This window comes from Antechinus flavipes, chromosome 4 (assembly GCF_016432865.1).
Source record: "Antechinus flavipes isolate AdamAnt ecotype Samford, QLD, Australia chromosome 4, AdamAnt_v2, whole genome shotgun sequence".
NCBI classification, from domain to species: domain Eukaryota; kingdom Metazoa; phylum Chordata; class Mammalia; order Dasyuromorphia; family Dasyuridae; genus Antechinus; species Antechinus flavipes.
In genome coordinates this window covers 45,868,866-46,013,044 of record NC_067401.1, presented here as the reverse complement: position 1 = coordinate 46,013,044, position 144,179 = coordinate 45,868,866, and the positions used below count along the sequence as shown (strand labels likewise).

The following is a 144,179-nucleotide window of genomic DNA, read 5'->3' as shown; positions in this document are numbered from 1 at the left end:
TACTCAGTAGTTTTTTTTCCCATTTACATGGAAAAATAGTTTTCAAATTGATCTTTATGAGCTTTTGAGCTCTAAATTTTTCTCCCTTCCTCTCTTCCCTTTTACCTCTCCCCAAGACAGCAAGCAATCTTGTTGATCATCATACAATTTAAACATTCCTTTTAAATTGATACATTTGCAAGGAAGTAATTCCCAGGTCCATAGAAAAATTGTCTTCTATTAGTACTGCTTTGTTGTTTTTTAATGATAACAAGAATATTCTGTGTGTGTGTGTGTGTATGTCTGTGTGTCTGTGTCTCTGTTTCACTCTTTCTCTGTGATTCTCTGTTTCTGTCTCTGTGTATCTCCTTCTTCCTCATTTTCCTTCTCCATCCATCAACATAAAGGCCTAGTATGAATTAGCCACTAAAATGGGAAAGTGAGGTTGGGGTGTGTGTTGGGGGAAGGAATCAGGGAATACTCCTAGAATGATCAATAATAGACAATGTGTATCTTCATAACAGATATGGTCATCTGTATAGACTGCACTGGCAATGATTATCTCCTTATGTCAAACCTTTGTTCCTGTCCATAGTCCCTCATAAGCATTTATTACATGATTAAATAGTTCCTGTTACTCTACAGAGGATTGTATTCAGTTTCCACCTTATTCTCTAGAGGAGCTGTTTACTGTTACTCCCTTACTTTCTCAACAGGTACAGCATTCCTAAATTTTAAATGGGAACTTGAGATAGTGAAAGTCTTTTGTGTGGATAGATTAGGTTAAAATTGTTGTAGGATGAAGTAAAGGACTATGTCCCCTCATTTCCAATAGAATGTAAGCTACTGAAGGAGAGGGACTTTTATTTTTATTTGGTTTTTGTGTCCTTGGCATCTGGTACAGTGCTGAACTGGAAGGGATTTTAGATGTTATCTAATTCAATCTGGTCATTTTATAAGTCACTTCAGGGAGGTTGAGTAATAGGTTTCTGAGTGATTTTCCTAAAACATAGGTCTGACATGTTACTTACACACACACACACACACACACACACACACACACACACTCAATAATTTTTAGTGGCCCATTACCTTTAGGATTAAAAATGTACTAAGTTTGGCATTTAAATTACCTCAAAACCTGAACTTTTCCTGTATTTCAGTTTTCTTACATATTACTTCCCACCACAGACACTTAAAATATCATCATATTGGTCTACATGTTCTTCCTCACACACACATTTCCTGGCTGTTCTTCAAGTTTGAAATGTTTTTCCTCCTCACATTAACCTTAGAGAATCTCTGATTCATGCAAAATTCACCCCCAACATGTCATTCTGCAGGAGGTCTTTCTTGGAGTCAGTCAATAAACATTTATTAAATACTTAATATGTATTACGTTCTGGGAGTCTAAAGAAAGGCTAAAACAAACCTTGTCCTCAAGGACCTTATATTCTATTTGTTCCAGTATCTCTTAGTGACTTCCCCTCCAAAATTATTGTTATATCTGTTTCGCCTATATGGCTATCTGTGTATGGAGGTGACAACCTCTGTTAGAATGTAAGCTTCTTGAGGGAAGGAACTTTTACTTTTCATTTCTATCTCCAATAAATGTTCATGAGTGAGATTTCAAATCCAGGTCCTCTCGCCTAAAATCTACATGCTCTCCATAATAGCATGGTGTTATAGGTAGCTATAAGTAATTAGTCAATTAACATTTATTGTTCACCTATTATGTACCTGAGAGTATATACTAAGCACAAGGGACACAAAGAAAATAAAGACTCTTGGGGAACTGACAGTCTAAGCAGGGGCTCTTAATCTAGGTCAGCGGGCCAGATGTAGCAGCTGAGGACATTTATCCCCCTCACCCAGGGCTATGAAGTTTCTTTATTTAAAGGCCCACAAAACAAAGTTTTTGTTTTTACTATAGTCCGGCCCTCCAACAGTCTGAGGGACAGTGAACTGGCCCCCTATTTAAAAAGTTTGAGGACCCCTGGTCTAATGGATAAACACTACTCCTTTAAATATATTATTTAGTGCTTGGAGAGACCTTAGGGTTAATCTAATCTAATCTAGTTAATTATTTTTACAGAGGAGGAAGAGGCCCAGAGAAGCTAAGGTTATTTGTGGCAGAGTTAAAATTTGAAACTAGATCTTCTGTCTTCAAATCCAACACCTTTTCCACTGTGCATTGCTATATTTTTTAAAATAGAATTTTATTTTTCCAAATATATGTAAAGATAGTTTTTAACATTCGTTTTTGTCTAAATCTTTCTCCTTTCTTCCCTTATCTCTCCTTTTCCCAAGACAGCAAGCAATCTGATGTAGGTTAAATATGTGCGATCTTTTAAAACATATTTCCCTAAAGAAAAATCAGACTGAAAGTTTAAAAAACGCAAAGACAAACAAAAAAATGATAATGCTAGGTTTTGATTCACATTCATTCTTCATATTTCTCTCTCAAGATGTAATTGGCATTTTCCATCTCAAGTCTAGTAGAATTGCCTTGAATCACCTGTGTGTTGATATCTTAGAATAAAGAATGTTACCCTCTTCCCTTCCCTAAACAAAGGTCTCAGAATGGACCCGGGATACCAAGGATAGAGAATCTGAGCATCACAAATGACTCTGAGAAAAAGACAACTCATGATCTTAAAGGTGAAGACCAGCTTAGAAAAAAGAAAACCTTCCTCATCCCAAGAACTGTGTTCCCCAGGACCACCTTGGATCACAGACATTAAATTTAACATGTTTATTAAACACATCTACACAACATACTATGCTAGAGATACAAAATAAAAATGAGATAATCTCAGCCCTGGAAGAGATCAGAAACATCAGCTATGCTACTTAAGTACAGAATGACAGATCACCACGGCCCTCATGTTATTAGCCACTGACTCCAGACCTGGGAATGTTTCTAGCAGCAAATTTTGTTTCCCAGGGGAACTGTGCTGCTGTTGTGGTCATGGCTATGAGTGGAGAACTCTTTCTGTGGAGACCACCTCCTTGCACATGCCAGGTTGGCCTTCCTGATTGTGGTCTGAGGGAGCCCAACCTCACTTCTCCTTCCTTAACTCATTTCTCACCTCTCTTCCCCTTCCTTTTTTGCATTTAAATTAGTCTTAGCAAATACTAACACAACCCACAGCTTAAGTCATGTCACTTATGACGTATATGATCTTGGTAAATCTCCCAACTTCCTTGAGTTTGGATTATATGATCTCTAAAGTCCTATCCAGCTCTAAATCTATGATCCATGATCCAGTGCTACCCAATAAATATTTACTGATGACTTATAACATATGTAGATCATTGCACTACAACTGGAGGATCCCAAAAGATATCAAAGAGCTTTCTAATAGAATTAAAGAAACAAAATATATGGTTAGTTTTTCAGAGATACAAAAATCTCTGGGTATGTTGGTGTATGGGTGTTAAATTTGTGGCAGATAAGTGCTATTGGAGTTCCTAGCAGGGAGGGTCTGAGAAGGTATCATAGAGAAAGGCAGCTATCAGGTGGGTAGGAAAAAGGATATTATTTGCAAGATGATCAGCAGGTCCAAGTCCACAGGCACTTATTAAGTACGTGGTAAGTACTTATTACTGTACCAGATATTGTGCCAAGCTCTGAGAATGCAAATACAAGCAGAAAGAAAGATAATCCCTGTCATCAAGAGGCTTTTATTCTAAATGGGGAAGACAACATATAAATGAGAGAGAAAAATCAATTGGAGTAGAGTACTAACTGGGTCATGGTGGGAAGAGTAGGTAGACTCAGAGAGGAGTGAAAATAGAGCTGTCCTGGGCACTTTCCTTAAAATGGAGGTTCTAGAGGGGCAGGTAAGTGGTACAGTGGATAGAGCATCAGCTCCAGGGCTGAATTCAAATCCAGCCTCAGACACTAGCTGTGTGACTCTGGAAATTCACCTAATCCTGATTGCCTTCAAATACACACACACACACACACACACACACACACACACACACACACAAATGGAGGTCCTAGGATAAATTGACCAATCAGAAAAAGTGACTAAAGGGACAGAATTTATTTCTAGTGTTAGGACAGAATCAGAGTAGACTTCCAGAGTAAGGTATGCACAGGGAAACAGTGAAGGATCAAGAGTGGAGCCTGGAGAGGGATGGACAGATCCTAACTTGGATGTACAAAATCAAAGAAGAATGAGGGATGTTTGCATGGTGAGATATAAAGTATAAAGAACTAGGATGTGGAGTCAGAGGTCTAGGGGTTAAACGATGCTTCTTTTACCACTTCTACCACCTTGGGAAGTCACTTCACTTCTCAAGGACTCATCTTTCTCATCTGAAAAAAAAAACAAACAAGAGAATTGGAGCAATTGACTTCCAAGGTCCCTTTCGCCTCAAAAGCTGTGCCCTTGTGTCTTTTTTTTGTTTCTCTAATGAGAAAGTGAGGGGGGAAAGTGAGTTTGGTCTCTATCTTCTCAATTCTATTCTCTGATGATCTTATGTTGTCCTCCTGGAATGTAAGCTCCTCGAAGGCAGAATCTGTTTTACTTTTTTCTTTGGCTCCCCTGTGCCTAGCACTGTGTAGGCATTTGACAAATGTTTGTGATTGATCATATGTATTTTTCATTTATTCAAGGAAATCACAGAGAATTGCAGAAGAAGGCTTTTTGCTTCCACTCATCTCACAGGAAAGGGCCTGTCTCTTAGGAATTTTTTGTTGTTATTGTTGGTTGGTTGATTGCTTTAAAAAATACTCATAATATTTGAACTGATTTTTTCTCATGCACAAGTAGAAATGACTAGATCAGGGTAGCATTGAGCAACATGCTTTATGTTTGCACGCACCTCTGTGTCTCTGTGGACTAAAAACCACAGTCTCGTTTCCTCTTTATGGCTGTGAAGAAAGCTGTTTGCCACCATCTGCTTTTCAAATAACTTCACTCCACCAGGAAAAGGCTTCGTCTCTCCCTCTCCCCATGGGGCCTGTCCCAGTTGTGACAACTTATGTTCTCTTCTTCCTGAGTAAGTTTCATGATCCACATGTTTCTCTGTGTATGGCCAGGTCTAGTAAGTAGAATGAAGCAAAGGATGGGAGGGAAGAGAACAAGCATTTATGAAGCACTGGACAAACTGGGAGGGTGGCTAGGAAGATGCAGTGTTTTACAATGGTAGGGTCTGTTGTGGGAGGTAGAAGAATAGTCCTCTTCTTCGGCATTATCATTGACTTTATACACAGACTGCCTTCCGAGACCAGAATGTAAATGGACTCCCTTCCCTTCTCTACCTTTTGGCATCTCTGGGTACTTTCAAACCTCAATTCCAATAGAACCTCCTCTGTTCCTGTACCCACCAGTGCTCTCCTGACCATTAACTTTTTTTTTTTTTGCTTATGTGTGTACCTTGCATATGTTATCTTTCCATATAGGACGTGAGTGCTTTGAGGGCAGGGGTATTTCATATTTGTCTATGTCTCCAATGGCTAGGTCAGCAGCTGTTTAGTTAATGCTTGTTGAATGATTATATTAGCATTTTGAAGTAAACAAAAAACCTATAAATATATTAGCTCTTGTGTGTTGGGATAGGACTGGCCCTGGAGGATGGAAAGATGTCTTGGTTATACCTCTCCTGTGTATCACTCCGTTGCACTTCCTAGAACTTCTATTTTTGACCCCTCCTTCCTGGGATTAAGTCTTCTGGGCTACATGAGGACTTCTGGGGAGATGATTGTTGTATTTATGCTGAAGTAGAAAGACAGACCTTAAAGGGGCTAACTAAGGTGGATGAAGGAGGGAGGAGAAAATGGGATTGGGAGAGAGAGAATAAACATTTATATAGCACTTGTACCAAGTACTGTGCTACATGGTTTAAAAATATCATCTGATCCTCACAATAACCCTGCAAGGTAGGTGCTTATTATATCCCCATTTTATAGTTGAGAAACTGAGGCAAACAAGTCAAGTGACTTGCCCAGAGTCATATAGCTAGTAAATATCTGAGACCATTTTTCAGTTCAGATCTCTGAAGACCCAGTGCTCTATGTGCCATACCTAGTTGCCTCAAGGTAAGACTTCTCATTACCTGTTTGGGTTAGGCTGGTGGGTCTAGGAAGATGTAACTAGACGAGAAGACAGGATCATGAGGGAGCTTAGTGGGATGTTGCGGTTTTGGATTTGAATTTAGAGTTGTCTGGACCATACTGGAGAGAGAAAAAAGTTTTACTAGGAGTGAATTGAGGCTAAGTGGAAACTGCTTTGAATAAAGTGAGAGCCGACTGAGGTGTTCCTGGTTGGGCTGATGGGATATTTAGGTTTGGAGAATGGAAGACATTTCATCTAACTGGGGATGCTAAGTGCTGAGAGAGCTATAGTAGGCTGAGGCAGGGCTAGGAGAGATGGGCAGAAGGAAGTTAGCTGTCCTGATACCAATATGAGCTGAACTGACTACAGAGAATTAAAAAGTGTAATTAGCCTACAGTATATGTTTAATAAATGTTGACTGACTTAATTGAGTTGGACTTGTGAAAGTCCTAAGGGCCATGGTCAAGGTCAAGGTTGGATTCCGGGACCAAGAAGTTCATGGAGGTTCCTGGAATGTCATTGGGCTTGGAAATTAGGGGCTGAATGATCATCTCTGTGCTGAGACAGGATGGAGATCCTGGGAAAGCTAAAAGTCCCATGCATTTATTTCTGTCCATTCTATTTAGTGTGTTTGAGGTTGACAGTTTCCAAATGCTTTTGCTTATTATAAAATAACAATAACTCCTATTTCTGCAGCCTTGTAGAATTACCAAGCACTTTCTTTACAAGATCTGCATGATCTTGGAGTCAAGAAAGACCTAGTTCATAAATCTACCTACCTCCAACACTTGTTAGATGTGCAATTCCGGGCAGGTCACTTCATTTAAAAAAAAATTATCTTTTTATTTTCAAAATATATGCATAGTTTTCAACATCCATCCTTGAAAAACTTTGTGTTCCAAATTTTTTCTCCCTTTCTTTCCCCTCACTCCTCCCCTAGATGGCAAGTAATCCAATAGAGATTAAGCATGTGTAATTCTTCTATACATATTTCTACATTTAGCATGCTGCACAAGAAAAATCCGATCAGAAAGGAAAGGAAATGAGAAAGAAAATAAAAAAGAAGCAAACAACCAAAAAAGGTGAAAATACTATGTTGTGATCCATATTCAGTCCAAGAGTCCTCTCTCTGGGTGCAGATGGCTCTCTTTATCACAAATCCATTGGAAGTGACCTGAATCACCTCATTGTTGCAAAGAACCACATCCATCAGAATTGATCATCCCATAATCTTGTTGCTGAAGTCACTTTATTTTAGAACCTGTTTTGTTGTGGTGGTTAAGCTATTTCAGGCATGCTGGACTCTATGATTCCATTTGGGGTTTTCTTGGCAGAGATTATAAAATGGTTTGCCTGAGGCAAATAGGGTTGAGTGACTTGTCCAGTATAACACAGCTAATAAGTGTCTGAGTCCAGATTTGAACTCATTCAGACCCAGCACTCTATCCATTCTACCATCTAGCTACTACAGAACGTTAGTGCTCCTCATTTATCACAAGGGATAATTGGGAAGATCAAATGAAATAATTATGTAAATGACACTGTAAACTTCAAAATAATTTATAAATGTCAATGATTATTATTGTTCTTTCAAGTATTATTATCCTCACTTTAAGTGAGTGGCTAGAGTTACAACATTAGGAAGTATTGGGGCCAGACTTCAAACTCAGTCCCTTGACTCCAACTGCAGTGTACTTTTTGCTACACTGCACTGCCAAGTTTCATTATATGAGGAAACTAAATTGGAATTTAAATTGAGCTGCATTTTAGAGAAACTTAAGTTCCTTTTTTTTTTCTTATTTTCTTTTTTATTGTCAAAAGAAAGGACCTGGGGGCAGCGGGGAAGAACCTATAGTTAACAGAACAGAAAGGAGAATATGGAAGTGATTTTTTTTCTTAACCCATTTAAATTTATCTAAACAGGTTGATGTATTTCTTCTAAATTTTGGTGGTTATGGCTCACTCTGAAATGCATTGTGGGTATCTGATTTCAATATCGACCCATGTTTTCACAGGGGAACAAGAGGAAGAGGAAAAAGATAGCCCATTGTTGTAGAAAGGTCCATGGATTTTGATTCTAAAGACCTAAACACCATTCCTAACCTTGTTAAGTCACCATCTGCTAATGAATCTCTCAGGTTCTTCCCTTCCTAAAATACTAGAGGATCTCCAAGCACCTCCGTATTCTAACTAAACTGTGCTCCTCTAGACTTTCTCCTCCTCATTTTTATTCTTCTTAAAATAAGCCACTCAAAATTATACACAATGCTGCAGTTATGGGTAGAGGACAGCAGGACTTTCCGTTTCTTGTCAAAACATTATCACTTTGAAAACGTTATTCACCCACAAAAGCACCAGATGATTCTGTTTTGTTTGTCTTTCTTCTCTTAAGTTCACAGATCAGACCTCAAAAAGTTAGGTGATTCACTAACCAAAAATGTAATGATAAAATTCTGGGAACTCCTATAATGTCTAATATTCCCCCAAGACTTTTCTCAGTATATTTGTCAGACTAACAGTTGTTAGGGACAAATGAGGGTGCCAGTCATGACGGGTGGCAAGGGAGGGCAGATAAGAATGCCCTCATTCAACAAAGCTCTAAAGAAATAAAATGATTTGCCTTAGATCACATAGGCTGTAAATTACAGAGCTGGGTTTTTGGAGGTAATGGGGTTTAAGTGACTTGGCTAAGTAAGTATCTGAGGCCAAATTTGAACACAGGTCCACCTGAGTCCAAAACCAGTACTTTATCCACTGTACCTTTTAGCTGCCCCTCATAATTGGGTTTTAAATGTGGGCCTCCTTGATTCCAAATCCTGTGATTTTCCCTCCATACCATGCTGAAAAAAGCAATATGAAAAAATTGGAAAAACAGCATTATAATCTGCCCAAATGCCACTTTGCAGAAATTCATTTTAAAATGATCTACTTCTTTGGTGAATACGTGTGTTTATTAACATGAACTTTGAAATAATTACTTTTGTCGATGAAAAAGCCTATGAAACTCATCTGGTTAGAGAAGATGGACCCAACTGGTTTGGCTGTTTGTATTTTCTAACAATGGCCTCATCTGAGGCAGCATGAGGTGAGCATGATGGGAAGAAGGACAGATGTGGAGTCAGCAAGAACAAAGTTCAGATTTAACTTTAGATTCTTACTAGCTGAGTGATCCTGATTAAGTCATTTAACCTCTGTCTCATTTTCTTCAGATAATCACTCCTGTCTCCTAAGGTTTTTAATAAAATGAGATAATATTTATAAAGTGCTTCCTTAAAGTGTTAGCAGTTATTATAAACACTTGATTTAGCTTCATGCATGAATCCCATTGTTACAAGGGGGTCTTAGAAACGACATATTGGATGGATTAAAAAGAAAAGCCCATTCTCACTGCCAGTTTGGAAGGGTGTGCCTAATTAATAGCCTTGAATTTATGTATCAAGATAAAATTTATTGGGGCTTGCCACATCCTTTAGATTTGTAGGGTCTGCTTCTGAGTTTAGAAAAAGAAGATAAGGTTCTTCTTAGTATTTCCAGAAAACGTTTTAGAATTGTTGCTCGAGTTCATCCTAATATGACTGAGAGTACACAAACACAAATGCATACGTGCATACATGTACACACACACACAACATTCCAGTGATCAAGCTATTTTAAAACTATATTTTTGATATATGCCCATCTCCAAAATATTAGTTATTTAAAAGTTTTTTTTCAAAAATGGCACTATTCTTGGAAAATCCATATCAAAAGATTATATAGATACATACATATGCATGATATTCTGTGTGTGTGTATGTGTGTGTGTGTGTGAATAGATAGATAAATCTAGACTTGTGATATAATTGGTAGGGGAAACTATTTTGCCATAGAAATTCTCTCCATTGATATGTCTCAGCAACCCATCATTAATTTATCATTTTAAGGGAATCACTGGAATTCTGGGAAGTGGTGACTTGGCCATCATTGCACAGGTAGTATGTGTCAGTGACAGGATTTGAACTAAAGACATAACTCCAAGTACTGCCTCTATGACACTATACTCTTCATGATTCATAGCTATCAAAAATAAGCATTTTCAAACACCTAATTAGGCATGATATGTTCAGAAATATACATCTGTATAAATATAAATAATCTTTTCCAATTACAAAGCTTTCCTCATAGTCTTCATGTATGAAATATATGTGTATATACATATGTACAAACATACATATGTATATATGATATATATTTATACACACACATACTCCACAGAGAGTGCAAAGACTATGTCCATTTTATAAGTGAGAAAGTTTTGACTGTAAGGGGTAAAGTGATTTGCAGTGTCATCTAGGCCATAAGTAACAGAGCTGACAATCAAATTCATATCTTAAGTGGCCAGTTTAAGTCCAGGGGTCTTTCTATTAGAAGTATATGCCCAAGTGTTAGCCCAGTAAAAAGGAGGCTAGATTTAGAATCGAAGGAGGAGAAAGAAGGGGAAGAGGAAGAGAACAGGAGGAAGAGTAAAGGAGGAAGAAGAAGAGGAGAAGGAAGACAAGGAAGACAGGAAGAGGAGAAGAGGAAGAAGAGAAAGAAGACAAGAAAGAGGAGAAGAGGAGGAGGGGAGGAAGAAGAGTGGGAGAAGGGGAATAGAAAAGGAATAGGAGGGGGAAGAGAAGGGAAAAAAGAGGAGAGGAGGAGGAGGAAGGTAAAGAGGAGGAGAGAAGGAGGAAAAGGAAGACAAAGAGGAGGAGGATGAGAAGGAGGGAAGGAGAAAAAGAGAAAGAGGAGAACAAGAGGAAAAAGAGAGGAGAAGGAAAGGAGGTGGAAACAGATGAGGAAGAAAAAGAGAGGGAGAAAAAAGAACTAGCTTTTTTAAAATAGTGCTTTAAGTTTTACAAAGCACTTTACATGTATTTTCTCATTTGGTCCTCAAAATAATACTGGGAGATTGGTGCTATTATTATCCTCAATTGACAGATAAGAAAATTGAGGCTGACAGCTATAGCTAATAAGTATCTGAGGCTGAGTTTGAATTCAGGTCTTTCTATTCCAATGACTGAGCCATTGAGTTGCCTAAAGATTTTTAGCTATGTACTAGCTCTGTTCAGTCATTTTCAGTTGTGTCCGACTCATGACCCCATTTGGGGGGCTTTCTTGGCAAAGATTTAGGGACAACTAGGTATGTTGTGAATAGAGCTCTGGATATCAAGAAGACTTGAGTTTAAATCCGGCCTCAGACACTTATTAGCTATTGTGATCTTGGGCGATTTTCTTTCTTTCTTTCTTTCTTTTTTAAGTATAATAACTTTTTATTGACAGAACCCATGCCAGGGTAATTTTTTATAACATTATCCCTTGCACTTGCTTCTGTTCCGATTTTTCCCCTCTCTCTCTCCACCCCCTCCCCTAGATGGCAAGCAGTCCTGTATATGTTAAATAGATTACAGTATATCCTAGATACAATATATATGTGCAGAACCAAACAGTTCTCTTGTTGCACAGGGAGAATTGGATTCAGAAGGTATAAATGACCCAGGAAGAAAAACAAAAATGCAAGCAGTTTACATTCATTTCCCAGTGTTCTTTCTTTGGGTGTAACTGCTTCTCTCCATTATTGATCAATTGAAACTGAGTTCGGTTTCTTTGTCAAAGAAATCCACTTCCATCAGAATACATCCTCATATAGTATCGTTATTGAAGTATATAATGATCTCCTGGTTCTGCTCATTTCACTTAGCATCAGTTCATGTAAGTCTCTCCAGTCCTCTCTGTATTCATCCCTCTGGTCATTTCTTACAGAACAATAATATTCCATAACATTCATATACCACAATTTACCCAGCAATTCTCCAATGGGCTATTTTCTTAACTTGTTTGGCTAAGTTTCCTCATCTGTAAAATGAGCTGGAGAAGGGGATAAGCCACTCTAAGAAAACCTTAAATGTGATTGAAACAAAACACCAAGATCCAAAGATATTAGTGTGGTTTGCCATTCCTTTCTCCAATTCATTTTATAGATGAGTAAACTGAGGCAAACAGGATAAGAGACTTGCTCAGAGTTACAAAGCTAGTCAGCTGAGGCTAGATTTGAACTGAGGTCTGAATGTATCACTTAGCTACCCATTGGCAGGTCTCAAGCCATCTTGACCTCCATTCCTGAACTGTGACATAAAAGGTTGCTTCTAAGGCACCTTCCAGCCTTAACTCTCTGCTCCTGTGGCACAGTCCCTGCCTACAAAGGACGTACTATCTGTTTGGGGAGTGGAGCCTTGAACACATGATACACATGAATGAATAAGCAGTATATAATAAAGTGCTAATTGGGCAGTAGGAATGGTGAATGAGGCAGGATAAAAGAAAATGCTGACGGTACTCGGCTGAATCTATTCAGACAAAATCTCACCAAATGGATGCACTGTCTCCATGAAAAGGAGTGATTTTAAACAAAAAACCAAGAAAGGCTTGGCAGATGCTGCCAATCTGTTTTTTTTTTTAATTTCTAGAACATATCCCTCCTACGGGTTAATGATACCCTTGCATGAATCATGTTTACACATCACCCTCCAACTGGTAGAGAATCAATTTGGTCAAAGCAATTCAGCGATTTCTAAGGGATTCATTCTGGCCCCAGATCTAAACAGGCAATGCCAAGGGGAGCTGGGGATGTAACCTACAGATCTGAATCCATGAATCACCCACCAGGGCTTAATAGAACACCTAACACACAGTAAGGACTTAATAAATGCTTTTAAAACATCAGGACTGGTAATTGATCCTTTTTTTTTTTAATCATCTGTTGCGGTCTGGCCTTTTTCTTACTCTAGGATTTGAAAATACTTTCATGCAATGTTTTATCTCAGTGTTTATTGAGGGGCAGTTATGGAGAGCATACTGTATACAATGTCCAGAATCCCTCAGTTTTAACTAATGTCAGATGCTTACCAGCTGTGTGATCCAGAACAAGTCACTTCTGAGTCTCAGTTTCCTCATCTATTTAAAAAAAGAGAGGAGTAACCTCGATGACTCCAATCCTTCGCTCTTTATTTCTGATTTTTAGCTGTATTTTGTACCTCTTGGAGTTAACTTTAAAATACTTTACTGCCTTCAGTAGTAGTTACAACTAAAAAAACTTAAGATTTCTCTTGAAGAAAACCAAAACCTCTGTGACGATGACTTTCAGGAAACTGCCTTAGATGTAGATATGAATTCTTTTTTTAATGAAAAAAATTTACCAAAGGACCATGCACTAGCAAAATAATTGGGTATACAGTCATTTTTTGAAATATTGGTTGTATTTAGATATTTAATTAAATGGTTGTTTCTTTGTGCCTAAAAAATACACACACACACACACACACACACACACACACATAATGGGGCAGTCTGGTGGATAGAGCACCAGTCCTGGAGTCAAGAGAACCTGAATTCAAATCCAACCTCAGATACTCACATCTTATGTGACCATTGGCAAAAGAAGAAGGAGGAAGAAGAGGAGGTGGAGGAGGAGGAAGAGGAAGAGAAGGAAGAGGAAGAGGAGGAGCAAAAGAGGAAAAAAAGAAGAAAAGAAGGAGAAAAAGAAAAGGAGAGAGAAAAAGAAGAAGAAAAGGAAAAAGAAGAAAAAAGGAGAAAGAATAAAAGGAAGAAAAAGAAAGAAGAAAGAGAAATACAACTTTTGATAAGATGAGATTCCCCAGTCTTCACAGAGCTTACAGCTTCCTAGGAAAAGAATAAAAGTTTCTTAAGCTAAATGCCTTACAAATATTATCTCATCCTGGGAGGTAAGTGCCCTTGTGAGCCTCACTTTAAAACTGAGGCAGCTGAAATCAAGTGACTCACCCAGGTCAACACAGATAATAAGTGTCTGAGACTTGATTTGAACTCAGATCTTCCTGACTCCAGACCCAGGAGTCTATTCACTGTGCCACCTAGATAGCTACATCAGAGAAAGTCATTGCTAGTCATTGAAAAGAGAGTAAAATCCACAGTCCAAACCAGAGCCTGAACCCATAACTAGTTACACCCAGTAGGGGAATGTGACATATACACGAATAACTAGAACACAAAAATAACATAGATGTTATAGAAGTCATAGGGTGGAAGGGGAACCATTAGGGTAGGTTTCTTGGAAGAGGTTTTTAAATTGAAATTTAAAGACTAGGTAGAAGTTCAACAGTTAAGAGAGTTGACTGGGGAAAGCATTTCCAGTGTCAGGACTATAAGCTCTTTGAAGGCAGGAACAGTATTCATTTTTATATTTACATCCTCAATCCTAGCGTACTGCCTTGCATATGCTTAATAAATGTTTGTTGTTGTTGCTCATTTTGAGAAGGGGGCAGCCTGACATAGCTGATAGAAAGCTGGGTTCGTTTAGAAAGTCCTTGACTGGAATTCCTCTGATTTTCAATATGAATCATATGTCCTGACTATATAATCCTGGGACCTTAACACCCCAGCCACTCCAATAGTTAATCTTCACTGATAGATGGAGTCCATGAAGAACTTCACATCAATGAAATCATAAGTTGGGTCCTCCAAAAAAAATTTGTATGAATAAATGAATGAATGATCTAAACAAAGCCATCGAGGAGGAAAAGCACAAGATAAGAATTCTAGCTGGATTGTAGATCAGGGGAGAATGGGAAAGCACCAGACCATGGAGGGTCTTGAATGTCTGACCAAGGAATTTGAATTTTACTTCACAACCACTGAAGAGTTTTGAGCAGAGACATGAAATGACCAAATTTATACTTGAGGAATATCAGTCTAGTAACAGGAAAAGGAGATAGGAGGAAGAAGACTTACCTGGAAGGTACCTTTTACAATAGGCAGAATGGATGATAATCAGGGTGATAGCTCTGGGAATAAAAAGAGGGAGAATGATTTGGGAATCCTACAGAGTTAGAGTCAATGAAATTGTAAAACTTATCATATATAAAGGGAAAAATCCAAGAGAGATCCAAGTTTTCAGGTCTAGAAGACAGGCAAAATGGTGGTACCCATGATAGAAGAATTGAAGACAGGTGGAGGAGTAGGTTTAGGAAAAAGAATATAAGTTCAATTTTGAACAGAGTTTGCAGTACTATTGGGGCACATCTAGATGGATCTGCCTTTGGCCATTAATATTCTATTATGTAATATTGGGACAGGGGCCAAACTATGATCACTCTGGTTTAGGGAAGTTCCTGGTGAGGAAATTTCCTCTCTCACTGTAAGAGTGCACTTTCCTTACAACTTATGATCTAGGAGAGTTGCCTAGAACATTGACAAGTTAAATGACTTTTCTTGAGTTGCATAGCAAATAATGTATAGTTTTATAGCTTATCTTTCTTGGTAGACGGCAAACTCTATCATCAAAGATTAGGTCTTTTTTTTTATTCTTGTGCTCCTCTGATCCTAGCACAGTACCTTGCTTAGGATTGGTACTTGTTAAATGTTTAGCAAATCAAATTCTTTTGAATTGGGTTTGCCTCTCTTGGTGAATCATTGTCTTGCCTACCCTGCCCCTCCTCCACTTTAGCATCCTTTTTCTCTGCCCCTTGGAATTATTTTTCTTTTTTTGAAAAAGCATTAATGTGGTCTTTATGATATTTTTCTTCTCTATTCCTTTCATCCTCCCTTTTCTCTAAAATACTTTCTCTTTTTCACTCTCTATCCTTATGGATTCATAAAGTTCCCCAAATTCCATACTTCATCAGGCTTGCTTTTATGACCTTTTTTAAAATTGTCTTAACTTCATCTCCTCATCCCATGCCTTCTGCCAGACTCTCTTGATATCGCTCCACCATATCCTTGCCTCCCACTGTACCCCTAAAGTCCAATTAGCTCATCAAACCATTCCACTAATGTTCAGCTTGAGAAGACACTGAGTGTTTGGGCTGCTACTGTAGTCAATAACCTGTGATCTCATTTACCCGAATTGTAACATAGGGAGCTACGTTGTGTCGTGCACAGGGAACTGCAGAATTAATCTATTTTTATTTCTCTTCCTTCTTCTAATGGGAAAGCTGAGCTCAGCACTGGCCAGAGAAGAGTAACAGTTCAGAAAGGACCACTGTACCGGGCTGAAGGTTATCCAGTCAGCATCACATGTAATGTAACTGGCCACCAGGGACAGTCCGAACAGACTTTCCAATGGTCTGTTTACAAACCGGATAAGCCAGAAAGAGAGGTACAAATAATAAGTACTAAAGACCCTGCCTTCACTTATGCCTTCTATAGTCTTCGAGTTCAGCATGGAGACATCTACATAGAGAGGATCCAAGGAAACTCAGTCTTGCTACATATTTCAAAGCTTCAAACCCAGGATGCTGGCGAGTACGAGTGTCATACCCCCAACACTGATGGTAAATACTTCGGGAGCTATAGTGACAAGGTGAAACTAACAGGTAAAATATCCCCTATTTCTATGTTGCTCTTGCCAATCTGGTCCCCGCCTTTTTATAAATGGCTCCCCTTCTCAAATTCCCCAGCCTAGCTAAGCTGCCCTTTTCCCTACTCTCTGCTCCTTATTTATGCACGATCTCTATTTCTCATCTTTATTTCATTGTACTGACTATGCCCCTCATACCTGGAATTCATTTTCTCCTCACCCCTGCCTTTTAAAATCTGGTTTCCTTCAGTGCTACCTTCTACATGAAACCTTTCCTGATCCCTCCAAGCTCCTTATATCCTCTCTCCCAAAGTTCCCTTGGCTTACTTTTTATACATTCTGTGTATACTAATTGACACAATGCTATCTCCCTGTTAAAATATAAGCTATTTGAGGGTAGGGAGGTTTCACTTTTATTTTTGTATCCCTGGTATCAACACAGAGCTTGGTACAAAGAAGGAAATTAATAAATACTTATTGGTTAACGACACTATGGTTACATCAGTTACAAAATCCTATGATATGTGATTTAATAGTATATCATAATTTTCATAATTTTCATTCTTTTTATAACAAATCTCTGATGCAATGTATCAAATCAGTATATGAGATCAGTGAAGAAATGGGTGACCAAAAAGTGGAGATCACGAGTGATGAAAGAAGGGCACATGTGAAAAAATTAAGTGACAGTTGCATAAGATCGATATGCATGAATGAAGTGCATCATTGTAGGGAATATCCATATTGTCATTTTAGAGTATATATAGAGTATATATTTCATGTCCATGGTTTAGAGCCCAGAAATAAAGATGTACCTTCTCTCTAAAGATGGTACATTCTCTGTATCTATCATACCTACCATGTAATTGTACTTTTTTAAGTATAAAAAGTATTTAAAAATGTTAAAAATTATCATCCCTCTTTTTTCCCCCTTTAGGGACTTGACTTGAGATCAGGAATGCTATTAAATATTCAGGCTTTAAATGAACTTCATCATTAACTTGGAGGTTGTTATTGCTGATTATAGATTCCCTAATTGTCTTAGTTATTCTACAGAAATCTTGGTCTTTGGGTTTGCCCTTTTGTCTCAATGCAAGTGAAGAATTAATATAAGCTTGTGTGATTTTTTTTATCTTTTTTTGTGCCAAGATTCTATTCATGCATTTTATCTTGGCTAAGAAACATAGGTCACAGATTGTAAGGCTAGAAAGAGATTTTAGAGAGTTTCTCATCCAACTCCTTCATTTGACAAAAGAAGAAATTGAACCCCTTTAAGGGTTATGCTTTGCCAAGTTGCACAATAAGCTAATGAGAGGTTTGGGCCTTGAATCCAGGCCTCTTGGCTCCCAATTCAGTATTTTTTCCCCTGCACCATTTAAGTGTTACCTGAGGCTGATTTAGCTAACTTGCTTTGAGCAATTTGTGAAGGAAACCAGAGTTCTCTAATATACCAGTTGGCTTTGATCTGTATCATGGCCTAGATCACTAGCTCAGCCCATTTTTTTTTGCAAATATATGCTATTGGCAACAGTAGAAATAGGGAGAGAGAACACATGAACAGCTGTGAGGATGGTGGGCAAGTATCATTACCTTTATATAATAATAATAATATTAATAATATTACCTTTCTGACAACAACACTTTGAGATAGTCCTTGTTATTCTTAAGTGAGATGTTTACCAATACATGCTGGTAAACTCAGAGTAAGACTAGTCCCACAGAAAGTGCATTTGATTTGGAGTAAGGGTATTTAGGGTCAAATCATGATTCTGCTACCTACAACATGTGCAGAAGCATGCTGGTAAATGTTTAACAATTGCTTCTCCAGAAAAGCACAGTGTACTTTTAAGCTTAATTGGTATTATTTACATTTTCTCCTTCACTGAGACGATCAACAAAACAATAAATTAAGTCTTAATGTGGAGCATTTGCTGATTTCTAAGCTATAAATGTTCACACTGAAAATTTAGCAATTGACTCTCATGAGCACATCCCTGAACCTGTATGACTTTGAGGAAATCTTTTCTCATCCACAAAATAAGCTAGTTTGAATTGATGATCTTTAAATACTAAGTTATATGAATCTCTGTTACTAGGATTATAACTTCAAATGTGCAGAGAAAAAATTGAGGTGTTTAGAGGTTAATTGACATTTCCAGCCCTTAATAGTCAGAGCTGGAATTTGAACCCAGGGCTTTTGAATCCAAATCTTGTGTCTTTTCATTCAGTCATGTTATATAATACGGCACTATGGACATAATTCTTTTTCTTGTGTTCAGTGATTCCAGATACCCTCTCTGTGACCATGAGTCCTCAAACCATCAACAGAGAGGAAGGAGAGTCATTAGCACTTACCTGTGAAGTATCCAAGGCCACAGCTCAACACACTCACCTCTCTGTCTCCTGGTACCGGCTCCAGGAAAGAGGAAACCAATCCACCAAGATCATTTCCCTGTCCAAAGATTTTATCTTGATCCCCGGATCCTCCTACACAGAGAGGTTTTCAGCAGGGGATGTGAGGCTAGACAAAATCGGGAATACAGCCTTCAGGCTGTCCATAGGGAGACTGCAGCCTGTGGATCAAGGCCAGCTATTCTGTGAAGCTATTGAATGGATTCAGGACCCGGATGAGACATGGACATCTATCACTCGGAAACAAACAGACAAAACTACATTGATAGTCCAACCTGAAGGTAAGACTCTTATTAGATTATTAATTATTCCCATGCTTGTCTGGAGGTGTCTTTATTTTAATGGGAAGGAAAGGAAATCCATTTAAGGACTTTGTTTTGCTTTAGTTCCAAAACATATTTTCTAGAAGGTGTGAATAATAGGATTTAGCCACGTGGGAATCATAGGTATTAAGAATGCAGTGTTCCATTTTAATTTTAGCCACATGAGATCGTTTATGGGATGTTGCCTGATACCGCATCTGGCACATGCCAGAGGCTTAATAAATACTTATCAGTTGATTGATTATTGATCAAATAATGAATGACAATCCACATGCCATTTGTAAAAATGAGTCCCTTTTCTTGAGAGTTATATCTCAATTATATATTTCCAAACAACTGAAATTTATCATATGAAGCTTCATTTTTGTTTGTGCTGTTTTCCCCTCCTTCAACACAGCTTTGTATTGCTCTTGGATGGATCCTCACTATTATGAGGTCAGCAATGTGATCAGGGCAGTAAGTTACCTGCCTTTGATACCAATCAGAAAAAAAAAACTATCTAGACATTCTGTCTAGAAAAAAAAATCTTGGGCTTGATAAAAAAATATTTTCTAAGACTACAAAGCAGATTTCTATGTTCTCTCTTAGTTGTTTCCTGTTCTGTTGCAGAATACAGAGCAGTAGCTAGCAATTTAAAGGGCCCAGAATGAGCAACAAGAAAGATCTCAAATCAACTTTTTAAGACAAATTCAGTTTTAGGGGAAGATCTCAAAAAAGGAATTCACATGCTAGGACTTGAGACCTTACATAGAGAGAGAACATTTGGCTGCTGTTGCAAAGGCTATATCCAGGGGAGAAAACAGGAAGAGTTCAAGTAAAGACTAAATCCTCTGGGGGAAATGGGGAGGGACAAAGCATATCTGTAGTAGTTTCTTATTTTAGTTAATTATTTTTCCTAACAAGGTATTAAACAAGCTTAATTGTTTTTAACTATTGGAGTACAGATGCTTTAGGTACCCTTTAAATTTCATCATCCTTGGGAAAAGCCCTGGTCAGCCTACCTTAGTTATAGCTCTGGCAGGAAACAAGCTATTACATGGTCTCAAGAGGTTAAAGATCTCTTGAGATAATAATAATGATGATGATATATAATGTTCTGATCTTCCTCTTGCTGAAAGGAGGCAAAGAGAAATGAAGTGAATCTTGCAAATAAATGTTTCACTTTTGTTTTCCCAGTTAGAGATTTTCAAGTTAACATTTCTGTGGAAAGTTCCTTTGCCATAGGGCAACCTCTGCGACTGATCTGCTCCGTGATTTCAAAGAGTAGACAGAACCGAAAATTGCAGGTGATCTGGTACCTGAATGCCACTGACATTGGCAATATTGATGCTAGTGGTGTTCTGAGCTTGAAGAAAGACTATGAAGAAAGAGCCAACCTTGGACAGCTCCAGGTGTCAAAGATGAGCCCCAATGTCTTCACCTTTACCGTGTCTTCCATGGGTCCTCAGGATGAAGGTGTCTACAGGTGTGAGGTGGTGGAAGTGATGAGCACTCACAAGGATTTTCCAGGGCTACCTCCAAGGAAGCAATCTACAGACATCAATGTATACCTCAGAAAGCCAAGAGGTAAGTCAGGATAGGGAATTCTTGGAAAATGCCCTTGGAAAATTCTTGGAAAATCCTGAATGAGGATCTAACTCTTTTAATATTTCCTAGTGAGTCCAGGTATGCCTCCATTTGCACAAAGGATACATCCTGAGAAATTGGGCATAAATCAGGTCTTATTTGAAATACACCAAGGAAAGTTCTTATTGGAAGGACTATGTGGTAAATCCTCTTATAAAGTGACTATGTCAATATGTGATTTCATTGGTGTGCAAATTCCTTCCACTAATGCAGTTCAATCCATATATGGCTGAGTAGATGAGTCTTAGGAGAGTTGCCTGGAATTTGGAAAAAGTAAATGACTTGCCAGTCGGTAAACAGCTAAATGTCAGAGGCCAAATTTGAACTAAGGTTTTCCTGAACTCCAAAATACTCACCCTCACTTTGCCTTTCATTTGTTATTATTAAGGCAAGTGATTCTCTCCTAAACAGCTTCATAGAAAGAGAAAGTGTAGACAGCTAGGTAATGCAGTGAATAGAGCACTAAACTTGGAATCAGAAAGACTCATTTTCCTGAGTTCCAATCCAGCAACAGATACTGTGTAATCATAGTCAAGTTACTTGATCCTGTTTGCCTCAGTTTCCTCATCTGTAAAATGAGCTGGAGAAAGAAATGGAAAACCACTCCAGTATCTTTGCCAAGAAAGCCCCCACAAAGAGTGGTGAAACAATTCCACAAAGAGAAAGTGTGGTAGATTGGGAATCAGGGTAACTCGAGGTCCAGTTTCGTTTCTGCAGCTAACTAGCTTTATGTGTTTGAATATGCTAACTATCCCATCTGAACCTCGGTTTCCTCAGCTATAAAATGAGGAATATTGATTGATGAGATGATCTCTAAGATTCCTTTCGATTCTAGATTTCTATGATCCTCTTCTGTTTTTTATAAGTTTTGATTTTTCATACTTAAAGAAACATACACAAAGCATGTCAATCCTCCTGCCTAGAGAATGGGCTTGAGCGGACAGAAAATAGGGGACATAGAATTGCCATGTGGGTGGCTAAATGGGAAGATCTCAGGATCACAGTGACTTTCTCAAAGGTCATAGATTCACTAAGTAGCAGAGTCAGAATTTGACCTGAGACCCTAGGACTCCAGATCCAGTTCGGGGGTACAGAACTCTGTACCACACTGCTTCCAGCATTTTCTTCTTCCTTTTGGGAAAACAAAGTGCCAGGAATTATAATCTCTGATGGAGTTAGCCTTTTCCAAATGCTTCTGGTTCACTTCTTCCCTTCCATCTTTCATGGGATGGCAGAGCAATAGTCGTGTTCCTACATTCTGTCCTCGTAATGATAGCTGACAATTATATAGCATTTTCAAGTTTACAAGACATTTTATATTAAATACCTACTCAAGAGGCAGAAGGCGGTATTAGATAAAGAACTGGCCTGAGAGTTAAGAATACCCGGGCTCGAGTCCAGTGTCTACAACATGTAGGTGGCTAGGTGTTGCAGTGTTTAGAGACCTGGAGTTAGGAAGTTGTTGTTTTTGTTGTTGTTCAGTTGTCCCTGATTTTTTGTGATGTCATCATAGTCCATGGGATTTTCTTGACGACATACTAGAATGATTTGCTATTTCCTTCTCTGTTGCAAACAGGGGAAAGTGATTTGCCCAGGATCATACAGTTAATAAATGTCTGGGGCCACATTTGAACTCAAGTCTTCCTATCCACTCTGCCACCTAGCTGTCCCTTTGGCACATAGTAGGTGCTTAATAAATGCTTGCTGCCTTTTCTTCCCTCTGTGCAGCTGTGGACGAGTTATTTATCTTGCTGACTCTCTAATAATATAAATTGAAGAATACTGTGGCTGTAGATCTGCATTAGAAAAGAGTATTTTTCTATTCTGATGATATTCCAACTCCACCCAAATGTGTTTATATATAAGCATATAATAAAATCTCAAACTCTACATGAATTCATGTTTTGTTTTACCTGTTTACAAACATTAGCCCAAGTTTAATCTTTAGAAAATAGAACTATATACACATGTGGATCCTGTAGCTTGTTTGGGAAGATAGTGATTAAGATCTTTGTGTAAGGGGATGGCTGAAAAGACTCTGAAGGTCAACTTATCCTAACAAAAAAGAAGGAAGTTGATGTTACAGGGAGCTCTGTCTTCAGCTGTTCATTAATCAGACTGCTCTGAGGTCCTCTGAGAGGCACTGGGCTTGGAGTCAGCAGATTAAAAAGTGAATGCCCACTCTCTTTCCCCTTTATTCTGGGGAATTTCAGGCCAATCACTTCTTTCAGAGCCTCAGTTATTGGATTTGTAAAATGGGTATTGAAAACTGCACCTCACTGAGAGGTTGAGAGGATCAGATGCGAGAATGATTGTAAAGGGATCTGGCAGCATTCAGGCACTATGGAAATGTCAACACTCTCCAGGCTCAGAGAAGCACAAAGCATGTTTGAACCATTGCCTTCTAAGTGCTTGCTACAGTAAACAGAATTAAATGGGTTATTTGCTTCTTTATTTCATGCATTGAGTCATGTGTGGGATGAAGGAACTTGACTACTTTTCCCTTTGCCATAGAAAGATAGAAGAGAAGGGGCTGACTGACTAAAAGGAATTTGGAAGAGACAATTTCAATCTGAGATTATAAATGTTGCCACATCGTTCTGTAAAAAGGGAACCAAATAATAGAGGCAGCAGAGTATAGGTGAAAGAGCCTTGGTTCTAGAGTCCTAGGAATCTGTGATCAAATCTTACCCCTTAAATTTCTGCCATGCCTTGTGTGAAGTCACTTGATTTTCTTGAACCTCATTTTCCTCATCTGTAAAATGATTATCCCTTCCAGTTCTTGACTCATGATTCCATGACTCATTATTTCATTTGAGTCTCATAACAACACTATGATGTAGTTACTATAGGTAATATTATACCCGTTTTACAGTTGAAACCTAGAAGGATTAAGGGGCTTTCCCATGATTCCATGATTTCCCATGATGAAATGGGTCCGATTTTTTGTGACACCATTTAGGGCTTTCTTGGCAAAAGTAACGGATTAGTTTGCTACTTCCTTCTCCAGCTTAAATGAGGAAACTGAGGCAGATTTAAGTGGCGTGCTCAGAATCACACAGCTAGTAAGTGCCTGAGGAGAGATTTGAACTCATGAAGTTGAGTCTTTCTGGCACTCTGTGCACTTTGGTACCATCTACATGCCCCATGATTATACAGATAATAAATGACAGAAGAGAGATTTAAAGTTGACTGTGGATGACCCCACAAAAAGACAAACCATAGCAACAGAATGGATTATAACAGTGACATTTAAAGTTGAGCTTTCCAACAACCCCATGAGATGAGTTCTACCTATTTTATTATCCCCACATTAATGACTGAGGAACAGACACTAGATGGTACCATATAGAGGGCCAAGTCTATGTGACCCTGTTTGCCTCAGTTTCCCCATTTGACAAATGATCTGGATAAGGAAATGGCAAACCACTTCAATATCTTTTCCAAGAAAACTGGGGGTCATGAAGAATCACACACGACTGAAACAGCTGAACAAAAACAAAATAATGAGGAACCTTTTGCTGCTGAGAGTAGTTTAGGTGACTACCAAATGTGAGAGACTAAATTCAAATCCATTCTCAAAGGCCTATATTTTATCTCATGGGCCATGCTCTTTTGCAAATAAAGGGGATAAAATATTTATCTCAACTGGAGGTTATCTCAATTTGTGTCTATTGAACAAACAATAGAAATGATGAGGAACATGATACATAGATTAGATTACTTAAAAATAAACCTTTGAAACAAATAATAACCTACATTTACAGAGCACTTCCAGAATGCTTCCTTTACAATAATCTTGTGAGGTCCTAGCCCAAGTGTTACCATACTCATAATACATAAAACTGAGGCTCAGAGGGATGAAATCATTTTCCCAGGACCACAAAGCCACTAAAAGTTGGAGTCTATAATTGAGTTAAAAAGCACTAATTAAATGTTTACTATTTGCCAGGAACAAGCTAATCTCTGGTAATACAACCATAAAAGTGAAGCAATACTTGCCCTCAAGGATCTTATATTCTTTTTTTTTTTACATTGAAAAAGTTTATAATTTTTTTATTTTTTTATTATAATAACTTTTTATTGACAAAACCCATGCCAGGGTAATTTTTTACAGCATTATCCCTTGCACTCACTTCTGTTCCGATTTTTCCCCTCCTTCCTTCCCTCTACCCCCTCCCCCAGATGGCAAGCAGTTCTTTACATGTTGAATAGGTTACAGTATATCCTAGATACAATATATGTGTGCAGAACCGAACAGTTCTCTTGTTGCACAGGGAGAATTGAATTCAGAAGGTAGAAATAACGGGGAAGAAAAACAAAAATGCAAGCAGTTTATATTCATTTCCCAGTGTTCTTTCTTTGGGTGTAGCTGCTTCTGTCCAAAGGATCTTATATTCTAAGGAAGAATACAGAGAGGGTTAGAGTGACCACTGAAGAGTTTTAATCTGCCCCAGGGATTGTTAGAATTGCTCCAGAGCAGTAGTTGTGGACTTTTCATAGCAATGATAGTAAGGAATTTATCACATAATACTATAATTTCATTATAGAGATCACAGAATAAAAGGTAAATTATATATGTATGTGAAGGTGAATGGGGATGGAAGCTCCTGGACAGAGACAAATCAAATGGCAAGATCTCTCTGCTGAGTAGACCCTACTGTCCTCCTGGTAAATGGATGGTTAGGATGAATGAAATCTAGATATGCTGACTCCAGATTCTGTGCTCGTGACACCATCCCATATGCTGGCTCTGCACATACCATACTATTTATAAAAACACCACTGTCTATAAACAATCATAAATAAAAATCAACTGTCAATACGAGTGCATATTATGTGCAAACATATGGATAGAGACTCAATCTCTGATTTCATTGTTACAGGTGAAAAAGAAAATTCTTCCTTCCCAGATGAAAAAAAGATGTTTCTTCTTTCAGTGCAGGTGCCCCTCTTTCCTGTGTGACTTAGTGAGTTGACTAGAGTGCTAAGAGATTAAGTGATTTGCCCAGAGTCATACAACTAAAATGTGTAAAAAGCAAGACTAGAAATGAGATCCCCTTAACTTCATAGCCAATTCTTTTTATTATGACGTGTTGCTGCTTTCTCTCAGTATAAAGAAAGCAGGTACCTGAATGAAGAACTTGTCCTGAAGTAAAAAAGAGGTGAATTCAGGTCCTGCCTTGAATGTCTACTTTCTGTATGGCAAGTCACTTAACTTCTCTTAGCCTCAGTTCTCCTATTTGTAAAATGGGAATAAAAATTCTCTCTTCATGTTGTTGTGAGGATTAAATGGGATGCTATATGCAAAATGCTTTGTAAACCTTAGGTCACTATAAAAATGCTCATTACTATTATTATAATTATATAACATGATAGAATAGATTGGGATAAATTGATAGCAAATATAATAGATTAAAATGACACCAAAACCATAAAAGGGACATATACAAATGTTCGAAGGAAAAGCCCATTCCCTAAGAAATATATGGTCAGTAGATATGAATAAATAATTATAAAAGATGACATGCAAATTAGAAATAATCAGTCGAAAAAGTGTTCAACCTCTCTAATAATCAATTACATGTAAATGAATATCAACTTGGATTATGAAAGCCTAAATAGGTGTAACGTGATCTGGATGACAACTCTGAAAAACCCACAACCCTATGTCTACAAAACTGCAAAAGGAGAGAGGGAGGGAGGGAAGAAGGAAGGACATTAAGAAGAATGGGAAAGGCCATCTGCAGAAAAGGGGATTGGAGCTGAATGCTGAAGGTAGCCAAGAAAGTGAGGAGGCAGAATCATCAAGGAAGAGCATTCCATATATGGGGAATAGGACATGCAAATGCATGGAATTTAATATGTGAGATGCAGCCAGAAGGTAAATATAGCTTGATTATAGAGTATGTGAAGGGAAATGAGAACTGGAAAGGCAGAGAGGACCAGCGTATGAAGGGCTTTGAATGCCAAACAAAAGAGTAATACTCTCTTCAGAGATTGTAGTAGAAGAATCTTATCTTACTAAAAAATCATGGATTCTTGAAATTTAAAGTTTATTTACTAAACATATTTTCCCATTTTATTGCTTTACTTTTCATTTTGGTTATATTAATTTTTTGTGTGCAAATATGCTTGATTATTGCATAACCAAATCCATCTATTGCAGGGGTAGGGAGGGGAGGGTAGTTTCTCTCACTTGTTTAATAGAATTTCCCTTCATTTTCACAGGAATTTTTTCTTTTGTTGAGCTGAAATTTGTGTCCCTATTACTTCCAATGCCATCATTCCTATTTTTGTATTCTGGGATCAAAGAATAAATGCAATCTCTCTTCTATGTGATAACATTTTATATACTGAAAGCAACTGTTATAAACCATATTAAATCTTCTATTCTTTAGATTGAACATTCATGATTCTTTTAACTCATGTGCCCCCCTCTGCCCGTCAAGAGGTTGCCTTTCTCCAACTGTGTTCCAGCTTGCCGTTGTCAATATTTCTTCTAAAAGCTGATTTCCAGAAATGGAAATCAAAATGTGGCTTGATTAGATCAAAATACAAATTCTTCCTTCCATTACTTCCTTCATTCTAGATGCCATATTTTCTTTCATGCAGTCTAGGATTATTACATTATCTCTTTTGGTTGCCATATTACCTGGTTGATTTATATTGAGTTTGTGGTCCATTAAAACCTCCTATCTCTTTTTCACCTAAATTTCTTTGCAGCTCCATTCATTTCCTCCATCTTGTACTTGGACAGTTGTTCTCCTTAAACCCCAATCCTAGAGTTTACATTTATTCCGTTTAAGTTTAATGTTTTTAACCCCTGTCCAGCCTGTTGATACCTTTGTGACCCCAGTTCTCTCATTAAGTATATTTACTATTGCTCCCAGTTTTGAACCATCTGCAAATTTGGTAAGCTCATCATCTATGCCATTATCCAGGTCATTAATCTAAATGACTCTGAGGAGCCATTATATCAGGATGAATACATTCACTCTATTGCTATTGTTCAGTTATTTCAGTCATGGCTGACTCTGTGTGATCCCATTTGGGCTTGTCTTGAAAAAAGATATTGGAGTTGTTTGTCATTTCCTTGTCCAGCTCATTTGACAGACGAGCAAACTAAGACAAACAGGGTTAAGTGACTTTTCTAGGGTCTCATTGTGTCTGAAGTCAGATTTGAACTCAGGGAGATTACTCTTCCTGACTGCACTCTAGAGCCACCTAGCTGCTCTTATTTACTCTATACAAGAACAACATTTACACAAATACAGGCATGAAAGGGCAAATAAAAGCAATGGAAAGGGACACAAGTAGGAAAGAAGGGAGAGAAAGCTATAATTAATTCAGATTGATTGCCCAAGTTGCTAATTAGATACTCTCTGGTAATCCAAACTCACACATTTACTCCCAGGGTATTAATTCCCTTCAGTTTAGATCTATTTACTATCGTGTTTATAGTATTGTTCCTATGGGAATAACTGCCCCCAATAATATTGTTTACCTTAACATCATGTTCTTGTGAAATCAATATCAGGCAAGACAACAACTTCAAAATATTAGAAAAGAATGAGGCAATCACCAGGTATAGAACGACTGAAATTTGTGTTTGTTTAATAAAACAGCAAATTGATTCTCACAAATTAAATCCACAGCAAAAAGTATGGAACTATCCATGGAGAATGGAAAGAGATCTGTGTGGGAGGGAGAAGCCCTCATTTTTCGCTGTAAATTGAATGGAGCAGAACATCCTCTGTCCGTTGTTTGGTGGCATATTCCAGTCAACCTGCAGCAGCCAGAGCTCATAGGTAGCCTGGGAAAAGATGGCACTGTGCATTTGGGCCCTTCCTATAAAAACCGTGGCAAGTCTGGCTGTATCAGATTGGAGAAAGAAAACATGGCCACATACCAACTAGAGATCTTCGACAGCTTAACAACAGATGGAGGGACTTATGAATGCAAAGTGACAGAGTTTCAGAACAAGGATGGAGGTTTGAGCTGGTCTCAGAAGACTTCCATCACAGTGAACTCTTTAAGTAAGTCAGATCCTTTTCTTGTCTTTCATTTCACAGATTTTCAGAATATTAAAGCTATAAGAGACCTGAGTGGCCATCTAGTTCAATCCATACTGGAAAAATCCTCTCCTTTTATTACATTCTACATTATTATATTATCATATGTTATATTTTGTTATATTATAGATTATCATATTATAATAATATATTACATATTATATAATATATAATAACCACAATATAATATATACTATAATGTTTATATTCATGTAAACATTTACATTATAATGTAACAATTATATTATATGCAATATTATAATATATGATTACCATATAGTCTGGATAAGTGATTATATGGTCAGTGCCTGAAAAACTCTTATGAAGGAGAGCCCTCTTCCCCAGTCCTTTCACAGACCATTTTACTTTTGTTTATCCCTAGTTATTAGGAAGTTTTTTCCTTACAACAAACTTAAATTTGCCTATTTCCATGTTTCACCCACTATTTCCTGTTATGCCTCTGGGACCAAGCAACAAGACTAATTCCTTTCCTAGAGGATAGTTTCTCAATAAGAAAACAGTGCTTGAGTGATGCTCTTTCCCCAAGGGAACATGGTTCAATGGGATGGTCAAATCATTTACGGCCAAAAGGGTCGAAGCGTGGGTGGAAATGTGTTCCATGTCTTAAGCCACCACATCTGTAAAATTGAGTGATCCTCGAAACAGCTATCAAATCATGGCTCTTAAATTGAGCTTTTAAGGATCAAAAATTATCCCTTCCTCCTGAAATCACCACATGAGGAGCATATTGGGAATACATGACAGCTGAGACCCTGACAGCTAGAGCTAAGGGTTAGTAGTTAGTAGAGTCAATCTCATCTCCCCTCATCTCTTAAAAAAACAGTTATTAGCCTACTAAGCAGCATGGGATTGTGCGTTTAGAGGGACAGATTGGGGAGTGCGGCATTTTACCCTTGAATAAATGCCTAAGAAGCAGTCTGGATGAAACTCTCCACTGGCTATATCAACTGTTGGCAGCTTGGGGAGAGAGTCAGCCTATATGGAAAGTATAAATTTAGATGGATTTCAGCCCGACAATAAATACACAGTAACTCCCTGTATGGTGCGAGCACATGGGGTTGAATATGCAGCAGGGACAGCTAGGAAGCTCTGGACTTGCTGTGTTTCCATCTTGTAACTGTCCTGGGAATGCGTTTCTCGTTTGGAACTGCAGGTTCGGGTTTACGCGTGACTCTGCACAGCCGTCAGCCCAAGGTCATAATAAGCGACACCTTGGCTTTGTCCTGCATCATTTTTTCTGACTACTCAGCCCTGAAGGTGCCAATAACAGTCACCTGGCAATTCCAGCCCCAGGGAGCGTTAGATTATCAGCAACTAGTCACAGTTGCTCAGAATGGAACCGTTGAATGGGGCAACTCCCAAGAGCAATTGCAAAAGAAAATCAAAGTTTCACAGTCTTCCTCGGGTTCTCAACTCTTAATCTATGAAGCCACAGAAGAAGATAACGGATTGTACCGGTGCAAAGTGGAAGCCTATCAGAGAGAGGGACGAGCTTCCTATGGCCCAGGTAGAAAAGCAGCAGCAGTCATTTCCCATCCACTGGGGATAAATATTACTCTGCCAGGTAAACAAATTCTTTCTCTTATTAGCACTTGGATTATGTTAAGTTGGGAAAATGAAATGCATCATGCGCTATTTCCCCCCGAATGTACCGTGTAGTTTGCATGCATGTTCACTATTCTGGAAGCAGAGGAATTGTGTGGATAAGCCAAAAAGCATGTGTATTTGGCTTTAAGATACATTTTTGTGCTTATATTTAAAATTGATTGCATGCGATGTTCTGGGAATTCATACAACTTTAACCAAATAATAAAGCAGTGATGTCAAGAACTGAGTTAGGAAGAAATGGAAAATTTTCTTCTTTAACCCGCTTCTCCACCTGCATTCTTAATTGGTCCCCACCCAATTCTGGAGAAAGATGGATTACCTCTCTCCTTCCAAGGTACAGCGCAGTCTGAGCAGAGGTATTCTCTCTCTCTCTCTCTCTCTCTCTCTTCCTCCCTCCTTCTCTTCCTCTTTCTTCCCCCCTTCTCCCTCTCCCTTCTCTCCCATGACACAAGCCTTGCTGGTTTTCTGAATCTCACTTGGCCTGAGGACAGGTAGTGGTTTACATGGGAGGCCTGATGAAGAAGGAGTTAAGAAAGCAGAATGTCAGCAAGAAGTTAGAAACAAGATTTACCATGGTTTATTTATGGCAAAGCAGAAAGACTGCCTGGAGATAATTGAGAGCTGACTCTAATATGTATATAGAGTTCCTTCTAAGTGGCCCATATGCAAATGCACACTGACAAAATTCCTCTCTACATAGCTTCCATCTGTCTAATGCACAGTTAAAGGTAGCAGAGCTGATACTAAACAAATTTGTAAGGAACTCAGAAATAACCCGGACAGAATGAGATGTCCTTGCTATGTATGGTCAGCTGCCTATCTTCCAAACAACAAGAGGCGACATGAGTAAGTGGGAAGGAGACTGGGCTTGAGGTCAGAAAAGACCTGAATTCAGACTTTCTAAAACTTACTAGTCATATGACCATGGATAAGTCACTCAGTGATTCTTAACCTATGATTTATCATATCTCATATCTATTAGATTAGAAGTTCCTTGAGGACAGATATTTTTCGCCCTCTCTTTTTATATTCCCAGTGCCAAGCATAGTGCCTGTTGTTGTTGTATCCCACTCTTTGTGACCCCATTTGGGGTTTTATTGGCAAAAATACTGGAGTGGGTTGCCATTTCCCTCTCTAACTCATTTTACAGATGAGGAACCTGAGGCAAACTGAGTGAGATGACTTATGCAGAATAACACAGTGAGTAAATACTAGTTAGATTTGAACTCAGATCTTCCAGGCCTGATGCTCTATTCCTTATGCCATCTTACTGCTCAGCGTGGCATATAGGTACTTAATAAATATTTATTAATGAATTGGTTGATATATAAAATGAGAATTATAGTTAAATCTATCACACTTTATGATTAAAGGATAGTTAAGCATATGGTGAATACATGAATGTATTAGGATTGTACCATAAAAATGACAAATATAAAGAATTCTGAGAAGCATGAGAAGATTTATGTTACCTGAAAATATCAAGTTAAATCCATTTTTATGCAAAGTATAAAGTAAAATAATCAAAAACAGGAAAATAATATAAATAATAACTACAAAAAGATAACTGGAAAGAACAAAATAAAGTTGAATGCTATTTAATTATAATGATTGACATTGGCCCCAGAGAGAAGATAAAACAAAATATACTTCCCTCCTTTTTTTTTTCCCCAGGGCTTGAGTACTCTGGATAGGGTACAGTGTTACACTCAGTTTGTTGTAACATTTGTTTAGAGCTATGAGAGACCTATTCTAATTAATTAATTTTACGAGTGAAGAAACTGAGGCCAGAAAGATTAAGTCACTTACCAAAGGTCTCAGAGGTAGTAACTGCATTAGTGTTGTATGAAAGTTAGTTTTTATTGAACTGCCTTTTTTTCTTTGTTTATTTTTGTTACAAAGGATAACATGAGAGACAGAGGAAAGGAAAAATCTTATTTAGAAATAGAGATGACATAAAACTAAAAGATACCAATAAAAGCTACAGAAATGAAGTGACAATTTTCTCTCTTATAGGGTTGTTGGGAAAACATAACTACCCTTGATATTACACTCAAAAGTTTGAAAACACTTTGTACATGTGGTCTCAATTGATCCAAAAGATAATGTGAATAATGGTCTTTTTGACTCTTAAAACCATCAGGTGAATGCAAATGATGAGTCCATTGTATGTGATGAAGAGCCATTGTGATAGAGCAATAATAGAAGTCACTCTTTTCATTTAGAGAGTCAACTGCTGGTGAAATCAGACAGTCAAGTCCAAGAGATCTCCATCAACATGGAAGCTGAAATAGAATGTAGCATCTTATCGCAAACTAAGGGAAGGACTCAAATTGATGTCACTTGGTATTACCTTCCCTTTTCTCGAGAAGCATCATGGCTAAAGATCCTAACTACTGATCGAGATGGCATTGTCAAATATGGAGAAGATCTTCATGTTGTAAAGAGGAAACAGAAATTTCACAATGAAAAGGTTTCAAAGGACCTATTTCAACTTCACATTCAGAATGTAGATAATAGTGACCAGGGGACATATCGATGTACTGTGGAGGAATGGTTATGGTCTACAAGTGGCTCTTGGTATAAGCTTGGGGAAAAGGAATCAGGAAAGACAGAATTAAAACTCAAGCCTATAGGTAAATTTTCTCAAGTTTCCTCAAGTCTTGTGGCTAAAATTATACTAATTTGCATATATAATATATACATATAATACATGTATATTTACATATAATACATATAAAGTTCAGTAACTACCAATAATATGTAACAATAATTGGCAAATAATTATATCCCAATTGTATGATATTTCTTTTCTCACAAGTGGGTTTGTTTATTTAATTGAGGAATACTGTCATGTGATAGCAGCACTGGTTGAAACCAATCAAGTGATCAATTCTTTTATTCTCTATGTGAGTCATTTATTAGGTGTTCAAAACCACACCTAAAAGTGGACGTGGGTTACCAAGGACTGTGCCAGTGGGATACAAATCCTAGGAGGTCCTTCCAAACTAAACTACCATTACATAATAATATAATTACCATTACATATAGTAAAAGACCATGTAGAGACATATACGTAGAAGTTTGGCTCCTGAGTGATCCAATTTTTCTTTAGCCACTGCAACTGCTGATGATGAATAAGTATTAATCATGTAGTGTCCATGGTGCAGAATTGTTCAGGGAGCCCTATTGAAATCTGGGGTCCTGAAAGTATTGAAGTTTAAGCAAAAAACAAAATGATCTGCTAAATAAGTAACTCCAAATACATGTAGAAATCAAGGTAATAGATCAGATGATTAATTCTACTTAGGATTAATTTTATTATGAATTTTTCATACATGTGCTTGTTTATAAACTCAGAAAAAGAAAAGTATTCCTAGATATGAGTTAAATTCATTAAGAGATAAAAAGGCTTAGACTATGTTATTAATATTGTATATTTGAATCACAAAATCAGAGGCAAAAGGAAAATGTGGAATGGAGAAGGACAGAAGGAAAGGGGATAATTTTAGAGGAATTCATCTTTTTAGTCCCCATTCTTTTTTTGAATCCTATTTACCTTACCACCTTTACCAAAAAAAGATATATTCCTGTTTTTTTACCCTATTTCTACATAATAAGTTATATAGGGCCTTAAGTACACCCAGATGCTATTGGCTATTTGCTCCTCTGTTTTAGAGTAGATTACAGATTTTGAGCTAGAGGAGACCCTAAAGATTATCTAGTCTGAGATCCCTCCTTTTCCAAATGAAGGAAATTGAGCTGGAAAGATTATGTACCTCACCCTAAATCATACAATTTAATCTAAGGTAAAGCTAGGTTTCTTAAGGCCTCTGGTTCCAAAGCCAAGTTCCTTTGTTCCATGCCAGTATCCTTATATATGTGGAACAAACAGTGAGAACTACAGTGCTGGAGCTCTGAAAAGAGACTGGGGATGAGGGTGATTAACAGATTTAGGAATTATCTGCTCAGAGTTGATCATTGAAGCTATAGGAATAGATGAGATTAAAAGGGTAAAGATAGTAAAAAAAAAAATGAGATAACATAATTTCTAAGCTAGAAAAAGACATTGCAGATCCATTGGCCCTTATCTTTATTGATAAGATAACTGAGGCTAAAAAATGTTGGGATGATATAAATAATTTCTAAAGAGGAATTTCAGTCCTCATGGAATGATTTTAAAATCACAAGCCTTTGAAGATGTAAGACTTCAGATCTTTAAAAATCTGTGCCTCCTTCATTTTGCTCTCATCCTTTTTGTCTCCCAGGAAGTAAGCTAAAAGTCATGAAAATAAATCACACTGAGGATGCTCTTGAGCACAGAGATGTAACCATCAACTGCAGTTTGGACAGCCTCCAAACAACGGAGTCCCTTTTCTCTGTAGTTTGGTTCTTTAAGCAAGAGCAAGCTGCAGTTACAAGTCTAGTGGAAATGCAACATGATGGCATCCTGAAGTATGGGAAGGAAGAACATGAGAAAAAGCTGCATTGCTACCGCTCCTCCGCTGGAGATTTCGTCCTGAAACTTCGAAGTGTGGACATGGTGGATAATGGGATGTACTGGTGCAAGGTGGAGGAATGGCATCTCCACGGAAGTCCCGGCCAGTGGGTCAGCCAGGCGTCTGATGAGTCGGGACATACGCTGCTCAGAGTGCTTCATTCAGGTAACAAAGGGTTAACCACCTTGCTGGGAGAGTGGGGGTAGTTTGTGAACTTGGGTGCAGGTATTTTATTTTTCTAGTGATAAGGATAAGGGGGGAAACTCATAAGATTATAGTTACTTAATGTTTCTATGGAAGGAAGGAAGGAAGCCAGCATTTATTTAGCACTTCTATGTGCCAGGCACTGTGTTGAGTGCTTTATAGATATTATTTCATTTGACCATCACAACTCTGGGAGGTAGACACTATTATTTTCCCATTTTATAGTAGAGGAAACTTATAGAGAGAGATTAAATGACCTGGCCAGGTACACACGGCTGGTATGTGATACCTGAGGCCAGATACGGACCCAGGATTTCCTGACTCCACACCTAGCCCTGCATCCCTGTGACATCCAGCTTGGGATTATGCAGCCATAGACCAAAGCTCAACAATGCATCAGATGTATTACTGGTGGCTTAAGGTTTATCATTTGTGTGTATGTGTGTGTGGACCCAAATTCCAGCTGAAGAAAAGGGCAAATGCAGGCACAATGAGCAAGGGAACTTTTGGGAGGATTCTTGGAGAGGAGTTCATGGTTGGGGCTTCCCACCCTACTCCATAAAGATGGTCAAGATGCTCGTGGTCTGAGTCAGCACAAAATCTCAAAAGCTCAAGCTTAGTAGATATTCTTTGAAGGTTGCTTGTTCTATTCTGTTAGCATTCAAAATACTTTGGTATCTTGTTATTTATTTAATTTTGTAGGGGGGAGGAAATTGGGGTTTAATGACTTGGTCAGGATTACATAGGTAGTAAGTACATGAGGCTGGATTTAAATTCAGGCCTTCCTGACTCCAGAAATGCATTATTCACTATGTCATCTAGATGCCCCAACCCCTTTGTTTTATTATAGGTAACTATGTAGATATTTGAATCCTGCCTCTGTTACTTCTTGTGGGATCTTAGGAATAAATAAATTAATTAATCAATCGACAGATTGATTAAAAAAATTTTAAGTGTTTTTTGTCTGCCAGGTTATGTGCTAAGCATTTGGGGATACAAAAACAAGCAAGCAATAAAGTACCTACCCTCAGAGAGCTGATAGGAAAGGATATATAAATGCTAAGTATAAAAGTATCAAAGCATACATTAACAGAATGACTAAAACAGCTTTTAACAATCTAACCTATAACTATGGTTATAATTAGGTGAGAGGCTAACATTTTAAGCCTCATGTAATACTGCTAATTAGCCATTTCACTTTGGCAATAGGCCCAGGCCAGCCAAACAGCCAAACTTGTTCTTTCTGGTGGCCTCTCTCTCTCTGGTGGGAAATCTCTGTGCCTTTCAGACACAGCCGTGTCCTTCCCCATCAATCCCTGAAGCCACAGTTTCTTGATCTAGTACCTAAGAGCCAGTACCAAGAGACCCCAGTCAGAAGCTATTTTCTCTTTGAAAAGGTCTGCTAACTCTGGCTTGGTAGCTCATCATGGTTTAAGACCCTGAATTACATATCACCATAAGTATCCCTTCTATCTAAGTTCCCACATGGTAGACTACAATCAGGCAGATAGTGTCTGTGTGTACTCGAAGGAATGAGCCATCTCACTTTGGTTACATATAAAAATGAAAGGCTTGGTCTAGAAACTCTCTCTAAATTAATGACCTATATTCTAAATTAATGATCTATGATCTTTTGGCTTCATGTTACTAAGTGAGGTAGAAAAGTCCCCTTCTCCAGGAAATCTTTAAAAATAAGTTGTAATTTCCTAAATACAGTAACTAAAGATATGAACATATCCTTTGATACACACACACACACACACACACACACACACACAAATTAGACTGATGAGAACAAAATTTTTTTTTTAAATTTGTTCTTTGGTTCTTTTGCTTTTATATAATCTGTTCTCTGTTTTCTCTCTTCAATCTCCTTCCAGAAAGTTATTTCTCCTAACAAAGAATTTTAAAAGAAGTTCACTGATAACTAGCCAAGTTAGCTATCAATGGGAATACATTGTGTAATATCTCAGAAGAGGTAGAGCTTTTAAACACAGAAAGTTCTATTTATAGTTATTATCCTTTTACTCCATTGTAAAAATCTCTGTAGAGACCAACTCCAATGTTATATATAATGCTTCACACTCAGAGTCCCCTACCTCTGCCAAGTAAGGAAAAAGGTATTTTTTCTTCCTTCTTGGGTGCCAAGGTTGATCTTTATAATTTTACAGCATTCCATTTCAATTATCTTGTAGGTGATGTTCTTTCACATTTATATTCACTGCAGTATTTATTATTTTCTTGGTTCTGCTTATTTTACTGTATATCAGTTCATATAAATCTTTTCTTTGTTTATCCTTTGTTAGAATGTGCAAAACTCCATGATATTCATGAACCACAACTTGTTTTTACCATTCTCAGTAATGGGCATCTACTTTATCTCTAGTTCTTTGCTACTATAGAAAATGCTACTATAAATATATGATTTTTATCTTTATTGTGATTATCTTGGGGTCTGTACTTAGCAGTCGGATCTGCTGGGTCAAAGCGCATGTTCGTTTGAGTTACTTTGTTAGGAGACTATTACTTATTTTTAAAGATTTCCAAGAGAAGGTAAGTTTTCCACCTTAAAAAGTCATTATGGTGAATAACGACAACTTACCAATAGTAGCATATAAGCACTACTCAGCATAGGAAATTATTTTTGCAGCTTATTTTGTAGAGGCAAAGAATTTAAAAGTGAATGGATGCCCATCAGTTGGGGAATGGATAATAAGTTATTCCTTATGAATATAATGAAATAGTACTGTTCTATAAGAACTGATAAGCAGGCTGATTTCAGAAAAGCCTGGAAAGACTTACATGAATTGATGCATGTGAAGTAAGCAGAGTCAGGGGAACATTGTACACAGTAACAGCAAGATTATGTGATGATCAACGATGCTAGATTTAGCTCTTCTCAGCAAAACAGTGATTCAAGTGATTCAATTCTAATAGAGTTGGGATAGAAAATGCCATCTGCATCTAGAGAGAAAACTATGGAGACTGAATGCAGATTGAAGCATACTATTTTCACCTTTTTTTGTTTGCTTTTTTTTCCTCATGGTTTTTCCATTTTGTTCAGATTTTTCTTTCACAACATGATTAATATGGAAATGTGTTTAAAATGATTGCACATGTAGACTGCCTGCTGTCTTGGGAAGGTAGGAAGTAAGGAAGAGAGGGAGAAAAAAATTTGGAACTCAAAATCTTACAAAAATGAATGTCAAAAACATTCTTTATATGTACTTGGAAAAATAGAATACTATTGAAAATTTAAAAAGGAAAAAAAAGAAATCATTTTTATTTGATTCCAGACTCTAGGGTGAGATGGATTCAGGGCAGGAAGAGAGATTTGCTTTGTGCTGAGTGGAGGTTGAAAATAAAATGTAATGAATGGATGTCCTAACTGGACTGGAAAACTGCTTATGTGCTGAAAAATAGCCCCAAAAAGGTAGCGGATATGTACTGTGAGGGATGAATGAAAATGGTGAGTGTGGAGAAAAGAGATGGAGACATACAGGGAGCTTGGGAGGACACCAACCAGCTTTGGTGAATGTCCCAAAGTGGGAAAGATTATTGTTGGAACCTGTTTTTTTCATTTGATTGAGACAGGTAAGCTTCAAACACCCAGATAGAAAAACCTGGTTTTGATTTTATTCTGCTCCTGTTTTTTCTCTAGCTCCACCCAGGTTGCTAGACAGCTTCCCACTCCCCACCCCCCAACTAACCTCTATTCCATCCAGCAGTCATTCCATGTTCCACACATTCCTTCCGTATTTCCACATATAATGTTCTGGGGCCAAGAGCCTACAGAAATTTTTACAATGGAGGAAAAGGATAATAACTGCAAATGTAATTCTTTGTCTTAAAAGGTCTACCTCTCCTAAGGCACTGCACAATATACCCCTGCTGTTAGTCTCGCTAGTATAACTGTAAAGGCTACATGTATTCCATTTCAAAAGACAAATATTAGAGAGAAAAGTGTTTAAAATTATGTGGTTCTTGCCTTCTTCAAAGTAGGTGAGGCAGAGAGGTCTTAGGTCTTACATCATGATCTTGATAAACTGTTTTTTGTTATATCTAAAGAAGAAAATTATTCTGAATACCTCTGGAGGCTCTTGTGACACAAGATTTTTTTCTTTTTTTTTTGCTTCTTCCAGCTCCAACTTTGGCTCACCTGTGCCTCTCTGCCTACCCTCTTCCCAGTCCTTTTTTTCTCCTTTTCCCTTTGCCTCTTCTTCCCTTTTCATTCTCTTTTCCCCTTCTTTTCCCCACCTTCTCAAACCAGCTCATGCTTTGAGCGAGTACCAGCTTATTCCAGCCCAAGCCAGGACAAATATAGCATTTGGTGTTCCTGCCAATTCCTCAAACAATTCTCTGCTTCTACTTAAGCAGGAGAGACTTCTTAAGTTGGGCCAGTTTGGGGAGTTATTTCTTAGAGCCTTGGGTTGATTCAAAAGGCCTAGACGAAGGGAAGGAAGATCTGGGACTGTTTTGTGAGAGTTTGAGTAGGGAGATCTTGCACCTCCAACCTCCCCCTTCATCAATGTTACAGTAAAAACAAGGAAATGGCATTGGGGAATCTCAGACTGCAGCTGCCTGAGTGACTCCCTCCCCTCCTCTCTCTAGTTCGTGATAATTATCCAATCATCTCTGCTTTGGGAATTAACCTGCAGGATTTTTTTCAGAAAGTCAGAAGAATAAAAAGAGAGCTATGGATTTCTTTCAATAGCTGATCACAGTAGTATCAGTTTGCTATTACAATTTCCCAGCTGTCACCAGGGATGCTCTTTGTATATAACATTCCATTTCCTATCCATCATTCATTGTACAGAAACCATTCCTCCTTTTTGAAATGCACCTTCCTCACCGACACTTCTGGGTACTCCTTTGAGCTTTTATTTGTACAATATAAAAATAACCCCAAGAAATGATCCCAATTCTCAAGGAATTTATATTCTATTAGAGTCCTTGCCTAGAGAAAATACCTGTAAATGATGGTACATTAACAAAATGTATGTGTGTGTTTGGAATAGGGAGGCAGCTCCACTATTTTAATTATCATTATCACCTTTATCCTTGATTTTTTTGTCAAGAAATTGGGGTTTGGAGGAGATAATCCATTGACGTGCCCCACCCTGCTCCCTGAACTTAACAAATTGGCCCCAATTTCAGTAGCCCATTTTGCGCCATCCTTTCACAGCTGGCTTCTGACCATTACCAGAACTGCTGAGGTAATATCAAGAGTGGGCCTCATGATGTTTTTGGCCAGGACTGGGAATGCTCCAAAATAAATCTCTTGATGAAGTGTTCTCATTACATATTTGGCTCCGTTTTCACAGGCCCTGTACTCTGAGTATTGGGCACTTACCCCGATTGAATCAAAATGCCAAACCTTTTAAGACTTTTGAATGTCACTAATTCTAATCCTGAGAGGCAGATGGTGAATGGGGGAGCCGGAGCAAACCCTCCTCTCTCAAGAGAGGTAATTTAGGAGCATCAGAGCTGATGTTTTCTCAGATACCCGCCAAATTACTGCAGTGATCAGAGCACTTTGCCATCCTTTTAGGACAGTCTTTCACATTAAGGTAATCAACTCTGGCAGAAACCTGGGATCCTAGTGGTCCCCTCATACTTCACCTCAGGGCCTCATTGGCAAAGGGGGTGCTGGTACACCATGGTGCTGTAGAGCAGATAAAAAGTACCAGAACACACACACACTCACTCTCTCTCTCTCTCTCTTTCTCTCTCTATTCCCCCTCTCTCTCCTTGCTCTTATTTACTCTGTCTCTTTCCCTCCCCCCTCTCATTCTCTCTGGTTCTTTCTCACTTATTTTCTCTATCTCTGTCTCTGTCTCTTTCTATCTCTCTGTCTCTCTCTGTGTGTCTCTCTGTTTCTCTGTCTTTTTGTCTCTCTCTCTCTCGCTGTGTCTGTCTCTGTCTCTCTGTCCTTCTCTCTTCCTCCTCTCTCTTTCTCTTTCTTCCCCTCTCCCTCTCCCTCTCCTTGCTCTTATTTTTTCTCTCTCTCCCTCTCCCTCCCACCTCTCATTTTCTCTGTCTCTGTTTCTTTCTCTCTTATTTTCTGTCTCTATCTCTGTCTCTTTCTATCTCTGTGCCTCTCTCTGTGTCTCTCTGTCTTTTTGTCTCTGTGTGTGTGTATGTGTGTGTGTGTGTCTGTCTCTCTGTCTTTCTCTCTTCCTCATCTCTCTCTCCCTTTCTTCCCCTCTCCCTCTCCTTGTTCTTATTTTTTCTCTCTCTCCCTCTCCCTCCCCCCTCTCATTCCCTCTGTCTCTGTTTCTTTCTCTCTTATTTTCTGTCTCTATCTCCGTCTCTGTCTCTGTCTCTCTGTCTCTGATTGTCTCTGTCTATCTCTCTTATTTAAATCAGCGCCACACTACCATATGCAAAATGGTACTACATGTAAGATCTTGCAGTTTTAATTCATCAGTACTTTAAAACCATTTTCACCATGTATGATTGCTCCTGCTGCTGCTGAAGTCATCCAAGAAAAGTGAAGAAAGGACCCTGTTTGCCAATCTTTTGCCCCTCCCTAAGAAAACTACAGAAATGGAATGTAGATGTTACCTTAGTCTCTCTTAGGTCACCTGGTAAAAGTGCATTGGCTGGGGAGTGAGGGGCCCTCTAGCTCTGCTAGTCTGGCTCTTCAATTTGCCTTGTGTAAATTTGCTTTAAAATGGGAAAATTTTACTCTTGCTTTTCCAGAGTCCCTGATAGCCCTCTCTTCTCAGCACTTCTTCCTGCTTCCTTTCGAATGTGTTCACAATCAATAGTCAAAGCTAAATAGTGACTTTAAGAGAAAAAAAAAAAGAGGGGAAGGATTTAGAAATCAGTCTTTTGGATGGCTTTATCATTACTCACCCTGTCAAAACTAGAAATAAAAGATTTTAGGCCAGGATAGAGAATGAAGACCAAAGAAAACATGAGTATGTTAGTAAATGTTTAACAACTAGCTGGAATGTGGGGGAAGAGGAAAGAGGTATGCACTATATTATTAACATTTTCTCCATCATTTTCTTAAATCTACACAATCAAGAAAACAACAGCTTAAACCCTTATTTGTAGTGTTTGCTGATTTCTTAAGTATATTTGTTCACACTGAAGATTGAACCTCTGGTTCTCCAGTGACCTGACTTTAATATCCTCCTAAGGGTATTTTCTCCTAAGGAAAAAAAAAATCTCAATCTTAAATTTAAAATGCCCAGTAACCTTCAGAAATTATAAACCACACATGCACATGCTATGTATATGCTGTTATATGTTGTTGTTTCTCCTTCGTTCTTGAAGAAAATCATGACATCAGGGAGGTGATACCATGACATGAAAGTGAATTGGACAGAAGTGAGAGAGGGCTATGCAAAGTCACCAGCCTCACTTTCTCCTCCAGAGCCATCTGGGTCCAGTGACTAGAGAGAGATCAGGAAGACTGGAGATGGCCAATGAGATGAGAGACCTTGGCTCTTTGAAGTTAAAGTCTTTAACAAGTCTCAGTTTGACTGATACCAAACCAGGAGGAGCCAAAACATAGAATGAAAATTACAGCCCAATCTCCCTAATGAATATTGATGCAAAGATTTTAAGTAAAATACTAGCAAAGTGATTTCAGCAACTTATCAGCAGGATAATACACTAAGACCAAGTGGGATTTATACCAGGAATGTAGGGCTGGTTCAGTATCAGGAAAATTATTGCCATAATTGACCATATCAATAACAAAACTAACTAGCTGCCCTTTCTGCTCCCTAATTCTAGGATTCTGTGACTTTAAACTTTAATCTTCAAATAAGAAACTGCATTTGGCATTAGAATATGTGTCTCTTCCTGATAAATTCACATAAACACTGTCCATTAATAAATTATATGAACACTTTCTGGGGACCCCTTTCTGTTTACAGTTTTACCTCCTCTCCTGTCTCCACTGCCTGCTGGGTTGTACTCTGGGTTTGCCTACCATTTCATCTCAGTAATTCTCATCTGTGCCAGAAGCTTAACTCATTGGGCTTCTGAATATTTTTATGTCATTTCCTTAGCCTAACTTTTTTAAAAAAATAATAATATCATTTATTTAATTTATGTGTTCATATAATTCAGTCAACAAAAGTATTCTCATACAAAATGTCTTGTTGCAGCAAATAGGCCTTTGAAACATAAAAAACCCCCAAAACATTAACTGCCATTGTTCTGTGCCATTTTATCATAAAGGGGAATGCCATTTTTACTTCAAACACAATTTTCAGATATTAGTCATTCAAATAGTATCAATATCACAGTTATTCCTTTATTTTCCCACTCCCATGTTTTTAATCAGACCTCTTCTTTCTATTCACACAGCTCCTACCTTAATTTCATCCTTCATCATGCTTAGTAGTCATTGAAACAACTTTAAATTGAATTAATTGCTTTCAGATTCTTTCTACTCTTTTCCATCCTAGACCTTGCTATACCAAAGTGATTTTCCTGCATTTTAGGATTGACCTTGACACTCTTCTATCTAATCAACTCCATTGATTCCCTATTGTTTATAAAATCAAATATAAATTTATCTGTATAACATTTAAAATGTTTCTCAGCCTCAGCTGTATTCTACCTTTTCAGCCTCAATGAACATTATCTACTCTTCCACATAATCCTCTCAGCCCAACTTCTTTGCCACTTCTCTACTTTGGTTAATTGAGCCAACAAGACAAACATATTTTCCTGAACTATTTCTTTTTTTCTTCTTTTCTTTGTGTTGTGATAGTTCTCTGGGAAGAAGGAAAGGGAGGAATATAATGGTGGTGTAGAGAAAAGGAAGAAATCTGTCAGAAAAGGAAGTGATAGAAGAACAAAATTTTTATTTTAAAAAACAAAATAAATCACAACTAGAATCTTTGGAACTCTTCAGGATTTAGGGCCAAGTGATAGATTTTTTTTTTCCTCCAAGAGTTAACAATAATGGTTGCTGTTTGAGTCATTCTCCCAATTCCAGATCCCATAGCCATCCGTGATATGTTCTGTACTTCTCTAGACTTTTGGAGTAACAATAAATAGCTTGACAGGAGGAGAAAGATGTTTTTGTTGGAAGAGCATTATTAGTTGGATGAATGAGTTCAATTTCTACATGTTATTCCCTCTATATTCATCTCCTATGATTTAAGAGATTTATGACTGTTATTTAACCCCCATTTATAGATAACTATTTGTAACAAATCAGGAATTGCTTCTAAGTGATCGATACAAATGAACTAGGAAAGAACTAGCTGCCACCTCCAATGATTGTTTTTCTCTTTTTTGTTGCAGAGCCCACATTTTCATCTACGATCTGCTCGTCATCACTTTTATTATACTTCCTGGTTATCTATCCCTTTATTATTCTCCTCCCCCTCCTCATTTCCACATTCTACTTATACAGGAAGGCCAAGAAGGTGTCTCTACAGAGGTCTAAAGCAGTGAAAGAAAAGGCCCTCTGGGTAGACTTGACAGAAACGTCCTGAACTACAATGGCTATAAGAGTGATGAGAAGCCAGAGGAGGAGGAAGAAAATAAAATCAATTGAATGCTGAAAGAAATCCCTATCTGGAAATAGGGAATCACTCTAATTGCACTCATTTTTTTCCCTTATATAATAGCCTCTATTGCCAGTTTCACAGACCTGTGTGGCAGCAAGAAGGTACCCAACTAGCACAACAGAAGGAAATAAAAGTGCATTCTTCACTCATCTCCTATAAATGAGTTCTGATTCTCCTTCTAAATCATAAGCTTCCTAAGGGCATGAATTCTATTTTATATTTCCTTTTTTCTTGTTTAGTAGTTACAATCATGTCTGATTCTTCATGACCCCATTTTCTTGGCAAAGATACTGGTTTGTCATTTCCTTCTTTAATGTACTTTACACATGAGGAAACTGAGGCAAAAAAGGTTGAGTGTCTTGTCCAGGACCACATGAGTTGGTAAGTGTCTGAAGATTAGTCTTCCTGACTCCCAGACTCAGCACTCTATCTATGGCACTACCTTACCGCTTTCAAATTAGACTGAACTCTATACACAGAAGGTATTTAATACTGATTAATATTCTGGATATTCTGGTTTAGAGACAGAGTAAGGAAGAGGAGTCATGTTTAAAATTTGTCATATGATCAACTGTGGTGGACTTGACTTTTTTCAACAATGAGGTGATACAAGGCAATTCCGATAGATTTGTGATGAAAAGAGCCATCTGCACCCAGAGAGAGAACTATGGAGACTAAATTTGGATCAAAACATAATATTTTCACCTTTGTTGTTGTTTGCTTATTTGTTTTTTTTCTCTTATTCTTGCTTTTTCCCTTCTGATCTGTTTTTTTTCCCATAGCAAGATGAATATGAAATTATGTTTAGAAGAATTATACATGTTTAATCTATATTGGATTGCTTGCTGTCTAGGGGAGGGAAGAAGTGGAGAGGGAAGGAGAAAAATATGGAACACAAGGTTTTGCAAAGGTGAATGTTGATAACTATCTTTGCATGAATTTAGAAAAATAAAATACTATTAAAATAAAAAAAATTAGTTTCAGGACTTAGATCTAGAAGGAACATTTAGATAATAACTGAACCAAACCTCTTTGTATTATAAGGAAAATGGAAGTTAAAAGACTTCTCCAAAGTTACACAGATAATACATAGTAGGAACATTATTTGAACACAGCTTTTCCAACTACAAATCCATTACTTTTAATGAACCAAATTTTCTTGAAGCTCAAAGCCAGTCAAAATGATCTCTAATTTGGTGGAAGGGGAGGGTTTGTTCTGTTTTGCTTTGCTTTTTTGGGGGAAATTGTATACAATCCTTTTGCATAATTAATGAGCTCAGAATAATTAAACTAATGTTATCATTCTTATTGACTTAATAAGATCTGGGATCAGGGCAAGAAGGGAGGTCAACAGTACCACCCACCATCTTTTCCTCCTCCAAATAAGCCATGAACTTAAGGGAATAAATAAGTTGGATAGATCAAATATTATTCCTTTAAACTCTTTGTTCTCAATCAATCAGAACTTACTACATGAGCCAGTATTATGCCAGATGCTAGAAACAGTCATGTAAAGTAAAAAGAATTCCCAAAGCAACTTAGACTGAAGTTTATTCAAAATTATACTCCCCTCATTCTTTGCAGATGATATGATCGTATACTTAGAAAATCCTAGAAAATCAACTAAAAAACTACTAGAGTAGACTCCCAAGGCAAAATAAGGAACTAAATGAACACAATTATAAAACACTCTCCACACAAATAAAGTAACATCTAATCCATTGGAAAAATATCAAATGCTCATGGGTAGGCTGAGTTAATATAATAAAAATGACAATACTACCTAAATTAATCTACTTATTCAGTGCCATATCAATTAAACTCCCAAGAAATTATTTTACAGATCTAGAAAAAATAATAACAAAGTTCATCTAAAAGAACAAAAAGGTCAAGAATTTCAAGGGAATTGATGACAAAAAATGCAAATGAAGGTGGTCTAGGCGAATCAAACCTAAAACTATTATAAAGCAGAAGTAATCAAAACCATTTGGTACTGGCTAAGAAACAGAATAGTGGATCAGTGGAATAGATTGGATTCACTGGACAAAATAGTCAATGATTATAGCAATTAAGTGTTTGACAAACTAAAGACCCCAGCTTTTAGGATAAGAACTCACTACTTGACAAAAATTGCTGGGGAAATTGGAAATTAGTATAGCAGAAACTAGGCATTGACCTATACCTAACACTGTATACCAAAATAAGGTCAATATGGGTTCATGATTTAGATATAAAGAATGATATTATAAGCAATTTAGAAGAATAAAGGATAGTTTACTTCTTAAATCTATAGAGAAGGAAAGAATTTGTGGCCAAAGAAAAACTGAAATATATTATTGAATACAAAATAGATCATTTTGATTACATTAAGTTAAAAAGTTTTTGAAAATCAATACAGAAAAGATTAGAAGGGAAGCAATAAACTGGGGGAAAAAACTTTTACATTCAAGGGTTCTGATAAAAGTCTCACTTTTAAAATGTATAGAGAATTGACTCAAATTTATTAAGAATACAGGCCATTTTCCAATTGATAAATGATCAAAGAATATGAACAGATAATTTTCAGATGAAGAAACTGAAACTATTTTTAGTCATATGAAAAGATGCTCTAAATCACTATTGATCAAAGAAATGCAAATCAAGACAACTCTGGAAGCTACACACTTCTCAGATTGGCTAAGATGACAGGAAAAGACAATGACGAGTATTGGAGGGGAAGTGGGAACACTACTACATTGTTGGTGAATTGTGAATTGATTCAACCATTCTGGAGAACAATTTGCAACTATACCCAAATAGCCAAAAGGTTATTAAACTGTGCATACCCTTTGATCCAGCAGTGTTTCTGCTGGGTTTGGATCCCAAAGAGATACTGAAGGAGGGAAACGGAGCCACATGTGCAAAAATATTTGTGGCAGCCCTTTTTGTAGTGGCGAGAAACTGGAAACTGAGTGGGTGCTCATCAGTTGGAGAATGGCTAAGTAGATTATGGTTTATAAATGTTATAGAGTATTGTTGTTCTATAAGAAGCAATCAGCAGGATGATTTCAGAGAGGCCTGGAGAGACTTACATGAACTAATGTTAAGTGAAGTGAGCAGAATCAGGAGATCATTGTACACAGCAAAGCAAAATTATATGATCAATTATGATGGACATGGCTCTTTTCAACAATGAGGTAATACAGGTCAGTTCCAATGGTCTTGTTATGAAGAGAGCCATCTGCACCCAGAGAAAGGACTGGGGGAACTCAGTATGGATCACAACATAATATTTTCACTCTTCTTGTTGTTGTTTTCTTTCTCATTTTTTTTCTTTTTGATCTGATTTTTTTTGTGCATCATGATAATTGTGGAAATATGTATAGAAGAATTGCACATGTTTAACATATATAGGATTATTTGTCATCTAAGGGAGGGGATTCAGGGAAAAGAGGGAAAAAAATTGGAACATAAGTTTTTGCAAGGGTGAATACTTTAAATTATCCATGCATGTGTTTTGAAAATAAAAAGCTTTATTAAAAAATTATATTCCCTGATTATTCCTAAACAAAACTAACTACAGTTAAAAGTTTACCAAAATATTTACCAATTTTTTTCTGTGAGGCAATTGGGGTTAAGTGACTCGCCCAGGATCACACAGCTAGGAAGTGTTAAGTGTCTGAGATCAGTTTTGAACGCAGGTCCTCCTGACTTCAGGGCTGGAGATCTATCCATTGTGCTACTTAGCTGCCCCAGAAATTTTTTTTTTTTTGCAGTGACAAAGAATTAGAAACAGAAGGGGTGCCCATCAGTCAAGAAATAGTTGAGCAAATATCTGAATGTAGTGCTGTAAGAAATGGTGAAAGAGATTGATTTGAGAAAACCCTGGGAAGAATTATATGAACTGATGTAAAGTGAAGTGTGTAGAACCCAGGAGAACTATTTAAATAATAACAAGAACATCTTAAAGAATAACAACTTTAAAAGACTTAAGCATTCTGGTCAATGCAGGGAACAACTTTGATTTTGGAGGATTCATGATGAAACACGTTACTCCCACCTCTTGATGGAAAGGTAACAAACAATGCAAATTGAGAATTTTTTTTTTTTGACATGATCATGCATGATTTGTTTTGCTTGACTATACATGTTTGTAATGGGTTTTGTTTTTCTTTCTCACTATTGGAACTGAAGGAGATAGTAGAGAGAGAAGGCAGATTTTCATTGATCTAAAAAAAATCAAATTTAATTTTAAAAAAACTATCTATTCCTCAGATGAACTTTAGAAACTGTCAAGAGACTGTTGCAGTTGACTGAATAGGTAGCAGTAAGTCCCAAGTAACAAACAGACTTGAGAGAATCAATCTGTTTACAGCCTCTGTAGGCAGCATGGTTGCTTTAATGCAAGGCAATTTGCATTTCCAAAGAGAGCTATTTATTTTTAATTATTTTATCAGGCAAAAGTCCTTTCTAAATGTAATTAGCTCCTTTACAAGGGAATCATTGGCAGCAGTAAGAATTCCCCAACAGAATCACTGGTTCCTTAAATTCATCCCTTTATAGCCTCATTTAAAATCATATCAGTGGCAACCAATATATTATTCCTCTTTCACAGATAGGGGGAGAATATTCCACAAATCAACAATAGAGAAATTACATAGAAGGCAATACAGACCTATTTCCAGAAAATCATGGCTTTGTTTTGTTTTGATGTAGTGAGGCAGATTGTTGGGGTAAATGGATAAAGGATAGCCAGGCAAACCAAGTTACTTAATCCTTTTTGCCTCTATTTCCTCATCTGTAAAATGAGCTGGAGAAGGAAAGGGTAGACCACTCCAATATCTTTGCTAAGAAAACTCCAAATGAGGTCCTGAAGAATTGGACACAACTTAAAAATGACTAAACAACAACAAAAGTTTCACCCAAAGGATTTATGTGGAAGAGACCTTAGAGGTCAATCTGACACAACATCCTTATTTTTATAAAAGAGGAAATAAGAGTCCAGACAGGTAAAAGATTTGTCCAATGACACGAAAGTAAAGTAGCAAAGTGGGATAAGAACTCAGTAAAACCTGACTTCACATCCCCAGTTGGTTTCTACTTTCTACAATTTCATTCATGATATAATTTGATGGGTGTCCCTTTTTCTATATTGTAGAGAACTCTTTTTAATGTTACTGTTGGAGAACAGAATGAGCTCCTTCCAATTTAAATTATATCCTATCAGTGTTTGTTTTATGAGGTTTGGGGGTATGTTAGGCTCATCATTGTTATAGGCTTCTACTATATAAATCATAATAGCTTATACTTAACTTCCTTCTGTTTGCATTAGAAGACACAGAATTTAAGAATACCTTAAAGAAACATGGTTTGTCAGTGCATTTTTTAATCTATAAGGTAAAAAAAATTTTTTTATTGCAAAGTAAAATTATAATCAAATTGTTGAGACAATTAACATTCTGGTGCAGGGAAGTGAGAGGGGGCTGGGCAGGAGGAGAATTAGACCAAGTTATCATTATAACTGGCCTTCCATTAAAAATTTGATTTATCTTTTTGAAGTTTGTCTTTTCTTTTTATGTTTGATTTCCTTATTAGATATTTGGCTCAGGGCTTTGAAACTGCTGCTTTTTTCATTTCAAAATTATGCTATGCCTTTGGGACTGTCATGTTCCCTTATTTTACAGTCTTGCTCTCCCTGTGTTTTAAGTTACCGCACCCTGGATGTTGGCTTAGGAACCATGTTCAGCTCATTCATGCCTTTTCAATAAAGGCTTGGTAATGAACTCTGGGAAGTCATTTCCATGCTTTTCCATTCTTCTTTATCATTTCCATTCTTCCTGAGACACTTGGTTCTCTCAGTTGGCTGTAGTGTCATGTAGTCTTTCAGGAGTGGTGAATAACATTTATAATGATAGCTTTGTGGATCATGGATCTGTATTAGCTATGACTAAAACCTGCCTTTTTCCTTCAATTAGTTCTCCTTGACAAAATCAAGCTTACTGATTATGATTTTTGATGAATATTTATTAAATGCCTCTTAGAGAACTGTTGTGGGAGAGGAAGTTAGTCTCCGGGGCAGGACCTGAGTTCAAGCCCCACTTCTGACACCTACTGGCTGTTTGACTATAGGTAAGTCACTGAACCACTCAGTATTCCAGTTCATTCTCTAAGATATGAAGTCTGAGACCTCTTGCTAATCTCTTGCAGTAGAGTTAATAGGGTTTCCTCATCTGGGAGTCCCTACAATCACAGGTCGCAACCAGTGCTACCAGGGTAAGTCCTTGCCCTCAGAGAGCTTAAGGAGAATATGTCATGTGCACAAATAACTGTAATTCCAAATCGATGGAGACAGATAAAAGGGGAAGATCTAGAGAGAATATGTTGAGAAATCTTGAGAAAAAAATACCAAAAGGCTGGGGCAGGGAGAAAATAATCTATATGCAAGACAATCATAAATAAGAGAAGGGAATTAATAAATTTTTCAGTTTTAAATTTGCATCTTTAATTTATAAGAGGACAGAAAAGAATCACACATAATGGGGGAGGGAGGGAAAGAAAGGGAAACGAATATTTATTGAGCATCTACTATGTACCAAGCACTGGTTGAGTGCTTTACAATATTATCTCATTTGGTTATTACGATAACCCGGGGAGATAGCTGCCATTAATTATCCCCATCTTATAGTTGAGAAAACTGAGGCAGAATTAAGTGACTTGCCTAGGTTCACACAGTAGCATCCAAGGCTAGATTTGAATTCAGGAAGTTCATTTCACTTAGGCACTAGCTGCTGAGGTGATAGAAATGGATGGCTTTCACCTGCTTCACCAGAGGCAATGTCTACGCTGACAAAATATCAAATCCATTTGAGCATCCTTTGTTGTCTGTCCTTTCTGGAAGAGGACCATGAGACCATGCTGGGACTTGAAAGTGAATTAGGTTGAAGTGAGGGGAGGTTACACAAAGCCACCAGCCTCATTTGGCTCTGGGTCCAGTGGCTAGATATGGAGCAGAACAACTGGAGATGCAGTGGGAGACCTTAGTTTTTAAAATTAAGGTCTTTCTTATGTCTCAGTTTGACTGAGTCAACCCCCAACCATGATTAAGATGCTTAAGTGAATCCAAGACATTATTAACATAGATTTTCCTCCAACTGATACAGAATACAAACCATCCATGACTTCTTGTTTTGTCATTCTATCTGGTCAGTATCCCTTTCCATACATTTAGGACCTACACAATGCACTGGAGACTTTTCTCCACAATGTCTAACATTGAATGGATACAAGAAATGCTTCAGCTATACATCTGTTAACCCTTGGGCTCCTTATATGATCAGCCCACCTCCTTTCTGATGATGAATTCCTAGAAGCTGCTCTTATGTCAACTCCTATATGCAAGCCATTGTTGCATACTGTGGTAGCTTCTCTCTGTCCATCATGTGTCTCTTCATTGGCCTTTGGTCATTCACAATCTGTTTTATTTTACAACTGGCGATCACACAAGGCATGTGCACCCTGCCTGATTCTGATCAGCCATAGCACTAGGTCTGTATTTGAATGCTTTGGGGGTGATGACTGCCCTGATTATTTCAGGACAGGAGTGCACTGGGGATGATGAAGTAATCCCATTTTTGACCACTGAGCAAGAAGAGATTACAACTAGTAAACTTAAAAAAAAAAAAAAAAAAAACCTGTACTCCTGGATCTCTCTTCCTTCAAACCATCAGGCCTATCATATAACTCTGTGAGCAGTAAGGAGCAGGAGAAGGGCATCTCACTCTTTTTGTCTATCCTGGAATCCATAAGTACATAGCAGGTAAACATTTGTATCCTGCCTAGGTGAGCCTGAGATTAAATTTTAGAACTCCAGCTTCCTCTTGTTTTGTATTTCTTTCTTAAGAATAGGTAACCAAACATTGACCTCAAAATAGACATGTTCCAGCTTGGGTAATGGGCAGATGTCCTGAATTCAGCAACTGGAGTTGCCTGGTGACAAGGATATTTTCTGCATTGAAGAAAAGCCAAGCATTTGCATTTAACCTTCATTTATTACCCTTGCTTTTATCTTCTGTACAGATCTTTTTGAAATCTTAGCTTATCAATAACTTCCTTATACATCCAAATTGTTTTCTTCAGATAGCTTTTTCTTCCTCATCAGAATTATCTCATTTTGCATCTTTTGAATATTATTCTTGGTAAGGCAATATTATTGCCATAAGAAATGAAACAAAAAGGGATGGTTTCAGAAAAATCTGTGAAGACTTGTACAAACTGATATAGAGAGAAGTGAGCAGAATCAGAGTAACAACTTATATAATAGCAATATTGTTATAAAGACAAAGATTTGAGAATTCTGATCAATGTAGTGACTGACTTATTTCCAAGGATGAATCAAGAAGCATGCTATCTCTATCTTGAAAGAGATGATGGAATCAAAATGCATAATTAAATATATATTTTCAAACTTGGTCAATTTGAAATTTTGCTTTGCTTCAATATGTCTATTTGTTACAAAGCTTTGGTCTGTATTTTTTAAAACTAGGGAAAGGTAGCAGGAAGAGAAAATAAAATAAGAAAAAAAATATGAAAAATGTCCATATTTCTCCCATACAATTTTAGTTTAATATATTTCTACCATGTTTAACATATATTGGACTACTTGCCATCTAGAGGAGGGTGTGGGGGAAGGGGAGGGAATTGGAACACAAGGTTTTGCAAGGGCTAATGTTGAAAAATTGTCCATACATATATTTTGAAAAATAAAAAGCTTTAATAAAAAATAATTTTAGTCTAAGAAACCTGTCATTTCTCTGAACCAGCTCTTAAATCTACTCACATCTAAGACTTCTTCAGCATATGTCTATCATTGAAACCCCCCACCATGAATAATTCCTAGCATTTATATAATGATTTTAAGACTTTTTAAAAACCCTTTTTCATTCCTACCAGCAACCCTGTGAGATAGCTACCATAGGTAGTCTCATCCCCATTTTATAGGTCAGGAGACTAAGGCACAAAAGGAATTGCCTATGATCATACAACTGTTAAGTTTAGAGACAAAACTTACTTAGGAAACTGATGCATCCACGTCCTGTGCTCCTTTTCTCACACCAGCATACTTCTTACTAACAGGCCATGTCCATGTTCCAAGCTTGGGAGTGGTTTCCTGAAAACCTCAACTGCTTCTTCTTTCTGTCCAGGTAGTCTATGATATAACATTTCTCTTTTCCTCCTGAACTGATCTTCACTCAAATGTTTTCCAACCTGCTTTCTCCTATCTGCAGCCTGAATTTCCTTACATGGGTATATCGTCTTACTCTACAATGCCATTTGTACTATTACTCTACCCCCTTCCCTATTTTGTTCCTTTTGAATAAGTTATATTCTCCGTCTAGTCATAGTCAGGTCATATATCCCATTTCCAAAATGTCTTTATGATACCAGTGAAATCAGATTTGTTTCCTTGCATGAGGATCTCTGGTTCGCCCTTTTTGTTACTCATACTTTGTGAATTTGTCTCTAAATATCTCTGGCTGGGTTTACTGCTGGCTATTTTCTTGGATTTTGCCTTCTGTGAATTTCTGAGCATTTCTCCTGCTATTCTTCTTCCTATACTGTAGATTCCTCCTATAGTATCTAATTGCAGAGCATGATATGCTCCAAATAGTGAGATTTGTGTGAGCTTAATTCAGGAATCTGGAGCCAATATTTTTTAAAGTGCTATCCTTACTTTCTGTCAACTACAAAGCTAAGAATTCTCTTCCCTTGTCATTTTTGGTGGTTTATACTCATATTAAAGAAAGCCTCAAAAGTTCCTCCAGCTCAGAAATTCTATGAACTTTGTAAGTGTCCCAAGAGACAAATTTGATGGCATGAGCTATGATGAATATTTCTTTGACTATATTTATAATTAGCTCCATATCACAATAAACTTCAGAAAAGGAAATTTTACCTGAGGCAAATAGAGTTAAGTGACTTGCCCAGGGTCACACAGCAACTTTATCAATTTTTTAAAAAGTTTTTTTTTTCTTTGTGATATATTGATAGGGAAGTAATCAGTGCTTACCATGTAGTAAGTGCATATAAAACAATTATAGGGATTATCTGAAATTCAATATCTCAAGATATACAAAGTACTTAATATATATATATTGCACAAGTCAGATGGAAACAATGTGCCACAGTGGATTAAGAGCTGCCCTTGGAACCAAGATTCTGACTTTTGACACATACTAGCTGTATGATCTTGAACAAGTCACTTCATCTGTAATCATGTATTGATGAGATAATCATATGTATCTCCCAACTAGGTGATTTAGATCTTTTCTAACTCATAAATTTTATAATCTAAGAGATCAAATCCCATCTCTGACACTTGCTACACATTTGACCATGGACAAGTCATTTAATGTCTCTCAGCCTCAGGTAAATTTCTAACAGTATAAGGTAACAGATTATGAACTTCATGAGGAAGTAGTTTTCACACCTTTGAAATGCCACGTTCTTGAAAATGTGATTTATTATCTCATTTCATCTATAGGGCTTCAAAGCAAAAGAGTGAAATGAAGGCTGGAGTAGTTCAAGAAGACTTCACACTGTCTCGTCTTGATCGTTGCTGGTATTGATTCAATCCAGCAATTATTTATTGACTGTCTGGATAAACCTGAGGTATACCAAGTACATTTTTGCTACCACATCATCTGACTAAATGTTGAATGCTCATAAACATACATCCAAGTATGTAAGCATACATATATGTACATACACATTGCATTATTGAAATGTATAAAGTTGCACAAGACAAGTAGAAGCAATATGACAATGTGAGTAAAGAAATCTTTGTATTATTAACAGGGCAGCCAGTAATACTCTGTCACAAAGGCAGCTGTGAAAAATTCCTAGTGGGGGTTGGGGGTGATGAATTCTATTATCTTCCATTCCTGAGATATAATCAGACCAATAAAATGGTGCTATTCTTGAGAAGGGATTAGTGAACCAGAATATCTCAGTCAAAAAAAAAAAATCATTTGAAAAAAATACACAGAGAAAATCTCAACTATCTGAAATGGCTAAGTCCTGCTTTAGTACCAAGGAGAGACTATTTACTCTGGAGGCAACTGCTCTCACTGACGTCAGTGATCCATAAACATAAATCCCTAAACACCATCTTGAAAAGTCAATTCTTTCTTTGATTGATAAAAGTAATATAGTTTTAGGACTAAATATGGATAACTTAGATGTAGTAAATACAGAGAAGTTGCTACTCCGAAAGACAAGGATAAATGAAAAATGCCATATATCATATAAGGATCAATAGTGCCAGTCCTTTTTTCCAAAAGGCATGCTAGTCCCCTGGGAGAAGAGCATTTTAGCAAGACCATCAATACTTGACACTTCAAAATTACTCCATTAATTTGACTTTCAGCTACCCATTGATTAGCAAACAGTGCTTAAGAGAGAAATTTGGTAGTTTGGGATTCATGAAAAGAGCCTTGAAGAGGTGGGCCTAATATAATTGCATTCCGCCACTTATCTTAGACACAATATTTTACCTCGCTTAACCTTAGTTTTTTCATAAGAAATATTGCACTGTATAGGGGAAAGGGCACTAGCTTTAGAATCAGAAGACCTCAATTCAAATCTTAAGTGTGATTTTGGGTAAGTCACTTCACAGGGTCTCATTTTCTGTATTTATAAAATGAAAGGGTTAGATTAGATAGTCTTTTAATTCCTTTCCATTTCTAAATCAGTGATAATGTGATCTATAATATGAGAATAATAATGCCCATTTCACTGAATATTGTAAAGATCAAATGTATTTATAGTCTAATACTTTCTCATTGTGGTCCACTGAAAGCTATGCTCAAAGAACTTTTAATGAAATAGTATAATAAGGTAAATAACAAGAAACATCCCTTCCCATCTCTAGAAACATGGAAACATAATCTCTCTCAGATTCCCAAACTACTGGTGGGAGAAAGAACACTGTTTCCTAGACAACTTGTGCTTCTAAGGTTGTACCTTAGTTGGAATACCTCTCAGCTTCTGAAGCTGATACTAAGATATTTCATTATTGAATTGCTGCCCTCTACTGCTATTTGGGGAAACAACTCCTCAGGGCACTTTAACTCTTTTGTGAGGCAGGCTTCCAACCACTGCACCCAGCCAACAAAAAGTCCCTCAGGTTAGTCTTCTTTTTAAGCACCCAATTCTTTGTCATCAGGAACTTCCCCATGCTCACTGGGTATTTGGATTAGGTGGAATAAATTCCTTTCAATTCCCTTCATATAACCACCTTCAGCATCATGCAAGTTATCCACAAAGTTCATTTAGCAACACTAGAGAATTGGGGTGGACTTGGGAACCTCTGTTTTGCATTCCTAAAGCTACATTCTAATTGGTACCTTTATAACATTTGTACAATATTTTGTAAGCTACAGAATCATAGGAGTTACAGCTAAAGTAGGGTCTTAGAAATCATGAAGCCCAATTCCTTTATTTGATAAAGATACTGCAGCTCAGAAATGGAAACTAACTTTTCCAGTATTTGAAGGCAGATTTACTAGAGATTTCTCATTGCATTATATTGCTTATTTTATGAAGGACTACCTAAAAGTAAACTATTGTTCTGCCCTACAAAATAGCTAATCTACCTATTCTCTACATCACTGACTAATAAACAGACATTTGTATTCAGTTTCCTAATTCCTAGCTCCATAGTTATATGACGATTCAGGTAAAAGCTGGTAAGCTAAGGCAGTAGGGACCGACAAACATTTTGATACAATATTCTTGATAGCTTTTCAGTAAAGTGAATAACCAATGGAGTTTTATCCAGAACTTCCAAGTGAAGATATATAAATACCTGGGAATTAATGGGAAATGAAGTCACCAGAGACTCCTATCCTGGGGTAATTCCTATATTAATTAGTTAATTCAATTTATATGCAGATTTAAGTGCAAATGGGACATTTCTTTGGAAAATAAATGTTATTGAAGATAGCAAATAACTGACTTGGGAATTGACCACTTAATTAATATATTGAATTGTGACTTACCCTATACCTGTCCATAGGCCTTTTCTTCTCAGTCACTGATACAATTCAAATGAAGTGAGTCCTTAGAATGCCATTTGTTTATTATTTTTGTTCTGCAAACACACCTGGGATTAATTCTAAAACAAAACCAGCCAAATAAACTGACAAGACTTTCTCAGCTTACAACTTAGCTATGCTCCAGCTTTTTTTTTTTTTTAATCAGAAATAGGATATTATTTAAGTAACAAAGGTGATGTGATACTGGCAAGAAGAATTTTAGGGTTGGAAGAATGGTAAGACCCTGCAGAAGTATTCAGGTAGAACTTGAAGGAAGAGTACCAAAAAACCTCGCAGGAATGCCAAGCATGGTACCAAGTTTATAAAGCTCTTCTCACAGCAATCCTGTATGGTAGCTAGTACAAATATGAATATATTCATTTTATAGATGATCAAATTGGAACTTGGGGAAATAAAGTGACCAGACACAGAGTTGATAAGTATCAGAAACAAGAGTAAAACTCAGGACTTCTAACCCTGTGTCCAGGACTCTTTCCATCTATACCATGTTGCTAGTCTTCTGAACTCAGGATGCTTTGACTTTGGGTTATCTTATACCCCTCAACTACACTCAAAGAAATTCTTCTTTAAAATAAGAGTGATATATTTACTAAACATACATCATTAATTTATTGATCAATCAAGCATCTGTTAAGTATTCTTCTATACTTAATAAATGTGCTAATTCTTGTACAAGTCAGAAAAATCAGTTCCCATTCCATATGTGCCAGGTACTATAAGAAGTTTTGAGGATATGAAAAAAGGGAACATATCCCCTGCCCTCAAGGAGTTTATATCTAATGAAGTAAATATATGCACAAATAGATATATACAGGGATTTTCTGTATCACAGGGTTGTTGTGAGACTTAAATGTGAGTGTTTTATTTATATCTATCCATCCATCCATCTATATATCCATCCATCTATCTATCCATCCATGTATCCATTTTATCTATCTAATCAATAAATATATGTGTCTTCTCTCTATGTTGTTATGGTTCAGTCATTCATTCATGTCTGATTCTTCATGACCCCATGGACCATAGCATACTAGACCCTCAACCTAAGGGGCTTATCTTTCAATGTCAAAATTTTAATACTGTCCATGGAAATTTCTTGGCAAAGATACTCTAGTGGTTTGCCATTTCCTTCTCCAAAGGATCACCCTTTGTCATAACTCTCCACTATGGCCTATTTATCTTGGATAACCCTGAATGGCATGGTTCATAGTTCACTGAGTTACTCAAGTCCCTCTGCCACAAGGAAATGATCCAGGAGGGGAATATGTGTGTGTGTATTTGTTTATGTGCATATATGTTTATATATCTATACCTATATATGCCTTATATACATAGTACTTTGCAAACTTTAAAACACTATATAAACCTTAAGCAACTCTCTAGGGCTTTATGTGTTCCAAGTAAGATGCAAATTTGCATCAATGGGTGGAGTTCCCACAATGGGAATCTTCAAACTGATATTATAGATTTAGACTCCTTCACCATCACTTTCCTCTCTTTCTTCTCCACCACAACCTTTATAAAAATTGAAGTTTCTTGCAGAAATAAACCTTGAGAAAGAACTTGAAAGGAACAGGAATAAAGTTAGTGATTGGATAAAAAGTCAAAATGTTCATATTTCTATAAGGTAGCAGTAGAACAGCAAAAAGGAACAGAAGGGGTAGAAAGATGGTATAACTAAGGAATCATTCATTCAATATGAAGGGTGGTCTTTTGCTCTAGAGAGCCTCATCCAGTCTGGATTTGTAGTTGTTTCTTGTGTTCTTCTACAAACAATACCAGATTCATATCATTTCCTCTCTTGATAAGATTTTGAGGCTGAGAAATGAAGGAAATGATATCAATGTAGTGTATCTGAATTTTTGCAAGATATTTGACAAGTCTGTGATATACTTGTGAACAAGGTGACAAATGGGATGAATGATAGTTCAATTGAACAAAATTTTAGTTGATTAGGAAACCATACACAAAGAACATGATTAATGGACTGAATTGAATAAGGTAGACAATTAAAACGAGAACTGGATATATATAGTGCTGAATTTGGAATAAGGACGACCTGAATTCAAGTCTTTCTTTAGACACTTATTAATTTTGTAACTCTGGGTAAGGAGGTAAAACTCTCTGGGCCTCAGTGTCCTTATTTGTTAAATGATGGAATTGCTTCCAATAGATAAATGATCAAAGGAAATTATCTTAAAAGAAAAAATCCAAGCTATCATCAATCATAGAATAGATGTTCTAAACCACCAGTACTTGGAAAAAATACACATTAAAACAGCTCTAAGGTTCGAACTCATACCTATTAGATTGGTAAAGATGACCAAAATAACTGTAGGAAGGGCTGCAGGAAAACAGTTGTACTTGAAGTACAACTATTAATTGGTCCAACAATTCTGAAAGCAATTTTGAACTCTACTCCAAAAAGTCATCGTATGCATACCTTTTGACCCAGCAATGTTACCATTAAGCCTATATCTCAAAAAAATCAATGATAAAGGAAAAGAACCAGAGTGTACAAAAAACATTCACACAGCTCTTTCTGCTACAGCGAAAAGTTGGAAGCCAAAGGGATGGCCAAGGAATGACTAAACAAACTATAGTATGTGGATAGAATGGAATATTATGGCATCGTAACAAATGACAAAAAGGACAATTTTAAAGAAACGTGGGAAACTTTATATGTATTATTTTAGAGTGAAGTGAGTAGAACTAGGACAAATATATATATATAAAAAACAGCAACAGGTAATATGATTAACAACAACATTATTTAAACAAAACAACTTTGGAAGACAACATCTTTGAACCATGCAATGGCCAATCATGATTTCAAAGGACTTATGAAGCATCTTACCAACCTCCTGAAAGAGAATTGATGAATTCAAAGTGGAAAATGTATCATGTTTTTTCAGACATGGCCAATATGGACATTTGTTTTGTTTGACTAGTGTATTTGTTTTTTGTTACAAGGTTTTTTTCTTTTCTTTTTCTTTTTCAATGTGGATATGAGGTTTCAGAGTGGAGAAGGTATCTAGCAATATAAGATTGTCAAAATAATAATAATAATAAAACAAAAAGAGAGCATCACTTGAAACATTTTAGGTACTCAGGAGAGAAGAGCAAAAAGGCTAAAAGGAAACTCAGACAAACTGGACAGCTTTGAAAATTACATATTGAAGGTGGCCAGCTATATTTACTCTTTATGATGTTAAGTTATCCCTAAGGGCTTGGGAGCTGTCTTTTCTTGATTGCCATTTGCTCACAGGCCACTAGCTGTGTTCCTCTAGCACTCCAGTTCCATGTAACTACTTAACAATAATTAACATTTATAAAAGTGATATTTACTCTGAAAATATAGCAAGCACAAAGTACAAACATCCCCCCACTACCCCACGGGCACAGCCTCCCCTATATCATCTTGGTATTTATAAGGAGTGGGGGCATTCTTAGCAGTTATTGGAAGACATTGGTTGCACCAAGTTCACATGCAGATACCACAAGACTACTGATAAGTCCTAATCTTAACTGCTGTGAACTAGGTCTGGAAGGTCAGTCGTGAAGGTCATTCCTTGTTCCTCATAGTTCTGATGAAGAGCTGGCTATAAAACAGCTGAGGATGTAACAGTGGGCTATCGCTCTTCTCTTATCTAAAACAAAGGAACAAAAGTCAGAGCAGGCAAAGAACACAGGTCTATATTCCCAAGGCTTCAAGGCCTTGGAGTGGAGAAGGCACAAGGGCATTTCTCTTATAGCTTTGTCTCTCACCAGGTAACATGAGTAAAAAAGTCAAATCAAGAGTAGAGTAGCTGGGAATGAGGTGAAAAGACTAGTCTGAGACTGAATTTGGCCTTTTTGAAGATGCTCCTAGTTTCATGTAGAATCAAAAAAAAAGTTTCCCCTACCTGCATGGCTAGCAGACTGGAACAAGTTACAGAATGTCTGTGCATATTCTCTTTTCTCTAGTTTTTAATGACATTTCTGTCTCCTACTTCCCTCTTTTCATATCTGATTCTTTTACCAGATATTCCATGCTATACCTGCTAAAAATGAGGAAACTCCAGTTCTCTCTGTCTCTATCTCTTTCACTCTTTCTCCTTCTCTGTCTCTCTCTTTTTCTTCCCCTCTCCCTGTTCTCACGTCCTCTCCTTTCTCTTTCCCTCTCTCTCCTTTCTCCCTCCCTCTCTTTCCTCACCTTCCTCTTTTTTTTCTCACTCTCCCTGCCTCCTTCTTTCTCTCTCCCTCCTTTTTTCTACCTTCTTTCCCATTCTTTTTCTCCCTCTCCCTCTACATATACATACAGAAACACACACACACACATATATACATACATGTAAGCACATGAATATATGTATATATAATTTCACTTGGTAATTTCATCAGCTTCTCAGGTTTTGATTATCACCTCAAATCTATTTGTCCTACCCTTATCTCCCCCTCAGTCTCAAGTCTCACACCTCCAACAGTTGAGAAATTTTAGATATCTCAAACTGGTTGTCCCAAAGATATTTTAAACTCAACATGTAAAAAACTGAACTTACTACCTTTTCCCTAAATCCTCTGTTCTTCCTGATTTCCCTATTCGTGTTGAGGACACTACTCTCCTCCCAGTCCCCCAGGCTCACATCCTACATATAATAGCCAACTCTTCATTCTCTCTGTATCCAATCCATGGTCAAATCTTGTTGTTTCCACCTTCATATATGTCTTCTTCTCTCCTTTCATATACAGTCTGGTGCACACCTTCTTCACTTCATTACCCATGGCTATTGCGATGACTTACTGATTAGTTTTCCTGCCTCAAATTTCTCCCCATTCCAGTCTATTGTTCACTCAGCTATCAGCTCTTCCTAAGATACAAGTTTAACCTTCCATTCAATCAACTTCTATTGCCTTCAGCAACAAGTATAAAATCCTCTAGTTTTTAAAGCCCTTCATAACCTGGCTCCTTTCTACCTTTCCAGGCTTCTTAAAACTTACAGCCCCTCCATATACTCTGCAATCCAGTGGCCCTGGATTTTACTATACCTTACACAAAATGCTCCATTCCCCACCTCCAGGTACTTTCATGAGTGTCCTCAATACCTAGAAATCCTCCCTCTATCTCTCCACTTCAGCTGATGTCCTTCAGATCTTAGCTAAAGTCCCACTTCCAGAAAAAAGCCTTCCCCAGTCCCAATATGTAGCCAGCCAGGGTCCTTATGTATAGCCCTAGGGACTCTTGCTTCTCTTTTTGAGGTTGACATCTCTGCTTTATCTATTGCCTAGATAATAAGCATAATGAAAAAATGATTGTTGAATGAAGCATGCAATCAGCAAAATATTATCTGCAACAGAAGCATCATTTTTGCCACCAAAAGGAATCTAACTCTTTGGGCATGAGGTTCACGAAACAAATTTCCATTTCACATAAGAAAAACTTCTCATCCATTAGAACTATTACAATCTGGAACAAAGTACTTTCATGAGGTAGTAAGCTTCCAATTACTTGGTGGAGTGTTTAAATGATATGAATAACTACTTCATAGCTTTATTGGAGAGGAATCCCATATTAGATAGGAAATTGGTTTATTTTTAAGCTCTTATTCAATTTTAAAATTCTTTGCCACTGCTCTAGCATGGAATTGTGGAGGGAGAATAATGGAAAGGCATAAACCTAGTGGGCAGGCTTCTTTGATCTCCAGTTTTTATTCTTCTGTATAAGGGAGATGCAGTGAGAGAAAACAAATCTTTCCTCTAGCCCCATTTGGACTTTACCTAACTTTTTATTTCTGAATGCAATGATTTGTCTGTTCCCTCCAGAGAATTCAGTTATAAAGAAATTCCTAAACAAAGTGACAACCATAAAAGTCACTAACAAGGCATAGAGAACATGTAGTGTTGAGCATACAGTGATCAGTTCTAGTTTTCAGAAGCTGGAAATAAGATAACAGGAACTACATTTGGGAAGGATTAGGGCTGAAAATGTCAAGTGAGTGCTAAGAAAACAGTCTTGGTCAGTTTCTCTATAAAATCACAAAAAGGCAGATAGCATATTTCCTAGGGGAAAGCACCCCTACCTTTCCCTCAGCTGAGGTAGAAGATACCCAGGAAAAAAATGAGAGTGGAGGGAAAGAGGCAGAAAATGGGCAGAATTCCAAAGAAGTGCTCCAGCCTTAATCTCTGGCCCCAATCTTAACTGGTCTATCTCAGAACTCTCAGTTCTATGAGTCTAACAAGGAATCCCAAAAGGCCTAGTTCCTGGGATTATAGTTGTCAACTTGAAATAGCTCCTGAATCACCCAGAAAGTTCATGACTTTATCTCTCAGTTCAAGTTCATATTATAGACGGCCTACAGTAATAGTGAATCAAACTTGGTATGAATTCTGGGATAGATTGACTTGGGGACAGTTGAATTTTCAGAGCTATTCACATCCCAGTTTTGAAGTTAGACCCGGGGACTAAACTGGAGTCAGAGTGTTCTCAAGGGGTATAAGTGGAGCTGGCCATTTAAGTGCATCTTTGTTAGGGTTAGAAAATTCTATATTTCATTGGTGACATGGGGTATTGGGAAATGGGAAGAAATGGGAGCAAGATCTATGATAGTTCCATTTTTGTTTTGTGTCTCTGCTGTCAGAGAAAGTTAAAAAGCAAGAGAATCTTCTCCCTCATACCCCTCTCCAATCTTGCAGAGATTGAGATTCTACAAGAATACTCTTATCCCTGGCCCACATTTTTTTTTTGTCACTAACCTTTGTGGTAGGGCATTAATGATCAAAAGTCATCAACCATTTGGTTGTGTAGCTGGAGAGGGACACCCTTAAGAGGGTCAGGTGTGAATGCAGAAGTACATTGCTTGAGTCACCTGTGGGATAGATCACATTTATCAAAGTTTTTTCTAACCCTTCTGAACCCAAAGTATCTTTTCTCTTTTCACTCAAACAGACATATGAGCTTTTAAAGAAAATTACTATTTCAATTACATAAAAAAATACATACATGTATTTCAAGCTACTCTATGATTATTATTTTAAGTCAATTTGGCTCAAATTCAATACAGTAAAATTTCAGTATCTTCTCCCCCACCAAAAAAAAAAAAAAAAAAAAAAAGTGGATTGATCCTTGGAGTTCAGTGTAAAAGGATTTGAGTTGATCATAATATATCTAGTTTATGACTGTAATAAAATATGGACATTGTTTAAGACAGCCACATTTTTAAGGGAAATAAATGAAAGAAATTGAGCTCTGAGAATCGCCATATTTTTTCCTTGGCACTGAAAGTTACAAAGCTCTACATTTCATTCTGACTTCATTACATTTTGTATTAGAATGCTGCTCCCTGGTGACCATTTATGAAATGGCAGAAACTTAGAGGCTTTTAGTACAGTAGACATGCAATTATGGAACAGCATCTTTATACCACAACTAATGGGTATTTGACATAAGGCAGGTGAGATAACCGAATGAGTTGCTGAATTTTCCCAACGTATGGTAGTGACAAGGTACAGGACTGGGAGTCAGAAGATGTTGGTTCTGTCTTAGAGTAGCTGATGTTAACCAAATAACTAGATAACATAAGATGCATTATTCTCTAAACTTTATTTTTTTTTTAATCTATAAAATAAGGAGATATATTTATTCTGTAGCAGTTGTGGAAGAGATCACTAGTACTAGTGGGAAGGAGTTATAGGAAGGCAGCTTTCAACTAAATAAGGATGAATAGCATCATAATTAGAGTTATCTCAAAAATGGAATGGACTGCTTTGTGGGGTTGTTAAGTTTCTAGTACTGGAGGAGATGCTTCAGAAGCTGGTTAATGATTTGTTGGGAATGTGGTTGTAAGATTTCAGGCATTATCCAAAAAGATTGAACAAAATGATTCCTTCCAATACTGAAATTCAATGATAAGATTCCTTTCAATATTAAAAAAAATCAATGATTATCCAAGGCTTGGTATACTGATGATGTAGTCTTTTTTTTCCTATTAATAAAATCTCTTTCTGTTGGACGATGGAAAGGGAATACGGACCTCTTATTATCTAGCCTTTTATAAAAGAACAACTTAAACAACTAGGTGGTATAGTAGGTAAAGTGCCGGACCCAAAGTAGGAAGACCTGAGTTCAAATTCCATCTTAGATATTTACTAGTTGGTTGACCCTAGATGAGTGTCATTTAATCTGTCTGCCTCAGTTTTCTCATCTATAAAATGAAGATAATAATAGCACCTATTTCTAGGATTGTTGTGAGATAATATATTTTTTAAACTTTACAAACCTTAAAGCACTATATAAATTCTCGCTATTATCACTGTTGTGGTTTAAGTTTGGCCTTTGACTAACTAGGTATAAACAGTAATAGCAACATAGCTTGTGAATTCAAGACTGGATACCAGTAAAAACTTTCCTCCCAAAAGATTAAAAAGGACATTTTTGCCCAAATGATTCTACTTGTGTTTCTTTATGTTGTTTTGAGTGGTCCTCAAAATATATTCTGCAAAGTTATTTTCAGTAGTTGGCAGACTAATCCAAAATAAGATTTCTATCCAATTACATGAAATCTTATAATGTATATTTCCCACAGCTGATTGATTTAATGCCAAGTTATATAATACATGACAGAAAAGGTAGTCACTTTGGCTACATGTACCTAAGTAAAGCATTCATTAAAGAGTCACACACTCCCTTTTTAATAATAAAAAACAGAAGGTCAATTGAATAGGCCATAATCATAAAATTTGGATTAGTCTAATCTATCTCAAATATACTTGTAGCATAGGGTATCATATGTTGCTTACAGGAGGCAAGAATAAATATCTCTAGGATCTCTTCCTCCCAACTTGTCCAAGGGAGACTTTAATTCCTGCCAGCAGAGGAAGCAGAGGAATTTGAAGAGGCAGAAGCTAGTCTCCTTGGAGAGAGCGGTAACAGGTTAAAATTATAACTATTTGCTGCCTTAAATATCATTTGTCTAAGTAAGAGATTTCAAACACTTATAAGACCAAATAGGACTAAAATGTAATTAGAAAATATTTAACCTAATAAATAATAATATAGTACAACTTAGATGATTTTAATTTGTGGTTTTCTAATTCAACATGAATTAGAGATCCATTTCTATTTGAATTTGATTCTAGTTTAGGAGACGTAATATTTTAGTTCAAGCTAAACTTCTGATTTTTGTTCCTTAATTTGGGGGAAGGAGTTTACAAGCAGTTTTAAAACCAAAACTTGATTCCCTTCCCACAAAATGCCACTTCCACAATGACTACACATGTAGAAAATAGCAAAGAAACTCATTTATTCAAGTTGATGACAAAACCAAAATCAGAGGAATATATATGTGTATGCATATATACATAGAGAGAGAGAATCTCAGATCTTATTGTCTCATTGAAGGAAAAATTCTCCAGTCTTTAGTGTATTAAACTGAGAATAAGAATGTATCTGAAATTCTACATGTTTAATTCTTCTTCTTTTTTTAAATAACCTTTTATTTTCAAAATACATGCAAAGGTAGTTTTCAACATTCACCCTTGCTAAACCTTATGTTACGGTTTTTTGTCCCTTCCTTCCCCCAGCAGCAAATAATCCAATATTATATATTGACTTCTTCTCAGAATCATTATATCTTTGTGACGCTGAAGAGAAGTTAAAGTCTCAGTCTTCTCTCTTGGCAAGGGAAGCTAGAAACTGCAGAGACTGGATTTCCCTTCTCTTCTCTCACCAACTTTTACTCTGCCCCATAATCAGGCTCAAGGCATTGATATCTGCTGGTAAAGAGAGATTACCATATGAATGGACTCTGGAGCTCAGATTACTTACAAAAATAATGATTCCATGTTTCGTTTCTTTAGTTCAGGATGTTGTGGTATGCAAAAAAGGATCTTGGATTTGGGTTCAAATCCCACCCAGATACTAGCTGCATGACTTTGGATAAGTCACTTAATCCCACTTTCTTCATTTTTTTTTTAAAGAGGGTTAGACTCCCTGATTACTGAGATCCTTTGCAGCTCTAAATCCTGTGATTCTATAATAAACATCACTGAGCACCTCCTATGTGTCAGGCACTGTGTCTGGGAATACAAACATAAAAATGAAATAGACCTTGATCTCAAGGAGCTTCTGTTCTATTGATCAACTTTCCATGATGCCCATTTCTACACTGTCTCAGGGATGGTCACACCTGAGATGTCACACTCACCTGAATCTGCTCTGACTCCAGGATCCTAAATTTTGAAATCCTTTTGTCTGACCTTCTTTTACTACTTCTTCCTGGCCCCCCTGTTTCCTGACTTTCATTGTAATCACCTGCCTTTAAGCCCTTTCTCTTCTCCCATTTCTATTTTTTATTCACTCTATAGTTACCTAGTTCAACTGGCTTAATACTATGTTCATTTATATTTTTGACTCTATAGTCTCCTACTAAAGTTAACTCAATGATACATTGTCTTCCACATGTCTCTTTGTTCTTTTTCTGTTTCCATCTTGCTGATCCCCAGCCCAGAATTATTCCTACCATAGAGCACTACTAAAATAAATGTAAAAAATAAAACTAAACTAAAAAGAAAACCTGAGCTGATTGAGTCATGCTATTTATCCTCAACTAGGCATTAACTGCTACGTAGTCATCATTTGCCTCAGATTAATTCACCCTGTACCCTTTAAAACTTCCCCTCCTCCACTTTCCTTAATTCTATTGATGGGTACTCATATCCACCCATACTCCAAAACTCAGTCATTTTTGGCTTTTTCTTCTTTCACATCCTCCACTTCCAGGCAATTGCCAAATTCTATCAATTATATTTTCATAGCATTTCAAATATATTCTCTTCTTTTTTAATTATCCTACCACCCTAATTCTTGTTCCTATCACCCCCTCACTTAGTCTTTTGAAAAAACCTTCCAGTTTCTGACCAATCCATTCTCATATAACCACTAAAATAAACTTCCAAAGCAGAGATCTGTTCATATTATTTGCCTTATTCAAAACCTTTAGGGCCTCCTTATTGGCCATAGTAGAAAACACTATTTAGCTTGGCATATAAAACTCCTCCCAATATTTAACTTGACTCATTCATTTATGCAGTTCCCCTACTGGTAATGTATCATATTCTATTTGTATTCATCATTACTTTTTCCATTGCCTTTTGGGTGACCTGCAATTTTGATTCCTCAGAAACTGTGATATTCCATGATTCTCAGCCATAAACCATCAGAATGATATTGAAAGATCAGTTTCTATCTCAGGGAGGAGCTTGGGATGGTTAAAGTAGGTGTGCAACGTCCCAAGGGCATAACAGACCATTCTTTTCCTATTATTCAATTCTATGTACAATTTATTATCTACTAAAAGTGTCCTTCCAAGATCTATGCATCAGTTCTCTGGGCAAGCCTTCCAAATACACAACAGCCTGAATAAGAAACATCCTCCAACCATTTGATTTTTCTCGAATGAGGGGCTTGAATGTGAAGACTTTATGTAATTCTATATTCAAAAAGGGTCAGATAAGAAGCTGATGACAGCATTTAATTTGGGTATTTAAATGAGTGCCTCTCACAGCAGCAATTAAAAAGAACTTGAGTTCAAGGAATTGAAATGGAAGTGATTTGATCAGATATATCTGTTTCAGTTCCTTCATTTGACATTAGGCATGAGGTGCTTAGACCCTAGAAGCAAGAAGAAGAAAGAATGAAGGATTGAAGGCAGGAACTCACAATGAAGTCCAAGAAACAGGGATGGGGGAGGATAAAGGAAAGTGGGAGAAGGTCAGAGAAGAGGATTTCAAAGTTTAGGATCTTGGAATCAGTTTCAGGAAACTGTGACATTTCAGGTATGACTACCCTTGAATTAGAATAAAAATGGGTATTATGGAAGTTGACCAGTAGACTAACTTCAGACATTTACTAGTGCAACTCTAAGCAAATCGCTCTACCTGCCTCAGTTTCCTCAATTGTAAAATAGGAATAATAATGGCACTTACGTCCCAGGGCTGTTGTAAGGATCAAATGAAATGATATTTGTAAAGTGATTAGTACAGTATCTAGTATGTAATAAGCACTTAATAAATGTTTATTTCCTTTTTTCCTAAATACCTCTCCAAATGAATGATTGTATATAAATTCATGTCTGCATTAGGAAGGGGAAAAGGAGATCTATACACAATATTTATGTGTCCAGTGAAGATTTATTAAAAGATATTTTAAAAGCCAATCAAAGTCTCAGGAAGGCTGGAGATGGTAGTCAGATGTTCGAGTTCTCTAAAGAAAGTATTGCTACACACTAATGGTATAAACCAACTTCATAGGATGGTTTCCTTTTATATGAGAAAGTTGCCATCTCTGACAGAAGGAGATGGATCATATAGTTGTGCAACTTCCAATCAGTGGTCAAACCTTGTTGTTTCTACAATTGTGTTATCTCCCATGTGCTCACTCCTCTGATACTACAAGCAGATGGATCCAGACCCTCATGGTTTCACCATCCTGGACTACTGCATCAACTGATGGTTGGTTTCTTAGCCTCAAGTCCCTCTTCAAGAATAGTTCTGATCATGTTATCCCTGCACCCCCTGTTCAATAAACTATTATCTTCCTATTATCTGAAAGGTCTAATGTAAAATCTTCTGCTATTCAAAGCCCTTTAGTACCTAGCTCCTTTCTAACTTTATGTTCATCTTATGCTGCATTCTCTTCCACATATTCCACAATACTGTGACACTGACTTCCTTCCTCTTTCTTGAATAAGATACTCAATCTTGAGATGTAGGGTATCATCACTGATTGTTGCCCATGCCTGGATTTCCATCCCTTCTCATCTTTACCTCCTTGCTTCCTTCAAATCACAGTTAAAATCCCACCATCTACAAGAAGCCTCTCATAGTATCCCTCAAAGCTAATGCCTTCCCTCTGAAATTATCCTCAGTTTATCCCAGAAATATCTTAATTGTACATAGATGTTTCTCCCATTAGTCTGTGAGGTCCTTGAGGTCAAGGATGGTTTTTGCCTTTCTCTGTTTCCCAAGTTCTTAGTGTAATGGATGGCATGCAGTAAATGTTTGATAAAGGCTTATTGACTTGACTTTTGGAGGTCCCAAGATAGTGATTGGTAGAACAAGATCTTATCTATTGATCTACTTCAGATCTATATTTTGGATCTTAAGTTTAGCAACTATTTGAGGAACATTAGAGTAGAAATTTCCTTATTTGCTAAAAGGGGATACAAAAATCTTGTCTCTGATGTATGTGTTATGAGCTGTCTGAACTCTCATAAATACTTTATGGCAGTTAGCACTGGGGAGAAAATTCTTATAGGGACAAAAGAGGGAAAATCCATACTTTTGGAATAGATGCCAATTATCTGGCAAGAATCAGACAAGCATATTAAGACCTCACTACATGGTGAGCACTGTACTGAATACCAGGGATACAAATAAAGAGATTCTTGGATTTTTTTTTTTTAAGGCTCTACTCTCAAGGAGTTTATCTCTCTTTTTTTAATTACTCAAACTTGCACAGTATTTTGTTCTTTATAAGATGTATTTCAAAAAGATCTCAGTCGTTTTTTACCAGTGTGATGTGATGTAAAGGTAATCCATACTATACCATATCATTTTTCTTCCAGAGCCAACAACAAATTTTCCCATACTCTTGTTTTCTTTCTCCCAATTTCCTATTATTTCCATTTTCTAAATGTCCAGTTCTCTAAATGGGAGAACTGCTTTTTTTTGGGGGGGGAGGGGTTTAGACAGAAATGAAAAGAAAAAGAAAACCATAAAAAACCCCAACATTACCTTTTCAAAGTTACCATCTGTTATATTCCCCTCTACCCAGAAGGCTATCTTTCAATCGTTAGTAATTCCAGTCCCTGACTGATTTCTTTAGACCTACTTTTTAGGACTCCTGAGCCAATGAGGAAGATCAATGCCTCATCTTATCTTCTGCTATTAATATTAAAAATTGTCTGGCCTTTAACAATTGGGCCCAAGACTGCTTCTGATTGCATTCCTATTGTTTGATGACTAAGGCTTCTGGGCCGTATGTAGCAGTAATTGGCTAATTTCTGAGTCAAACAATAAGAGCAGAAGAGGGCTTACATATCTATATTGTTTCTTCCAGCATCTGCCAGAGGAGAGCTTCTGTCAAGCAGTTTGTCTCTTAATGAAGGAAAGAACACATACATATGAGATAGATGAGATAGTAGATGGAAGGTAACCTTAGAGGGAAAACACTATTAGTTGAGGGACCAGGGGAAAGTCTTATGAAGAAAGCCCTACTTGATCTGAATCTTGAAGGAGAATGGCCTTAGGTTATTCTTTCAAGTGAGGAATCAAAGACCTCCTAGAGGTGCTTATAGTTGTGTTTTGTTTTGTTTTTTTCCTTTGAGATTCTACATGTGAAATGCTAACTCAGATTCCACAGGGGAAGAAGAATTAACTTCCAATACACTCAAATCCTAACAAAAGTTTATTATAGCATTATATAAATATGTACATGTATGTTTATATATTTATAGCAAGTAACACAATAAAATACACTGATAGCCTTCAAATTGAGGAAAGATAGTAGTTATAAAATTCTAAAAAACAAAATCATATTTCTTAAAAATAAATTTTATTTTGTCTTGTTTTTATACATTATTATTTTTTTTAACTTTTTATGGCTTTACTTTCTGTTTGATCACTGTGTATATTGACTTTTTGGCTCTGCTTACTCATACTTTTCATCTTATCATGTAAGTTTTTCCAAACTTCTCAGTATTTATTATATTTGTTATTTCTTAAATTATAGTAACATTCCATTATGTCTAAGTACTATAATTTGCTTAGCCATTCCCCAGTCAAAGGGCAGTTATTTTGTTTTTAATTCTTTATTATTACAAAAAATTGTTACTATGAATATTTTCGTGTATATGGGGTCTTTTTTCTTATCAATGACTTCTTTGGAGTGTATGCTTAGCTGTGGAATCTCTGGGTCAAAGAGATTTTAGTTATTTTATTTGCAGAGTTCCAGATTGTTTTCAGAAAATGGATAAAAGTGTATTTTTATGCACTTTATATGCATAGAATGTCAGAGATAAAATATCACAGAAAATACTGCAACAGTTATAATAGTGTTCATTTTGCTATAGAAGTAAAAACTACAAAATAAAGTCTAGGAAGTAAGTATTGAAGATTACACATATTAAAGAATAGAGGTCTTTTTTAAAAACAGAGAGAGAAGAAAAGAAAAAGAAAAAAGAATGGAGATCTAGATGTCCAGATGAATTAAAAAGCACTTTAAAAAACTTTTTTAATATTAAAAAATCATCAACAAACATTTCTGCACAAGATGAATGAAAAAGAGGATTACATATGAAACTCTGAATTTTTATATTTTTGTAAAAAAAATATATTAAATTTAATAAAAGTCCTAAAGAAATAATAGAAAAAGGGAAGGCACTTATAATAATAGAAATACCCAGAAGAGCACTTTTCTGATCTAGTAAAGAACTGGAAACCAGAGAGTATTTATCAACTAGGGAATGGTTGAAAAAATTAATATAATATTAAAAATGTAATTGAATTGTTCCTAATATATCTTGGATGTTACATATTCACCAGAGAAATTTACTGCAAGGATTTTTTTAAACCAGATGACTGTTTCCTTTTTAATTCTAACTGAATTGATTTTGCTTATGCAAAAGTTTTTCAATTTCATCTAATAAAAATACCTATCTTATCTTTATGATTATACCATATTTAGTTAATATGAATTAATATTTTAATAATAACCATAGAATAAGTTATAATATATGGACTAATGGGAAATTACCATACCATAAAAAATTAATAAGTTCAGAGAATCCTGTAAAACTTGTATGAACTGATGCAGAGGTAAGTGAGCAGAACCAGGAAAGCAATTTATAAAATAAAACATGATAAAAATAACAACTTTGAAAGGCTCTGATCAATACAATGAATAACCCCAGAAAACTAATGATGAAACATGTTTTCCACCTCTTACCATAGCAATATGTTAGAGATACAGAATGAGATATAGCTAAGATGTGGCTTTCTTTTGCTGGATTGTGTGCTTTAGTGATAATGGGAGACTTTATGGGTGATGCTGAGTGAGAGTACAGTAATGGTTATATAACAAAAAAGAAATTAAACAGCATATATGCAAACACAACTATGTATGTGTGTGTGAGTGTGTATATATGTATATATGTATATATATACATATATAAAGATGTGATATTCAAGATACACACACACACACACACACACACATATATATATATAAAATCAGTTCCTTCTATCTTGAATATCACATCTTTATCAGAGAACTTTGCTACAAAGGTTTTTTAAAAATCAGATAACGATTTTTTTTTTTTTTAATTCAGAAAAAGGGATAGAAGAAAATCCAAAAGGAGACGTGAATAAGCAAAACAGCTTTAGGAGTTAAGTTGAATTGTTATGTACTTAAAAAAACAAACAAACAAAAAGCTGTATGAATAGGGAACTGCAATTTTATATGCAATTCTACTACCTCTCTGCCAAGAAATAATAGGTAATATTTATATAATGCTTTAAGGTCTGTCAAACTCTTTTTATATATTATTTCAATTGTTTCTTCTAACAAAATTAATTATAAGTGTATTCGATAGATGAGGAATCTCAGAGTAAGAGAAGTAACTTCTCATGATTAAACAATTAATTAATATTTGGGGACAATATTTAATTTAGGTCTTCCTGATTTCAGGAAGAGTATGCTATTTACTATGCTATCTAGTTGTTTAAATGGGGATATGAGGGCAGGGAAGAAATGTTCATTAAGTGCCTACTATGTGACAAGCATTTTTCAAGTATTATTTTCAAGTATTTGATCTTCACATCAACCCTGGAAGGTAGGTGCTATTATTTATTACCCCCATTTTACAGATGAGGCAAACAGAAATGAGGTGTAAAATTAAGAAGACCAGAATCACATCCCTAATCACTGAGGTAGAACTGGAGCTTGAGACTTCTGACTGATCCACTGAGAAATGTAGCAGCCTTTGGTAGCATTTAGCAGCTCATTTATATCCTTTGACCACTTATCTTTTGATCTTTTGAGAAATGGATCTTATGGGTGTATTTGTATATCTGTCTACATATATATATAAACAATGTGTATGTATACATGTTATATACTATATACATACACATACATGTATATATGCAAACATATACACCTATGTATGTATGTATGTATATATATGTAATCAGTTCTTTATATCTTGAATATCACACCTTTATCAGAGAACTTTGCTGCAAAGATTTTTTAAAAAAACAGATAATTGGTTTTATAAGTTATAATTCGAACTGAATTGATGCTGCTTGTGCAAAAGTTTTTCAATTTTATATAATAAAAAATTATCCACTTTATCTTTTATGGTAATCTCTATCCCTTGTTTAGTAAAGAATTGTTCCCCAAACACAGTTATAAAAGCATCATCTTTCTTCTCTTTTGAGTTTTATATGATCTTATACATTTTGGTCCTGGATCAATTTGGTGCTTATTGTGGCATCTGATGTAAGATGTTACAGATACTAATTGTCAGTGTCAGCTAAAATTTACTAAGCATATAGTATATGCCATGCATTGTGCCAAGCATAAGGACTCAAAGAAAGATAATAACCAACAAACCTAACAAAAAATACTTCTTGCTTTCAAGGAACTCACAGTCTAAAGGGAGATTTCTTAGTGTTAGCATGAAAATACTGTTTCCCATATTGAGGAAAGGCTAACTTATTCCTACGATATATAGAGATTGAAAAAAAGAATTGTTTTCTATGTTAATTGTTTACCACTGTAATTTTATTGTTTTGTTATTAATATGCTCAATCAGGTATATAATTTTAAACAAACTTGCATTCTTGATAGAGTAATCTTTCAAATAGGTGGATATAGTGTTTTTGCTTAATGCACCAGTAACATGAGGTAGCTAGGTGTCATAGGTGACATAGACCAGCATAGACCTAAGTTTAAATGCTTCCTCCGATGCCTACTAACTAGGACCTTTGGCAAATCACTTAATTTTTCCCATCCTCAGTTTCCTCTCTAATATGAGGAGAATAATAGTACTTACTTCACAAGATTGAGAGAATCTAATGAATTAACAGGAGTCAAATGTTTTGCAAATCTTAAATTACCATATAAATAGCAACTACGGGCCGGGTTCTGTTTTAGGCGCTGGTCATAGAAATACAAAAGTAGCACAAGCCTGGCTTGGCCAGCAAGGTGGCGCAGTGGCTAAATCCCTGGTCCTGAAGTCAGGAAGGTTCATCTTCTTGAGTTCAAATCCAACCTCCGACAATTACCAGCTGTGTGACTCCAGGCAAGTTTCCTTCAGGTTGTTCATCTGTAAAATGAGCTGGAGAAAGAAATGGCAAAGCACTCCAGTGTCTATGCCAAGGAAACCCCAAATGGAGTCGAGAAGAGTCCCACTAGTCTGAATAGCAACAGACCGTTTGCTCCGTTTACGTGCTATTGGGGGAATGTTTGTTCACAGAGAGATAAATAGAGGATAGAGACAAAATACACGCAGTGATAGGGCCGGGGACAGGAGAGAGATCAAACGCTGGGCAATCAGGCAAGCTCTAGTGAAGCTTGAGGATCTCATGGAGATTATTGGAGTTGGTTTTGAAAGGGAGGGTGGGGAGGCAGTTGTACACATGGGAGGCGGCCTGAAAAAGCCCGGAGATGGGAGATGAAAGGACCTACTTCTTGGGGGGAGAGGAGGTCAGCTTGGCTGAAGCCTGGAGTGTGTGAAAGGAAATCATCAGTCTGTTACAATTATTGAATTATTTTTGTTGTTGATATCACCACCACCATCATCATCATCACCAAAACACTAGACAAGATTCTCCTAATTTTACTGCAGACGCAGAAAAATTCTCGTGCATCTGCTCCACGGACCAGCAGCCACCGAACTACACTCACAGTTTTCCCGTTGCGCGAGACTTTTCCCGGGCATCCACCGCTCTTGAATCTGGATTGTAGGACCAGAGAGCCTTGCTACTATTGGCTCCTGCCCACATCGGTCTTTTCCTTCGCCAATAGGCTCAAGGGACGATTCTTTAGTCTTGACCAATCAAAAATTTTATTTTTTTAAATTCCCGACGCGTTAAGCCTCCGGCGATCTTGATTGGGTTTCGTGAGCTCCGCCTCCTATATGATTGGCTGCGTCTCAGGGAGGACGGACTGATGGCGGAAGACGCCGGACTGCGCCGGGGGATTGATTGCCGGCAGAGAGAGAAGGCGGGGCTTCGCCGGAGAAGGAGAGAAGTCGTTCGGACGCACCTATGGAGCCGGTTCGGTGTCGGGATCACGGTGAGGGCGTAGGGGCTGGACTCGGGTGGGCGGGTGCGTGCCCGGAGGGAGGGCTGTTTCTTCTGTCTCCACATGGCGGTATTCGCGTGTCCTCACTGTGGCCTTCTTTCTTCAGGGACCCTTTGCTTTCTGAAAACCGGAGTCCGCGAGGGTCCCAATAAAGGCAAGAGCTTCTTCGTGTGCCGGGCAGAGTCCTGTGGCTTCGTGCTGCCAGTCGAGTAGGTCTCGGGGGGTGTGGGGGGGAGGGGAGCTCTTCCCGCGGCGGGATGTCGGAGCCGATCGGTGCTTGTCACCCCAAGGCAGCCTAATACACGTTTGCTGACCATCAGCCGGGAACGTCTGCGTTCAAGTCTCGTCCCAGATACCCGGCTGTGTTACCCTGAGGAAACCACTTCCCCAGCTCCCTTAAGACTATGTGTGGAAGACCCGCATTGTTGAGGGGAGCTCCATGTGCTGATGAACGCTCAAGGCCCCGCCCCTTTCCCTGCCCACACGCAGGCTTCCGGTTAAAGATTAGTCCGAAATGGAATTATATTTCGGAAAGAAAACAGAATTCAGCTTAGACGCGGAGCCTTGTTAGATGCTGAGGAAAATGAAAGTTTAGCCAAGGCCAGGAATCTGTTCTCAGAGAGCTCACGGTTTAGCGACGGTGTATGTGCGGAATGAGAGCGGGGTTCTTAACCTTTTCGTGTTATGTGTCAGGGAGCCTAGTGCAAAGCTCATATAACTGAATGTGGCAAAATGATGATTTGTTATCTGTCAATCTTTGATTGCTATACCTATTTTATACTTGGGATCATGTGGAAATTTCTCAGGGAGCTCTAGTGAAAATAAGTTTACGAGACCTTAGTAGTGAAGCAAAAATGGGCCGATTACAGGTAGTAAATGTTTTAAGAACTTAAGGTTTTGATGTGAACTAAGTGGAACAGATGGTTAATTAAAACATCTTTATGTGGGGATCGCTGAGACATGTAGAGTTTTTTGCCCTTATATTAAGTCACCCCCAAATACTACAAATTTACTTTTCTAAGCAGCAAAGCTCCCTTTGGACATTTTTGATAGAATCTTTTAAAAACACATTATATGATACATCACCACTTTCTTAAATAGTGTTTAGAAAATAGAATTTAAAATTTATTGCTAACTCTAGATTGTTATGAACACCAATTACTTTGCTGCTTAGAAAAGTAAATTTCAGTTTCTGACAAACTTACAAAATTCCTCAGTGGCGGATATATCATATTGGTTTACAAAACAGCAATGCTTTTAGAGATCTGACCTCATAAATGAGTTTTATATTTCTCTTATATTTAAATTTTTTTTCTTAAGAAAATTAAAAATAATAAGAAAATTGTTAGGATTTGACTTATTATTATTATTATTGGTAGTAGTAGTAGTAGTATATTGACTAATTCCCAGCATCCTGAAATGAAAAAAAAATATTCTTTTTCTGTCTTCAGTATTCCTGTTTCTCATTGTTTATTACATGAAGATTATGTGGTAGAGCTTCAAGGTTTGCTTAAGCCTCAGGACAAGAAAGAATACAGGTATGTCCAAAGGATATGTGCTTTGTGTCTATTGTATACGTATATATGTATATGCTTACATATATATACATACACATTTAAAAATATGTTTTCTCGGTCCTCCTATACTTTTGTACTCTTTGAGTAATTATTCTTTGTTAATTGTTGGATATCTTTTCCTCCTGACAAGTTGATTATAACCGACTTGTCAATCTCAAATATTAATGTGGTTAATCATAGGGCCAGCAGATACCCCACTCCCAGCCTTATTAGTGATCTTAAAATTTCTGGAAAATGAAAGATAATATCATTAGGAAAAATTTGAGAAGTATTAGGACAGTGATATTAAATTTAAATGGAAACATCTGACAATATATTAACTTAAAAACCACCTTGATACGTAACTTTTTAATTCATTTTGTTTAATATTTCCTAATTACATATTAATCTGGTTCAAGCTACATTTGTGATTTTCACATCTCTACTTTAGTATTTAAGTATTTGTTTAGTATTTATTCAACATTTAAGACTGAGAAAAAGAAAATATGTCTAGTTGATATGGAACAAGCTTGTTGATGATAGTATTGATCATTAGTACCATGCTTCCTTCTCTGCTGTGAATAATAGAGGAGAAGATGGTACTACCTCACAGTCTTCATCTGTAAAATAAAAGAGATGTTCTAGATAGTTTCAGAAGTTCTTCTCATATTCTTCTAAGAAATTAGGTTTCATATTCAACCAGGGCTTCAATGAACTGATGGAGAACTCCTGCTTTAGGATGTCATTTTAAAAGGTTAGTTTGTATTTTGACCTGATGTTTGGAACTGCTCAGGGTAATCAAGGGAGCCATATATAGTTTAAAAAAAAATAAAAGATAATAATTGCTGTTCTTTCCTTAAAGATAGCTGCTTGCTTCTGTTTCTGCTTAAGATCTGTCTTAAAGGTTGGACAATTTAGTACTGTATTCCTAACTCTAAAAGGGCATACATTCTTCTTCACAGTTAAATATAGTGCAAGGCAGGCAAAGGAGAGAGCTAGACAAAATGTTCTAAGGAAATCTGAAAAATGCTTTAAGGTGGGAACATCAGAGAGAATGGCATTTAAGGTCAGTCTTTCAGGAAGATAAGGATACTTAAAATCCAAGATGAGGAGGGGGTGTTTTCTAGGGTGTGTGTGTGTGTGTGTGTGTGTGTGTGTGTGTGTGTGTTTATGAAGTCAATAAATGATGTGCTAAAATAGGAAAACAGCTAATTGTTTGAGTTTGACTGGAACATTCTTGAAAGGGAAGTAATGCAAAATGAACTTGGAAAAATAGTGTTGAATGACAGGTTAAAAGAGTTTGGATCTTCATTTTTGTAGGTAATAATGAATAGCTATTAAAGATTTTTTTTTACATTTGGGAAATATTAATTATACAGGATGGATTGATTTTAGGGGAAAGAATGGAAGCAAAAGACAGTTTGAAGGCAGTTGCAATAATATAGGTATGTGGTGTTAAGGATCTAGATTAGCCTGGAAGCAGTAGGGATGGAGAGAAAGAAATGAGTGTTCCTGGTATTTTAAAGGAAGATATGATGACTTGGTGCTTTGTAAGAGACTGAATTTATTCAGGGCCATAAAGTCAGCAAATCACTTAATATAATAAAATACTGTAATACTTAATGTGTGTATTCAGAAAAAATTTTTAAGAGTTCCTGTGATAAGTATGTCAGAAAAAAAGTTTTACGCTTTCCAAAAGTGATAGATCTTAGTTTTCTTCCAAAGAGCATGGAAAAAATTGATATTCTTTAGTCAGTGCCATCATATTAATTGTGCAACATATTTATAGTTGTGAAAGACAAGGTTAAAATGACAGTTTTTCATTTCTCAAGAATATGGTTACAGAATAGTTTTCCATTGCTTTAAGGTACATTTCTTGAATTTTATCACTAGGTGGTACTGCTGGCTAGCTTCTGAGGAGTCTGTCAGCAGATAAGTTACTTTTCAAAAATAGCTTTTGAATGCTCTCATTAAGTATGCCACCAACACCTCACAAGAGAACTGAAATTAGAAAAACTTGCTGATTTTTAGTGCTAAAATTTTAAAAAGTGTTATCTTTTGTTTTTACATTATATGCATTGCTCCTTTTCCCCCCACTGAGTAAACCATTTCTTATAACAAAGAACAAAAAAGTAGGTCCTTCTAACTCCAAGTTGGTGAGAAGGATATTTTTTTAGGTCACTTATTACTGGGAGTAAGAACTTTTTTTTCTCCTCTCTCTTTTTTAAATTAATATTTTATATTTGCCCCTACTTACATGCTAAAAACAATTTTAGCATTTTGTTCCAAATTCTATCCCTTCCTTCCTCCCCAGTTTTCTGCTTTCCTTCTAATTTTTGGTTTTGTTTGGGATAAAACTTTTAAATTTTATATAGTCAAAACTATCCATTTCATAAAGGAGTGAGAAAATTTAAATATTTAAAATAACTTGATTTCAGAACATTAGGAGGCAACCATGCACTTTAATATAGAAATGCTATGCTAAACAATTTAGATATTTTCAAGAACGCCATTGAAGGGTTTTGGGAAGAGTTTTTCTGTTGTTCTTGACTTTCAGATACTTTCTCTTTGCTTGATTTTTGTGACTTTTCTGCCTTCTTACATTTTAGTAGGTACTTATAAGTGCTGTTGACTGACTAGTTGTATTTCTCTGTTTTTGGTCAGCTTCCTTTAAGGCATTTTAATTCATCCTGTTTTGGTGTCTTCCCAAAGCTTGTCACTCTCTACATTCTTACCAGCTTCCATGACTTCAATTATCACTTCTATATGGATGATTTCCAAATCTATATCGCTAGGTTTCATTTCTGTCCTGAACTCCAGTAGTACCACTTCATTAGCCACCTGCTAAATATTTCCACCAGAATGTCCGACAGGTATCTCAAACTCAGTAGATACAAAATGAAGCTTATTATCTTCCTGATTTCCTGTTTCTCACATGAGAGCATGACCAGCCCTTTCATCATCTAGGTTGGCAATATTGGAATACTATTTGCCTTTTCACTTTCCATTACCCCCATGCCCAATAAGTTGCCAAGTCTTATTGGCTCTACCTCCACCATATTTCTCACATCTACTTCTCTGTTTTCACATGATCTCTACCCTGGTTTAGATGGACTCCCATGGACTATTATAGTGGCTTCCTAATTGTTATCCACACTTCTAGTCTCTTCATTTTCCATCCATCCTTCACAGCCATCAAAATAATCTCTCTAGGGTGTAGGTTTGACCTCTTTGCTCCCCTTCTCAAGACTTCAGTGTCTCCTTATGACATTGAAGCTAAAGTAAAAACTCTTCACTTTGGTTTTAAAAACCTTTCATTGTCTGGCCCTTACCTTTGCAGAAAGATTTTCTATCACTCTCCTTCATCCCATCTATGTTCCAGCCAAATTGAACCCACTATCCCATTTCTCCCTCTTACCTACTATTTCTGTGATGTTTCTTCTCTTTCTCACTGCTCTTTTAGAATATTTATTTTATTTCAAGGATGAATGAAAGAACCATCTCTAAAAGGTATGTGATAGAGTGGGAAGAGTGCTAGACTTGGAGTCCAATAGACATTCTGGCCTTTACTAGCCGTGTGATCTGAAGCAAGTCCCTGAGTCTCTCAGTGCCCTCATCTATAAAATGAGTGAGTTGCAGTGTGACCTCTAGGTGAGCTCTTGGCTCTAAAACTGTGATCAAAGGGGATAATTCTAGTACTACTACTATTAGTTGACATTTATATGGCACTTATTGTGTGCTGCATCAGAGCTTTACAATGATGATTTCATTTTATCCTCACAACAACCCTGGGGGGTAGGTGCTGTTAGTGTCCAACTTTGCAGATGAGGAAACTGAGTCAGGCAGAGGTTAATTGACTTGCTCAGGGTCACACAGTAATTGAAAGTCACTTACTAAGTGGTTGGATTTGAACTCAGTTTTCTTGACTTGAGGATTGACGCTCTATCTACTGAGCCATGTAGTTGCCTTTTGTTGATTTCCTCCTGGCTGTAATTTCTCTCTTCTTTATCTGTATTTATATGTTGATACTCATGATAAATAATGAGATTGTAAGATAATAATAATAAGATGAGCAGCTCTTGATGAATTCAAATCACTTGTTCAGGTGAACTATGTCTTCAGGTACTAAAAAGAATTAGTGAGTATGGTTTCTGAGCCAGTGTCAGTGACATTTAGAAGATTGTAGAAAACAAGAGATACTACAGCACTAGAAAAGAGTGGATTTTGGCCTATTTTTCAAAAACAGGGCAGAAAAAACACAGTGCAAACAGTAGGACAGTAAACTTGACCTCTATTTTTTGGAAAATTCTAAGGTCATTAAAGAGACGATTAGAGAACATCAGCATAGATTATGCTAGACTGGCTTCATTTCCTTTCTTTTAACAGGCTTACAAAATTAATATATGAGAGGAATTCAGAGTTATAATTTAATTAGATTTTAACAAAGGATTTGATTAAGTATCTTTTGTTGTTTTTATGGAAAAGATGGAGAGATGTGGGCTAGGTAAAATACAATTAGATGGATTCAGAGTTGGTTCAATCACTGGACTCAAAGAATAATCTTTAACAATAATCTTTAATGCCTTCTGGGTAGGAAGGCGGTCTCCAGTAGAGTGCCTTAAGGATTATATTTTACCCTCTGCTGTTTTTACATTATTATCAGTGTCTTGTATAATGGCTTTGATGACATTCATAACAGATAGGGAGTTAAGACACAACTGGGAGAGATATCTAATACACTAATTGACAGTCAGGATACAGACAGATCTTTAAAAGCTAAGATATTGTGTTGAATCTAACATGATGAAATTTAATATAGAGATAATGTATAGAGTTTATGCTTGGGTTAAGAAAATCAACTTCTCAAATACAAAATGGGAAAAGAATGGTTAGATTGCAACAGTGCTTTCCTTATAATATATGCTTCATAAGTGCTTTTTCATTCAGTCATTCAATAATATACTGCAGAAGGAAAGCTGTTGGGATATTGGGTATTGTTAAAAGAAGCATTATTTCCAAGAATAAAAAGGCAATAGTCTAGTTGTGTTTTGTCCCTTTTAGATCATTTCTAAGAATATTGTATACTGTTGGGGTATCACACGTTAAGAAGGATATTGATAAGCTATAGACTAGAGGTATCAGACTTGAGGCTGCTGCAGGAATCAGACTAAAATGTAATTGAGGAATGTTTAACAAAATAAATAAAAATACAGTGCAGCATAGATAATGTTAATTTGAAGTTTTCTAAGGCAGGAATCTGATTCTATTTCAGTTTTACACTACTGTTGTAAAGAATCAAGAAGAGGGCACCTTGAATGGTAATAAACCTCGAAGGAGCCTTGGATGGGTTAGCCCAGGAGAAAAGAAGATTTGGGAAAAGTGATAGCTGGCTCTAAGTATTTGGAGGACTGTCTCATGAGAAAAAGATCACCTTTGTCCTAGGCACTTGAGAGCAGAACAAGAAACAGTGAAGAGCTAAATTTAGATATAATTTTAGGGAAAACTTTCTGATAAATATAACCACAAATAGAATGAGATGACGAGAGAGTCATCTTTTCCCCCCTCCCCACTATTAAGAGTCCTTTTAGCAAAAATTGATGTATATATAATAGAGATTCTTTTGAATTTGGATCGTTTTCATTGACTCCTGAGGTCCTTTCCAATTCTCAAGTTGTGATTATTTGATTCCTTAAGAGGTGTAGCAAAAGTGATAACTTTATCCAGCCATCTGATTATTAATATTAAATGAAATTTAAATATGCTCATTAAAGATATTTTTCATTATCATAGATTACATCCACTACAGAATCCAAATGAAAGATTTCCTTATAAATAGTGATCTTCTAGATATCTCTCTTATAGAATAGCATTGTTCTGATTGCATCAGTAACCCAACTGTTATAAAACCTAATTGATTCCAAAATCAGTCAAAGAAGAATTTAGTCCAACTATATACTTAGGAAAACCAAATAGATGAATTATGTGGAATGGCCAGACTGTGATAGTCAAGTACAAGCCCATAGAGCTGATCCTTTAGTAGGTATGTATATAATATATGTGGATATGTAGGTATCTTGAATGGATTGTGGAGGAAGAATGAACTGGTATCAGAATTGAATAGAAAGATTTGCATTTGGAATGTTAAATGGTTCTTTTAATGACCTGACGCTTTTCCTTGAAGCCAAGGACTAACTTTTTTAATAACAATTTTCTGGTTTATAGTGTGGACTGTAAATCATGGAAACAATTCTCTGAAGAATCAAAGTTGTAACTAATTCAGAAAAAAATAGTTATGGTGAAGATAAATAATACAGTAGCATATTACTAGTGAGGTTGGCCACTGGTGTCAAAAGTACAAAACAGTTGTATGACCAAGATGGGTTGGTTGTATTGTAAGAATGAAGAAGAACATGGGAACAGTTTGCATTACTGCCCAGTTACCCATGTAATGCTAAGAGACAAGATGATGACAAGAAAAGCACGGGATAAGGAGATATTAGAATCTCTACCATTGAAGGAATCATTCATACTAGTTGAGATAAATTAGCTTACCAACATGCATTTAACAAGTGCCTTCCAAATTAGAGTGGGCAATGAGGAAACCAAACTATCACTCTTTGCAGATGATATGATGGTATACCTAGAGAACCCCAGAGATTCTACTAAAAAGCTATTAGAAATAATCCATAACTTTAGCAAAGTAGCAGGATACAAAATAAATCCTCATAAATCCTCAGCATTTTTATACATCACTAACAAAATCCTAACAGCAAGAGATACAAAGAAAAATTCATTCAAAATAACTGTCGACAGCATAAAATATTTGGGAATCTATCTACCAAAGGAAAGTCAGGAATTATATGAGCAAAATTACAAAAAACTTTCCACACAAATAAAGTCAGACTTAAATAATTGGTAAAATATTAAGTGCTCTTGGATAGGCCGAGCGAATATAATAAAGATGACATTACTTCCTAAACTAATCTATTTATTTAGTGCTATACCAATCAGACTTCCAAGAAAATATTTTAATGATCTAGAAAAAAACAACAACAAAATTCATATGGAACAATAAAAGGTCGAGAATCTCAAGGGAATTAATGGAAAAAAAAAATCAAATGAAGGTGGCCTAACTGTATCTGATCTAAAACTATATTATAAAGCAGCAGTCATCAAAACAATTTGGTATTGGCTAAGAAATAGATTAGTTGATCAGTGGAATAGGTTAGGTTCACAAGACAGAATAGTCAACTATAGCAATCTAGTGTTTGACAAACCCAAAGATCCTAACTTTTGAGATAAGAATTCATTATTTGATAAAAACTGCTGGGATAACTGGAAATCAATATGGCAGAAATTAGGCATGGACCCACACTTAACACCCTATACCAAGATAAGATCAAAATGGGTCCATGATTTAGGCATAAAGAATGAGATTATAAATAAATTAGGGGAACATAGCATAGTTTATCTCTCAGACTTGTGGAGAAGAAAGAAATTTGTGACCAAAGATGAACTAGAGACCACTACTGATCACAAAATAGAAAATTTTGATTACATCAAATTAAAAAGCCTTTGTACAAACAAAACTAATGCAAACAAGATTAGAAGGGAAGCAACAAACTGGAAAAACATCTTCACAGTTAAAGGTTCTGATAAAGGCCTCATTTCCAAAATATAAAGAGAATTGACTCTAATTTATAAGAAATAAAGCCATTCTCCAATTGATAAATGGTCAAAGGATAGGAACAGACAATTTTCAGATGATGAAATTGAAACTGTTACCACTCATATAAAAGAGTGTTCCAATCACTATTGATTAGAGAAATGCAAATTAAGACAACTCTGAGATACCACTACACACCTGTCAGATTGGCTAAGATGACAGGAAAAAATAATGATGAATGTTGGAGGGGATGCGGGAAAACTGGGACACTGATGCATTGTTGGTGGAGTTGTGAGTGAATCCAACCATTCTGGAGAGCAATCTGGAATTATGCCCCAAAAGTTATCAAACTGTACATACCCTTTGATCCAGCAGTGTTACTTCTGGGCTTATATCCCAAAGAGATACTAAAAAAAGGAAAGGGACCTGTATGTGCCAAAATGTTTGTGGCAGTCCTGTTTGTAGTGGCTAGAAACTGGAAATTGAATGGATGCCCATCAATTGGAGAATGGCTGGGTAAATTGTGGTATATGAATATTATGGAATATTATTGTTCTGTAAGAAATGATCAGCAGGATGAATACAGAGAGGCTTGGAGAGACTTATATCAACTGATGCTAAGTGAAATGAGCAGAACCAGGAGATCATTATATACTTCAACAATACTGTATGAAGATGTATTCTGATGGAAGTGGATTTCTTTGACAAAGAGAAGATCTAACTCATTTTCAATTGATCAATGATGGACAGAAGCAGCTACACCCAAAGAGAGAACAGTGGGAAATGAATGTAAACTATTTGCATTTTTGTTTTTCTTCCCGGGTTATTTTTACCTTCTGAATTCAATTCTTCCTGTGTAACAAGAGGACTGTTCGGTTCTGCATATATGTATTATATCTAGGATATACTGCAGCGTATTTAACATATATAGTACTGCTTGCCATCTAGGGGAGGGGGTAGAGGGGGAGGAGGGGAAAAATTGGAACAGAAGCAAGTGCAAGGGATAATGTTGTAAAAAATTACCCTGGCATGGGTTCTGTCAATAAAAAGTTATTATAAAATTAAAAAAATCATAAAACAAAAAAAACAAGTGCCTTCCATATGACAGGGTTTATGCCAGGCACTAGGGTTACAAAGACACAAATGAGATAGTTCCTTCCCTTAAGGAGCTTAAATTTTGTTACTTTTCATAAATAAATGTATACATAATATATACAAAATCAATGGAGTGGTATGGGTGGTATGGAGAGCATAAGGAACATGCAGGAAAGGCTTGATGTACATGGTAGTTGTAGAGTCTTGAAGGATTATAGGAATTCTCAGAGATAGAGGGGAAGAGGGAAGCATATTTCAGGCCAGTGTAAAGGTGTGGATATGAAGATGGAGGATTATTTGTGAGGAACTGCAAGCAGGCGAGTCTGGCTGCACCACTGAGTGCAGGAAAGGTTGCCTATATAATACCCCTGGAAACATAGATTGTAGCTAGGTTATAAAGGGCTTTAAGTGCCAAATATTTTATCCTAGAGATGACATTTTTAGAGCAGAGGAATGACGTGTTTAGATCTGCATTTTCAGAAAACTTGCTTTGGTGGTTATATAAAGGAGGAGTTGAAAGGGTCCGAGATTGAGGTAGAGATTTATAAGGAGATAGTCTGTTAGAGAGCTGTGATGGACAAGATTTAGCAGTCAGCTCTGTGGGGTGAGAAACACTAAAAAATCCAGGAAAAACTAAGTTTCAGAACCGGGAAACTAGAAGAAAGAGAGCAGCTCAGAAGAGAGGCCTTTGTAAAGGAGGATAAGGAGTTCCTTGATGGCATATTGGGCTGGGAGAAGTGTGAGATTTGTACCTCAAAACCTCCAGTTGGTAGTGCAGGCCATGAGCTCGGCAGAGATACCAGGGCTGGCTAGGTCAAGCTGAAAGTCTTCTGCACAAAGACAATGATTAAATGCAAGACCTTGTGACGCCACCAAGTGAGCGAGGATAGAGACAAAAGAGAAGAGGGCCAAGGTGCCCAGCTAACGGGGTATAAGGAAGGTGGACAGCAGAAGAGACAGAAGTTAAACGGACAGGAGGAGACTCAAGAGAACAGTAACACAAAAACCAGGAGAAGGGAACGCAGCGGCAGCAGAGAAGTCTCCAGCACTGCCATTTTTTCAGAGAAATTACAGAGTATTCTGGTTGAGAAAAGGCTATCCGATTGGCGTCTAAGGGATAGTAAATACCTTTAGAGAGAATGGTTTCATCTGAATATGGAGAACAGAAGCCAGATTTTGTAAAAGATTGAGGAGTGAATGAAAGAAGAGGCAATAGCAGCATTGTGTCAGTAGCTTTTCCTGGAAGTTTGGCCTTGAAAAGGAGAAGTAGGATGATAGCTCAACATATCTAGTGAAAGCTTTTCAAAGTCGGGGAAGACTGGGGTATGTTTACAGGTAGCGTGAAAGGTGTCTGTAAATAGGGAGAAGGAAAATGGATGATTCAGGGGCAATCTATTGGAGAAAATGAGAGAATGGAATCTAGAGTAAGGGAATGGCTACCTCTTTATCAAAGACTGGATTAAAGTACTTGATTATAGAAAATAATGTCAAGGAGCTATGAAAGGCAAGAGAGACAGTTCACTGGAGTAGAATCCATTTATTTATTTATTCATTTATTTATTTATTTAAGTAAAGTATTAAACTAAGGTCCTTAACTTATGCGAAGTGAAAAAGTATGAGGGATTTTTTTGGAGGAATAAAAAGATCATCTTGCTTCAAAGAGAGCCCAGAAGAGATTGATTAGTTTTAGGGAACCAGCCAACATTGCTGTAACATGGCATCATCTAGTCTCTTTCAGCTTGTAAATAGGTGCAATAGAAGAAGTACATGATGGGAGTAAACAATCCAAGATTAGGGGGTTGACAGGAAACATGGTCCCTGAGTGACAGGATAAAAGTCAAGAGATTTGAGAATAGAAGAAAGACTAGATTTAAAGTACAGAATTGACCGAGGAAAATGAAATCAGAATTAGTGTTGACCTTGGAAAAGTTCTAAAGGCCCTAATGAGAATCAAAATAGCCTTAGAAAGGCTGGGAACATAGGGAGAGATGGAAAGAAAGAAGGTCCAGGAAATCACACTCTCTGAAGTCCCTATATAAGGTTAGCAGGAAGAGTCTTGAGTTCTTCACTATTTTTTTGAATTCTTTATTTCACTTGCATTTTTTTATTCAATGATAATTTTCTATAGCTTTTGATTGACTTATTTTGCAGAAAGCAGTTATAATCAAGACCAAAATGATTTAACTCTAGGACACTTTTTGCTGAATGCAAATAATTTGACTCCCTTGATGTTGAACATATTAAATAAAAGCTCTTATCAGCTGTGATTCAAGCTGCTTTTCAAGTAAGACAAAAATGGATCAGTTTTGAGGAAGGCTTAAATCAATGCTCAGTTAAGTTTGAAGGGAGCAAAAGAAGTGTATATATCCTCTGGTTATTGCAGCAGCATTATCTTTATTATTTTTTTCCCTTTCATTTTCAAATGCCCTAAGTACTGTATTATCCACCATATATACTGTGTATTATGGAGTACAAAAAAGATATTTGCCTTAACAAAGTTTTTGGGCTTGGTTATTTAAACACACACACATACACACACACACACACACACACACAACTTAGAACGTGTAATTGGGCTTTCATAATTCTTTTTTGTGTTTTATGTTCTGTCAGATTGTTCTATCGATGCAGCCAAAGTAAAGCAGAGAAGAAACATTGGTGCGGAAACATTCCCTGGAAGGTACGAATGGTTCATCTTGATTTAAACCAATAACTCCTTTGTTAAACCTTATATTTATTTAACCAACTAGGTCCTTACTGCTTGTGACAATTCATTTATCCCTGATTTGATCACACTCCATAATGGCTATTCTAAACTGTTTTTCTTCTCAAGCTTCTAAATCTGTCTCTCCCCTACCCCCAAACCCTTCACTCAGCAGATGACCTCAGGTCTTACTTTTACTGGGAAAATTAAGGCTTCCTCAGCTCTTCTCTTCTTCACCTCAAAACCTCATTGAGTCCTCACCCACTTTACTTTGTTCCAGTTTTATTAGATTCAGTGACATTCTCTTTGCCAAATCTAACTCTTTAACTTGGGTACTTGTTCCTGTCCTGTCTGTTTTACTTTGGAAGTTTCTCCAGTGATTATTCATATTTATGTTTCTACTTCTATTGTTTGCCTCCATTTCTTCTCTGCTTCTTCTCTCCTGTTCTCTCCCCTTGCTTCCCTATCTTCTTCTTCTTTCTTTCTCCTTTCTCTGTCGTTCCCCATCTCTGTTTCCCTCTTATTTTTCTTTCTTCTTCTCTTTTATCATTCTTTCTCTCCTTTTATGTCTCTTCCTCTAGCTTCCTTTCTCTCCCCTTTTTTGTTCTTTCTCTGTCCCTTTTGTCACCCTAGTCATCCTTTACCCTGTTTTTTTTTTTAATCCCCACTTTCTCCTTCCTTCTTCCCCCTCCTCCTTCTCATGCTCTTTCCCTTTCTCCTTCATTTCCCCTTGTCTCTTCCCCCATTAGCTGTCTATAAACTTGTACCTGTCTTCTCCTTAAAAAGAAATCCAATCCTCCTTTTCAAAAAAAAAGTCCTAAACTTTCATTTGGACCGACTCTTCTCTCAAATTCTCAGCCTATTTTTCATTTTCTTTTCACTGCTAAATTCCCAAGCTATTCAAACTACTCTCTTATAGGTCGTCAGTGCTAAATCCAATGCAATAGCTTTTTCCAAATCTTCGTTTAAAAAAAAAATCTCTGTGACACTTGTGGATCATCCTTTTTCTTATGTATACTCTCTCATCTCTTGCCAGTTGTGATACTGCCCTCTCTTAATTCTCCTTTTATGTAACTTCTTAGTCTTCACTTCATCATTCACCTCCTTCTTTAGCATGGGTATCCCTAAGCCTTTGTTTCTGGTCCCCTTGTCTTTGTTTTCAAATAATAATAATGATGATATCCTAATAATGATAACTAGCATTTATGTAATACTTTATGGTTGGCAAAACACACAAATATTACCTCATTTTATCCTTCCAGCAATCTCAGGATTTAGGTGCTGTCATTATCCCCATTCACAGAGGAAGCACCTGAAGCAGAAAGACCACTTGCCTATGGTCACATAGCTAGTATCTGAGACAAGATTTGAACACAGGCCTTCCTGACTTTGCATCCAGGCCTATACAGCTCACCTTCTGCATATACATGCATATCCATATCCATGTATACATACACACACATACTTATGAGGCATCTAGGTGAGAAGTGGATAGAGTGCCTGGGCTGGGGTCAGGAAGACTTGACTTCCTAAGTTCAAATGCAGCCTTGGTCTCTTCCTAGCTGTGTGACCTTGGGCTTACCCCTGTTTGTCTCAGTTTCCTCATCTGTAAAATGAGCTGGAAAAGGAAATGGCAAATCGCTCCCAATATTTTTGACAAAGAAACTCCAAATAGGGTCAGAGAGAGTCAGAAACAAATGAGAAAGGACTGAACAACAAGAAATACATAAATGCATGCATATGTGCATATATACATACAAAAATGTATACGTGTATCTCTCTAATCTTTGTCTCAGTTCTGGTCCTACATCTCCAGTTGATTGTTCTACCAATAGCTCAAAGTGAAATTTCCCAAAACTTAGTTTCCCTCTAAGACATGCTTCTCCTTCAAACTTTCCTATTTAATATGTTGCACAGCTTCCTGTGATATAGTTACATGTTCACCATTTTACAGGTGAAGAAATTGAGGCTCAAAGAAGTTAAGTGTTTTGTCTATGATCACACAAATACTTAATGGAAGTGAGATGGGAGATCAGGTCTGCCCAATACAAGTCCTGTTTCTGTCTACTATGTTGAGGGCAGCTAGATGTCAAAATGGATAGAGCACGAGTCCTGGTGTCTGGAGGATGGGAATTCAAATCCTGTCTCAGACAATTGATACTTCTAGCTGTGTGACCTTGGGCAGTTCACATAAACCCAGTTGCTTCATAAAAATAAAATAGCTCCTATGCCACATTGCGAGGTGAAAATAAATGCCTTCTGATAATCCCCATTTGATGATGTTATGTGGATGTGGGAAATGTGTCCATTTCACAGTGCTTATGTAGTGCTTGATCACTGAAATAAGAATACTAATTCTCTTATGTCTAGAGAGTCAGAGAAATGTGTCTTTTCCTGAATATTTTGAGGAACAACTTTGAGGGCAAGAAGTTTATCTCATTCTACAGACAAGGAAATTGAAATCCCCAAAAGTTGAATGATTTACTTATAGTAAGATAGTTAACCAGGATTTGAATCCAAGCCTCCTGATTACATATTCAGACGTTTTTGCTATAATATGCTGTTTCCTAGAGTGTGTTTGAATCGCTCTAGTTGCTCAAAATATTCTACTTAGCAAAAAAAAAAAAAAAAAAGATGCAGGCACTAAACAATATTTTGATGGCAAGAGAAAGAATCTACTATTTAGCATTTTGAGGATAGCTTTTTTAGTTTTTGATTCTGCAGAACATCCTATACAGGTTAGTCAACATTTTTCTGAAACAGAGAACTAAAGTAGTGTATTACAAGGGGTCTTGTAGCAGATTACAAGTGGATCTGTAAATGAGTCTCTTTCTAGAAGGAGGGATACCTCCCAGAGAGATTCTTTTAAGGAAGTTAAAGAATTTAAGTTTATGCTTTCCGTTTCTTCTGAAAGAGACATTATACACATGATTATAACCATGTGTTAGAATTTTATTTTTTGATCATCTCTTTCAGGAGCCCAGTGCTAAAGAACAGTTGAGCAATAAAGCCCAGGACGCATCTCATTGGTTCCAGCATTCCAGCCATCCAAGAAACCCTTTTAAAGTCTTAGACAAGAACCAAGAACCATCCCTCTGGAAACAACTGAACAGTGGTGAAAATGAGGAAAAGAGAGCTGAAAAGAAGCTGAAGGAAAAGAAAGATCAGCTTTTGCCACATAACAAGGAGCAGAAGTCTATGCCAGAATCCAGCATACAAGAAAAACTTCCACCTGGTATGGTAATAAAGAAATCACAGGCACCAGAGAAGGAAATAGTGCTTCAGAACAAAGCAAAGGATCACAAAATCTCGCACCCAGAAAGCTTTTCTCAGATTAAACCTGATCTGCCCACAGAGGAAGACTTCAGGAAACAGTCTGTTCCTCTTAAAGAGAAGAAATCCAAGGAGGCGGGCCCCTCAGTCTCAGGTGAATTAGCACCTAAGGGAGAAGGTGTAACTAAGCCTAGGCCTTCAGGTACTGTCAGTGTAGACACTGTTAGCCTGGCCCAGAGAGAGAAGCCTCAGAACCCTGAGGTCAAGGCTGCACTTGGCTCTCAGGCAAAAGCCAAGAGTCATGATCCACAAGGAGGGGCCGATGGGCCATCAGCATCAGCCACAGCTCCGAGAGAAAAGAGAGGCAGCAAGGAAAACAGCGAAGTTGCTGTTTCCTCCGAACCAGAACATTCCCCACAGGTTCAGGCAGCTGAGAATTCTACCCAGAAAAAGAGTCTTCAGGTACCTGAGAGAAGTGAACCAAGACCAATCCCAGAATTCACAACGACTTTGAAGAAGGCAGAGTCTTTGGACCCTGGGACCCAGCGTTTGCATCTTACAACACAACTGAAGCAGAAAAAGGTGACTTGAGTTTGTTTGTGGTGAGAGTAACTTTAGTCTGTAAATGTGGGTAGTTCAGAAGTAATACTTTCTAGTAAGTGACTTTTTTTTAATAGCTTTTTATTTACAAATTATATGTATGAGTAATTTTACAGCATTGACAATTGCCAAACCTTTTGTTCCAATTTTTCCCCTCCTTCCCCCCCATCCCCTACCCCAGATGGCAGGATAACCAATAGATGCTAAATATATTAAAGTATAAATTAGATATACAATAAGTATACATGACCAAATCGTTATTTTGCTGTACAAAAAGAATTGGACTCTGAAATATTGTACAATTAGCCTGTGAAGGAAATCCAAAATGCAGGCAGGCGAAAATAAAGGGGTTGGGAATTCAATGTAATGCTTCTTAGTCATCTCCCAGAATTCTTTCACTGGGCATAGCTGGTTCAGTTCATTATTGCTCCATTGGAACTAATTTGGTTCATCTCATTGCTGGAGATGGCCAGGTCCATCAGAATTGGTCATCATATAGTATTGTTGTTGACATATATAATGATCTCCTGATCCTGCTCGTTTCAGTCAGCATCAGTTCATGTAAGTCTCTCCAGGCCTTTCTGAAATCATCCTGTTGGTCATTTCTTACCGAACAATAATATTTCATAATATTCATATACCATAATTTATACAGCCCTTCTCCAATTGATGGGCATCCACTCAGTTTCCAGTTTCTGGCCACTACAAACAGGGCTGCCACAAACATTTTGGCACATACAGGTCCCTTTCCTTTCTTTAGTATCTCTTTGGGGTATAAGCCCGGTAGAAACACTGCTGGATCAAAGGGTATGTGCAGAGTTTGATAACTTTTTGAGCATAGTTCCAAATAGCTCTCCAGAATGGCTGGATGTATTCACAATTCTACCAACAATGTATCAGTGTCCCTGTTTTCCCACATCCCCTCCAACATTCAGCATTATCTTTTCCTGTCATTCTAGCCAATCTGACAGGTGTGTAGTGGTATCTCAGAGTTGTCTTAATTTGCATTTTTCTGATTAATAATAATTTGGCGCATCTTTTCATATGGCTAGAAATGGTTTCAATTTCTTTGTCTGAGAATTGTCTGTTCATATCCTTGGGAAGTGACTCTTGGAAGTATTTTTGCTAAGCATATTTTTAGACACTGAACCCATATATGAACTATTGGCCCAATTAGAGAGAATTTTAGAGAGTGAGCACTTCAGATAATACTATAAATGGAAGTAGAAACCCAGAACTTACTCTCTAGGATTCATCCAGCATGCATGAAAGCTTTAAGCATAATATGCAAATAAGGAAAGGGACAGTCAAGGGAAGTATTCATGGCCTTCTGTGCGCTTTTTGGTTTTATTTTTCTGGAGCAATAAAAATGTTAGGGGAAAAAATTCCAGATCTCCATGCAATAGCTAAGCTTCAAGATATTCAGAACTTTGCTGGTTTTTTAATTTAAAATCCTCTCTTCATTGCATGCTAAGAAGAAAAGTGCATCAGTCTTAACAGAATCTGCTTTTTAGGCTACACTGGCAACAGTGAATATACAGGTCCTTCCTGACAAAGGTGAGAGGCTCCTCAAGCAAATTAAAGAAGTGGAGGCTGCGCTCAAAGCTCTAGACCTAACCCCAGTGACGAGTATAGAACAAGGTAAAACAAATTATGTCCTGTTTAAACATCTGATTGTAATGCTGAAAAGTCACTTTAGCTCACCACATAGGCAGAGTGTGGTCTGATTTGCCATCCTCTTTTTGATTTGCCCTCCTACTTTTGCCTCTGAATTTTCTTCCAAGGCATGTACTAGTTTTGGAATGTCCTCCTTATCACAAAGGTAAGCTCTCTAATTTCCATCATTGAAGTAATTTTGGGAATCCTTCTTTCCCTCTCACTAATTAGAAAGGTAGTGATGGCTACTCATATCTAACTCCTGTAACTTTCATATCATTGATTGAGTCCTTTATTTTTCTAAATTTTTGATGGTTTTCTACTTTTTGAGCAGAAAGTAATAAGGAAATCAATCTGCCATGCAACCCATTTGCTAAAACCACTGCAGAAGCACCTTGCATGGTGCCACCCAAACCATTGCACCTTCAGGATTCTCATCCCTCTGGTTTTTTGGACTTGCATGCTCTCAATCAGGCATCTGTTGGGGGATCCAGTCAGCACTCTGGAGGTAAGATCAATTTTTGTTATGAATTTTTAACCATTACAGATATTGTTATAGAAAACAGATAGGTTCTAGCTTTTGGATATCCTTGTTCTCATGGGAAAGCAAAGGCTATTTTTGAACACTCTCCTAATGAAGATGATAGTATTCTGGGAAGTTTAACTCATTATTTAGACTTAATCCAATTTCTCTTCATATCCTTATGAGGTGGATAGACAAGTTTTTAAACACTGAAGCATTTTTTTTCTAGTGCCAGTTTTCTTCTCATCACTTTTATAAGTGGGTGGATGCACGAATACATTCTCATATGATTACTGTACTTTAAGGTATAAAAGAACTAGGATTGTACTTTAAAAAAGCAACAACAAACATCTCTGCCATAGGATCATGCATTTATTTTTAGAGTTGTATTAGTGCCTTTTGTTTTCACACAAGTCATTTCCTGTTATACTATTTTCACCTGACTTCACTGAATACTTTACCTAGTAACAACGGAAAATGGGTCTGCAAAACTAATCAACAAAAGGTTCTTGCCTGCTAGTGTATGTAATGTTCCACACTCTTAATTCAGTCCTATTCAGTCCTCTCCAACTTTTCAAGACCTCTTTAGGTTTTTCATGGCAAAAACACTTGCGGGATTTGCCATTTCCTTCTCCAACTCATTTTACAGATGAAGAAACTGAGGCACACAAGGTGAAGTGACTTGCTCAGGGTCACCCAGCTAGAAAGCATCCAAGGCCAAACCCAGCCCTCTATACAGGATGGCACCACCCAGCCACCTTCCACAGCCATTGTCTTCTACCTTTCAGGATTTGAGTGCAGGTCCTCTGTTAACAAAATTAATATCTATTTCACTTCACTGCTTCTCAAGTTTCAACTTATGGCATTTTCACAGAAAGAATTAGGAGACGTTGTCCAACCAGGTTATGCAATTTATAACACTTTTCCCAGACAATGTCCGTTTGTATGGGGGCCGGATGACTCAAGATCGCCTACAGGCTGTGTGGAAAATTACAAGTGAAGCCATTGATCAACTCCATAAGTCTCTTGAATCATGTCCTGGCAAGGAGACAGTGGCAGAAGATCCGGATGGGTTGAAGGTACGCTAAAAGAATAAGAAAAAAGCAGCTCAGCCAGACTAACCAATACATCAAAAAAGTCTCACATTATTTGCATTTTTCTATACTCATGGTCCCCTAGCACTGCAAAGAAGGGGGTGGAGATATTTTTAATTATTATAATTTGTTTCATATATTTTGGTGTTTTCATTTGCATTGTTTATGTGTGTGTGTGTGTGTGTGTGTGTATGTGTATTATATATAGTTTTCCTGATTCTGCTTATTTTATTTTGATCACTTCATGTGTCTTATCATGCTTCTCTCGTTATCATGGTATATCTTATTGCAGTACCACAGTTTGTTTAGTCATTCCTCATTTAATTGCCATCTACTTTGTTTCCATTTTTTTACTATTACAAAAAGTTCTGTTATAAATAGTTAGGTGTATGTGAGGCTTTTTCTTTTTTTATCACTTACCTGTAAAGGACATAATAGGGTCAAATGATAGACATTTTATCTTTCTTGGCATAATTCCAAATTATATTCCAGAATAGTTGGACCAATTCACAGCTCTTCCAAATAGTACATTAGTGTGCCTAATTTTTTACAACCTCTAAAACATTCAATCAGTGAATCGATAAACATTTATTAAGTACCTGATATATTCTAGACACTATGCTAAGTGCTAGAGACACAAAAAAGATGCAAAGTTCCTTTTAAGGAACTTTCAATTTAATCTGTTCCCATTTTCTATCATCCTTGTTAATTTGTTGAGCATCATACAAAATCTCAAAATTGAAATCCTTAAATTATGGAAACTTTTGTAGTCCAAGTCATGCAACTTGTATGAAGTAGCCTAGCTTGGTGAGATTCTAATATATTGGTGAGATTCTAATATATTATTTTTTCCTCTGGATGCTTTAGTAACTTCCCTGCTTATATCCTCTCCATTGTATTTAGTATTGAAAGTTTTATCATTAAACTTTTGTTAAGTTTGAGCCATTCATAATCACAATCAACATTTATTTAATCCTTACTAAGTTCCAGATATTTTGCTGAGCACTAGAGATACAAAAAGAGGCAAAAGGCAGTCCCTGCCCTCAGAAGTTTATATTCTAATGAGGAGACATCAAGCATACAACTGTATATAAGTTATATACAGGATAAATAGGAAGGAAGTAAAAGAGAGAAGGCACTAGAAATGAGAGGAGCTAGGACAGGCTTATAGAAGGTAGAATATTTGTTGAGACTGAAAGGAATCCAGGGAGCTTAGTAGTTGGAACACAGGAGAGAGGAGGAATATATTCAGGAGATACTGCAAAAGTGAAATGGACAGACCTTAGTCAGGTTGAATGTGGAGAATGAAAGATGATGTCGAGTCTAAGATGACTCTCAGGTTGTCAGCCTGGAGATTTCTGGGACTGGAAAGACATGGCTGCCCTCCACAGCCATAGGACAGGTAGGAGAGGGAAAGCTCAGGAGGAAAGATAGTGAATTCGGTAACATTTTGTTAGTCACTTTGGGGAGAAGGAAGAAGGTGGGCTGTTTGTCCACTACTTTGGAGCAGGAGAAGGCTAAGAAAGCAGATTGGAGTTTCAGAGGTCTTGGCCCCTTGTATGTTTGGCCCTCAGTTTCTTCACTTGTAAAATTAAGGGATTAAACTAAATGACCTTTCAGGTATTTTCCCATCCTAAATCCTAGCTTCTGATAATCTATAGTTAGTGACTTGAACTATCTAGGGCAACTAAGTACTCTTTTAATACCTCTCTACAAATCTTGCACACCAGTACCCCATTAACCATTTTTGGTTTTGTCTTTTCCAGTCTGAAAATAATTGTGCTTGGCAAAGGAAATAGAAGCAAGAGTTGAATAATTGTTCTGTCTTCCCGTTGTCCCATCCATATCCCTTCTTTGAATCTTCTCTTTTACCTATTACAACTAAAAAAAAAAAAAAACCTTATAAAACAAAGAAAAAAACAATGAAGTAGAATATTTGTTGCATGTGATATTCTTTATTTGTAACAGAGCATTCAGAGTTTTAGCGTTGCTCACTTATTTTCATGGTACTGCAGCATGTTTTTGTATTGATCTTGTCTTATCTGTCCTTACTTCCTTTTTCTGTACACTATCTTCTCGAAATCTAAATTGATCAAGTTCCCCTGTGCATTCTTATTGGTCTCTTTAGACAACTGACCTTTTTCATTGAAATTGGTTCTCTTTATGTTGTCAGAATTTTATTATTGGTTTTTCCCTACTGAAACGTCCTTTTAGTCCCAGGAATTCTATATATTGTGTCTCTGAATCCTTTGAAATATACTCTTCTATAATTAGATGGACAGCTTGCCTGTACTGTCATAAATTCTGAGAGTTAAATGGTCACTTCCAAGGTTCCATATCATTTCGATTTCAACAATTAGTATGAACTCGAGATAAATTTGCAGTGATGTACATAGAATGTTCTGTCTTTTTGCCATAGCTAAGTAGCTGCTACTAAATATGCTCACAATGCAATCTAGAGCAAAGATAAAGGGGTTCAAAGACTATCTCTTTACTCTTCGGGTTATCAGGTAAAATGAAATGCTTCTTTAAAAATAGCAGAAGTTATTTGAAAAGGATTTGAAGAAGCCTTTGTCAAGGAGTTAGAAGAAGGAAGAATGTAAGACAGTAGAAAAAGATGGAAGGATTACTTAGACTTGAATTGATTTCACAATGACATTTCTTTTGTAAATGAAGAACATGTAATAAAGAAGCAAAGTGTTAAATTCTGAGTTACCACAACTAAGTTCAGCATGACTGGGCACGTTATTCTTTGCATTTCATTTTTCTTCTCAGGTCCCTTTGCTGCTACATCAAAGGCAAGCTTTGGCATGGTTGTTATGGAGAGAAAATCAAAAACCTCATGGAGGAATTTTAGGTAAATGGAAAAATATTGGCCTTTGTGAGTACATGTAGCCTAATGACAGAATATCTGCAGGGAAGTATAGGGGAAGGAAGTGAAGAACAGTTTAAAGATAGAATTATATCCAGTTTTATGAATCTGCTAAGAGTTTATTTGTTTGGGTTTTGTTTGTTTTTTGCAGGTGGTTGTTCTTAGCTCTCCCTTTCTTTTTTAAAACTCTTGCCATTCTACTACAGGCATTTATTTATGCTAACTTAGAATATATCAATACTTGTTTTCTAAAATGAATGCCTAGTATATATATATTCAAAATCAGTTTGTTTTAGTTATTGTTATTTTTTTAAATATGTCTTTCAATGTTTTATTTTTAAAATTCTTAGTTTTTTATGTTTTGAGTGCCGAATTCTATCCTTCATTCCCTCTTCCTTCACTGAGATGGTAAGCAATCTGCTGTAGGTTGTCTGTGTACTATCATGTAAAACACATTTCCATATTAGTCTCTCCAATTTTTTCTAAAATCCCCAAATTATTTTAAAAATCATTCTATTCTCACCTGCTTTTTTTGTCTGCCCCTTGATTCATTCTTTTCCTCGTTAAGCTCCTTCGCCTATTTCTACAAGTTGCTGTTTTTTTCTCAAACAGTATAATGCTATTTGTTAATCACAAGAATCTCTACAACTTAATTACATTTTAGTTGCCTTGGTTCTAATGAAATTCTTTTCTGAATCCACAGCGATTAGCAAGAGGGAACTTTTATTTCTAGAATGGGCAGAAGACAAGTCTCTGTATCTTTTGTGATGTAATTAATTGCCATTAGAACTACTTCTCTTTTGATAGCCAGTTTTTTGCATGGGAGGTATATCACTTGATCTTAGTTTTTCCATTTTGTAATATTTAAAAGTACTACCATCTCTTCTAGGAATAGAATTCAATTTAGTGGGCAAATAAAAGCACTTTAAAGGTGCTTGCTTGATGTAAGGTGAAAATTTGTGAACCTTTTTCAAATATGTAATTTCTGAGTAATTTGGAAGTTCCTGAGTCAAGTAGAAAGAGTCGAAATACATGATAATGGGAAGAAATCCTGGGTCTGTTTTTAGCCAGAGAGTTTTAGAGGAAGAAGAGTAACTACAGTGCCCTATGAAAGGAAAAGGAAGCAAAAATTGTGCACATAGATTTTGAAGGCAAGTGAATTCTTTACCCTGAATAATTGGAGTTCTCTTCTGTGTTCTTTTGCAGCGGATGACATGGGCTTAGGCAAGACTCTGACGATGATTGCACTCATTTTATCCAAAAAAAATCAAGAACAGAAGAAAAAGAAAGACCAAAAGCTTGTTTTATGCCTCTCCAGAGATGGTAGAGTATAGGAAGTTTTCCTCTGGGCTGGGAGAAGGAGGCTTCAAATCATAAGCAGTCAAAACACCCTGGTCATTTCTAGTCCATCTATGAGGGAATCAACTAATTTCTTAGGTATAATTTTTACTAAAAACTCAAACTGACTACGAGCCTGACTAAAATCAGCAAATTTTCTAACTAGAAAATGTTTTCAAATTATTTTTTTTATTTAAAAAAATCATCATCTTTCCCTTCCTACCCCTCTATTAAAAAGGAAAGAAAAATAAAACTTATATCAAATGTGCATCGTCATGAAAAACATTCCTTTATTGGCCATATTAAGAAAAAAATATGTCTTATCTTGCACCTTGAGTCTATTAGCTCTCTTCAGAAGGTGGGTGCATGCTTCACCATAAATCCTGAATCCTGGGTGATCATTATGTTGCTCAGAGTTCTTAAGTCTTTCAGACTTAGTTTTTTTTAATGTTATTGTGTAAATTGTTTTCCTGGTGGCACAGTGAGTAGAATATTGGACCTGGAGTCAAGAAAAACTGAGTTTAAATTAGCCTTAGACACTTAGTGGCAGTGTGATCCTAAGCGAGTCACTTAATCTCTGCCTCATTTTCCTCAACTGTAAAATGGGGATAATAATAACATTTGCTTCCCAGAGTTGTGAAGATGAATGAAATGATACTTATAAATCATTTAGTACCATGACTGGCATTTAGTAGATACTTAATAACTACTTGTTCTCTTCCCTTTCCCCTTCTTATTTCACTTAGCATCATTCCATACAAGTCTTCCCAGCTTTCTCAGAAGCCTTCCTTTTCCTCATTTTTACAACACAATAGAATTTTTTTTTACATTCACTTGTTATCCATTGTTAGGCATTCTCTTAAGTTCCAGTTCCATTTCACAAAAAGAGGGACCATAAATATGTTTGTGCATATAAGGCTTTTCCCATTTTCTGTGATCTTTTGGGGGATACAGACCAGGTCAAAGGGTATATAGTTTAATAACTTTTTGAATATAGTTCAAAATTGCTTTTCAGAATGATTGAACCAATTAACAACTCTACCAACAGTGCATCACTGTACCTATTTTCCAATGGCATCTCCAAATTTGTCATTTCCTTTTTCTGTCAGCTTTGCCAATCTTATGAATCTGAGATGAAACCAGAATTGTTTTAATTTGCACTCCTCTAATTATTAGATGTGAACCTTTTTTATATATATAGTTACTGATTACTTGAATTTCTTCTCTGAAAACTGCTTTTTCACATCCTTAAACTGTTTATCAGTGGAGAATGTCTCATTTTTAATCTTTAATTTTAATTTAAAAATAATCAGTTCTTTATGTATCTTGGAAATGAGAGCATTTAACATTTATTTTTGTTCAAAAAACAGTAAGAAAAAAAGAAAAAAAAAAGTAATGCAAAACAAAAGAGGACATTATCATGTGCCCAGCAGAAGATCAGAGAGGATTCAAACTATGTAACAACAAATTATCAGATCAAGAAAGTATATATATTAGTAGAAGAAATTATATTCATGAATGTCCATTTTTTTTACTTCCTTATAAATTGTTCTTTGTTTCTCTGCTATGCACCTTGTTTACTTTATTCTTTTTCCTTCCTTTTATCCCCCCACCCCACCTCCAAACAAGCTACAGTTAAGAAAAGATACACACACACACACACACAAGTGTCTTTCCTGTCCCTGCTGACTCTTTAATTAAGTGCTTTTCCCTAACTTGTTTGCTATTATTTAACCTCCCCACACCCAAGGATCCCTCCCTTGTCTTCTTTCCCATCTGCCATTTCTCTCCATGGTATAAATATAGTATTGCCTGTTGATCCCATTCCCCATGTGAGTAGGCTTTCAGAACTGATAAGCCCTCCTCCCCACTCTAATACGTATCTCTGTGTTTATTCTTCTTCTGCACTTTAGGAAATAAAGTTTTTATCAGAGAAACTTGCTCTGATATTTTTTTTCAGTTATTTCCTTTCTAATTTTAGATGCATTGATATTATTTGTCTAAACATGTTAAAATTTGATACATCAAAATTGTCCATTTTATATCATTGTGTAAGGAAATTAATTCTCTAAAATAATTCTTATTTGTACTGATACCTATTACAGAGATAAAAGGATCTCTGAAACGAACTATGATAATCTAGTTCATGTTCATGATAATGTTATGGCAAAGATAAGATGTGAGCTAGATGATAAAATACAATTAAGTGGATTTGGAATTGTGGGATGATTGGATTCCAATTAGATTGAATAGGTTGGACTATCAAAACTCCAAAAAAAATGATCATTAATAATTCTATGACATCTTGTGGAAAGACCTCCAGTGGGATTCCCCAGGGATTCATGCTTACCCTGTGTTAGTTATTTAGCATGTTCATAGGTAGCAGGCTTATTAAATTTGAAATGACATGAAATTAGGATAAATAGCTAGCACCCTGGATACTCCAATCAGGATTTAAAAGATGTTCATTTAGAATCACAGAATTCAGGATTTGGATGGGACATCATTGCCCAACTCTCATACCAAAGGGATCCTCATTATAACTTACCCAACAAAAGGTCATCTAGGATTACCTCAAAGGAAGGGAAACCTACTGCTTCTTGAGACAGTCCTTTCACTTTGGGATGGCTCTTGTGTTACCAAATTTTTCTTGATATCAAGCCTAGATTTCTCTCTATAATTTCTCCCCATTCTTTCTGATTTTTCTCTCTGCAGCCAAATAGAGTTAGCTCAATCCCTCTCCCATGTGACAGCCCTTTCGCATGTTAGTAGACACAGCTGTCACATCCCACAAGTTTTCTTTTGTTCTGACCGGTTCCTTCAGTTGATCCTCATTTGTCATGAACTAAAGGCCCCTCCCCATTCTGGCAGTTCTCCTCCATATGTTCTCCCATTTTTTTGTTGCTTTTAAACTGTCCGCCCAGAACCGAATCCATTACTGTATATATGAGGTCTGAGAAGGGTCTGGTGTTGGGGGACTATGAGCTGGAAGCTAAGCCCTTCTTCATGAAGTTCCAAGTGGTGTTAGCTTTTTTAGCTGACATGGCACACTGCTGACTCATGGAGCTTAAACCCCTAGGTCTTTTGCAAACAAATTGTTGTCTAACTATGGCCAAACTTGTAAAATTGATTTCTGGTATCATATGTAAAGTTTGGCATTTATTTCTGCTGAGTTTCATCTTAGTAAATTTAGTTAAAATTTAGTTCAATTTTAGTTCAAGCTCTTGCTTGTTGAGATCTTTTTGGATTCTGATTGTTGTCTTGTTGTTAGCTATACTCATCCTGTTGACACCTACAGATTTCAAAGCTTTATCCAAAAGGCATTCATTAAAATCTTAAATGGCACAAGTCTAGAACAGATCCTTTTGGCACTCCACTGAGGATTACTGATACATTGACATTGAATTGTTAATTACTACTCTTTGAGCCTTGTGATCTAACCAGTTCTGAATCCATATTTAGTAATACTATAACCAGATTTGCACAATTTTTTCCCAGTGTTTTGTTTTTATTTTCTTAAAAATTTTTTTCTTAAAAAAATTTATTATATTTTTCTTTGTTAAATATTTCCTATTTACATTTTTCTTTTTCTATTTATTTATTTAGTATTCTTTTCTTTTTCAATGTTGGGTTTGAGATCCCTCTCTCTTATCCCTTCACCACTGAGAAAGCAGACAATAAGTGATGCATGAGAAATCATACAAAACATTTTCATATTAGCCATATTGTTCCCTCCACCCTCCCCAAAATAGTAAGAAACTTATATTTCAATTTGATCTCAGAGTTCATTGGTTCTCTTTCTGGGGGTAGATTGCATTTTTTTTTTAATCCTGAGTATTTTGGATTTAACTTGGATCACACAAAAATAATTCTAAACTAAATTAGATGATGAAGAAAAATTTAAATTTAACCATCTACTATCAGAGACCCTATTGGAAATGAAAAAAAAAACAACATGTTTATCATTAAAATGGAACCCATTTCCATTATAGGGAAGAGTAATTAATGCATATATTTGAACATGTTTCACAGACTTTTCAATCATGTAAACAGAAAGGCCTAAGTAAAAGTCAACCTAAATAATTTATATTTGGCTTTGGAAGTTGTTTTTTATTCTTGAATATGTGTTCTTGTTTTGAGGATTTGCTACACTTTGAAATAATACTCACCCTGAAGATCCAAGTAATGAGAAACTAGAGAATTATCAAATATCTTCTTGTCACTCATTCTACCCCTTCTTCCCTTTCCAATCAGATGATAAATAGTGTTACTTTTTAGATGATATAAAGCAATAGCCTAAGAAGATCTTCAACACAGTTCTGTGTATGAACAAGGAGTCATTCCTGGATTACACCTTTATGAGAGAAAGGAAGGAAAGTAGCTAAAGCAATTTGATTTATAAAAATATTCCTTTCTAGTTTATGTTCAGAAACCTCCCCAGAAATAAAAGTAATAAATGATAAAAGTAGAAATTAAATTACCAAGAAAAGGTGATGGGTCAATAAGAACTTAGAGTAAGATCTGATCATATGACTGTGTGTTTTTTCTCTTAAGATTCCACTAGCTTTACATCCCATGGCACTCTAATTATTTGCCCTGCTTCTCTGATTCATCATTGGAAAAAGGAAATAGAAAAACGTGTGAGCAACAACAGGCTGAGAATCTATCTTTACCATGGATCCAATCGAGAGCAACATGCAAAAGTGTAAGTGTAAGATGATCCTGAAAATGTTCAATATCTAGTTAGCTTAAGGGGGACAGTAAGTTAAAATTGACCTTTATTGCAAGACCAGAATGGTGATATCTCTTCTGTCTCCTACCTACCATTCCATTTAGATTCCATTCTAACTAATGTTACCAATATGTATGATGGCCAAAATATAAATTTTCAATTCAGAATCAATCACCTTAATTCATGTTTGGAACTGGAGAAAAAAATCAAATGATCTTTCACCAGTTATCTCATTGGAAAAGTAAGGAGAGATCATGCTTGGGGGTAGAATAGAACTCAGTTCCTTTGATCATAGTGTAGAGTGATATACACATATTAAGAGCCAAATATTGGCCTTTTCTTATTTTTGGCAAGATGGTAACTGATGGTAACATAGGCCTTGGGATTCTTTGGGTTTGCCACCAGGTGGCAGCAGCACTCACCCAGGGAAGAGAACTGTTATTTAAACATAGACTAGAGTCCATGTTTTTCTTAGTTTAAGAGATTTTCAGTATCTCCGATTCTTTTTTTCCCCTTTATATTCTTTCTTCATTAGCAGTGAAACCAGCCCAGTCTTATGCAGTATATATGAGAAAATACATTTTGAAAACTTGTGTAGATGAATTTCATTGTTTATTATCTTTGGCATTATATATGTCACACGAGAGATGTTAGTTTCATGAATAATGGTTCGTAGTAATGTAGGACTTTAAAGATTTGTAAAGTAATTTTTTCTCCACAATAACTTAATCAGATAGGCACAGAGACTTTCCAGGTATTTGTTCTGCCTTCCTAATTTATACATTTCCATATCTCATGTTTGTATAGTCTCTCCAGATATGATGTAGTGATCACCACTTATAGTCTTCTTGCCAAAGAGATCCCTACCAGAAAGGAAGAGGGAGATGTCCCTGCTACTGATGCCTGTGTGGAGGTGAGGTACTTTGAGAGAAAACAATTTTAGAGACTGTATATCATTAATTGGAGTGGAAGTTTTTAACTAACTCATAGAGTTAACAGTTCATCTCTTTAAATCTGCAAAATGGAACCCATTTGTAATATGCCTTACAGATTGGAGTGAATATTTGCTTCTCTAACCTACCTTTATCACTTTTGCAATCTTCTATGCACTTCAGCAAACATTCATTTATTATTTATGTATATTTTTATATCTATATGTATATATTTTATGTTGAAATTGGGCATATTTCAAGTTATTTCTTTTTAAGTTTTTAAACTTAAGTACAAAATAAGAAAAGAAAAAAAAGTTGCCAAATACATAGCAGAACATGAGAGGATTCAATATAAAGCAATATATTTTTTATTTCAAGAAAACCTAGATAATTAATACAAATACCCTATAAATATATTATATGCTATAAAATACTATGTAATATATAAATATACTACATAATAAATACATTGTTTTCAAAGGCATCCTGCCTCTGTTTGCTTCCATGTAGTTTGGGGTTTTTTTTGTTCTCACTGTGCACTTTTTACTTAATTTTTCCCAGTTGTCCCCACCCTCTAAATGAAGGCTACAAGTAGGCATGGAGAGACACATCTACATATATATTAATATCTATAAACATACACATATATAATTATATACATATATGTAAGATGCTTATTTCTGATTGCCATCTATTTTTCTAGAAGTGGATAGCATCTTATCTCATAAGTCTGAGTCTTTCCATGTTTTTCTTAATCAACTAGCCCATTTCCTAGACCACAGCAATATTCCAACCCAATCACATTCTATATGAGAGATTGTCTATGAAAATTTCTCCCCCCATTTTTCCACATTTCTTTTCTTAGATGTGTAGGTTTTATTCATTCAAGAATATTTTAATTTAAAATAATCAAAATTAGCAATTTTACACTTTAACGATGTTCTTACTTTATAATATAGTTTAAGGTCTGATATTACTGACTCTGGTTCCTTTACATCTGATTACTTTGGAGTTCCTGACTTTTTATTTTTCTGATAGAACTTTGTTATTATTTTTTTCTAACTCAGTAAGATAATTTTTTTAGTAATTTAATTGGAATGGCATTACATGAATAGATTAGTTAGATAAAATTGTCTTTTTTGAAGTTATTGCATTACCAAGCTGTTTTTGGTTCTTATCTTCTCTAGGACTGCACATCACCATTGCTTCAAATAGTCTGGGCTCGCATCATACTGGATGAGGCTCACAATATTAAGAATCCCCGAGTGCAGACCTCCATAGCTGTATGTAAGCTACAAGCTTGTGCCCGCTGGGCTGTCACTGGAACCCCCATTCAGAATAACCTGCTGGACATGTATTCATTACTGAGGTAAATTCTCTCTCTAAGATTCAAGTGGTTTGGTTTGGAGAGTATCCCTTTCACGGAGAACCTGAATATGAGCCAGGTTTCTTATACAAGATGAATCTACTAACTTTTTAATAGCAAAAAGTCTTTATAAATTAATGCTGCTTGATTGATAAATGATTGTTTTTTTATAAGAAGTCTTTGCATTTATTGAAGTAACTCATACTTATGCAGATCTGTAACATTGCTTAACATATATTTTTTCATTTGCTTCTGTTTGATTCATCAAGTAACCCTGTGAGCTAAATATTTGATTGAATGAAATCAGTGAGTGAAAGAAAAAAAAAGCATTTTTTTTATTTTTATTTTTAAAAAACCAAAAAAAAAAAAGAAAAAAAGAAAATAAATACAAAATAAAACAAAACAAAACAAAAGAGAATATTGTTGTGTACCCAGCGGAACATTAGGGAGGATTCAAAATATATAACAAATTAACAGATCAAGAAATACTTTCTTAAAATACATTAGAAGAAATTATATTCATGAACACCCATTCTTTCTTTACTTCCTTATGAATTGCTTCACACCTTTTTTACTTTATCCTTTTTTCTCTCTTTCATCTTCTCAACACTTGCAAGCAAGCTATAGTTAAGAAAAGATATATTTATGTATACATATATATGTAAATATATATATGTGTGTGTGTATATATATATATACACATATATATATATACACACACACATATATACACACATATATCTTTCCAATCCCTGCTGACTTTGGTTTAATTCAGTTCCTTAACTTGTCTTGCTATTACTTAATCTCCCCCATGGATCCCTTCCTTTTCTTCTTCCCTCACCCCTTCTAAGTTTTGTTTTTCTTTATAGATTTTGGAGGGTGCTGTACCTTTCGTGGTATAGATATAGTTTTGCCAATTAAACCCATTCCCAATGTGAGTAGGTTTTCAGAATTACCAGCCCTCTGCCCCCCTTCTAATGCCTGTGTCTATTCTTCCTCTATACCTCATTTGTATAATTACTATTTTTACCTTAACTTTGTCAATATTTCTTTTGAGCTACTGTATTGTTGATGTGAATCTTTAGTATACATTTCCCATGTAAAAAAAAAAAACATACCATTTGTTGATGTTGAGTTCTTTGAACTTGAACTTTGGTATTGGCTATTATGTGTTAAATTCTCTGTTAAGTTCAAATTTGATTGCTAGAAAGTCCTGAAAATCTGCAAGTTCATTGAATGTCCATTTTTTTTCTCATTCAATATTATGGATAATTTTGCTGGACATGATATTTTTGGCTACAGACCTAGTTCTTTTGTTTGTTGGTAAATATCATTCCAGGACCTGCCGTCTTTCATAGTGGTTGCTAATAACTCCTGTATTAATCATAGTTCCAATTTATTTGAATTGATTTTTTTTTTTATTTCTTGTAAAATTTTCTCTTTTATCTGGGGGTTTTGAAATTTGGCAGTAACATTCTTGTGTGTTTTCCACAAAAGATCTCTTTGAGGTGGTGATTGGAGGATTTTTTCTATTTCTGCTTTCTCTTTGTGTTCTATTGCTCCAGGTCAATTTTCTTGTATTTTCTACATTATTGTGTCAAGGTTCTTTTTTTTTATCACAACTTTCAGGCAGTCCATTTAGGGGATGGGGGAAAGGAAGGAAAAATTTGGAGCATAAGGTTTTGTAAGGGTCTATGTTGAAAAATTATCCATGCATATGTTTTGAAAATAAAAAGCTTTAATAAAAAAAATAAAATGTACAACTTTCAGGCAGTCCAATTCTTATATTTTCTTTTGATCTGTTCTCCAGATATGTTGTTTTTCTTATAAGATGTTCACATTCTGTTCTATTTTCTTATTCTTTAGAATCTGTTTTGTTTTTTCTTGGTCTCTCATAACTTCACTGGTTTCCACTTGTCCAATTCTAAATTTTTTTTTTATAGCTTTTTATTTACAAGACATATGCATTGACAATTGCAAATCATTTTGTTCCAACTTTTTTCCTCCTTCCCTCCATCCCTCCTCCAGATGATAGGTTGACCAATACATGTTAAATATGTTAATGTATAAGTTAAATACAATACATGTCCAAACAATTGTTTTGCTGTACAAAAAGAGTCAGACTTCGAGATAGTATACAATTAGCCTGTGAAGTAAATCAAAAATGCAGGCAGGCAAAAATAGAGGGATTGGGAATTCTATGTAATGGTTCATAGTCATCTCCCAGAGTTCTTTCACTGGGTGTAGCTGGTTTAGTTTATTACTGCTCCATTGGAACTGATTTGGTTCATCTCATTGCTGGAGATGGCCACGTCCATCAGAATTGATCATCATATAGTATTGCTGTTGAACTATATAATGATCTCTTGGTCCTGCTCATTTCACTCAGCTTCAGTTCATGTAAGTCTCTCCAAGCCTCTCTGTATTCATCCTGCTGGTCATTTCTTACAAACAATAATATTCCATAACATTCATATACCATTTACCCAACCATTCTCCAATTGATGGGCATCCATTCAGTTTCCAGTTTCTGGCCACTACAAAAAGGGCTGCCACAAACATTCTTGAACATGTGGGTCCCTTTCCCTTCTTTAATATTTCTTTGGGATATAAGCCCAGTAGTAGCACTGCTGGATCAAAGGGTATGCACAGTTTGATAACTTTTTGATCCAATTCTAATTTTCAAAGAGTTTTTTTCATCTTTGATACTCTGCTTCCTTTTCTAGTTGGTTAGCTTTTTTTTTCATAATCTTGTTTTTCTTGAATGGTTTTTATTTGATTTTTTAAAAATAAGAGGTATTTGGGTAAGCATCTCTAATCATGGGGTCTCTAGCTTCCCTTCAGCTCTCCCCTCTGACCAGGAACCCCAAGGCAAGAGCTCCACCCTCCAGCAAGTGCTCACAGCCACGTCCCTGCCCCACTGCCTCTGCCACTTACCAGGTGCTGGTTCTTTCTCACCCAGGGCCAAGCTTCAACAGGACAGCCAGGCCTAGTGTTCCCAATCAGCCCATGTTCACTCAGTCTTTCTGGACTCAAACCCCAGCTACACAAAAAATCTGGGAGGTGAACATCTCTGTGGTTCCTCCTGAGGCTCTAACCACAACCAGTTAGCCCCAGGGCTCCCCCTTGATGTTTCTGTGGAGTTAGCCTGGAGGTGTTGCCCTAATCCTGGCCTGGGATCTTTCTTCAGCTCTTCTTTGGTTCTATCCAGAGAACCCCAGATCAGCCCCAGGTCTTCTTGATTTTTCTCTAGTCTATGTTCACCCTGAGGCTCAAATTTGTTCTATTTGTGAGAATAATCAGGAAAGCTTGAAATTTGCCAACCTCTTCTGCCACTTTACCAGAATCCTTCCTCTTCCCCCCAAAAAGCATCTATTAAGCACTTTTTGTATACCACATACTGTGTCAAATGCCAGGGATACAAAGAGAAAATAGTCTTTGCTTGTAAGGAATTCATTGTAATGGGAGAGGTTTTGGCTAAAGTTCAAATGGAAAAACCCAATGATCCTTAGGGTGAAGCATCAAAACATGATAATATACCTTCTTTAATGTCATTTCTATTGATAAGGCCATTTCTTTTTCTGACATTGAACTATGATATAATGCCAAGGACTTTGGAGGTGAACACTTTCTTTTCTGGATCTGCAATAACTATGGCTACTGGGGAAGGGGCTGTAGGAGGGGTGGAATTAGTTACCAGTTCTCATTTCCACAAGGGACATTTCCCTGGCAATGGCTCTAGAGTCAGCCTGGAAGGAGGACTGATATTCTTATGCTTCCCTGTCCTCTGGTGGCGGTTGTTCAGTGGGTGGTGGTAGGGATGAGGGGGCTCTTTTCCGTAAGGGTTGTTCCCCTGGATAATGACTGTGGAAGTTGGGAAGCAAGATTGGTGGTCTGGGCAGTGCTGCTGTGCTTAAGGTTCTTGGGTATAGGTGTTGGTCAGAATGGGGGGGACTGCTGCCTATTGTCTCTGTGTCAGGATACCTTGCTGCTTATAGTTGTTATTATTCCTGTTTGTTAGATGAGTAAACTGAGACTTGGAGAGGTAAATTATTTACATGTGGCTAACCACTTAGTAAGTTCAAAGGTCAGATGTGAATGTAGTCTCTGTCAGCTACAAATATAATGTAGTTTTTCAACCTTACCTCTCAAATGCCAAATAAATTGACTTGAAACAAAATAAAAAATTCACTTAGAACAATAGAAAATCATGGACTTACTCTTTTTCTAAAAGCAGGGTCTAGAGCAAAGTCCACAGTTTATTTGAGAAAGGCACAAAAGAGTATTGTTGGTTGTTCTATAATGTATTCCTACAGGGATGTAAGACTGATTTATAGAGAATTTCACTTCTTGGTTATTGTGCTTTTGTATCTGTCCACAGATATTTATGGAGAAATTCCCATGTTGTCATGTGGTTTTAGTAACTGATCATACTGTCTTGATCTATTTGATGGGGCTTGGCTTGATGATCTTTTTTTTAGTGTAGTTGAATGACAGATGAAACACAAAATATGGTTTACTTTTCCCTCCTGGTTACATTTTAACCATTTACTGTTACTTCTTTTTTCTATCTCATTCATCCTCTTCAAAAATCAGGTTTCTCCGTTGTGCTCCATTTGATGAGTTCAAGCTGTGGAAGAATCAGGTTGACAATGGTACAGCAAAAGGAGGGGAAAGGTTAAGTATTTTAACCAAGAGTCTTTTACTGAGAAGAACAAAAGACCAGCTGGATTCAACTGGCAAACCTCTGGTAACTTCATTTATATTTTTCACTTGATGCCCAGAGGAGGAGGGAGATGATGTCTTTTTCATTGTGCTCAAATAGGTACCTGCTTGATTTTATGGATATTATAAATATATGTGTTTACACCCCAGCTTAGTATTTCTTTTACTTTCCATCAGGTGATATTGCCCCAACGTCACTTTAAGTTGCACCGATTGAAACTATCAGAAGATGAAAAAGCTGTTTATGATGTCCTTTTCACAAAATCAAGGTGTGTGATTTTTTTTTAAGTGCACTTTATTTCTCTCTGTCTCTGTCTTTCATATCACTCAGACTCTCTTTCTTTTGGTAGTAAGTGAAAGGTTACATTGGGGTCTTTGTGTTGTATTTGGATTTGTTGGATCTTACTTTTTAATAGTCCAACCTTTTTTCATATTTGCTTTTTAAAACAAAAATCCCTCAGGATTAACATAATGTGCATAGTTTCTATTCAGCACCCAATCATAACAGTATTGTAAGATTATCTCTCTGCTTTATTGGTCAGTGTATAATATTCAGAATCTCACTTGGCTTTTTTCTTTACCTTGCTCAGTGATACTTTGATAATAGCAGCTGTCTTTCCCGCTCACGATCTCAGTTTTTCTCAGTCGTTTTCTGTCTGTTTTTGTCACTTTTTCTGTCTTTTGTTAAAAAAACCAAACTTTTTCTAGTTTTTATGATATCGTATTCAGTTATTTCTTATAATATTGATTTCAGCTGACGGGCTGTTTGGTGCCAGCGGCCTGGTGCTGCTGGCACACAGCCATGGTGATCGTGACCTTCACTTGAGGGTTTCTGTGAACACCAGTGGGTGGCTGTGGGAAGTTTGTGTACTGGAGCGCTTTGTAAGTGCAAGTGGTGGTTATTGTGGCCTCTCTTTTGTTTGAGTCAGGTCAACTCTGCAGTCCTACTTAAAAAGGCACACGGGTGAGAGCAAGCAGTCTGGAAGGAACCCTGCTAATCCCTTCAGCAGAGGTAGGCCCTGCTCCAGCCTCAGTGTGAGGATTTACTCCAAAGACTGACAGTTCCGTTCATGCGGGCTCTTCCCCATGCTGACTCCATCTGTTGCAGCGGATCGCCTCCCTGGTAGCCATGTCATAAGCACACGTGCTAGTAGGGTCCTTTGGGTCAACATTCTTTCAGCCTCCAACTAGGCCTTAGGTCTGTCAGGGAGCCCAGCTGGCCACCTTGCCGGCTCTGGCCATAGGGAGTCTGAAGAGCCCAGGTCCCCTTCCACATGCAGCGGAGGGTGGCCACAATATATGTGATGGCAGGTGGCCTATGGTGGAGGGACATGGACCCAGCAAAATGCCCTCCATGGCATTTAGTCAGATGTCTTCCTGGAGAAGGCCCACAGTTTTTCAGAAGCTGTCTTCCAAATCATTAGAGCTGGGTTCAGATTCTGCTCTCTGCTGTGTACTTCATCTTCTGGTTTGTTTCTCCCTTTGGCAGTGGCAAAGGAATTTGAGTCTTGTGCCCCTGGGCCCAGCACCTCAGCTGCCTCCCAGTGTTCGAGCACCGTCCACATCCTGTCCCTGTTGCTGAGGCTCCGCCAGTGCTGTTGTCATCTCTCTTTGTTAAAATCAGTAAGGAAAACTCTGAGCATGCCCCTAGTGCTCTGGTAAATTAAGAAGCCCCAGGTCAGTTTTAGTTAGAATGGTGTCTGTTCTCTGGTTTCCAGGTCAGGAGCTAATCTTTCATTAAGGGGCGGACCGGGAGTGCCATAGACTTGGGTGACTCCGTGTCACTGTTGTCCCTGTGTGAGACTGGCTGTAGTGGGCAGTCGGCACTGTGAGCAGGGATTGCTTGGGCTTTCAGATGGAGACATGTCAGCTAGTACCCATAAGCCACTTAACTAAAGGATCATTTATATGCTTTTGCCTGGTTAATTTGGTGGCCCTGTCTCTCTAATTCATTTTTATTATAGATTTATATGTATGCGTATATATAGATATATTTATATTTAAATAATTTTGATTTTTGTGAGGCTAAAAAACTGAATGGAATTACCTTTTACTCTGGGATTACTCTTAAATCTAAATAACTGAAATGGAGTTTGAAAGTTGGGAAAAATGGACACCTCATATATCTTTTTATTGCTTGCCACTCTTTTAGTATTGTTGGAATTCGCTTTGACTAATATTTCTGTGAGGATTTACTGATGATACATTGTAAAGGATTTTGTTAAGTGTTGAGCCCAGCCCTCAGTCTAGATCAGCAGTTTGACTAGTTTTCTAAACTGGCATAAGCCTTTGGGCCTTTTTTGCTGACCTTGGATTTGTTTCATTATGTCTAGACTCTTGACCAGACTGAGCTGAAGAATGAAGGCCTGTTGTTTACCCTGGAGGAACAGCTCAGTGCATTGACCTTGTCAGAACTCCATACTCCGGATCCGTCTGCCACTGTCAGCCTTAATGGCAAACAATTTAATGTGGAACTCTTTGAGGACACAAGAAAGAGTACCAAGGTATTGTGTGTTTGGAGAGTCACTGCCATTGTGGTGGAAGGCATAGAAGTCTTGCTTTCCTTGTTGCTTTGGGATATCAGTTGGTGAATTTCACTTTCCTCCAGTCTTCAACTCCTTTCAGATTTGGTAATGGCCAAACCCTGTGTTGAAGAGAGCAAAGCTGGCAGAAAACAGTAAATTTGAGAAGGGCCAGGTTACCCCAGCTGATTATTCATGGTCTGAGGCATTTAAAAAAAGGCCAATTTTTTTCTGGGATATGAAATATACATTACATCACAGGGAGGGAAATGCCCAAGCACTGAACAAAGCTGCAAATATTTCTTTTAGAAAGAGCTTTTATCAGAAAGCCACAGAAGGAATCTGAATCTATGAAATGTGGGCTATACCTGAGTGCCAGCTGGTTTTTGCTCATTGAAAAGCTTCTAGCTATAAGTATTGTTTCTTACATGGCCTGCTACCTTCATTAATCAGTCCATTCTGGTTCCATTAAAGCTTATTAAGGCTGACAGTTCCTTCCAGAGGGTGGCAGAGATAGGATGTAAACTGGCTTCCAGCCACACTCTTTGTTAGCTGGATGATATTTGTGTGCTCTTCTTCACCCTCCCCTAAGTGCGTGTCCCCTTCTCGGTATTTCTATCTGAAGCGTGCCATTCTTACCTTTAAGTTCCTTCTTTATCACAACTGTCCTCCTGGTTTGAAGCTTTTTGTGTTTGCACGAACGCCTGGGAGGGAAGTTGCTGCCTATAGAGAACAAGGGAATGGTTTTGTTTTAACAGAAGTGTGCTGCTGTGTGGTTAAAATTCTAAATGGCCTCAGCTCGTTTGCTGCCATTGTACCTCAGCAGCTGAGAGAAACATAGAGGGGCAGGGCCACGGGGAGCAAGAGCCTTCTTGTGTCTGCTATTCCAAAAGTTGGCCAGAGGATTGTGGTGTGGGAGAAACTGAGGGTCTGGTGGGCTGGGCCGTCATCCAGCCTCTGTCATTTATTAGCTGGATGGTCTTTAAAAGACAAGTGTTTAGCACAATGCTTGACACACGCCAAGCATAGAATAAATGATTTTTGATTGATTTACCCACTCTGAGCTGTTTCTTTGCTTTAAAATGAAAAGAAGAATATCTCATTAAGGAGATTCCTCCTTACTCGAGGATTTCATCATATATAAGCTGGATGTTGTTTAGAAGACTTGTTTCTTCAGAATTAGAATGAGTTAGAATAATTGATCTTGGAGGTCCTGTCTAATTTTGAGATTTTGTGATCTGTCTTATGTGGTTCATGGGGTTGTGCTTGATTAAAATTAATTATCAAAATCTTCTATAAGGAGGATGTTAGGGTATCATTATTTTACATGGTAACTTTTGACATACTGGAAGACAGTTGGCATGCTCACCTACCTCACCCCTTCTTTTCTCTACCAGGCAAAACAATCCCAGACTCTTCAGTCAATCCTTATACAGCATTAATATGAGGATCTGATTCTGATTTGGCTCTTGGATGCTCTCCAGCTTAACAATGTCCTTCTAAGCTATGCTGTCCCAAACTGGCTATAATGCCTCAGATGTGGTTGGACAGAAGCAATATACAGCACTTTCTTATTCTGGAAAAAACTCTTCCTTCTCTTCTCCTCCTTCCCACATCCTTTCCCCAGGGTAGCTCAGATCTCATTAGCTTGTTTCACTGCTGTGTCACACTTGTTATGTCAGACTGACATTTCTTATTTTCTTTTTTTGGTAAATCAAGGAAACATTGTATTTTTTAGTAAAATATTTGATAAAATATCTCATGCTAAACTTATGGTAAAGATGGAGAGATTTGGAGTAGGTGATAGTATAGTTTTATTCTGTCTGCTAAGTAATAGGGAACTAGCCCCTATGGAACTGATTAAATGACCAGATTCAGTGTGAGTGCTGATAACTTCACATCACCTTAAAAGGAAATCTCCTTAGCTTTGTGCTATTTAACGTTTTTATGAGTGACTTGGATAAAAGGGCATAAATGATATTCTTTTCTTTTCTTTCTTTCTTTTTTTTTTGATATTCTTATCAGATTTTTTTTTACTGCACAATGCTAGGAGGGAAAACTAACTTACTGGTTACAGTTGGGATCCAAAAAGATCTTGAAAGTCAGAAAACTGGGAATTTATTTGACCATTCTGGAAAGGATTTGGAAACTCTACCCCAAAAATCGCTAAACTGTTGTATATACCCTCCCAGCAATATCACTAGGGAGATCAAAAAAAGAGAGAAAATTCCCATCTGAACAAAAAATAACTATAATAGCACTCTGTTGTCATAAAGAGCTGTAAATCCATCAGTGGATGACCAGCAGTTGAAAAATGGCTGAACAAATTATAGTTTATGAAGATAATGGGATATTATTGCACAGCAAGAAATGACAAGAGAAATCTGGGAAGATTAGTATGAATTTTTGTGTAGCAAAGTGAGTGAAAACAAGAGAACAATTCACTGCCATACAGCAACCTTGACAAAATGTTGCTACTGAAAATATGGGGCCAATAAAGGAGCTTTACAATTTATCAAAAGCAGTTCAGTAGTCTCCTTTAATTCATCTTTGGAACAAGCTCCTTCTCTGTCTTTAATGTCTGTCCTAAATTATATATACTATAGGACAAATTCTAAAGAGTGTCTGTCCAAATGCATATTGAAATCTGGGCAATAGACATTCTTCATCCACTTGGTCTTTCATATGTGGAGGACAGACTAAAACCTTCCCAATAATTATGGAAAACTTACAGTTGTGGGGTTTGATGAGGTCGGCATTATGTGATCCACAGGGAACCCTACTCTGACCTGGACTCTACTGGGATCTTCTCCATGACATTGACAAATCATTAATTATCTCCACTCAAAGGATATGTACATATACATTACACACACACCACACACCCCCACACACATTATGGGGAGAGAGACAGACTACTAGTTGTCCCCTGTACCTGCTCAGTGTTCCATCTGCCACATCCATGCAGTCACATCCCAGGCCTAAGCTGAGGTAGCCCATCCTCCCAGGAGCCTTCCCTGATCCATCTCCTTGTGACTCCATTTGGTTTTCTTGGCAGAGGTACAGCAGTGCTTTGCCATTTCTGCTCTAGCTCATCTGACAGATGAGGAAACTGAGGCAAACGGGGTGTGTTGACTTGCCCAGGATCACACAAATTGTGTCTGAGGCAGGAGTTGAATTCAGAGAGACGAGTCCTCCTGCCTCTGGGCCTGGACCCCCAGCTGCCCTTGAGCACTTAGTATGTACCATGACCTGAACAAGCCATGTAAGCTCCCTGAGCCTCTGTTTCCTCACCTGTAAGATGGGCAGCCTGGGGCTGCTTCTGACTCTGGATGCGGTTCTTTGTGCCTCTCTTTTGTGACCTCCATCCCATCCCTGGAGAGCTTTCTCTGCTCTGTCCCTTCTCTTCTTCGGTGCTCCCCTTGCTGGAGGCTCCTTTGCTGCTGCCCACATTTCCGCCAAGGCTGTCCGCATGCTTAGAAAACCTTCCCTTGGCCAGCATCCTCTCGAGTTCTGATCTCTCGCCACCTATCTCTTGGAGCAATAAAGACCTCCCCTCTCACTCATTCTCATCCCTCAGTCAGGCTTTCACCCCCACCCACAGATTAACACTGCTCTGTACTTCAAGGCTCTGTCCTTTACCTCAGCTCTCTCACTCTCCACACTCCCAGATAATCTCTCCTGCTCCTGTGGGTTCATTTAATTATCTCCATTCAGGGAACATAACACACATCTATGGGTTCAGTTAATTCTCTTCATTCAGAAGCCTCCCATACGTCCATACATATATACTTAGTCTTTCTCTCTCTGATATGTGTCACATCACTACTTTCTTGTTGGATATCACCACTTGGCTATCTCAATAGCTTTTTAAACAACCTCTACAAAGTGGATTGGTCTTGGTTTTTTTCATGTACAAAAAAAAAAAGATTATAATCTCTGTTGCATTTACCTTAGAGTGTTGTAAGAATCCAATGTGATAATGCTATAAAGTATTTTGGAGATCCTAAAACACTATATAAATCTGTTGTTTAAAAAAAAAAAGTATTACATAACAGGATGAACCTAATCTTTTTAGTTTTAAGATTCAATCTCCATCTAGCCAATGAATGCCCTGGAACTTTAATGGAGGGCTGTCCAACCCAGTCATGGACATTGGATGGGTTGGAACAACAATTAGAGTAAAGGAGAAAAGTGGAGGTGAAGGAGGTAGTTTTTGTAATGAATTAGTCATTCAACAAATATATGAATCTGTGTTGACAAAGAAAGGCTTTATGAGTTAGGCATTTTGGGAATGACTAATATAAAGGAAAAAGGTATCAGTTAAAATGTTGAAAGAAAAATACTTGATAGTAGTTGAATTATGTGACCTCATCAAACTGGAACTTAAAGTTCATTTCTATTTATGTTACAATGAAAGTTTTAATTTGGGTTCAAATTAAAGGAGTCATTTGACTATTTCTCCCTCTTTCACCCCCTCACACTATTCAGTATATCAGCCTATTGACAGGATTATTTGTAGGAGGCAATATTGAGTAGCACATATACCTGTTGAAAGAAAGAAAGAAACCTTGATCATATGGGAAAGAGACAAATGAATATATTCAGTTCAGGATTTTAAGAGAGTGTGTGTGTGTGTGTGTGTGTGTGTGTGTGTGTGTGTGTGTTTGTGTGTGTGTATGGTTTCTCTGCATGATACTATGCAAAACCCTGTTGTATATAAAACATAAGCCCAGCTCTGTGGATTCTTGTAATTTTAATGTATACAAGTAATATATAAAGGGTTTTTCATAAACTTACAAATTAATCTCTCTTTTATCTAGATCTCAAATCTGTTAGCAGAGCTGGAGCTGATCCAGAAAAATTCAGAATTTCAAAAAAGGTAAATGTAATACATCATTTTCCTGTACTTGGTTATGACTAACTGGAGAATTGGTACTGTTCTGTGATTGTCAAAAAATTTTTCCCAAGGACCTTGAGTCACACCAAAACGGAAAGAGTACAGCAATTAGAGCGGATGTAAACCATTACCTTTTTATGATTATGAATGGAAATTTTCTTGTGGTTCAGACTGAAGGAGAAATCTCTCCAGGAGCTCTATAAAAATAAGTGTCTGGAGGAAACTTTCTAAAAGTAAAAAAACAATTTGAGGTCAGTAACTGCCAGAGAGATGACCTGATTATCTCTGTTGTTTTTCTTCTCTGACAGAATAATGAATTTATTCTCTAGCTAGATTCCAAGGATATATAAGAACAAAAAAGATATCCGTTTAACTAGAGGTTCTGATTTTATTTTGACAGTATTTAGCATAAGTAATTCAAAGAATTCATTCCTTGCCTTTTATGCCATCAATTCAGAGCTAGGGTAAACCTATGGCAGCAGAATCTGAGCTGTTCACATGTAGGACTGGCTGCTTCTGGAAGTGGGAGAGTCGTGTTCCTCAGAAGCCTTGAGGCAGCATAGAATCTCCCTCATCAGGCCTGTTACAATGAAGATTTCTTTCCTTTATGGTTTGCACTAGATGACTGCTATAGTCTCTTTCAGCTCTCAGATTCTAAAGACTAGATTTTGTGAAACCTCAGAGGCCAGTCCTAAGGATGTGACAATTTGATTAAACACACATTTTTTTATAGAGTTTACTATATATAAGATGCCCTGGGGATATAAAGGCAAAACCAAAACCATTCCTTCCATCTCTCTCTCTCTCTCTTTCTCTCTCTTCTCTCCTCTCTTTTCTATCTCTTCTCTCTCTTTCTCTCTCTTTTCTCTCTCTTTTCTCCTCTTTTCTCTCTCTTCTCTTCTCTTTTCTTCTTTTCTCTTCTCTTCCTTTCTCTCTCTCTTTCTCTCCCCTCTCTCTTTGCCTCTCTCCTCTTTCTCCCTTTCTCTCTTTCTCTCTCTCTCTTCCTCCCTCCCTCTCCTCTCTTTTCTCTCCTCTCTCACTCCCCCAGTCCTAAACATGAGTATGTGTGTGAGATGCATATATACACCTCTATGGAGTGGAGATATTTAATGAGAGCCAAGGACAGAGTCCTGAAATCCCCACTAGCATTTATCTGTTGAGCAAGGATGATCCAGCAAAGGAGACTAAGGCGTAGTAATCAGAGGAATTGATGATGATGGTGATGGCGGCTAACATTTCTTTAGGACTTTAAGAATCCCAAAGTCCTTTTGTATGTCATATCACTTGATTCCCACAACAACCCAGTGGAGTAGATGCTATTATTGTCCCCATTTTAGAAGAAGCAGCTGAGGCAGAGAGGGCTGTAAACCTGCTTAGAGTCACACAGCTTTTAAGTGTCTGGAGTGACATTTAAACTCAGTCTTTGTGATCCCCAAGAACAATGTTCTGTCCGCTATGCTTGGGCAGTATAATGGGAGTCAAGAAAGGAGAGTGTGCTGGCAGGAGAATGGACAGAGCTGTCAGAAACACAGGGTGGTCAGGGAAGCTGAGCACTGACCAAAGGGACTGGCCTTAGCAGGGAAGAGATTGTGGAGAAGGAGTTTCCATGGAGGAGGGGAATGGTGAAAGCTTGACTCTGAGGGGTGAGAATGAGTGGGAGGGGAGGCCTCTGTGGCTCCAAGAGATCTGTGGTGAAAGATCAGAACTCGAGGGGATGCTGGCCAAGGGAAGGTTTTCTAAGCATGCGGACAGCCTTGGCGGAAATGTGGGCAGCAGCAAAGGAGCCTCCAGCAAAGGGAGCACCGAAGAAGAGAAGGGACAGAGCAGGAAAAGCTCTCCAGGGGTGGGATGGAGGTCACAAGGGAGAGGCACAAAGAACCGCATCCAGAGTCAGAAGCAGCCCCAGGCTGCCCATCTTACAGGTGAGGAAACAGAGGCTCAGGGAGCTTACGTGGCTTGTTCAGATCATGGCACCTATTAAGTGCTCAGTGGGCAGCTGGAGGTGCAGGCACAAAGGCAGGAGGACTTGTCTCTCTGAATTCAAATCCAGCCTCAGACATTTCCTAAGCATGTGATCCTGGGCACCTTGTTTGTCTGTTTCCTCATCTTACATGAATTGGAGCAGAAATGGCAAAGCACTGCTACACCTTTGCCAAGAAAACCAAATGGAATCTAAGGAGTTGGACTAATTGAAAAACAGTAACAACTATTAAGTATTTAATTGCTTGTGACTGAATTACACCAGAGATAAGATCTGAACCCACATCCTTTGACTTTAAAGCTGGTGGTCTTTCCTCTGTATCGTATTGATAAGGATTTGGAGGTGGTGCTTAGGTAGAAACCCATTCTTCCACCTGGGGACTTGAGGTCATGCCTAACAGGGATACTGAGACCTATAGACTGAGTGAGAATGTGTTGTATTTGTTCCCTTTACTATTTTTTAGTGTCATTGTGTCTCAGTGGACTTCCATGCTGAAAATTGTGGCTCTGCATCTTCAGCGACGTGGGCTGACTTATGCCGTCATTGATGGCTCTGTCAATCCCAAACAGAGGATGGACCTGGTCGAGGCCTTCAACAGAAGCTGCAGGGAGCCTCGGGTAGGAAATGGATCATGAAAAATGCTGACTGAAATCTCCTGAAGATCAGCAGTCTAATTTCTCTCTCCAGGGCAAAGATGGGTCAATTTGATACTGACTGTCTACAAAGGTGTAAGCGAACGGTGACAATATGAGGCTGTCAGCCTTCAACCTTGCCAAAAGGAATTAGTTCTTACAGAAGACATTTGGCTTCATAGATTCCTTTTCTATTCATAGTCCTTTGATGTCAAGAATTCTTAAGGCTAATTGATTACTAACAATAGGATTGCCAGTCTCTGAAATCTATTCCAGTTTAGCTACCATTAAGGAGAATCTATAATTGCATCCCAAACTGCTGACTTTTACGGCAAATACATACAGGTTGGAAGTTGGACTCCAGCCTACTTCCTCTGTAGAGCATGAATTTTGGGATACTAGCAAGATACCCAAATTCTGAACACAGGATTATTTCCTCCTGTGAATTCATCAACGTGGTACTTTTTGTAACAACTTTGCTCTTCCTGGAGTTCTCTATCTTCATGAACTGTTAGGAGCAGACAAGTTGGAGGAAGCAGGTAGTCTGAACTGTGTATCAGAGCTCCAGCTTTGTACCTGACTCTCAAGCTGAGACTGACTACAGGTTGCAGCACTATGTGTGTCACCGACACTCACTTTACATTTGATGTGTGACTGCTGGGAACAGGTAAAATGGAATTTTTATTAAGAGGAAGTGATGGAAAGATCTTGCGATCCCCATGGAATCATGCAGTCATTGGTGAGAGGAGGAAATCTGGCAGCAGCCCATAGGATGATCATGATGGTCTTTCAGAATTAGTAACATGTGCTTCCTTTTGAAGGTGATGCTGATCTCTCTCTTGGCTGGAGGCGTTGGACTGAACCTCATTGGAGGGAACCACCTTTTTCTTCTGGATATGCACTGGTACCTATTGCTTTTTTTCCATATGTAGAACAGATGGGAGGCAGGGAACTGTTTTATTTATCGAGTTTTCCCTTTATTCTCTAGAAGTGCCTGGGCTGTCTACATGGATGTGTTTTGCTTATGTGTTGTTACAATAGAACTAAACATAATGTGTTTTGGGGAGGTGGAGGGGAGGATTCCCAGAAATCTTGAATAAGATTTCAAATGATGACTTAGTCTTCCACTTGATGGCTAAAACTCACATCTGTTGCTATGGTAACTGAAGCACAGCCATTTCTGCCAGCTGAAAGCAAACATCTGTCAGTTTCAGCTGCAACACCATGTGCTGTTTCCAAAATACATTTTCTGGGATCCAAGAACATTTCAGCTTGGGAGAATTTAAAAAAAAAAAAGTTACTCAAAAAAAAGCACGAACTTTTCAATTACATGTACAGGAAACTAAAGTATATTTAACATGCCAACTCTATATTATTGTTTGTGTTGGACTTGACAGGGAAAATACCAGTAACACAGTTATACAGTTTGCATATAAAAATGAATGGATTAAATGCTATGAGAATTTTTAATAATTATCCTTTGTTTTCTTGACTTTTACTCCAATCTGGAATTTCCATGATGAGCAGTGCTCCCAGGGACTCTTGTTGTGCTTCAGTCCTCATCAACTTAGAAGTGGTACAGTTAGAGCTACCGTACTGGGCTGAGTTCTGGAAAATTAGATTCAGACTTTCTTATGCTTGGCCCATACAGGTCTTTATGAGGGAAGACTGAATAAGGAATATATGGTAAAGAATCATGGCAGTTCCTGAAACAGAAGATGATTCCCAGAGATTTAAAGAGACACTGAAATGTTGAGAGGATTTTAAAGAACAAACTGGGGTTGAAAATAGATATATTTGACAGTTTGACTCTGGAGATAGGTCTCACCCTTGCCTCAATAGCAAATAGTTCTCAAATAAAGACAGGGCAAAAAATAATTAAGGAGGAAAGACGTCCCTATCCAAAAATGGAGGACAGACGATAACACAGTATTACAGAGATACTGAAAAGCAAGTTTTAAGCATCATGTCAGTAAGTACAGTTCAAGTTGCTGAAATCTTTGCTTTTTCCTCTCATCTTTTGGCAGGAATCCAGCACTTGAGGAGCAAGCTTGTGACCGAATTTACCGAGTTGGACAGAAAAAAGATGTGGTCATACACAGGTGAGAAATGACCTTTTAGGGCTCAAAAATCCTTCTAAGATTTTTTGCCTTCTTTGGATAGGATGAACTCTTCTACCTTTGGTTTATTGATTTGAAATGATTTATGTATGTGTTCAACTATTTGGCCACCACAAAAAAGAGCTGCTATAAATATTTGTTTGTGTATATAAGACCTTTTCCTCTTCTTTTGATCTCCTTGGTGAATAGGCTGAGTAGTTGTATTGTTAGGTCAGAGAATATTGCACAGTTTGTTAACTTTTTGGGCACAGTTCCCAAATTGCTTCCCAGAATGGCTGGACCAATTCACAATAATGCATCGATGTGTACTTAAAGTCTCTCCAGAATTTGTCACTTTTTTTTTTTTTTTTTTTGTTAACTTTGCCAGTCTTATGGATTTCAGTGGTACTTGAGAGTTCTTTTAATTTTCATTTCTCTAACCATTTGGAGTACTTTTTATATAGGGCTACTGATAGCTTGGATTTCCTACTCCCCAAACTGCTTATTCATATGCTTTGACCATTTATCAAGTGGAGAATGGCCTAAAATCAAATTTGAATCTGTCTTCACACACACACACATACATACACACGTGCATGTGCGTACATGTGTATGTGTGCATGTTGGAAATCATATTTCTACTACAGAAATTTATTGCAAAAGTTTATTTACTTTTTTATAACCACTTAACTATTTCCCTTTTGATCATAGCAGCATTGGGTTGTTTTCTTTTTTGTGCAAAAACTCTTATTTTATGTAATTGAAATTGTATACTTTATCTTCTGTGATTTTTGCTATCCCTTATTTGATCATGAGCTCTTTCCTTATACATAGTTCTCAAAAGTAATTTCTTTCTTGTTCTTTTAATTTGTTTATAAAGTCACCCTTTGTGTCTAGATTACGTGTCCACTGGGAGTTATCCTTGTATGTGGTATGAAGTTAGTTCTAAATCTAATTTCTGCCAAACAACTGCTTCATTTTCCTATAAGTTTTTTTTATAATCATAGGTTTTTAATTTTTAAAAATACATGCAAAAATAGTTTTCAACATGTACCCTTGTGTTCCAAATTTTTCTCCCTCCTCTCCCCTAGACAGCAAAAAATCCAATATAGGTTAAACATGTGCAACTCTCCTAAACGTATTTCCACATTTGTCATGCTATGGTGAGAAAAATCAGATCAAAAAGGAAAAAAACAAACAATAATAGCAACCACGACAAAAAAGGTGAAAATACTATGCTTTTATTTACATTCAATCTCCAAAGTTCAGGATGCAGATAGCTTTTTCCATCAACAATCTATTGAAGTTGCCTTGAATCAACACATTGTTGAAAAGAGCCAAGTCCATCACAGTTGGCCATCATAGAATCTTACTGTTGCTGTGTACACTGTTCTCTTGATTCTCCTCACTTCACTAAGTATTAGTTCATGTAAGCTTCTCCAGGCCTTTCTGAAATCATGCTGCTCATTATTTCTTACAGAACAATATTCCTTTACATTTGCATCCCTTATCTTTTTCAGCCATTCCCCAACTGATGTTTCCCATAAATTTATGACATGTAGTGAGTTCTTACCATAGACTTTAGTATCTTTGAATTTATCAAGTACTAGGCTACTAGGTTTGTCTGTTTCAGTGTATCATGGACCCACATAGATCATGTACCAAATTATTTTGGTGGTTGTTGCTTTATAGTATAGTTCGAAATATTCTTCCTACCCATTTTTCATTTTCACCCTTGAGATTCTTGACCTTTTTGCTCCTCCAAAATTTTTTTTTAAGTTCTAAAAATAATTCTTTGATAATCTGTCATGGCATTGGATAAATAAATTAGTTTAGGTATTATTGTAGTTTTTAAAAAATATTACTTGGCCTATCCAGGAGCAATTAGCATCTCTTTTTTACATCTTTACTCTCATAACCAGTGATTTAAGTGTATTCATTTAGTTTCTCTGTAGATTTTGGTAGGTAAACTCCATTTCTATTTCTTCCTATTAGATTTGATTGGTATTATACAGAAGTGCTGATGATTTGTATGTTATTTGTTTTATATCCTGTTATTTGATTAGGACTCTCATTAATTCCTCTTACATTTAATACTGCCTCTTCATTTTCCATATATACTATTTATCATGTAAAGGAAAAATCCATTTATTCTTTTATCTTACAGTGTTTCTAAACAAAAAGATGTTTATACTTCATCAAAAGTTTTTCCTTCATTTCTTGATATTATCATATAATTTATGTTGTTTTGATTATTAATGTGATTACTTATGTTTATTGTTTTCCTAATAAATCAATTCTAAACTTGAAATAAATATAAACTGTGGTCATAGTATTTAATTTTTACGATACTGTTTAGTCTCTTTGTTAACATTTTACTTCAAATGCTTGTATCAGGATTCATTAAGAATATTAGTCTATAGTTTTTTCCCCCTTTTTTGACTCCCTAGTTTAGGTTTGAATATCTTATTTATAGTTTTTAAAAAATTTATTTTATTTTGAAAAGATTAGTGCACGAGTTTCAAGTTATGTAAGAGTTTTTTGGTTTTGGTGTTTTGTTTGTTGGTGGTTTATTTATTTTTTCCTCCATGCAGCCTGAGGAAAATGATATTATGTTTTGGGTTTTTTAGGTTTGTCTGTGAGGACACAGTCGAAGAGAAGATCTCATACCTGCAATCCAGGAAGAAGGATTTAGCCACACAAGTTCTGTCTGGATCTGGCGAATCCTTTACCAATCTCACCCTTGCTGACCTCAAAATCCTATTTGGCGTTTAATTTTTCTATCCAAGACAAATCTGAACAACCTCCCTGGGGAATATTCAGATGCTTCTTCTTATGTTGCTTTGTTTGGGCATCTGCACTGAATCCATCGGTTCTTCTCTGAAGTGGATCATAGTTTACAATATATCATGATTCCTTTGGAGTTGTGGGGGATCTTTGTATTGGTCCAAGTGGTTCAAGTCTTTCGCAACTGGTTGTTTACAGATTATTCTTCTGGTTCTTTTCACTTCACTTTCCGTCACTTCATATAAGTGTTCTTAGGTTTTCCTGAAATCTTCCCCTTCATCATTTCTTCCCTTCTGTGACCTCATGAGGGGAGATGTTAGGCATATCGATTCTGTTTCTACCCCTTCCCTGCTCAGTCAGCTCATTTTTTCATCTCATTCCCGTAGCCCCAGAAAATGACAATCATGCTCTCTCAGAAAAACTGAGGATGGAGCATTTGTTTGTAAATCAGTATGAACACTCTGGGTAGGAAAAGGACTTTAGAAACCCAAAAGGGCTTTCTATGTTTAGAAAAAAGGAGCTGTAGGTCTGGGAGGTTATGGCTTCTAACAGCCTTCACAGAAGTGTGCATCGTGTTGTTTAAAGCACTTAGCCAAATCCTCAGGAAACCATCAGTTGTAATGGGACTGTGCAACCCAGTTAATCTCTGGAAACACCACTTTATTTTGGCATTTTCCTGCCAGGAAAATTTGTCCCATAGACCTTCTTTCCTTCCTGGCAGGAGCCTCTCAGAGAAAATCTACTAGGCAACTTACCAATTAAATCATCCTCCTGTTACTTCAATAACTTGGGGTTTTTATTGGTATTCAAATTATAATAAACTCTGTGAAGTGCTAGCAGTTGTTTGTTTGGAGTCTTTTTAAAAGAAAAAATTTTTTTCTCATGATAATTTATACCTACAGAGTACAAGAAAGGCTCTTTTTAAGTAGAACTCTTCCCCCTCAATCAAGGGAATTGTAAGGCAAAGATTCTGGGTATTTGTCTGAAGTGAAGCACCTATGTGAGCTGGGACTCCACTGGTGCCTCTAAGGAAAGAGCTACTGTTTCTTAAGGTGTAAACCACTTCTGAGGAATAAAAGGGAAATGATATGGTACAATGTAGGAAGTTTCAGTATAAACAGCTGAGAAAAGCAATGAGTACCCAAAATTTAAAATTACTTCTCACTTTTTTTTTTTAATTTCATATTTTCATTTCCAAATTCTCTCCTCTCCAACCCCTCCTTCATCCATTGAATAAGCAAGAAATAGTATGCATACGTGTGTGTGTCATGTAAAACATTTCCACATTAGCCATATTCTTAAGGGATAAAAGCAGGAAAAGAAAAAGGAAAAATCATGCTTTCATCTGCATCTGTACTCTGAATCCATCAGTTCTCTCCCTGGAAGTGCATATCATTTTACATCATGTTTTCATTGAATTTGTGCTAAATCACTGCAGTGGTTAGAGTTCCTGTTTTTCCCAGCTGATTATCTCTGTAGTGTTGCTGTTACTATGTAGGTTGTTGTGGTTCTACTCCTTTTACTTTGCATCAGTTCATATAAATCTTCCCAGGTTTTCTCAAATCTTCCCCTTCATCACTTTTCACAGCACAACCATCATATGATATTCATAAAGTTCTTCAGTCATTCCTCAATTGATGGGCACCTGTAGAGGGCCAGTATTGAATATGTCCATGAACAGCTGGAGTTCAGTCTAGGTATTAATAATTGTAAAAACATATTTGGTAAAATTAGGGTAATCTTGATAGAGAATGTGGGCAACAGAAACAAAGCATTTTAACTATTAAGTACTTAGTATTGATAGTTAAGGTAGATACTGAAAGGTCAAAGTATGGATTGTGTGTTAACTCTGAAAGATATATGATGTCAATTGAAGGTAGCTAGTAATATTGTAACACTAGCCTAAAAGGTTAAGTGTTTTCATATAAAGCATATAAGCAAGCACTGGCACTCTGGAGATTGCAAAGCATATCTTCTACCTGGCCTTGGGTGAATACTCACTCTCTGTATTCAGTGGAGCTGAACTCCCAACAGGCACCCCCTCAGTTTCCAATTCTTTGCTGCCATGAAAAGTTTCTATAAAGATTTCTGTACATTTGGGTCCTTTTTCTTTGATCTCTTTGGACCTGGTTGTGGTATTTCTGGGTTCAAAGGATAAACACATAGCTCTTTGGGCATAGTTCCATATTCTCCAAAATGGATGGACCAGTTTACAACTCCACTAACAATACATTAATGTCTCCTTTTCCTCACATTTCCTCTCCAGCATCAACCATTTTCTTTTTCTGACATCTTTGTCAATTTGATGATGAGAAATAGTGCCTCAGTTGTTTTTGATGTTTCTAAAGAGATTTTTTCCCCTCTTCTCTTTGATGGAGAAGACAAGGGCACATCATAAATAAAAGCTATTAGCTTCCCCGGGTTATAAAATGACAGCTTTTGGAGATAGGTTTATAGTCCTTAACCCCTTTCCATCTGATCTCCCCACCAATGGACTGTAGTTACGATGTGATGTGTCTCAATAGGAAAAGAAAGGATGCTTGGATTATAAATGCTTATTAATAGAGGAAAATTCATGCCCTATTCAATTAAACAAAAAATACTTAGCTTTCTTCATTCCAAGTACTGTGTGAGGGCAAAAATGAGTCAACAGAACGAACAGCCCTATAGCCATGTATTGTTTCGTCTGTCTTTGTTATACTCTGCAGTTGACTCCTTTTCTATTTATTGGGTGTGTGGTAAGTTTTTGGTTTGTGAAATATCCAGAAAACAGTATTGCTCAGTTTTGCATTTTCTGTTAAGAGCTCCTAAAATCTTACTATAATTCTTCATGGTTGTCCTTTAAACAAATTAGTAGGAGGAGAGTTCTAGAAAAGCCTTGATTAACTGATGTCTAGTTTGTCTGTATATAATCCAGAAGGCATTCAAGATAGTGTACAAAATGCTAAATGAATGCTAAAGTGTAATCAGTTTTCTTTCCATTGCAAAATAGAAAACTACCACAAGAACGTAAAATAGTTAGCTAACTATCTCTTTAAGCGTATAGCTCATATTAACCAAAATCAGATCTTACAGGTTTCATGTAGAAGTGTGCCTATCTCTAAGTCTAGTAACCTGAAATATCTAGCTATGGAAAGGAAAACTAGATTAGAAAATACTTTTCATAATTATTATGTAGTAGCAAAATACCCTTGTAGGTAAAGATAATGCTGCAGATTTACTATCACTACTAAGAAAACAATAACAAATCTTGACTTTTAGCCAGTAGGAGTAGCTAGGTGGCGGCACAATGGATAGAGTGGCAGGCCTGAAATCAGGAAAATTCCCCTTTGTGAGTTCAAATCTGGCCTCAAGACATTTATTAGCTGCTGTGTGACCCTGGGAAAATCCCTTAACCCTGTCCTCCCTCAGTTTCCTTGTCTGTAAAAATGAGCTAGAGAAGGAAATGGCAAACCACTGCAGTACCTTTGCCAAGAAAACCCTCAATGGAGTCACAAAGAGCTGGACATAAATGACTGAACAATCCTAGCAGCCTGAAAGTTGTAGCTATTGAAAGCAAAGCTCTATTTTAGATGAGAAAATATCCTTTTTTTTTAATCCCCCATGATTATAATCTAGTAGCCTAGCCCCTTTGTAGATGAAGATTATGCTATTGTTCCACCAGCAGCAAGAACCTTGGCTTTTAGCCAGCATGGTCAGTGACATGTGGAGCCAGGAATCCATGTGGTCTTTCCCTCGTATCAGGGATGCTCAGTGGGACCATGGCACGGAGAGCACCTCATCACCTCAGTAACATGCAGGGGCACTGATCTCGATGGTAAGATAAGGCGCATTTATTTTAGGGGTTTCTTCAGAATTAATCAGCAGCTCAGCCCAGCTTGGCCCCAAAGCCCAGGGACTTCCCGGTAACTGATGTTCCTGCAGACTCGGCCTTTCCATCCTCGGAAAACTCAGAGCGCCACCGTCCGGACCAGGCTCCTGTGGGAACTGATCTCGTCTTCTACCTTCCAGGAGCATTCCGACTTCTCCTCCGTCCCCCCACAGCACGACCAGTGGCGGCAGCCTGGATGACCTTTGTGTCCGTGTCCGCAACCTTGGTACCCCCCTGCCCGAGAGACCAAGAATTAGCCTGAGCGCTTAACAATTCCAAGGGAACGAGGCTTACCAAGAGCAGGCACCCTGTCCGTATTCTGACCCACTTCGGCGTTGATGGTTTTCCCTGCCAGCCTTTGGGAGCCTTGAGGTCAGAGACTGTTTTGTTTTCTCTTTCTCCAGCACCTTAGCCTTGGACCTTGCCCAAAGTGATGCCTGCTTAATGAAAGCTCGTTAACTGACTCACCTAGGTACGGTGGAGGGGACCAAGCGTCAGCTTTCAGAAGGAAAATCCTGGAAAGCAAGTCTTAACAGAGGGAGCTCTGGCCAAGGCACAGCGTTAAGTTGATTAACTACAGCCAATCGTTGGCTGAAGCACTTAGAGATTATTAGCACAGTGCTTAATCAACATTGTCATGTGATCTTCACATCCACAGGGGAATGTCTGTCAATAATCAGCTAGTTGGTGCAGTGGATGGAGCACCAGCTCTGAAGTCAGGAGGACCTGAGTTCAAATCTGGTCTCAGACACTTAACACAGCTGTGTAGCCTGGGCAAATCACTTAACCCCAATTGCCTCAACAACAAAAAAAAAGTCAATAATCTTATTAGCCAGAACAAAGTTGGTAGAGAAAGGTAATATGGTTTGTTTGGGGGGAGGCAGACTAAGTAACTTTCTCAGGCTCACACAGCTGCTAAGAGTGAGACTGGATGAGGGCTAAGTAAGGCTGCACTTGAACCTGGGTCCTCCTGACTCCAGGTAGAGCCCTGGGGCACCTCACTTCCCCACATTAGTTATCATGAACCCTTATTGTTATCACATTGTTTAATTAGCACCCAGCCAGGAGTGCAAAGCAGCTAGAAAAGGCACTGGGGAGAGGAAAATCTCAGAGACTGTCTGATCCAGCTCTCATTTTTTGGAAGAATCTAAGATGCAAGAAGAGTGACTTGTCCAAGATCCCATGGACAGTAAGTAGAACCAGCCCTTTTGCCCCTGTACCAAGCTGAAGGGAGAAATAGCGCAAAAGTGGGGAGACGAGTGACCCCAGGAAGGGAGTAGGAGGTCCGCCGGCTCCTCCCTGGTCTGCCTGCTGCCAAAGAAATCCCTCGCACTTTTCCCCACATGCCTCCCTTCCAAGGGCAGAACCACAAAGCCTTAACTGAATGCTTTCTCCACGTTTTGTGAGGCATTTGTGATTTACTGTGACACGGCTCAGCCCTGTCTGAGCCCCAAGGTCCTGCCCCACATGGGCCCCTCACCTGCCATGGTCCCCCCACAGGCACAGCGGGCACTCTTCTTGCCTCCACTGGAACAGAAGGAGCAGCAGTGGAAGACCCCCGGATGTGGGCGTCGCCTCCTCCTCACGTTCATTGTGTATGGTGAGCCCTACAAAATCATAAAGACCACAGAGCAGGGGCCCGTGAGCAAGTGTCCATTCCAGGCCTAGTGGAAGAAACACCAAGTTGAGGACTGTCCCCAAGCTGGTCAGGAGGTAAGGTCTGTCCCACCAAACATGGGCCTCTGTATCTGCTTGTGCTCCTGCTCCTGCAAAGGAGGCAAGACTTTGTCCCCCTTGTCCCCACAGACCCTCAGTGCACTCTGAAGTTATTGTAAAGCTCTGTGGCAGGCAGCTGAAGTCCAGAAATGCTCTCTGGGACTCACTCAAAGGTCTCTCCCACTTGCCCTGTGCTGCCTATGTGCTAATAAAATAATAACTCATGATTAAAAGAATAATTCCCAATCATTTGGGGCAGAAAGTGGCACAACAAATAGGTCTGGGTAACTCTGGGCAGGTCACTAACCTTGTTTGCCTCAGTTTCCTTATCTGTAAAATGAGCTGGAGAAGGAAATAGCAAACCGCCCCGGTCTCTTTGCCAAGAAAACTTTAAACGGGGTCACACAGAACTAAAAACAACAAAATACAAATAATTTATTTTTAATGCTCCCACATCTTTTGGGCTTTTCCATGCAGTCATCCTCATCACTGTCTCCTGCTCTCAGGTTTCCTTCTAGCTCTAAATCTGTAATCCTGGTGTATCCCACAGTGTGGAAACATGCATGCTTTCGTGTTCACTAGTGAATCCAACACAACCTACTTAAGTGGGTCTATTTGTGCACGTGCATATGCTGTGAATTCCCAGAAAGCCTACTACAGTAGAGCATCATGACCCAACAAGACCCGGGTGCCCAGGAGCTCCTGCGACGTGTCTGAGCCCTCCAGTTCACTGCCTCTGTCCCCTCCTAGCCTTTTAAATCCCCACCTTTGTCCATGGGAGGTAGAGAGGCACTGTGGAGAGGAAGGCAAACAGAAATAGAATGAGGGCAGGCTTTCCATTTGGGAAATGATTATCAGCGACAGTTCATTTCTGCATGAGCTACTCCAACCTCACAAGTGAATCCTATACCAAACTGCGAGTGTCCCTATGTGCTCCCTGCCCAAACACTACCAAATGCCCAGGAGGAAATGCAGACTGCTTACTGCCACTTCAAATCAAAATCACGTTCTTAGATGCCATGGACACAAAAACTTCCCTTTTCAATGTGTCATGTCTGTTATAGAACATCTCTGGTCTGAAAAAAGGAAGGAGCCGCCACAGAAATACAAGAAGGACAGAGTGGGGGGGGGGGGGAGGGGAGCACAGTCTTCTCTGAGCTCTTCCACTAAGGTCAGAAGGCCTCAGAGTTGGGAAGGGGACAGAGATTGCTGCTCTAATGGGCTAATTTGCGTGAAGGTAGATTGTTTTTCACCTTTGTGGACATTCCGATGCACCGTATTCTGATTGAGAAAGAATGAACTAACTGAAGAAGAGACCGGTGAGCACATGGAGCTCGCCTGGTGCCCCCAAATACATCCTTTATAATCCTGTTACATCCTGCTTCAAACATCTTTCCGCGAGGGAAGGATGGGCTCGGTCTCTGAGGGGAAAAGGACCATCCTCTGGGGGAGGGGCTGTGGCAGTGACGGAGATCAGGACCAGCAGCAGCCATCTTACTCACCTGGACGTGCTGCTCTCTGACACAGACGCACACAGTATAGGGGCCGGGGTCCTCGGGGATAAAGGAAATGGCGTAAGTTCCATTGTTGTTATCCTGAACCATCGTCTTAAGAACACTAGATGGGGACAAGAGTTCAAGAAAGACTCGTTCACATATGTCTGAGCATCACTTATAAGAACTAATGACACTTTGGGGTCTCCAAAGGCCAAAGGCATCACTACTTAAGCCTTCCTTGTCAGGGAACCCAGGAAGCTCACTGGAGAGTTACTTCTTCCTGATAATTCCACCCCTGAGCCACAAACCAGAGTGACAAAGACTCCAGAGCTGCAAGAAGCTTCAAGGGTCACACTCTATACGCCAGCTTCATAGACTGTGGTTCAGGATACCTTATGGGGTCTCATAACTGAATGATTATCAGTAAAGCTCTGATTCCTCTATCTATTTTATATCCCTCTAGGTCTGGGGTCACATAAAAACATCTTGGGGTAGCAAGGGATCTGCACCATATGGCATGATATGGCAGATCCTGGATCTGGGTCCAAGTCTCACCTCCAACTCCCAGAAACTCAATGACCTATACACATTATTTTCCCTGTTTCTCATTTTCTCTGTAAAAGAGAGGGGACTGGACTGGCCAGCTTTGGAAGCCTTGCCTCTCTAAAGTTATTATTCTAGGTCAACTCCCCAATTATACAGCAGAGCAAATGAGGTTTAGGAGGTGAGTGACTTGCTTAGGTTTCATTGGATCAGAAGCAGGACTTGAACCCCAGGCCCACTGGGTCCACAGCAAGTACTCTCCCATATACAGTGTTGCTTCATGATATGACCTTCCTCAAAACAATGGAGGGGGTGCTAATTATTTCTGAGATCCCTTTCATCTCGAAAATGGTTTCTATGATTCTAATCCAAGATAATTTTATCCTTTTCTTTCTATTAGAATTTTCTTTGTTTGTCTTTCCCTCTCCTGGCACCAATCCCGTGTACTCTGAATATTATTATGGAGCAAAGCAAATACTGGGCTCTAAGGATGTCACTGCTCATTAGTCCAGTAGAAACTTAACTTTTTTTTTTTTTTTTTTTTAAAGTTTAGAGACATTTGGGTCTCAGAGAGGGCCCCGGGGAAGCAAACAGCCTCTGTTCACAGGAACCATCAACTGGAATAAAGGATGATCTCCGGTTTTCACCCTCACACAGACAGCATTCTCTTGAAAGGGAAAAATGTAACCAATGGGAATCATCACTACCAATGGGAATCATCACTTTTAAATAGACTTCTCAAAGCACCCTGGAGAAGGCACTTAGATGTCCTAATACTGGGAGTCTGAAGTGTTCAGTTCTATGTGTGTATTACCCATGAGACTTGGCTGTCTGATACCAACCAGTCCTTCTTGTTTTTATGGATGACGCTCACTCGGATGTGCTCTCCTCCTCTGCCCATGGACTCCCCTAATATATCTCTGCAGAGCAGAGTAAAAGTGACTTTCTGCTTTTCCCAAGCTTTGTGGATGTCTGAAGAAGAAAGCATTAAGTAAATCATTACTGCAAAAGAACAAATTAAATGGACTGAAAGTACCCATATTCAATAGCATTTTACTCCACAGACTTTTAGAAGAAAAAAAAATTTACCTTTGCCTCAACCTCCCTTCTCATCCTGCTCCAGAGACATCCTCTCCATCTTGCTCCTGAGTAACTGCCACAGCAAGCAGTGCACCCAAAGGGCAAGTCACTTGTTTATAGGCTATGTGCCCTGGGGGCCCACCCCCAAGACTGAATCAGAGATTCCCACAATGCCTCTCCAGGCGTTCTCTAGAAAAGCTGGCCACATAGCAACCCCAGAGGAACCCTGAATCAAAGCCACATCCAGAGTCAGAAAATGGATCTTCAGGCAACCTTCCTGAGGCAGCTCCAATTCCAATCCAAAAGGATACCCTGAAGCCTAAAGGTCGTCTCAAGGCCCATCACTGTCGAGTGCGAAAGGATCAGAGCACTCAGTGTTTGGATTTGGTCCTTGCTGACCTTTTTTATGGAATCCTCAGTAAAATAGAAGAGCTCTTTACAAGAGATCACCTAAAGATTACTTAGTGTAGCACTGTTAAGAAAGGAAGAAACTGAAGCCCAGAAAAATCAAATGGCCAGTACACCCCAAATTAAGGTGTTTCCCTCCCCTTCAGTAAGGGCTAAAATGTAATAGGAACAAAAGAATTAAGAAAAGGCTCCTTTCTAGCCCATTGATATTTTGTCTCTCTACAAGTATTACCCCCTGCTAAGGTTTCTATTTCTGTTCAGTTGCTCCCTTCTGACTCCTTATCTTTACTCATTATTATTCTCATTTGGGATCTGTTTGGGATAGAAAGGAGATTTACACCAGGGGAAAAACAAAACGAACATGGAATCAAAATTGTTACTATATAGAAAAGGAAGAAGGAAGGGGTAGTTAGCATCTGAATTATATCTAAATCATGGAAATGGAGGGGAAGGAATGCTTCTAGAAGTTATAGTCCTCTGAAGGAGCTGGGCATCCCATGGAACACAGGAAGCTTCAATAGGCTAGGTCCTTCTTTAGGCTCCACACAATAGCACAGTTCTCTGGCTCCTACCCTCTCCTGCTTGGGATTCTGGATCATTAGAGAAAATCCTGGAGGAATCTGGCCTGAATCAGCCTCCCCAAGGGTCCCTCTAACTACTATTGTTATCCTGCTAATCTGCCTTCTAGATAAAAGCTGACTGTGGCTACTCTACAGTGTGATGGCAAGCACAGGCTTTGAGACAGCCCCAAATATTTCTAATATCCTTTGGAAAGGATTTCACGAAAAAAGGATGATTCCGGGACATGCCTTAGTTGTAAAATAGAAGCTTTTAAAGACATCTAGACTGGATTTTGTTTCCCATTCTGCCCCTAACTAGCTGTGATCTAGGACAAATCAAGTCACCTCTCTTAGGTTTCAACTTCCTCATCTATAACTTGACAAGCCTCCTTCTAGCTCTAATATTCTCTAAATCTAAGAGCTCAGACCCAACTCTAGGACAGAACATGGGAAAAAGGAGTGTTATTCTAAAAGGAATCTCTCTAATCCAGTTTTTCAAGACAGTGACATGCTGATGGCTGGTGCGCACAGGGAAGAACTCACAGGACCCCTTTCTTTCTTGTCTCTCCTGCTCCCTCTGGGAGCCTGCTCTAATGTATTACATGAGGAATTACAAGGCAAGGTGTAACTGCTAAGTCACTGCTCTCATCTCCTCTGCCTCTCATTCCTATCCACTTTAGAGAAATTAGGCAGGGGCTTTGAGTTGCTGGGCAATTGCTCCTTTTCTCATGGAAAAAACTTAAACTTCATGAGAGGTCTATAAAATGTCTCCCTCTGATTCCCATGGGAACTAGATAAGGAGGATGGAGGTGTCCAGTTTCTCATGGTATCCCTGTCTCAGGAAACTGACCAGAAGAGAAGTGCTCTCAAGGAGAGTGCGGGATCATAAACCATGGCATAGGAAAAGTCTATCCCCAAAGCTCTCTAGAGACGAACAAGAAATGCTCTCCTTACCTTCCCCTTGGAGAATGCACTGGGCAGGATCCACCCCTTTGGTGAGAATTGCTCCAAAAACTTCATAGCCACCATACTGGCCCGCCTTCTCCTGTGGGGAGAAGCATATGCCATCATCTACCCCAGGGCCAATGCTGTAGTCAGCTTTCTTGAGCTTCTTCAGCCGATTCACTACGACCTCCTTGGTGATGAGAATTTCCAGGTCGGAGCCATTGCTCAGTAAGTGTTCTGTGAACTCCACGCCTGTCCGCAGATCTGCTAGCAGCTGCTCCACCTGGATCTTCTGAAGGTGCAGAGAATTCTCTTTCTGGATCCGGAGGTCTTCCAATTGTTTCAGCAACTGATCACGATGTTCTCTGATAGCAGTGATGTAGCCATCGCAAAACTCCCGGATGTCAGCAGATAGGGCATCCATGCGGCAACGGAGGGCACTTCCCACCCCCTCAATCTGGGCCAGGGCTCTCTCTAAGGAGCCCACGTGGGGCTGGGTGCTGTGGAGGAGCTCCCGCATGGAGTTCCCATGCTTGTGGATAATGTTGCCGATCAAGTCATAGGTGTGCCCCCGATGTTCACCTAGCGCACAGACCCCACACATTGGCTGGTCACACTGCTCGCAGAACAGATTCAGCTCCTCAGCAGGGTGGGTGGAACACATAATTTGCTTCCCAATCTGGCTATATCCTTTCAGGTCCTTCATAGGCATGACAGAATGGGAAGAAGTTTTTTTTTGCCGCCTAGGTTAAACAGACACGGACAAGATTAAATGAAGATTATGACTCAGCAAAAGGAGTGGTGGCCATGAAATGTAGGGGGCTAGAGGTCCTAAGCTCACTTCTGCCATTTTTGGGGGATCAAATTACTTGATGTTTCTGATTCTGTGAAAAAATGAAATCCACTAATTGACTTGTGATCAGAGATAAATGTATAGGAATAGCAAATTTAAAAAAAAAAGAAGAATGCAAGGTAGTTTATTAAATGAATACACAATGTGCCACTGAAATGATAATCATGAAATCTCAAAGATGAAAGGGACCTCAGAAGCCATCTAGTCTAATCAATACCTGATTAGAAGCCCTTTCTACAATATAGCTGACAGTCACCCAGCCTTTATCTGAAAATCTTCTCTAAAGAAAACCTATTAACTTCCAAAATGGCCCATTCCATTCTTAGATGACTCTGATTAGGAAAATTTTCCTTTCATTATGCTTCAATTTGTCTGTTTGCAACTACTATAGATCAAAAATTGTAAAAACTATTGACAACCAGTAAAGATTCTCTAGCACAGCCATAAATTCTAAACTTGGTCCATGTCATCTCAGAATGCTAAAATCTAGGCAGTTTCAGTTCTAGACCTGACTCCAAATCTCTGAGCAGCTAACAAAAAAAAAAAGCCACCTCAAGGCATGAGAAGTAGTAAATCCCGAAAGGTCACAAGTGAAGTGTAAAGAGCTTTTTACCCTTCTCCTTATGTCTGAACAAAGTGAAACTAGAGCCTGCAGAACTGTTTGCCCTTTGGCAAACAGGAGAGGAACTCTCAAGTGACACTCTATCATTAGGTGTTGGAAAATCTGTTAAATGACTCAGCAATGACCCTTCAAGGGAACTGAATTATGGAGTAGCTTGTGCTGAATAAGTCCAAATAAAGTTCAAGTACAAAGGTTTGGAAGGGCATTTTCTCCATGTAGCAGTTACCCCCCAAATCAGTCCATAGTCATTTCTGATTTCTAGTTGCTCCGAACTCAAGAGAGCTCTACTACTTACAAACACTTATAATGGACACCAGAAAAATATTAGAAGTGCACCCAATAGTCAATGCCACCTTGAACACAAGCTACCTTCTTTTAGGTTCCCCGTAAGTTATTTTTAGTATCAGAAAAAAGTCCAGATCAGTAACCATCCTAAATTAAAAGCAAACAAACAAAAACCCCATAAAGTTTGTTCAGCATTGAGGAATCCATTTCAAGTAACATAACCTGCTAAAAGAGGGATTGTAGGAAGAGTTACCCAGGAGAGACTTGCTGTCAACTGTCTAAGGATCATCTCACAACTGCAGATTAAAAGCCAAGCTGAAACTATTCCTCTGATGGCTCTCTTAAGAAAAATATCATAGACAAGCAACTGTGGGCCACAGTGAAGTAGCACCCAGTCAGGAAGACCCGATTCTCAACTCTGGCTTCAGACACCATGGGCAAATCACCCCTATTTGCCTCAGTCTCTTCATCTGCAAAATGGGCTGGAGTAGGAAAAGTCAAAACCACTATTCTTGCCAAGAAAACCCCAGCAGAAATATCTAGGAATTGGTTTGCCCACCAAATTCTAAGATATCCAAAAACAAGACAGGGGGCTGCTGCCAGCACATACTGGTCCACCTCCCAAGGCCATCAGGAAGACCTGACTGCAAATTTGTCCATGGGAAGAATCAAACCATTCTAATGACTGATCCTTTGGTTAATATAAATGTTGAAATGTTCTCTCGGTTTTACTCTGAGCACTCTAGAAAGTTAGAAGCTGGCCTACTTACTACCTGTGTGATTTTAGTAAAGTCATTTTTTGCTCTGCAATTTCAGTTTTCTCGATCTACAAAAAGACAAATGTTGACAGGGTTTTGTTTTGTTTTGTTTTGTTTTTGTCTAGCACAGTGTCTTCTATGCAACTGGCATTTAATGATCACTGAACTGAATCGAGGCCCCTCCTAGGTCAGGCGAATCCACAAAAGAGATGAGTGTCTACTTCAACTGGAGAGAAAGCTTTCCTCTGCATAGTGAATGGCTATGAGAGCACTCTGTACCCTGGCCCCAGGATAAAAGGGACCACCCCTTCTTTACCTATGAGCCTGACTGCAGAACTGGCACAGATTCACCTTGCAGGTGAGACAACGATTATCCACCTCCCTGTCACTGCACAGATCACACACCACACCCGGCATGTCCTCTTGTAGGTTTTGCTGCAGCACCTCATTCACAGCCAGGTGGTCCATAGTCAGGGACTTCACTCCTCCTGGAGGCAGGTCCACCTCCGTATCACAGACTGGACAGAGGATGCTCAGCTGTGACTCCTGCTGCTGAGGCTGCTTATCCCAAGGCCTTGCATCCTCCGAGGTCGTTTCTAGGTCTGATGGTCGCATGGCCAGTACGGAGAAGGGCTCCAACTTTTCTAGGCAGGTCGTGCAAAATGTGTGCAAGCATGGCAAGATCCTGGGCACTTTAAAAAGCTCCATGCACATTGGGCATCGAGTCTTGCCTAGGCTTCCAAGGGAAACAGAGGGGCTAGAGAGCTGCACCCCAACCCCCTGGGGCTCTTGCTTCACCTCTCTTGCTGACATTTTCCTAAGGTTTTTCCAGATCTTATCTAGGATGAAGCAACAGAGGAGTTAGGACCACTCCAACAGAGAGAAGCCTCATCTCCGACAGAGATAATTTTCTCACACACACGCGCACGCACACGCACACACACGCACACACACACACACACGCCTTCCAAGCCAGAATCTAACAATAAGACAGAAGGGGAAAGACCCAGCAGCTCCCCCACACCTGCCGATGACGTCTCTTACATGCAATTTACCAATGTGGATATTGTCCACCTGACCCAGGGTTGCCTTCCCACGCCCTTCCACTGTACTTAAATTCTACCTACAAAGTCGCTGCCCAATGCCGGACTCATGACTTCTCCGGCCCCACCCCGTTCCCCGTGCAGCTGATACATCCCGCTGCTCAAGGTGCCAGCCCCGGCGTGTTCCTCCTCCACGCACGCGCCCTTCGCCCCCGAAGCATGTGCTACTCTCCAACCCCTTTTTCTTTCCTCTCCCACTCCATCCTCTATCACGTGCCAATCTCCAGCGCACGCCCCGCCCCGCAGCCCGGAGCCCCGCCCCCTTCCCGCGGGCTCTTAAGGTTCCCTCAGCTACGTAATAAACTCGGGACGCTTATACCTCAAAGCTCAGTTTAGTCAGCCGCCTTTCCTCCTCCCTCAGCTGCCCCGCAAAGCGCAAGCCAACCCCCGGCCTCCTCACGCCGCAGATGAGTCCAATCACTATCCCGCGAAGGCGGCCCTTGCCACACGCACCGGGCACACCTCCATCCAGAGTAACATAGAACCTTACCAATCACCATTGGGATCAATCCAGTCTTCGCCAATCACGTAAGGGAGAGGGCGGCACTAAAGTGGAGGAAGCCGAAGATGAATGGGCCGTCGGAGGAGGGATTTACTGAGGGATAAGATGGGACGAGGATGCGGGGCGCTACTGGTTAGCGATCAGGCGGGAGTCCCCCTTTTAAGGGAAACTATCTTCTGTACCCCTGATATAAGCAGCAAGGTCTCCAGATATCTTTTTTAAAACAAGTCCTCAAGGGAAGAGAGCAATGGAAATAGGAAGTACCGCCTCTTGACTTTACTATTGGTTATTAGTGATGTCAATTACAATTCTGTCCAGCCCTGGAGACCTATAGGCTTTTGGGAGATGTAGTTTCTTTTCCGCCAGAGTATTTGCCCTTCTCACAGCAAAGTACTCGAAGGGAAATAGAAACTTTTATTGTGTTTTTCGAAAACCAGGGTGATGTCACCCTGAAATTGATGCTCTTCCCTCCCCAGGGATGAGGAACCCCTCCCGCACTAAGCTAGAAAAGCCAGAGAAGTGGAGGATGGGGGTCGTCTTTTTTAATCCTGCAGGTTTTAGGAGCTCGTTCCCCCTGGTCTCTTACCCTCCCTCTCCCCATGGCCTTCCCATCCAGAACTCCCCGACTGCCTGGGAGGGAAGGGGGCCAGCAAGCTGGCCCTCAGCCGGGACCCTGGACTTCCAGCCTTGCCCCTAAATTTTGGGGGGTGACCTTGGGCAAGTCAGTCAATGTCCGGGGAACCCGTTTCCTCATTCTTAGAATTAGGGGGTTGGACCACGTGGAGCCTTCAAGTACCTTCCAGCTCTGACTGTGTGTGATTTCATAATTCCACGGCCCGTCACCACACAGCCCATCTTTAGTTTTGTGACTCAACAAGTCTGCCCTGAGGAGCTGCCGGGAGCCTCCGGGGCCGGGACAGCGGACGGGAAACAGCAAATAGAAAGGTGTCGGACGAGCTCCCCGGTGAGCGCGTTATTGGCTGGGGAGGTGAGAGAAGCACAGAAGACGTTCACTGAGATCTGCAAGACATCGATGAGGATTCAAGGATGAACCACTCCGTCTCCTTCGGAGCTCTCCTGGCAAAGTCATCCCTCATCAGCACTTTTGTTACTTTCCCGGCTATTGCTATTCCCGTTACCGTCTAAATCTGACCTCCTCTTCTGTTCCTTTTACTTCTTTTCCTGTTTCCACAATCCCCCAACTCCCTTCTGACTTTGTTTTCTTTCT

The 144,179-nt window shown here is 37.9% G+C and overlaps 3 protein-coding genes across 10 annotated transcripts; 2 read left to right on the top strand and 1 right to left on the bottom strand.

The window, feature by feature from the left end:
* Positions 1-15,018: 15,018 nt before the first annotated feature.
* CD101 (CD101 molecule) lies at positions 15,019-44,866 on the top strand. The gene is made up of 9 exons (XM_051996540.1): positions 15,019-15,052; positions 16,037-16,417; positions 18,681-19,094; positions 20,313-20,702; positions 28,421-28,801; positions 30,012-30,422; positions 32,692-33,102; positions 34,735-35,130; positions 44,449-44,866. The coding sequence occupies exons 1-9, from the start codon at positions 15,019-15,021 to the stop codon at positions 44,640-44,642; spliced, it is 3,012 nt and encodes a 1,003-aa protein (XP_051852500.1). The 3' UTR covers positions 44,643-44,866.
* Positions 44,867-76,973: 32,107 nt separating this feature from the next.
* TTF2 (transcription termination factor 2) lies at positions 76,974-129,048 on the top strand. 2 transcript variants are annotated; one of them, XM_051992908.1, is made up of 23 exons: positions 76,974-77,147; positions 77,263-77,365; positions 78,608-78,694; positions 90,087-90,153; positions 93,154-94,032; positions 95,565-95,691; positions 96,041-96,214; positions 97,160-97,308; positions 100,099-100,180; positions 101,402-101,518; positions 106,088-106,238; positions 107,073-107,178; positions 108,385-108,566; positions 113,160-113,313; positions 113,466-113,557; positions 114,218-114,300; positions 114,778-114,911; positions 115,622-115,792; positions 120,634-120,692; positions 123,155-123,308; positions 124,145-124,227; positions 125,351-125,425; positions 128,053-129,048. In XM_051992908.1, the coding sequence occupies exons 1-23, from the start codon at positions 77,120-77,122 to the stop codon at positions 128,195-128,197; spliced, it is 3,402 nt and encodes a 1,133-aa protein (XP_051848868.1). In that variant the 5' UTR covers positions 76,974-77,119; the 3' UTR covers positions 128,198-129,048. The 2 variants fall into 2 exon arrangements, with proteins under 2 accessions (XP_051848868.1, XP_051848867.1); XM_051992907.1 differs by having other exon boundaries at positions 76,974-77,365.
* A 2,972-nt stretch (positions 129,049-132,020) lies between these two features.
* On the bottom strand, positions 132,021-143,788 carry TRIM45 (tripartite motif containing 45). Of its 7 annotated transcripts, XM_051992912.1 has the most exons (8): positions 143,538-143,788; positions 142,940-142,995; positions 141,663-142,185; positions 138,838-139,571; positions 136,678-136,807; positions 135,299-135,413; positions 133,561-133,687; positions 132,021-132,314 (listed from the first exon to the last, which is right to left on the bottom strand). In XM_051992912.1, the coding sequence occupies exons 2-8, from the start codon at positions 142,947-142,949 to the stop codon at positions 132,160-132,162; spliced, it is 1,794 nt and encodes a 597-aa protein (XP_051848872.1). In that variant the 5' UTR covers positions 142,950-142,995; positions 143,538-143,788; the 3' UTR covers positions 132,021-132,159. The 7 variants fall into 7 exon arrangements, with proteins under 7 accessions (XP_051848872.1, XP_051848871.1, XP_051848877.1 ...); XM_051992911.1 differs by lacking the exon at positions 143,538-143,788 and having other exon boundaries at positions 142,940-143,289; XM_051992917.1 differs by lacking the exons at positions 142,940-142,995; positions 143,538-143,788 and adding an exon at positions 142,474-142,762.
* Positions 143,789-144,179: the final 391 nt, after the last annotated feature.

Excerpts from the sequence above, each read along its gene's own strand:
- CD101 (XM_051996540.1), top strand. The coding sequence starts at position 15,019 with ATGGTGGTACCCATGATAGAAGAATTGAAGACAG. Across the intron at positions 15,053-16,036 it reads GATAGAAGAATTGAAGACAG|CTGAGCTCAGCACTGGCCAG; the intron begins GTGGAGGAGTAG and ends CTAATGGGAAAG. Across the intron at positions 19,095-20,312 it reads ATTGATAGTCCAACCTGAAG|TTAGAGATTTTCAAGTTAAC; the intron begins GTAAGACTCTTA and ends TTGTTTTCCCAG.
- TTF2 (XM_051992907.1), top strand. The coding sequence starts at position 77,220 with ATGGCGGTATTCGCGTGTCCTCACTGTGGCCTTCTTTCTTCAGGGACC. Across the intron at positions 101,519-106,087 it reads TTTATGCCTCTCCAGAGATG|ATTCCACTAGCTTTACATCC; the intron begins GTAGAGTATAGG and ends TTTTCTCTTAAG. Across the intron at positions 106,239-107,072 it reads CGAGAGCAACATGCAAAAGT|TCTCTCCAGATATGATGTAG; the intron begins GTAAGTGTAAGA and ends ATGTTTGTATAG.
- TRIM45 (XM_051992910.1), bottom strand. The coding sequence starts at position 142,542 with ATGTATCAGCTGCACGGGGAACGGGGTGGGGCCGGAGAAGTCATGAGT. Across the intron at positions 142,186-142,469 it reads ATTGGGCAGCGACTTTGTAG|ATAAGATCTGGAAAAACCTT; the intron begins GTAGAATTTAAG and ends GCTTCATCCTAG. Across the intron at positions 132,315-133,560 it reads CTGTGGGGGGACCATGGCAG|GGGGGTACCAAGGTTGCGGA; the intron begins GTGAGGGGCCCA and ends TCTCTCGGGCAG.